Consider the following 132,832-nt stretch of genomic DNA (forward strand, 5'->3'; position numbering starts at 1 on the left):
CCTGGACTTGGGCGGAATCATTTCTTTGTTCTGTCTTCAACACTCTGGCATATAGATAGTTGCTCTCATATCCAATAGCCACAAGCAGAAGGCCACAAGTGCCTCTCTTCATAATATCTTCTCTAACAGCAGATCCTTAGTATTAAGTCTCACACACACACACACACACACACACACACACACACATGCGTGCGCGCGCATGCACGCACGCACGGCATGAGCTCACAAAAACATAAACACATACAGCATTGAGTTAATAAGAAAGAGACAACAGAAGCACATCTTTCATGAATACATGTCCCTCTTCCAAGATCAAAATGCCTTGGAATTTAGCACAGTCATGTTGCGTGTACCTGCAATCTCACAACTGAGGGCCATGGAAACCACTGGGGCTTGAAATTTGTACACGCATGGTTATATGACACATTAGGCTAAAACACTGAAGGAGATAACTCAAGGAGGAAAAGAGGAAAAAGGGCAGAGTGTGAATATCAGCCAGTTTCTTCTTATCTTGAGACACCAATGTCCATCATAGTCCATAGATACTCTTCAAGTATATTAAGAAAAGGGTAAGGAAATTCTGGATCAGTTCAAGACCACCCTGAGGACAGCCTTTAATCCATGTTTCTCCATAGGACTGTAAAAGAAATGCTGTAAATATATTCTGAAGATTTTTTGAAAATTGGTATTCAGCCTCATCACTCTGTAACAATAACATTTGTGTGCTAATGTGTTCAAATATTATAATATTATGGAATGAGATTTGAAATCCAATTCAATTTGTAAAAGAAGCAATGAATGAGTTGGATCCTCAAGATGTTTTATTTTGTACATCTGATCTTCTCATAATTATGTAATACTGATCCGGTTATGAAATTTGCCTGTGTGCCTCGGTTTCCTAATATCAAGGCAAAAAATAACCTATTACCTTTACCATAATTTGAGTATTGTTAAAATTAACTAATATTTGAGATAAACATTGAGGTATGCTGGTGCATATTAGCAACTGGATATTTACTAGAAGTGATAATCGCTAAATTGAACTTGTATTTTAAGTATGTGCACTTAAAAATGAGAAATATATAATTTTTAAATCATCCACATACTTGAATGGTATATGGGTGACAGTCAATCAAGAGTAGATTAAGTTAGGATTTTTTTGTGATCCACTCTATTTAGTGTTCTGTAAGCTTCTTGTACAAGGTACCCCAGAGAAGGGGAATGAGGAACGATCTCCTGAGCAGATTGGGAGCATGGTGAGAGGGGAAAGGGAGCCTGGGAAAAACAGAGGGGGAGAAGAGGATGGGAGGGGAGGACATGGGGGACCAGGAAGGTTGAGTCAGGGAAGAATAGAAGAGAGCAGGACAAGAGATACCATAATAGAGGGAGTCATTGTTTTGAGGAGAGATCTGGCACTAGTGAGATTTCCAAAGATCTACAAGGATGACACCAACTGGCAAACTAAGCAATATTGGAGAGACTATCTTAAACGCTCCTTCCTGATAATGAGTTCTAGTATTTCCTTATATGCCATCCTAGAACCTTCAACCAATGACTGATGGAAGCAGAAGCAGACATCCACAGGTAAACATTGAACTGAACTCCTGGAATCCAGTGACAGAGAGGAAGACTGATGAGCAAAGGGGTCAACACTGGGCTGGTTTAATCCACAGAAACAGCTGACCTGAACAAGGGGGAGCTCTTGGATCCCAGATTGATGGCTGGGAGGACAGCATGTGACTGAATGTGGGAGTCAGTGAGAGGCCTAGGCAATCTATGGGACTTTGGGTAGTAGATAAATATTTATCCCTGGCATACAAAAGGACTTGGGTGCTCATCCCACAATGAGTTATGCTCTCTCAGCCTGGACTCTTGGGGGAGGGCCTAAGCCATGCCCTGAATTAAATGATAGACTCTGGATCTCCCTCATGGAAGGCCTCACCCTCCCTGGGAAACAGAGTGGGAATTGGGTGGGGGGCTGGGGAGGAGGAGATGGTGGGAGGTATGGGAGGAGGGGAGGGAGAGGGATTTTGGATTGACATGTGAAGCAACCTTGATGATAATTTAAATTAAAAAATATCTAGATTCCATATATGAGAGAAAACATGTGATATTTGTCTTTCTGTGTTACTTTAATCAATGTGATTGTCTCTAGTTATTATTATCTCCACTTTGCTGCAAATTGCATGATTTTGTTCTTTAGAGCTAAACAAAGCTCCTGTGTCCATGTGTGTGTGTGGTACATTTTCCTAATTTCTTCACCTGTTGATGAACAAAGGAGCTGATCCCATCACTTGGCTATTGTAAAAAATATCACAATAAAAATGGATGTGAAGTTTCTCTGTTAAAAAAAGAGTAGATTAAACATAAAAACAAATAGAGCAGCAAAAGAAATAAAATAAGATACAAAGAAAAAGAACTTGTAAACTTGATAGTAAGATGATTTTATTAATAGAAGAAACATGGTGAACTGTACTATGTACAAGTTAAGTATGCACAAATGTGTTTATGTCTGAAAAATGGGCCACATACATTGTGCTAGGTTTATGCTATAGAATTTTGAGTCCATTCTCATTTTATCTAAATGTATGATAAATTATACTTATTCACTAAACTCTCATGAGTCTTATCCATGGGAGAGAAGAGTTTCCTATGACCTCAGTTTGATCCATTCTCAAAATACCTTCATTTGTGTTGACAGAGAGTATGCCACATGGAACTCTACCTGTGTGGTGGTCTTGCTTCTTGTGCTGCTGTCTCCTCATGTGTTGGTCATGTCATGTCTCAGAATACAATTGTCTGTCAGCCTAATCCTCACCCTAATTTCTGATAACAGGATTATATTATCTAATTGGTATGTTAGCACAATATTTATTGTTTTTAATAATGCTATACTTTTCTTCTTATTAAACAGTTATTGGCAACACCAAGAACACATATCCCAAAGAAAATTTTATACCTCAATTTGCATTAACAGTTATTATCAGTTTATAACAAAAAATGACCAGTATCCTTATGTACAGGAGGTAAATCTTCACAGTTTTTTTTCTCACGTAGCCTCAATTCAATAATCCCATAACAACATAGCATTATTTTACACTGCATACTAAATATGCAAGATGATGATCTCAGTATTACCATATTCTTTCTCAACATTTATGAAAAAATAATCAAGGAAAAGTGTCAGGAAGCTAATAGCCTTTACCTTTTTTATTCACAGTACAGTCCTTATTAAGTAAAGTAACAATCACGTCAAACACATTTGTGGCCATATTTTAATAAGAAACATATGCACACTGCTTTTTATATTATGTGGCATGTTTTAGATGCTTCTGTATAGTGGTTTTCCTGGCCTTTATCTCACTTTGTTTTCTCAAAATTTTCACTTGAGGTTCTCAACAACTATAGAAATTACAGAGACGAAACAGGCTGAGATACGAAGCCAAACAGAATATCTAGGATCTTTTTCTCCCCATTGAATATAATGCCTTCCAATACTAAATCACAGCCACTCAGAGACCCTGCATGGGAAATCTATGGGAGCTGCTTTTCAGTGCCCATCAGCAAGTGGGGCACATTTACAATATGTTGTTAGCAAATCTGCAACAAGTGTGGGCTGTGGAGACATCCAGATTTCGGTGTTAACATTTTAGCACAAGGTTCTCTCCGGGCATCTTCTAGGGAAAGTGTAACAACTGGTCACACAACATAATGACCAATATAGCACCGTATATGGGGAAAATAAAAGACTCTTTGTAATTTTTCTTGGTTGATTTAATACAACATGATCTATTTCTCAAAACTCAGCACTTTTACTAATTGGGATGGAGTTTACTCCTTTTAAAAAGTAATTCTAATTGGTAGGCTGTATGTAGTGTCTTTTAGAATTACATTAGTAAAACCCTTTTTGTAGTTCATAAAAATTCAGGTCTAGAGGCTTATTTTAAATACCACTTTGATCATTGTGAAGGATAGGTTGTTCCACCAACATATTTTCTAATAAATCATACAGTTTTGTGTTAACATAGAAGGCACTATCACAAATTAACTACATTTTTCTCATACAACTCATGGGAAATCAAAATTCTTATGAAATCATGTACCAAATATTTATGAATAATGATGTTTCAAAAAATATCTGGTTGACATTTTGGAATTTCATTTTTAAGAGTAAAAGTCAAATGTAATTCCAGCAGGTCAGCAACTAGGTTCATATATCAAAGTGGAAAGCAGAGTGAATTTAAGAGAAATTGTTCCTGTCTACATTATCTGAGGTAAGAACCTCATCTGTCTATAAACATCTAAAATACAGCAGATATCTGAATCCCTATCAATTATATGTATCATCTGGGTCCAAACTCGATCATAAAACTGTTTTTTATATTATAAAATAAAGTGATATATTATAAACTTAGATCATCCAAGTTATTGAAACCACATAGTTTTGTATCCAAAATAAAGTATATTTTCTAAATACTTCTGAGAATTATACAAAACAGATAGTAAAAGCAAGAATATTTTTTGAAACGTAAGAATATTTTTTATGCTTAATTTCTTTAGAGACAATGTGACATAATCAGAAGGAGCAGAGATTTTATACTCTGTAACCTGATATAAGATTCTGAAAGAGATACAGTGGATCACTGAATGTATTTGCATGTTCATTGGCTTACACTTAAAGCGAAAGATGATGGAGGTGTGTACTTGCTTGGGAGTGAAAATGAGGATGAGCTCTGGCAATAACAATAATTCAGGGGAAGAGTGATATATGCATTTTCAAATGTCAAAATAATTAGAAATATAGAGTTAACAGGAAGAATAAATCAGGGTAAATATTTGCAATAAATGCCATACTACTTGACTTTATTAACTTTTTCATTAGTACAGTTAAAATACTTAAAATAGGGTGATGTTGAAAAAAACCACAAAGTTAATTAAAAATGAAGCATGTGTATTATTTGCAGAAAAAAGTGAACTTAATTGGTAAGGAAAGAAATGTACACTTAAAATGATAAGTTAGTTTTATTTTTATTGAAGTAGCATGGAATGTGAGGATATAAGAATATGGTGAATGACGCACCAATGCTGAATAGACAATGTATATTCTTAGAAAGAGGGTAAGTTAATATTCACCATTATGCAAATAAGTTTGACCACATTTTTCATGGGATTTGAAAATTTTTAATTACTTTACCTAAAAGTAAAATTTTATAATTTTGCTTTCAAATTACAAAGCATTTTGGTTAACCTGAAAGTATAACAAAATTGATAATCTTAATATTTTTGAAAGTACAAAATTGCAAAAGCTGTTGTTAAAAATAATTCACTAATTTTAATTATTAAGACACATTATGTAGGATACTTTTTCCAAAATGTGGTGTATTCATAAAAAGTTGCTAACTTACAAATACCACACAAAGTATATAGCATGATCAAGATAAACTAAAATAAGCACATACAAGCCAATCATAAAGAAAAGGTGAGAGAAATACGCTAAAACTTATTTAAGTTTCTGTAGTGGTTTCAGTGAGGACAACTCACATAGACCCATATATCTGAAAACTTGGTTCCCATTATGCTACACTGTTTGGAAAAATACTTGGAGATTTGACCAACTTGTGTCATGTCCACGTAGCTCTCTCTTCACCACTGTTCTCAAGATGTGAGCTCTCAGCTCTGCTCCAGTGACACACTCACCGCCTACTGTTATGTTTCTCACCCTATGGACTGGTAGCTCTGGTACACTCTTTCTTATATGAGTTGCCTTGGCCATGTGGTCTCTTCATAGTGTGATTGTGTATGACTTGTTTTTTGTCTGAGACAGGGTTTCTCTGTACCTTTGCAGCCTGTCCTGGAACTTGTTTTTACAGACAAGGCTGTTCTCAGACTCACAGAGATCTGTGGTCTCTGCCTTAAGAGTGCTGGAATCAAAGGTATGTACAATCACTACTTATCCAGTGTATGCCTTTAATCCCACCACTTGGGAGGCAGAGATAGATCCCTGTGAGCTAATAGCAAGAAAGAAGCCTGGTCTGCAAAGCAAGTTATAGGACAGGGTTGTTACACAGAGAAAACGTCTTGAAACACATGAGTGTGCATGTGCATGAGTGCACACACACACACACACACACACACACACATACACACACACACACACACACACACACACACACACAGACTGATCTGATTTAAAAGTATTCTTAGAGCTCCAGTATGGAAATTATTGGAACTTTGGGAATATAGTGGCAACCTTAGGACACAGGTTACAATGGAAGAAAATTAAATTGTCTGGAGAATGCCTTTGAAATAGACCTTGGCACTAGAGCTTCTCGTTGTTCCTCAGCTAGCATGATACATTATAGCTTTGCTGTGCTATGGGCTCTCTGCCATGATGCATAGTTTTCCACACACTCCAACACAGAAGAGGCATTTAACCATATATGCAAGTCTCTGAAATCATGAATCAAAACATATTTAAACTTTCAAAGTTAATATTTTCAGATATTTTTTTGAAAATAACAGAAATCCAAATGAGTACAGAGAAAAAAATCTACAAATCTTGAAATTATTAAGTTATGCGTGTATGCAAAGATCCAAAAAAGTAATGTGCTAAACACATATACTATTGGAAAAGTTTGCCAACTAAAGATTATTAGTGCGAGGAGCTGGCCTGGTTTCACAGGTGGTGACTGATAAATAGCATCTTAATGAAACAATAAGAAGCTAGAGGACACAGAGCAGTTGTCACTTTAAAGAAATGATAGAGATCCAAGAACCTGGAAGCATAATGGACTTAGGAAACTGTAAATGAGAAGACCAGGAATATATGCAGACCTGAGGGAACTCATAAGACATTCAGAAGAGATGAGGACAGAAGGAGTAGAAAAGAGCATTAATCTGGAAGGAAGAGAATTAGTGTTGGTTTCTGAGTTTACTATACAGGATGTGTCTATATGGTAGCATAGAATACAATGTAGTGGTTATATATATATATATATATATATATATATATATATATATATAATTGCTAAGTAGAATGTGAAACAAAGACAATGGAGATAGCTTGGGCATTATAAAGAAAGGAAAAGTGACTACTGTTGTCTGACCTGTAGTTTATGAAAGTCAGATTTAAGTGGAAGATGATATCCAATGGGGAGAGGAACAAGCACAGAATTTGCAAGTTCTAGAGGCATGTACGAATGCAAGGAGTCTATGTAGCTAGGAGATAGAAGGACAGGAAAGAGGAATTTCAGCCGGACAATCAGAAGTGACAAGATAAATCAAATCATAACAGTGTAATGGAAAGGAAGGGGTTCTTTTAGGAGATGGGAATCCATGTGTATTTCCAAGTGAGGACCAATCTAACAGCATGGGGAGTAGACTGAAGAACATACTGGTCTCAGTTAGGTGGATGTTAGAGTAAACAAGAAAAGAAATAGTGGTGGCTTCAACTAAAAGGGAAGAGTGAAGATGTCAATTATATTTAACCTTCCTTGGCTTCCTTTATTCTCCCAGCAAATAAAAATCTTGAGTAGATGAGCCCATGTCACCTTTCTGATGCAAATGTTGACACAGTGTGGTTAGCTGATCTACTACAATGAAAAGAGCATCTGGTTTCTACCCACGGAATTCAGAGAGTAATGCAAGGAAAATTAGACTTAATGCAGAGCAATGAGAGATCAGGCAGAGTTCATTTGAAAGTGAAAGTTTAAACAAGCAAACAAACAAATAAAACAGCCCCAAGAGAAAAAAAGGAAAGTAGTTAAACTGCCTTAACTGATTAACAGAGGCTTATTCATGAGGAGTCCCAGGGGAAAAAACAGTGTAAAAATGTGTCTGGCTTTCAGAAAACTGCATGACACATTCAAATTGCATCCTTCTGAATTTGTGAACAAATTTTGTAACAAGGGGTTTCATTCATATATGTGCATTATTTTTGTCTTTACATAGGAGCCTTTCATCAAAGAGAGATCTATAACCCTTTCCAGAAAAAGGGGTTTTTCTTTTGATCAGTGTTTTAGCTCACTGCTGTGTATGTGCACAGTTTACCAAGAAGTAAAGATAACTGAAGATCTAGGATCTGCCTTTCCTAATACCATTCACTCAACTCAGTCTTCCCAGATCTGTGTATGTTGTTCCATCCCAAAGAAACAATACGCTGTTTTCCACAAGTGTATCAGACATTCTGGATTTTAAACTGGATGTAGGACACACCTTTAGTCCAAACACTCAAGAGACAGGGATAGGAAAATCATTATTAGTTCAAAGTCAACGTGGCTATAGTAAAGTCAAGGTCATACAAGACTACATATTTGTTTAGATCTCGTCTCAAAATGCTAATACCCTAAAACAATAATAAAATTAATTATTTCTACATTCCAGTGATACAGGGAGTCCCACCACATCTCCTTACAGGATGGACTATTTTGTAGTCTCCATCTTCATATTTAATGGAGTTAGGAAAGTACATATAAGGATTATAAACTTCAATGCATACAACATGAATGAACTCTATATAGTTACTGTTGTAAATCAACAGAGTTGAAAGGTCATCACACCTTCTAATTTCTCAAACTTACTCTTAAAGCAGGTCTGAAGAAATAGGCAAAGATGCTACATGCCATATTTCCCAACAGGAGTCACCCGCAGCATACCAAACCTTCTTGTCCATGGATACATCATCTTTGTAGGCATTCTGGTGCTCATGTATTAAAATATCAATAGTGTTGCTGTCAAGAAATTCTCTACTTTAACATACACCTTGTATCACTCTCCTAACATTTAATCCCACACCTGATTACATGCCTCAATTCATTTTATGCTACAAGCAATTTATTAGCAGGGCCCAAGTGCTCTTCATTCTTGTATCTTGAATGATTGACATTGTATGAGGTGAAATATAAAGAAAACATGGATATTTGAAGCATGAATATATATACATCAAAACATTATACATTTACTGAAAAAAAGCATTTCATCTATATTAAATCAAAGTACAAAGACTAGGGAGATGTTTCAGGTAGTAAACACAATGACAATGCAAACCTAAGAAACTCCTTTGAATCCCAAGAAACTACATAAAACTCCAGTGAGACAATGTGTGAGTGTAACCTCAGTGCTTGGAGGAGGAGCTCAGAGATTCTAAGTTCAGTGAGAGATCCTGTCTCAAAGGAATAATGCCAAATATTAGAGGAGGGCATTTAATATCTTACTCAAGTGCATGGGTTCACATACCTGCATAAATCTGCAAACACATTTAAACAAAAACAAAGAAAAAGGAATCATTTGTGAATGGCTATATCAAAGATGTGCTTTCAAGTAATCTGACATTTAGAATCTTTTGGGCTTAATGCTACCTATGAGATTTTTGTGCTTTCAAAGTGTTCCAAATATTTTTATGGAAAAAGAAAAAACAGCTAAATATAAAGCAATAAATGACATGAGGTCAGTTAATATCTGCTCATTATACATTTTAATACACGTGTGTGTGTTGTGTGTGTGTGTGTTGGTGCCATTACACATAGTGGCTAAAGGACCATGTCAAGAGTCCTGATTGGACTCTGTAACTTACTCATCAAGTCTGGAATGCAGATGAAGGACAGCAAGCCTCAATAATGGATCTTTTTGTTTCTACATTCACAGCACTGACTGTACAGGCATTTATGTGCAGGACTTTTTATTTAATTGGTGCTGGCTTCGGAACTCATTCTTGCATGCAGAAAATGCTTTTGCTCACCAAGCCATATAATCATATAATTATTCTCTCTGTCTCTCTGTCTTTCTGTCTCTCTCTCTCTTTCCCATGTCTCTCACATGTACATTCACCTATATAATATTTCAACTTTAATTTCTACTTATTTATTTATTCATTTTGTGTGTGTGTGTGTGTGTGTGTGTGTGTGTGTGTTGATACAATGTCATGTTGTAGAATCTGGGTTGATTAAAATTTTGCTGTGAAGCCCAGGATGGATTAATTTGCAATCCTATTACCACACATGCCCAGTTTGCTGGGATTATTTCAAGTGCTTACTTTTCTCTCAAATCTGAAACAAAGTTTACAATGGAGAGATAAATATGTTATGAAGACAGAACTGGTCATGCAGGACAATTTGTTCATTGTAAATCCAAGTCCACATAGCTGGAACTACTACTGCTACACAAAGAACGACAAATGTTCTGCATAGAGAACAGGACAATTTGACTCCTGAATTTGATTCAAACTAAGAATCTTTACATAAGTGGTTATTATGCCAGCATCTTAGACTGCCTAATACATGAAAACCATAATATATCTATTCTAAAAAAGAGACAATGAAAAGCCTGTCAGCATACCCTGCTAAGCCCTTCCTTGATTTTTTCTTGAAAAAAACTAAAACAAAAATCAACAACAACAATAACAACTCCTTTAGTATCCTCCAAGAAAAGAAATTCTTTTGTACTGCTTGATATGTGAACAAGCTATCTTATTTTAGCTTTGCCCCATTTGGATCAATTCACTGTAGAAATGTTCTAGATTGTCATTGTAGAGACTATGTCTGTGTCATTAAAACTTGATTAGATTCCCATCTACAAACATGGAGAAGGATGCTGCTGTGATCACATAGTTCAGGGAGTTTGGGTTGACATGTTCTGTTGTTTATCTTCTTAGGGAAGAGATAACACATTTTTCAGATATAATGACAGCAACTCAGCCTGACAATGTCTTATGGTGATAAAATTACATTAAAACCACTTAGAAAACTCTTTGTGTCAGTGAGAATAGAAAGGAAAAGAGCAATATTAGTTGAGAAAACTGAGATGAGTTAGTAGGTAATAGTTTCTTTATAAAATGTCACTGTATACAGATACACTGAGCCTTAGATGAGTAAAATAAGCTCTGTTTGTTCTTCTTTCTGTATTCATTATCTCTCATGGTAAAACCTCACTATAATGCTCAAACACACACACACACACACACACACACACACACACACACACACACACCAGAAATCTGATCTTTATATTCTTTTTTCCATATTTTTATTTACCTTTTTATCATTTTTATTTTAATTTTAAATAGCTTGTTTTACATGTCAATCCCAGTTCCCTCTCCCTCCCCTCCTCCCGCACTCCCCTTCCCCCCCTCCACCCTCCCACCCTATTGCCAAATCCTTCCCCATAGGGGATATCTAGAGTCTGTCATTTTACTCTTGGTAGGGTCCAGGCACTCCCCTAAGAGTACAGGCTGAGAGAGCATCTCTCTTTGTGCTATAGGCACACGAAGACAGTTTGTATACCAGGGATAGACACTGATCCACAGCTCAGGGCCCCATAGGTTGCCCAGGCCTTCTCACTGACACTCACATTTGGGGGGTCCAGATCAGTCACATGCTGGCCTCCCTACTGTCGGTCTGGGGTCCAAGAGCTCTCCCCTGTTCAGATCAGCTGTCTCTGCTGGTTTTGCCAGCCCATTCTTTGACAATTTGCTCATCACTCCTCTCTCTCTGTCACTGGGTTCCTTGGGTTCAGTTCAGTGATTAATTGTGTGTTTGCCTCTGCCTTCATCACAGGATGAAGGCTCCCAGATGGTTATAGACATCAAGTTCATTATCAGGAATGGGCATTCGAGGTGGTCCCTCCACTATTGCTTAGCTTGCCAATTGGTGTTATCCCTTTAGATCACTCGAGGTCACTCTGGTGCTTGATCTGTCTTCGATCCTATGATTCCCTCTTCCCCCTATTCTACCCCCACCCCCTCAACTTCCTGTTCCCCCATGACCAACTCTGTTCCTCTTCACCCCCTCTCTTCTTCCCAGGTCCCAATACCCCCACCCCTCGCCGTGTTCCCCATTCATTCAGAGGATCTTGTATCCATCCTCTTCTCTTGGGTACTATGCATATATGCCTATCTTTAAGGATCTTTCCTGTTTCCCAGACTCTCTATCTGTGGAAGTGCAGACTGGCACTATCCTGATCCATGTCTAAAATCCATATATGAGTGAGTACATACCATGTTTGTCTTTTTGCGACTGGGTTACCTCACTCAGGATGGTTCCTTCCAGTGCTATCCATTTCCCTGCGAATTTCAAGATTCCATTGTTTTTTTCTGCTGAGTAATACTCCATTGTGTAAATGTACCACATTTTCTCTATCCACTCTTCAGTTGAGGGGCATCTAGGTTGCTTCCAGTTTCTGGCTATTACAAACAGTGCTGCTATGAACATAGTAGAGCAGATGCCCTTGTTGTATGAACCTGCCTCATTTGGGTAAATGCCTAAGAGAGGAATTGCTGAGTCTTGTGGTAGATTAATTCCCATTTTCCTGAGGAATCTCCATACTGATTTCCAAAGAGGCTGTATGAGTCTGCACTCCCACCAGCAGTGGAGGAGTGTTCCTCTCTCTCCACATCCTCTCCAGCATAAATTGTCTTCGGTGTTTTTGATTCTAGCCATTCTGACAGGAGTAAGATGGTATCTCAGAGTTGTTTTGATTTGCATTTCCCTGATGGCTAAGGATGTTGAGCACTTTCTTAAGTGTCTCTTGGCCATTTTAGCCTCCTCTATTGAGAATTCTCTATTTAGCTCTGTACCCCACCTTTAAATTGGATCCTTTGGTGATTTGGAGACTTGTTTCTTGAGTTCTTTGTAAATTTTGGAGATTAGCCCTCTGTCAGATGTAGGGTTAGTGAATATCTTATCCCATTCTGTGGCCTGCCTTTTTGTCTTTTTGACTGTGTCCTTTGCCTTACAGAAGCTTTTTAGTTTCAGAAGGTCCCATTTGTTAATTGTCGATCTCAATGCCTGTGCCACTGGTGTTATGTTTAAGAAGTGGTCTCCTGTACCAACTGGTTGAAGAGTATCTCCCACTTTCTCTTCTAAAAGTTTCAGTGTGGCTGGATTTATGTTGAGATCTTTGATCCATTTGGACTTAAGTTTTGTACAAGGCGATAAACCTGAATCTATCTGCAGTCTTCTGCATACCAGTACCCAGTTATGCCAGCACCATTTGTTGAAGATGCTTTCTTTTTTCCATTGTACAGTTTTAGCTTCTTTGTCAAAAATCAAGTGTTCATAGGTGTGTGGATTAAAATTAGGGCTTTCAATTCGGTTCCATTGGTCTACCTGCCTATTTTTGTGCCAATACGAAGCTGTTTTCAGGACTATAGCTCTATAATAGAGCTTGAAGTCAGGTATGGTGATGCCTCCTGAAGTTCCTTTATTGTATAGGGATGTTTTGGCTATCCTGGGCCTTTTGTTTTTCCATATAAAGTTGATTAATGTTCTTTCCAGGTCCTTGAAGAATTGTGATGGAATTTTGATAGGGATTGCATATAATCTATAGACTGCTTTTGGCAAGATTGCCATTTTTATTATGTTGATCCTACCAATCCAAGAGCATGGGTAATCTTTCTATTTTCTGGTATCTTCTTTGATTTCTTTCTTTAAAGACACAAAGTTCTTGATATACAGGTCTTTCACTTCCTTGGTTAACATTATCCCCAGATATTTGATGCTGCTTTTGGCTATTGTAAAAGGTGATGTTTCTCTGATTTCTTTCTCAGTCACTTCATCATCTGTATATAATAGGGCCACTGATTTTTTTTGAGTTTACCTTGTATCCTGCCACATTGCTGAAGGTGTTTGTCAGCTCTAGGAGTAACCTTGCAGAGTTTTTTTGGGTCACTTATGTAAACTATCATATCATCTGCATATAGTGAAAGTTTGACTTCTTCTTTTCCTATTTGTATCCACTTTATCTCCTTTTGTTGTCTTATTGCTTTAGCTAGAACTTCAAGTACAATATTGAAGAGATATAGAGAGAGCAGACAGCCTTGTCTTGTTCCTGATTTTAGAGGAATTGCTTTGAGTTTCTCTCCATTTAGTTTGATGTTAGCTGTTGGTTTACTGTATATTGCTTGTATTATATTCAGGTACGTTCCTGTTATCCCTGATCTCTCTAGGACCATTATCATGAAGGGGTGCTAGATTTTGTCAAAGGCTTTTTCAGCATCTAGTGAGATGATCATGTGGTTTTTCTTTCGCAGATTGTTAATATGGTGGATTACATTGATAGATTTTCTAATGTTGAACCATCCCTGCATTCCTGGAATGAAGCCTACTTGATCATGGTGGATGATTTTTCTGATGTGTTCTTGAATCTGGTTTGCGAGTATTTTATTGAGTATTTTTGCATCAATGTTCATGAGGGAAATTGGTCTATAGTTCTCTTTCTTAGTTGTATCTTTGTGTGGCTTGGGTATCAAGGTAATTGTAGCCTTGTAGAAAGAGTTTGGCAGTAAGCCTCCTGCTTCTATTGTGTGGAATACTTTGAGGAGTATTGGAATTAGTTCTTATTTGAATTTCTGGTAGAATTCTGCACAGAAGCCATCTGGGCCTGGGCTTTTTTTGTTTGGGAGACTTTTGATGACTGCTTCTATTTCATTAGGGGTTATAGGTCTGTTTAGTTTGCTTATCTGTTCTTGATTTAGTTTTGGCAAGTGATATCTATCCAGGAAATTGTCCATTTCCTTTAAATTTTCAAATTTTGTGGAGTACAGAATTTCAAAGTATGCCCTGATGATTCTCTGGATTTCCTCAGAGTCTGTTGTTATGTCCCCTTTTTCATCCCTGATTTTGTTAATTAGCATGCTCTCTCTCTCTGTCTTTTGGTTAGTTTGAACAGAGGTTTGTCTATTTTGTTGATTTTCTCCAAGAACCAACTCTTTGTTTCATTGATTCTTCTCATTGTTTTCCTGGTTTCTACTTGATTGATTTCAGCCCTCAATTTGATTATTTCCTGGCGTCTGCTCCTCCTGGGGGAGTTTGCTTCTTTTTGTTCTGGAACATTCAGCTGTGCTATTAATTCTCTAGTATGACTGTTCTCCAGTTTTTTCATGTGGGCACTTAGTGCTATAAACTTTCTTCTCAGCACTGCTTTCAAAGTGTCCCATAAGTTTGTGTATGTTGTGTCTTCATTCTCATTGAAATCGAGGAAGTCTTTAATTTCTTTTTTTATTTGTTCCTTTACCAAGGGATGGGGCAATTGTGCATTGGTCAATCTCCATGAGTTTGTAGGGTTTCTGATATTTGTGTTATTATTGAATTCTAATGTTAATGCATGGTGGTCTGATAAGATGCAGGGAGTTATTCCAATTTTTTTGTATCTGTGGAGATTTGCTATGTTTCCTATTATGTGGTCAATTTTAGAGAAGGTTCCATGTGGTGCCGAGAAGAAGGTATATCCCTTTGTATTTGGGTGGAATGTTCTATAGATGTCTGTTAAACCCAGTTGGGTCATAACTTCTATTAGTTCTTTTGTTTCTTTGTTAAGTTTCTGTCTGGAGGTCCTGTCTAGCGGTGAGAGTGGAGTGTTGAAGTCTCCTACTATTAGTGTGTGAGATTTTATGTGCATTTTGAGCTTTAGTAATGTTTCTTTCACGAATGTAGGTGCCTTTGTATTTGGGGCATAGATGTTTAAAATTGAGACTTCGTCTAGATGTATTCTTCCTTTGATGAATATGAAGTGCCCTTCTTCATCTCTTTTGATTGATTTTAATTTGAAGTCTAATTTGTTAGATATTAGGATTGCTACACCTGCTTGTTTCTTGGGACCGTTTGATTGGAAGTTCTTTTCCCAACCCTTTACTCTGAGATAACGTATGTCTTTGATGTTGAGATGTGTTTCTTGTATGCAGCAGAAGGAAGGGTTCTGTCTTCTTTTCCATTCTGCTAGTCTGTGTCTTTTTATAGGCAAGTTGAGGCCGTTGACATTGAGGGATATTAATGACCATTGATTGGTGATCCTTGTTTGCACTTGATTTATTGTTAGTGAAGTTATTTTGTGTAGTTTCTCCTCCCTTTTTCTTTTGGTGTTTTGTAAAGTGTGATTATATATTGCCAGTTTCTTTGTGAATGTAGATATCTTCCTTGGCTCTAGGTTTTCCTTCTAGCATTTTCTGTAGAGCTGGATTCATGGATACGTATTGTTTAAATCTGGCTTTGTCATGGAATATTTTGTTTTCTCCATCTATGGTAATTGAGAGCTTTGCTGGATATAGTAGTCTGGGCTGGCATCCTTGTTCCCTTAGCGTTTGTAGGACATCTGACCAGGATCTTCTGGCTTTCATCGTTTCCATTGAGAAGTCAGGTGTAATTCGGATAAGTCTGCCTTTGTATGTTACTTGGTCTTTTTCTTTAGCTGCTCTTAATATTTTCTCTTTACTCTGTAGGTTTGATGTTTTGATTATTATATGGCGAGGTGACTTCTTTTTCTGGTCAAGCCTATTTGGTGTTCTGTAAGATTCTTGTACTTTCATAGGCATATCTTTCTTTAGGTTAGGGAAGTTTTCTTCTATGATTTTGTTGAATATATTTTCTGTACCTTTAAGTTGAATTTCTTCACCTTCTTCTATACCTATTATTCTCAGATTTGGCTTCTTCGCGGTGTCCCATATTTCTTGGATATTTTGTGTTAAGGATTTGTTGGTTTTGAGATTTTCTTTGGTTGACGACTCTATATCCTCTAATGAGTCTTCAACAGCTGAGATTCTCTCTTCTATCTCTTGTATTCTATTGGTGATACTTGCATCTGTAGTTCCAGATCGTTTACCGAGCTTTTCTATTTCCAGCATCCCTTCATTCTGTGTTTTCTTTATCGTCTCTATTTCAGCTTTCAATCCTTCAACTGTTTGAGCTGTTTCCTTAATTTTTTTGGTTGTTTTTTCTTGGTGCTCTTTAGATTCTTTGAGAGATTTGTTTATTTCTTGAATTTTTCCCCCATTTCATGGATTTTTTTGTTTGTTTTTTCTTCTATTTCTTTAAGGGATTTCCTCGTTTCTTCTTTGAGGGTCTTCATCATCTTCATGAAATAATTTTTAAGGTCTGTCTCCTCTTCTTCGTCTATGTAGTGCTTTTCGGGTCTTGCTGGTGTTGGACCCCTGGATTCTGGTGGGGTCATGTTGGTGTTTCTATTGCTGAGTGATCTCTTATTCTGTCTTCTTCCCATCTCTTCTTCCAGTGGGTGCTGGTGGGGCCTTTCCGTTTCCACTGGTCTCCTTCCTTCCTGCAGCTGAAGCTGGGGATGCTGAAGCTGGACTCACTGGGGTTGGGGTCTTGGAGGAGCTGATGTCTTACCTGAAGCTGGACTCGCTGGGGATGGGGTCTTGGAAGGGCTGATGTCTTTCCTGAAGCTGGACTCGCTGGGGTGGGGGTCTTGGAGGGGCTGATGTCTTTCCTGTGTGGGCGGGTCTTCTGGATGCCAGGAGCGGCCCCGAAAATCGAGGGGGATGGGTGATGGGCGGGAGGTCCCCGCTGGAGACCCAATCTCACCTGAAGCTGGACTCGCTGGGCTTTATTTACCTTTTTACGCATGTCACTTTCAGTTCCCTCTCCCTCCCCTCCTCCCCTACCCCCCAATCTTCCTAACCCCTCAGCCCCACTCCATACCCCCTCCACTTCCCAGGGAGGGCAAGGGCTTCCATGAGGGATTTTCAGAGTCTTTCATATCATCCCGGGAATGGCCTAGGTTCTTCCCCATGTGTCCAGGCTGAGAGAGCTTCCCTCCACATGGCATGGGTTCCCATAGTCTTCTGTATGCCAGGAATAAATAATGCTCCACTGCCTAAGGTCCCACAAATTGCCAAGGCCTCCTCTCTGTCACCCAGGTTCGGTGGGAGGGATGTCTGTATCAGTCCCATGCTGGCCCCTCAGTCATCAGTCTGGGGTCCATGTGTTCCCCCTTGTTTGGGTCAGCTGACTATGTGGGTTTTACCAGCCTGATCTTGATTGCTTTGGTCATTACTCCTTTTTGCAACTGGGTTCCAGGAGTTCAATTCGGTTAATAGCTGTGGGTGTCTGCCTCTGCCTCCATCAGCCACTGGATGAGAGTTCTAGGATGGCATATAAGGTAGTCATCATTCTTATTATCATGGGATGGCATTTAAGGTAGCATTAATGGCAGTTGGTGTCATTCTTGTAGATCTGTGAAGATCTCACTAGTGCTAGATCTCTCCTCCAACTTATACTGGCTCCCTCTTTTATGGTATCTCCCATCTTTTTCTCCTCTATTCTTTCCCTGACTCAACCTTCCTGATCTCCCCTGTCCTCCTCTCCCCTTCTCTTTTCTTTCTCTTTCTCCCATCTCCTTCTACCCTCCCCTCCTCCCCCACAACCAATTAGGAGTTCGCATCCCCTAACCCTTCTCCAGGTTACTACTCATATCTCTCTTAGGGTCCTCCCTGCACCCCAGACTCTTTGGCTGTGGGATTGTGGGCTGACAATGCCCTGCTCCATGTCTAAAATCCATATATGAGTGAGTACATACCATGCTTGTCTTTTTGTGACTGGGTTACCTCATTCAGGATGGTTTCTTCTAGTGCCATCCATTTGTCTGCATTTATACTCTTAAATGACTTAGAACAAAGGAATTACAGTCACAGTCAGCACACCTCTCAAATGTGTCTTAGTAACCAAACACTTTCCCAATAAAGAAAAAAAAACTGAAGCCACTAAAAGTCGAATAAAGGACAGAAATATCTTATGAGCCAGAAAGTATATAATCATTCAAAAATAAGGCATGGTACTAAAATATCCAAAGAAACACTGTACTGAATTTCTTATTCACTTCCCAAGCAATTGATGTCTTCTGAATAAACATTAAAATTGTTTTACTATAACAAAGTAAATATAAAGAATATCATGAATCATATATTACATTAATTGTATGAGTCAGATACATCATTTTAACAAACAATATTTGGGATAAATAGGTTTGAAATTTTTTCTGGATGAAATATATATTTATTTATCAGTGACCTCAGAAAATGAAGAGAAAAATATATTTCTATTCTTCGATATAAATGATCTTTATCCTATTAGTTGAGCATCTGGAAAATTTTTCTATCTTCTCATGGGTAAAAGCTGACACTGTGTCTCTGCATTTGTTTCTATCAAGTGCTGGAACAACCCTCTCTGATGATGATTATGCTAGGCTCCAATGTATTAGTATAGCAGAATTTCATTAGGAATTATTTCATAGATATTTTAGTTGCTGATGCTGTTTGTTTCTATCCTGGGTATCTGGGTCATCCAACCTCTGGCTCCTGGTACTCTAGGCAGTCTCAGGGGCAGGCTTTCTCTCCTGGCATGGGTCTCAGGCTGAACCAGTCATTGGCTGGTCACTTCACATCTTGTGGGCTGGAAAAATTGATGAAAAGGGGGAAGAAATTTTGTAGTAGTCAGAGGAGTCAAGGACACCATAGGAAAACCAACAGAATCAACTAAACTGGACTTATAGGGGCTCATAAAGTCTGAAGTGACAGCCAAAGAGCCTTCATAGGACTCACCTCGACCCTCTGCATATATGTGATGATTATGTAGCTAGGTATTCTTGTGGGATTGCTAACAGTGGGAGCAGAGGCTGTCTCTGACTCTTTTGGGACCCTATTCCACATTGCCTTGTCCAGCCTTAATAAGAGGAGAGCTGTCTAGATACACAGCCACTTGACATACTTTGTTGATATCCATGAGAGGCCAACCAGTTTCTGAATAGAAATGGAAAAGTTCATGAGGGTAACAAAAGCAAGGGAAGAAGCTTAGAAAGCGGGGAAGGAGGGGCTGGGATCAGAGGAGGGAGGGATAACTGTTCTGGATGTAAAAAGTAATGATTTTTTTAAAAAGCAGATGCCACAATAGTGACATATCCTATAAAATTTTCACCATTGTCTCTCCTTGATCACAGACCTTAGAATCATGGTATATACATGTATTAACAGTAAAAGTCATACAAAAACTTGAATAGTAAAGGTATTTGTACAATAGAATTTCAATTAATCTCTGTGTGTGTGTGGGTGAGAGAGAGAGAGAGAGAGAGAGAGAGACAGAGACAGAGACAGAGACAGAGATAGAAATAGAGTTAGACAGAGATAAAGACAGAGAAACAGATAGGTGAATGGATCTTACAAAATCAACATCCTTACCATTGTATTATAATACATTAGGCTTCTTGTGATAAAAAACACCTCCTGCCAAGAAAGAATTTGGTTAAGGAAGATATTATATACCATGCTTATCTACATTATATTGTTTAATTCATTTTATATGAATCTGTGAAAAGTAATATTGTTATGAATCACATCATATATGAAAGAAAAAGGTTCCATTGAGGAGTTCTGTTAATTATGTGAATGTAAGGATTTTATTTTTAGTTTCCCAAATAAACAGAATTGAATAGTGAGACTTTATAAACTCCTGCAACACTATCTAAATTCAGTGGTTTATTCTCTGCTGGTTTCTTTAATTTTCAGTCGGTACCTTTCTTAATAAAATTTGAGATTCTGTCTATTCTATGCCATTATTTGTATAATTACAACAACTTCAGCAAGATTATAGCATAAACCTTACTAATTTACTGATATATTCTATTTGTTTATATATTAAGTATTTTTGTTGTATATGCAATCGTTAATCAATGTGAAAGTACTTTTACATCTATTTTAATCATTTAAAGAACTTGTTAAGGATGACACCAACTGGCAAACTGAGCAGTAGTGGAGAGACTACTTTAAATGCCCCTCCCTGATAATGATTTTGACGACTATCTTACATACCATCCTAGAACCTCTATCCAGTGACAAAGGGAAGCAGAGGCAAATACCCATAGCTAAACACTGAACTGAACTCCTGGAACCCAGTGACAGAGAGGGAGGAGTGATGAGCATAGGGGTCAAGACTAGGTTGGTGAAAACCAGAGAAACAGCTGACCTGAACAAGGGGAAGATCTTGGACCCCAGAATGATGGTTGGGAAACCATCATGGCACTGATTCAGACCCCCTGAATGTGGGTGTCAGTGAGGAGACCTAGGCAATCTATGGGGCTTTGGGTAGTAGATTAGTATTTATCCCTGGCATACAAATGGACTTTGGGTGCCTATCCCACAATGAGGTATGCTCTCTCAGCATGGACTCTTTGGGGAAGGCCTGGGCCCTCTCTGAAATGAAATGATAGACTATAGAGATCTCCCATGGAGGGCCTTACTCTCCCTGGGGAATGGAGTGGGTATTGGGTTGGGGGCTGGGGTGGGCTGGAGGGGAAGTGAGCATGGAGGGGAGAGAGAGGGAGCTGAGACTGACATGAGAAGCAAGCTTGTTTCTAATTTAAATATATAATAAAAAAGTGTAAAGAAAAGAGAACTTGTTAAATTTAATAAGTGGAAAAAACAATTAGGAAACTAATAAGAAACAGTAGTGTCAGTGTAGGGATCTTAATATGATATTTAGGATACAGGCCTCAGCCCAATTCCAGGAGCTCCAATTGTCTTTTAGATGTGAGCTGGTTAGGTCCAGGTGGCCTGGCCACAGTGGACAAAGGCTTCTAGTTTGTGTAACAATAGATCTAGGGCCCACACCCATCAGGAGGGCTAGAGGGATGTGCCTGGGAACCAGTGGGACACCTCTGAAGACTGGTGAGACTTGCTGTTAAGGAATATCTGAGGGCTTTTGTGATTTCTAGGACCATCTCTCTGGTTAAAAGAAGTGTTTCCTAGTCAACCCTATATACATGACAATAGATGTCTTCTGCCTGTATACCCCCACAACTCTCAAACCCTCCAATCCAGCTTTTGGAAAGCTATTTAAGAGGATGCTTGAATAAACCATGGTCTCCAGTATTGACTGAGAGCCCTCCTGAGATGACAAGATGTCTGTCTCCTCTTTAATGCCACTGGGTAGTTAGGACTTCCCTAATCCACACTTCCCCACTCAGGGTTGGACCCTGGGCTGTTTCAGCTGGTTCTGAACACAGCCCTAAAAACATCAGTCTGGAACAGGCGACTCTTGCAGCATAGGACTGATCCAGGCCAATCCCGGCACAGTAGCAATACTATAAAAGTATCTAACTAGTTTTCTGAAGTTATATTGTCATCAAGTTAAACACATATTAAAATACTGACTAAGAGAAAAATATAACGTTCAGATCCTAAGGAAATGTATAATATTTTGCCTGTCTTTTACCTTATAATAATTAATAACATTATAATTCAACAATTAAATATAAAGTACTTGTTATGTCTTTTTATTGATAATTTCATACATGTGTATAATATGTTTTTATCAAATTTGCCCTCATTCCTTCCCTTCAATACCTCTTCTATCTCTGTCACCACTTTCAACCCCACTAAGAGGCATGAGAGACATGGCCTCTCAGGAGTCACCTCACTGAAGAAAATAAAGTCCCCATCCTTCTTCAGGCATTAGTTGACAATAGTGTCTCAGATAGGAATGGGATTTCATAGACCTCTCCTCTGAGTGTGCTGGGATTTGTGGTTTGATCTTGTACAGTACTTTGCATGGAAGCACAGATGCTGTTAGTTCATGTGTGCACCAACCCTGCAATATGTGACAAGTAGTTATTTACTGAAGACAGTCACTTTCTTTGGCTCTAACATCTTTCAGTTACCTATTTCATAGCAACCCTGAGCCACGGAGGGGACAGGGAGGTAATATTGACAATTCAGTTAATGCTTAGTACTATAGTTTTTTTCTTTTTCTTTTGTCTAGGAAGGTATACATGTATATTATAAACCCAGAATATATTACATTTCAGATATGAAATTTAAAACTTTACTTTCTTTATTGAAATAGAAAATGTTCCTTATTTAGGTATCTCAGATAGATATATGTATATGTACAACCGGAATCATGTATATCACTCAGGCATTCTATTGTAATAGACACCCATTTTGTAATCACTTAAAGTCTAGTTTGAGATAACCTTCAATACTGCAGCTATTAGAAAAGTTTAAAAGAACAAAAATTAAAGAAAATGAATTTTTTTATTTCAACATGGCCAAAATTAAAATTGTTATATATATAGCTCCTTGATTTATCAAATTTACTTTTCTTCTCTTAAAGGATGAGATTAGAAACTAAGGTGTTTCAAATAGCTTCTCAAATATTATATCCTGTGGAATAAAATATATCTCCCTAGGTCTGGAGAGATGGCCCCACCTTTAAAGGTTAATCTCATAACCAAAAGGACAAAATATATCTACCCAAACAAATTTATTTTCTTATAGACTATAATAGCAATTAGGGATAGTAATGTTGCCAGAACTTATCCATGCTTTTAAACCATTTTATGTAGATCATCTTTTAAAAATAAAGATTATGAGGTAGCTTAGATTCTTAGTTGGGACCTTCCTTGTAGATTTCTGGACAATTCCCTATAATAAGATTGATGACTACCTTATATGCCATCCTAGAGGATTCATTCACTAGCTGGTGGAAGCAGAAGCAGATACCCACAGCTAAAGACTGAGTTGAATTCCTGGAATCCAGTTGCAAAGAAGGAAGAGTGATGAGCATAGGTATCAAGAAGAGGTGGAGAAACCCATAGTAACAGCTGATATGCTCATGGACCCCAGACTGATAGCTGGGAAACCAACATAGAACTGAACCCCCTAACCCTAACCCCAACCCCAACCCTAACCCTAACCCTAACCCTAACCCTGAACATGGGTGTCAGGAGGACTGAGCAGTCTATGGGGCCTCTGGTAGTGGATCAGTATTTATTGCTAGTGTAGGAATGGACTTTGGGAGCCCATTCCACATGGAGTGATGTTCTCTCATCCTGAACACATGGGGGAGGGCCTAGGTCTCACCCTCCCTGGGAGCAGAAAGGGGATAGGATAGGAGGTTGGTGGGGGACAGAGGAGGACAGGAGGGAGAGGGAACTGGGATTGACATGTAAAACAAGATTGTTTCTAATTTAAATTTAAAAAGATTTTATTAGTGAAGAGAGTATAGATATTTTTGTTAGCATCCAAGATTGAAATGGTGTCAACTTAAACCTTCTTCTTAAAAATTCACTGAGACAGTGTGTTAATCATTTTTGAATAATTGCAGCAAATATTGATAAGTTGACATTCTTGTAATTGGTGAATGTTAATCTTTAAAAAGGTCATAAGTGGGAGAAAATGATGCCAGTTACCTTGATAAGACAGTGAAAGAATAAACTGTACTTATTATAAGTGGTCATAAAACATGTTTCTACAAGACATTAATATGAATGATATCAACAAATAACACTTATGTGGAAATACAAACACTTTTGGATTTCCAAAACCTCAGAATAACAGAAAATAAAAACCAATAATATATATAAATAACAGATGACATATCTTCCAATAATACTACCATATGAAAATATTTCATGTGGAGTTGCCTAAGTGGTAAGACCTCAAAAATTTCTGTGTTAGATAAATTGAGGTCAGAAAAGTATAAATCAAAAAATGTGTCTTATCTTTGTGTATAGAATGGCTGACTTTAAGTTGATATGAAAGGAGATGAATGTTCTCTGAATACAGAATGACTGAATGCATGGCTGAACAGATAAGGATGTTTGTTTCCTTTGAGAACAATATCTTAAATATGTCTTTTATTGGCTTTTTTGCAATCTGATTGTTCTCACAGTCTAATTCTTTCTACTTTCCAGATGGCAACAATATTTTTGGAAGAATATGGATGCTTTAGGAGTTGGGGCCCATGGAGAAAAACTAGAATACAAGACAAGGGTTTCTGAAGTATTTTCTCAATCCTTGATTGAGTACTAACATGGTAAACTTCATGTCCAGTATGATATGAACATACTCCCATACACTCTCCCATGCCGTGACATGCATTGTTCAACCAGGCCTCTCCTGTTCTTGTTGACAGAAGCCAATAGAATCTTTGTAATAACATAACCATGCAATGTAAGGAAAATTAATGTAGCCCATAGTATGAACATTTTTAGGTGAAGTTTAATTTTTTTTCCAAATACTGCCTTAGTAGGCAATTAAATAAGACTTCATCATAAGAAAATAATTGAAGAGTAATCAAAAGAAAGAAAGGACATAAAAAATGGTAGAAGGAAGTCTTTTCAGAAAGAGAGATGGCAGGCAACACCTCTATCACACCTTCCTTCCTTAGATGGAACTTAGTCTGCTCTCTCTATTTTCTATGCTGTAGCAAAAAGAATGTCTTCTGAAGTATTCGAAAATCAGATAATTATAATTCTCCCCTTGAAACATTTAATGACTTATCTAATTAAAGTAAAAATTTAAAATCTTTAAAATTTACTGCAATATTTTATGAATTCATCTATTATCATCTTTCCCCTTCCTCATCCATCCTGTTCTAGCTGTGTTTGTACAAACATTGTCATGACTCAATCAAAACTGGCCAAGAAAGAAATCAAGAAAAGAGGACTTACTTGGCCCATTGTTTGATGCTGTAGTTCATCCTGATGGAAAAGACACAGTAGTATGAGTAGCTCAGAGCCATAGTGACAAAAGTATGCTTACATGGGGTGTGTGCAGGAAGCAGAGTTATCCTTTGCCTTTTCCCCTTTTTAGCTGTCTATGATGTAACATCATCCATGGCCTACATCCAGGCAGTTCTCCTGTGTGAAAATAACCCACAGTCATATGCTCCATTAATGTCATCGCTGTTTTGGAAACCAGTCAAGTTATCAGCCAAAGCTAACCATTATGCTTGCATTTCACAGCTTGCTAAATTACACAGTGCACTTTCCAGGATAGCCTTTGTATATACCATTGTCTTGTTCTGAAAAGGCTTCTTCCTGTTGCAATTTTAATAATGTCATTAGGAGTCAAGCCAGCAAAATGTTTTAGACATGACATTAACAGTTTAGTTAAGCTTATGCAAGATAAAGCTAAATGATGATAGGTGTCAAAGTCTGTTTTTGTCTCACTTTGAAACTTCTTAGCAGATGAGTTTTGTTAGAATTCCCATGTCTTTCTGAGTCTCAATCGGCATAGCTCTAAAATAAGTTTTATTTTAATATTGTTATGGGAATCAATAATCTTGTACAGTTAAAATGACAACATATTATGTTATACAATCCAATGCTGTATTACTTTTGTTTAGTATGAATTTTAAGGTACTCATAGGATATATTGAATTTGTCATGGTGCAACAAAGTCCATGACTTCTGAAAGGTACAGCTACACCTCCTCTTCACCCTCCCTTCACAGTCTCTGCTCTACCTTACTTTCTACCAACTACAATGACTTCAGACATTGGTTCATCAAAATAACATTTATTTAATCTCATTCTTAGCACATCCTTTCAGTGAAAATTTTCTACCTGCTCACTTGGACCTACCCTTTAAGAATGTATTAACTAATTGGGTTAAAATGAGAGCTCAGTAACTAAGGAGAAGTGGGGTAGTAGCTAAAAACAAAACACATGAAAAAAATAGAGAAAACAAAACACATTAGGATTAGAATGGAAAGTCCTTGAGACACTTTTGAAAAAAATTAGATTGTTTCTTATTTCCATATCTATGTAGTGTGCTACTGATACTTTTGGCTGTTCTCATCACTATTAAAATTAAATGATATGCTTCCCCAAAGGACACAAAATGTAGGAGATATTATACATCAGGTAAAAACCTCTGTAGGGAAAAGGGACCAACCAAAGAAACACACCCTGAGCAGAGCCAAAGAAACACTCTTTGGCCCTGCAACCATAACCAAAGAAATCTACCCTGACCCTGAAACCAGTGCCAAAGAAACACACTTTGTCCCTGGCATCAGAGTCTGTGAAAGAAATACACCCTGGCCCTAAAAACTAGAACCAAAAGGCTAAAAAGGGCCAGAGAAAGAAACACAGTTTGGCCCTAAAACCAGAGCCAAATCTGACCCTAAAGCTGTGCAGAAAACTAATTCTTGAGCAGGAGCTCTAGCCAATCTGAGCTCAGCATTAAAATCTGACCAATACCCACCCTGGAAGCCCTATATAAACCCTGTGTCTGTTTAGTTTGTGGCTGTTCGTGCTACCCAGCTGACCTCTGTCACTCTAGCAGAGAGCAGCCACTCTCATGGATTTTTTCCCTCCCAATAAACCCCTTTAATGAGCTTTGGGTGAAGACCTTCTTTTGCGGTTGAGCAGAGACAACCTTGGCAGAGCAGAGCAGGCAGGTCTGCAACAGTTTTAAGGAGGAAAACTTCCCTGGCAGAGAGGAGTTGTTACACAGCTATCCACTCTCCTGGGAACAGAGCAATACTGTAGCAACTTCACCCCGGAAATCTTCTCCTGCCGGAGCAAAACTGTACACTGGAAGACCCTCTCCTGGGGAAGCCTTTCCCTAAGGCAAGACTGTAAGTTGCTATGCTTACTGTGGCCTGTGTTAGTCCTTGGCTCCCGGGCTCCAGGAAAACTTTCCATCTGAGCTGTGTAACACTCAGTATTCTGTGACTCCCTAGTGGCAGAATATCCTGTCCCATCCTGATCCACCCAAAATGCCTACACCTGCTTCCATAGAAGGAAGTCCTTGAAGATTTTCTAGAATCCTGCCATTGTTAAGAAGAGGTGTACATGTGTTTAACACAGACAGTATTTCCTTAAACAAAATGAAACAAGATACTCTCAATTACTGCGTACAGTGAGCGCCAAAACCAAATAAATAAAAATGGTGAAGGTATATGGAGGTATATTTAGCTTATGAGACATTAGTCATAATTTACTGAAAACTAAAGTATATATATATATGCCGTCTTTTCAAATATTTATGTACGTACATATATGTAATTACATGCTAAAATAATGCAAAGTACAGAGCATAATTGCAGTCATTGCATATTTTCCCATTTTCTAGAAATATTTTTTCTATAGCTATTACAGAGACAAGCAATATTTGCCTGATTGCTGCTCTGTTAACATGGACTCATGTTTAGCAACAAAACATGCTGCTTACAGAAACTGCAAGTGAGAAATCAGAATCAGTATTTTGGTATTGACATCACACAGTTTATTCACCCTTGTCAATTCATTGTGCTTTACTACTCTGTAAGTGTTAATACTGGATAGTATGCAATGTTTGTTGTTTGTGCATGTATGTACAGTTTTTATGTAATAGATACCAATAGATATCAGCCTCAAGCTGTGTTCTATATAATACAAATTTTAAGGTATGACTGTATGATGCTGATAGGATTGGAGGCCATTCCTAACCAACATCTGGCAGGTTGCTCAATTCTCTTGACTAATAGAGAATTGTACTTTCATTGTACTTTTCAGAGAAAGTACATGACATGGAAAGGGATATATCAGTATAGCCCATGGCAAAGAGATAGGCTTGGCAAGAAAATGGGAAAAACATACTAGAGAATTCTAGTAGTTTATTAATCTCTTAAAACAAACTAATAGAACAAGTTAGTTTCTCTTTTTTGCAATAGTCATATCCTTGAATTTATGCAGCAATGAGAAATGAAAATTTTCAGAACCTCTTTGGTGGGAAATATGATAAATAACTCCCACATGATTCAGGCTCTGGTGTCACATGACCCCAAAAATCACAGGGTCTTTAACAGGATTCAGAATTGAAACTGTGCATGTGTGGATGATTTATAAATGAGATCTTTACAGGGGAAGATAAACAGTAAAGAAAAAGGGGTGAGTGTTTGTTACAAAAGCATGGCTAACATGAGGTGATAGTAAATATATTTGAGAAATAAAGAAAATACAAACTGAGAGGAAAAGAACTAAATACATGAATATAATACATACTACATACCACAATACAACTTTAGTAACTGCATACTGGTCAATACTTGTATTTGTTAATTTTCCTATCAAAATTATATAATTAAAAACAGATAATATATAGAATTATATTAGATTATTCATTCACACTATTATGTTTGTTAAAATTATAACATTTAAAGTTTTGTGATACAACTGTGTGTGTATGCTGTGTGTGTGTGTGTGAGAGAGAGAGAGAGAGAGTTTGAGAGAGGAGGAGGAGGAGGAGGAGGAGGAGGTGGGGCGAGTATGTCTTTGAATGAGTAATTGCACATCAAAACAGGTGCCTGAGTAGGTGAAAGACATTAGAACCTCCTGGAGTTAAACTTGTTGGCAGTTGTGAGAAACCTGCCATATGTGCTAGAATCAACTCTCAGGTCCTATGTAAGAGTGATACATGCATATTACTCTTAGTCATAATTAGTGGACATGTCTCCAGAAACAAGAGAACATTTTACATGCAATAATATATTTTAATGAAGAATAATTCACCTACAGAAGAATAACTACACTTAAATCAGTAAATCATCTCTGCTTTCCCATCAGCATTATTTGGACAAGGCCAAAAGATAATAGATAACATAGCTGATACTTCTAATGTGGATGGTAATTCTTTTTACTCACTAAATGGAGAAATGGGACACTAAGCTTCTGTCCAATGTTCTCTCAAATGCAAAGGTATGCATCACCATCGATAAGTACCAGTGCAAACTACATATTAAAGAAGTGGTCCATCTCAGTAGGAAAGAATTAAAAACCAAAGAGTACATAACTAAGGCTACTATGCTTTTAGCTGAAAAATTGGATGAATCCTGAATGTAACATCTTTAAAAGTGCACTGCACAGGTTTTCCAGCCTAGAATTAGTGCTCATTGTAGTTTTTCCCAAAGTGATTCACAGCTGCTGGATTAGGATGACAGGACTAGTAGTGCATTGTCACTCTTGAGTCTCAGAGCTATTCTAACTGGAGAAATGACTTTAGCATTCCTCTTCGGTGTTGGACTTGGACAGTAGCTTCAAGTTGTCCCAACCCATTTCTTCCCAGTCTGTTTCTTTCACAGATGTTCAACACCCATTGTGAATGAACCCTCGTTGACTTCTCTTGCTCGTTTATTGGTGCTTCTTGGGCACTGTTCCCAATGATCATTTTCATGTTTATTCTCATAGCAGCTACTCTGTATGTTTATAACTCAACTATAATATTATACATTTTCTATGCCACACCATTGAATATGAACCAACAAAAAAGACTTTCTTTGTAGTATGAACTTCAAGAATTTACCTCAATAATACACACCATAAAATATGTGAAATAATGTAATAGTTTGGAATGCAATGAGAAAAATACAAATGTATTGGCCCTTTGGTTTGATGAATTTGTGTTCTGTTCCCCAGAGTATGTATTATATATGAAGAAGCAGGGTTGTTTACTTTTCCAAAAATTGATTCTTCTAACTAAGAATTAAAATGGTTTAGTTTAATTTATGTTTACTTTTATTAGATTTTGTTTACTTTGTAACTTCTATGGTATCAGGTCACATCCCCTTCACCCACAGCTGGGGATAGCCTCGAGTTCTGGACACTGCTGTGTCTACCTACTGAGTGCTTGGAACATAGGAAGTGTCATCATTACTGGTGTACTACATCAACACTCTTAAAATATAATTACTTCTTTATCCACTTATTAATATATATATGTATATGTATAATGTGAGTGTGGGATACACTTTTTATGCTGTGCTTGTAGTGATTAGAGGAAAACTACAGAGTCATTTCTCCCTTCCAACTTTAATGTGGGTTTAAGAAATTGATCTCAGGTTTGTTCAGTCTTTATCTGAGTCAGTACATCATGAGGGAAATCAGGGCAGTTATCCAAGCAGGAACTGAAGCAGAAACCAAAGAGTAATATTGCTTACTGTCTTGCTTTCCTGGGTAGTCCTGGCCCACTGCTCACTAGCTGAACCCTCCTACATCAATTAGCAATTAATATGTCTCAGATGTATGCACATAGGCTAATCCGATGGACAGGATCCTCTAAGACTCACTGAAATTCCCTCAAGGAATTCTGGGCTATTTGGAGTTGACATTTGAAGCTAACAAGGAGAGAATTGGATCCTGTTTCTGTCGAAAATGGTAAATGGGCCAGTCATAACCCCATCTGTGAGGTTTGGTGAAAAGAGCATTCCCAACAGCCTTCTGGCTCTTCTAGTCAGTATGAGTCAGGTTAACACCAAACACAGATCTTACTTAACAGTTTACTTCCATGTCCTTAACTAAACTCTGGTATCAATGTTTTTGTTCCTAATTTTAAAGTAGCAGCTTCACAGGGGAGACCTAAGAGAATTAAACAAAACCATGAGCCAAGTATTGCTAGTATTCAAACATATGAAACAAAGAAGGCTGTTTCTTAGCACAGTTATTTTCTATCTTCATCCTCAATGCAGCATTAGACTTTTCTAAGAGCTTGAATCAAATCATCCACAGAAGGAGCTCATGTGTTTAAGATGACCTTGAGAAATAGAAAGAAGCCAGCTGCTTGAAGCTTGTCTATGGAAGAAAATTATACAGGTAGATCTTTAATATATGAACCTCAATTTGGTAAAAAATTTTTGTGAATTACAAACATATATTTAAAAGTCCCTTAAAATGTCTTTTTTTTTATTACTTTAATTTTAAATAGCTTGCTTCACATGTCAATCCCAGGTCCCTCTCCCTCCCCTCCTCCTGTACCCTCCCATCATCCCCCCCAGCCTCCCACTCTATCCCCACTTCCTTCCACATAGTGGATATCCAGAGTATGCCATTTCGCTCAAGGCAGGGTCCAGGCACTCCCCTAAGAGTCCAGGCTGAGGGACCATCCCTCTTTGTGTTATGGACACACGAAGTCCATTTGTATGCCAGGGATAAACACTGATCCACTGCCCAGGGCCCCATAGGTTGCCCAGGCCTCCTCACTGACTCTCACACTCAGGGGGGTCTGGATCAGTCCCATGCTGGCCTTCTAGATGTTGGTCTGGGGTCCCATGTTCAGAGCAACTGTCTCTGCTGGTTTTGCCAGCCCATTCTTTGCCAATTTACTCATTGCTCCTCTCTCTCTGTCACTGGGTTCCATGGGTTCAGTTCAGGGTTTAACTGTGGATGTTTGCCTCTGCTTCAATCAGTCACTGGATGAATGTTCTTTACTTCCTTCTTTTGAAATTTCTTGTCAAATTGTCTAAAGTAAATAACAAGTTGGTTTTGCATGATTTTCTTTAAAATGCTAAATGGAAACTTGTGTGTGAGCATATATATTATATTTTCTGAAAGTTTAAGCGAACTCTGCTTTTTAAAATTATTTCTATTGCTGGGTGTTAGTGACACACACATTTAATCCCAGGACTCAGGAGTAGAGGCAGGTGAATCTCTGTGATTTCTAGGCCAGCATGGGCTATAGAGTGAGTTCCAGAACTGGATCCATAGCTGCTGAGAAACCTGGTTCCATAGCTATTGAGAAACCGTCATAAAAACCAAAAAAAGTAATTTATCATATTGTTGATACTGTAATATAAATGTATCATTTTCCTCTTTAATTTCCTCTCTCCAAACCCTGCCATATATCTCTGTTTTTTAAAAATTTATGGGATTTTCATCAGTTGTTACATATACATATATATATATATATATATATAGTTACAATCTGCTCAGTCTATATAACACTATGTGTATGTATGTTTTTAGGGCTGGCCCTTTAGTATTGAATAACAAATTGGTGTGCTCTTCATTTGGGAATACTATTATCCTTCCCTCAGTGTTTCTTGGTTGCCTATAATTCCCTGTGTACAACTGAGGTCTCTTGGGCTTTTCCTCTTCCTAAGTTAGCATGTCTATTACTGCACATGTTTAGTTCACATATAATTATTCATGTTCCAGAGACTTTACAAATATAGGTTTTGATATTCCTAGACTGTTACAGAAAGTTACAGCTGATCAAAATCCAGAGTTATACAACCCAGTTCTAAATATGTACTTCAATACAACTTCTGCATTTAAGGTTCAAGGATCATTGCAGAAGACAAGGTAGAAAAATTATAAAAGGCAGAGAAACAGGGAGCTTGCCATTAGACTGTGTCTTCCATGAACAACGTATTTTATTTATTATTGTAGGCCAGCAAATAAGCTCAGTGGGTAAAGGCATTGCCACTCCTGGAAACCTGAGATAGGTATATGGCACCGACATGGTAAAAGGAGAGAAAGGTCTTATGAGGGGTATTCACTGACCTCTACAAGCTTGCTACAGCAGGCATGGACACACACACACACACACACACACACACAGGAAATGAGAGGAATATATACACACAGAGAGATACATTAACAATATACTATGTAAAATCAAAAAGCTTTTGCAAAGTTAAATTATCATTTGCATGAGATGTTATATTGAATATTCAAATCATAAAGTCAGAAATCTAGCCTCAAGAAATTATTTGTGGAAGCTCTGTAATCTCTATGAGTTATTTCTGGTCAAAGACTTCTTCATTGTCATTCCAGAAGATCATGGTAATATTTAGCTAGCACTTTCTCTGCCATGAAACTCTATTTGATGAATTTTACTTGCTAGAATTTTATATAAGGATGCGTTGCCTACATGCATTAATGTTGCAGCCTTGAGCAGAGTAGTTTTCTTAGATCTGCTTTATCTCTTTTGTATTTTAGGAGGCAATTCCTCTGACAGTAAGATTGTTTGGTTTAAAGTTCTTGCCTAGGATGTTCACGGAGGTGTAGTAATAATTAACTGTTGAATTTCTCTGGTCCCAGTGTCTTTGTTCCTTGAAGCACACTGCTGATGTTACTGTCCCAGCTAATGATTTCACATAAATCCTAGATCTTCCATATTTTTCTGTTACTGAACCTCCCAGGAAATGTATTTCAGGGACCTTGTGTCTCCCTTTAATACTTTGCCTTTCTTTTGAGCCTCTCCAGATTTTGTAGAAGCATCCCAGCCTGACTTGTCAATGAGAGACAAATTAAAATCTTACTATTGGAACACATGGATTGGGAACTCTTGCCTCAGCCATTTCTGGAAACCACATTGGAACACGCTACTTAAGTAAATAATGAGCTCTGAAATACGATAGGGTCCATGGGTCTTTTAAAGAACCAGAGACATCTTTACTTCTCTGCATAACACATTTTAATTTAAATTCTATCTTAATTTTCATCTTGGAAAGATGAAATCAAGGTCATGGTTGAGAGTCACACCATTTAAAAGCCATTAGGAAAGACACATATTCCAGAGAGCAGAAAAAGCATCTGAGGTTTTCATTAGTTTTCGCTATGATAAATTATATACTGAATCAGCTTTACAGTAGGAAGTCAGCATAGCTCAATAAACCAATCAATGAACTAAGGATGGAGCATATGTCAAGGACACTCTACTCCCTACAAGATATTTTAAGGTTCATCAAAATTCTCCAAATCAGATGCACTTTGAAAATTTTAATGCAACAGTGAAATTCAAACCCAGAGTTATTTTTGACTTTGTTTGGAAGTTTTTACATTATATTTTCATGATCTTGAATATCTATATCCATAACCTCCTAATGAATCAATCAGATTATATTGGCCTTTGGCATTTTGGGAGTGCAAATCTGTAAGAGAGTCAAAAAGGGAAGATCTTCAGTATAAATCATCCTGAAGTATTTAGTGAGATTGTGTCATGAAAACAAGGGCTGGCAACAAGTGCTGGCAATGTGGCTCACGAGCCTTAGGTTCTCTATCCAACAAAACAATGTCCAAATTAATGATAATAATAATAATAATAATAATAATAATAATAATAATAATAATAGGTTAGAATAAGTTCCAGAGAAACTGATAAAACCTATGGTACAATTTATATTTCATAGCACTGTGAAAAAGGTTAAGAGCTTAATAAAAATATTGGTCATCACATAATTATAGATCATATGTGAACATATTTTCTTACTGGTGCTCAGCATTAAAGAATGTGAAAGATAAAGCACCTGAGAGGTACCATCCCCTAGCATGCCTATCTGCTGTGGATGTGAGTTAAGGCACTATGCTATTTGCTCCCTTTAATCTTGTATACTTCTGCTATCTCAAATACACATGACTTTTTTTTAGCCCATAAAGACAAGAAATTATAAAAGATCTAGTTTAAGATTTAAATGGCACTTACATAGTAGCATAAATTAATTCTTTCACCTCTGGGGCTTACATATTAATTCTAGAATAGATGAAAGGGTAGGGCAAAAACTGATAACTCTAAAGATTGGTTTCATTCATCAGCCCAATAAATTCATTAAGAAAATTGATGAACTCTTGATAAGGGGAAGCCTAGATCTTGCCTTATGTGCTGTTAATTTGGACTATGTTATATACTTACTTTTATGCTGTAACATTGTTCATTTCATTCCGTTTTAAACATTTATCTTGTGTTGATATGTGTGTGTATGCATGTGTATGCATGCCTGCACGCTCATGCAGAGGTCAGAGAACATTACAGAATTCAGTTTTAACCCTTCCCCATGTGATTTTTAAATCAAACTCTGGTTATCTGACAGCTTGTTTTCATTGGTTAGTTGTTTTATAGTTTGTTTAGTTTGTTTCGATTTTATGTTTGGAGACAGGATCTTTATGGCTCTGGCTAACCTCAAATTAACAATGTAGTTGCGGAGGACTTTGAATTTCTCCACATCTTATGTCTAACTCTCCAATATTGGGATTTCAAGCAGATACCACCATGGCCAGTTTTATGGGAATTAGAATATGCACCCAGGGATTTGGGGATTCTGAAGGAACACTCTCCAAATACAGATTTATCCACAGAGGTAAGAGAAAAGTTCAGGAGCCCCTTTTTCTTCTGTTTAGAAAAAAAACAGGGAACACATTTGTTAAGATTCAGTGTACAGCATACATCTTCGGTGCTGACTGAACTACAGTTCTAAATCAAGAGATCAAGATTTGCAGAGATCCCCCTTTTCTAAGCATTTTACATAAACATCAATGATGGTGCTTGAAATTTTTGAGTGTCTGCAGGATGCTGAATATCTTCATGAGTATTACCTTTTAAAGTCATCAGGAATATATATTATCCTCCGACTTTGATGAAAATCAAGATTAGAAAGCTAGGTGGCTTGATTACAGTTGTGTCAATAAAAGAAGCAATGAGAACTCTATTCTACAATCTTTTGCATTTGCTTCCTGAAATGGGATATCGAGGGAATATTATGAGGACAGCACTTGCTGAGTAGTCACAAAGCCACTGGTTTAATCTAAAGTGTGGGAGAAAAGTTATGCAAAACAAAGTTGTTTTCATTTACACTAATCAGCAAATCTTGTAATTATACCAAATATAATAGCCACTCTTCATTGCACATACCTACATCTACTATGAAAAAATGTGGATATAACTATGTGTATACCCCTATAGGTTTTAAATGTATGTATATAGCTAGACATGGGGACAGAAGTATTTAATCTCAAACCTCAGGAGCTTGACACATGATTATCATGAACTCAAGGATAGTCCGAACTATATTACAAGATTCTATCACACAAAGCAAAAACAGAAACAAATAAAATATATAATGTGTATCCTACAAGACTGAAACCTCCAACACATTCTCAAATCAAGCCCCTCGCAGCTACCATTTTACTTGTCTTCAATTCTATACTTTGACTGCATCAGATCTATCATATCAATAGGAATTTCCATTGAGTTTCTTTTTGTAACAGATTTAATTACCTTAAACACTGGCTTTAACATCTGCTCGTATTGTTATCTGTGTCATATTTTCTTTCTTTGTGAAGAACCAGTAGTAGTTCGATGCATATATCACCCAATTTTTTGTCATTTATCAGTCTTACATGAGCATTTGGGGGCACAGGGACAGGCTAACAAATTCTTCAGTGAATGCAGGTATACAGTACCTTTCTGAGATTCTTTTCCACAGGTGCACTTGTGCATGCACACGCATGTGTACACTCACACACACACACACACATACGCACACACACGCAACCTGAAATTCCTGAAACACTGAAGAAGTAATGTTAAATAATTATAGAATTTAAAGCCAGGCATGATATGTCTCTTGCCTATAATGTGAAAATGAGAAAAATGTAAAGACTTTAATTGGGAGAGGGAGGAGAGATAACCCTAAGGATGTCTGAAAAAGCCATGGGGACACATATTTTATAGGCCTACTCAAAACTACAAAAATGAATGCGTGTGTGCGTATTAAATTGAATTACATCACATGGGTGATAATGCTTCTCTCCTCAAAACACAGACTGCCTAATAAAAACCCTAATTTCAGGCATGATAAACTTCTCCAGGTGTTGGTCTGAGGAATACAAGAGACTTCCAAAAAACAGTAACACCCATTGCTATTACATTTTGGTTGCCTTATAGAACTTGAAATAAACTCTCATTGCTGAATGTATTACACACTTTGACCCCAAGGGTCAAATATGGACACCTCCATGGAGGGACTCACCCTCCCTGGGGAAATGAGGGGATATTGGGGGGGTTGGTGGGAGGGCACTGGGAGAGGGACCAGTAATTGACATGTGAAGCAAGCTTGTTTCCAATTTAAATTTAAATAAAAAAGAATCTTGTGTCAACTTAAGTGGCAAAGAAGTTTTACACTCATCTGTAGATCATCCTACTAATCGAAATCATTTTAATGAATCAATTATTTCTATTAATGAAACAGACATATATGTTGATTTATGGATGTTTTCAAAAGGATATATAAGTTATTTACCAGTCTTTGCAAGATTCATTGAAAGGCAAGGGAGAAAAAAAACTGCTTTACAGGAAACTCACTTTAATCAATTGTATCTTATTTTTTGAAATTTAAATAAAAAATTTAAGAAAAGTCAAAATAAGTTACATTTTCTGGTATGGCACTTTCTAATTGGCACTGTAAATCTGTTGTGAAATGGGTATCAGCAAACTTCTTTTGTTAACTGAGAGAGAGTAAGTGATATTCTAGTTGTCTTGTCTAATTGATTCTGAAGTACCCACTATATTCTCATTATAGCCGAAAAGCAGCCTGGGTGATATGTAAATCAATAGTTGTGTGTATGACCTAAGACACTAGTAGCCTGTAGTTTATAGCGTCATTTCCAAAAGCTCAGAACTTTTGTGTTTTGGTTTGTTTCATATACTTTTGGGGTTTTGTTTGTGGGTTGGTTGGTTTGCTTATTTTGCTTATTTTACTGCAAGGTCTCCTTGGCTAGCCCAGTTGCCTTTAACCTCACAATCATTTTGCCCTTAGCTGCCCAGAGCAGAGATTCAAGGCATGTGCTACCATTCCTAACTAACCAATCTCTCTAAAAGTCTATTTGCTATACGTACCACTCAGCTGAAACAAAATGCACTTTGGAAATAATGAGAGAATAACGAAGATGCTCTTGTACTATCAATGAACACCTTGGGGTGTTGATTTTACAGTTTGAACAGAAAAGAATGAGTTTCCTCTTTCTGGAACTCACTTCTCTTTTGTGAAAACAATGTGTTAAATTGTTAGAAAATGAGCAATCACTTTGCCATCAGGATTATCCTGTATAATTGAATGATAGTTAATGTGATCAGAGGTAAACAAATTCTATTTTACTTCCAAATTCAAGGGCTTGGAGAACTGATCTTCCATTCTGAGCTTGTTTTCTCATTGTGAAACACATTTCCATTCCTTAAAATTAAAATATTAATATGTAGCTCATTAAAAGTGCAGCACACAGCAGATACCCAAGAAAAACTACCACCTTCCTTGCTTCTTTCCTTCTTTCCTTCATTCCTCCCTTCCTTCCTTCCTTTGGATTTACTGAGGCAATTATAACTTAAATCAAATAACTAATTTTTGGAATGGTCCAGAAATACATACTTAACAATGAAAATCATGAACAATCATGCCTACTTGATCTCTTATAGCTTAGTTCCTTTAAAAACATCTTATCAAAAATGATTAATTTTCTTGATTGAGATAAATATGAAAAAAACTTAACCAGAGTTACCTTCATGCTGACATGACCAGAGAAAAGGTACTATCTGTGAAACTATCAAAAGGACACATTTTAAGAAAATGCAACCTGAAACTCTTTATGTCATAAAAAGTTACTGGATTTACTTTATACTTAGAATCAGGAAGGTACAAAATGTTTTCAAAATTGCAATATTTTTTGTGAGACATTTGCAAATGTTCCACAAAATGAGGAGGCAGAAGCAGAACAAAAGTCACTGTAATCACAAGTCTGATACTTTATTATGTGAAGTGGCTGTGCACACTTAATGGATGCAAATAACTGTTATTACAGTGACTTATCAAGACACAAACTATTTTCTTTTAAGTAAACTCTGCTTTATAATCTTTATATAATCCCCATTTACTTACCTGCTTTCCAGTTATCACAATCTTTCTTATTCACGGCCTCACCAAGTTCTTGTTCATTTCACTGCCTAATGGTGAAATATTCATCTATTTCATGTGACAAATGATCAGAGGTTGTTTATAAGTCAAAAAATAAAACTACTCACTAGATATATCAGTTCCAATAATGATTTACTTACATTAAAATTATATGTGTTTGTCCGTATGAAATTGTGTGTATTTGATGTATGCACATGCCCGTGTGTGTGTGTGCTTGATTGGTCTTCACCTCACCTCACCATGTGAGACAGGGTTTCACATATTCCCTGGAGCTCATTGATTTGAACATATGAATTCTCTCTGTCTCTGATACCCAACACTGTGATTTATAAGCATATACCACCATGTCTTGTATTTTACAAGGGTACTGGGGATGTAAAATCAGGTCATCATGCCTGTGAAGCAGCCATTTTACAATCTGAAATACAACATTCTATTTATTTTTGTCCAAGTGTGTGGGAGGAGGGAGGGTGTATTTCTTGGTTGTAAAGAACTTATATTTGGGGTGGAAAACTTTTTTTATTGTTTTGTGTACTATCTGACTATCAACTATAGGATTTACAATGTAACACAGGGAGATACTGGAAGCCATTAAAAGTTTCCAGAAAAAAAGAAAAAAATTAATAGAACAGGAGAATTACTTTTTATAAAGACAGAATAATAACATAGTCTGGCCTGGAGTCTCCAGTCCTCCTGCGTGCCCTCTCAACTCTCAAGTATTAGGATAATGGACATATTCCACCATTCCCATATCTTAGATCATTTTAGAATATAATATATATATATATATATATATATATATATATATATATATATATATATTTCAAGCCCTCCACCATGATGGCCCATGAGAAAGAGAAGACAAGATTGAATGACTGGTTAAATTTAGAGTTGGATTGTTGAGTATACAACAAAAAGAAAAATAAGAAGTGCACCCACAGATTAGAAGTTCAAGTTTCGGGGAAATGTCTCACTGTTTGCAATAGTAGCACTTGGAAGCTGATAGAGCTGGGAATTAGAAGATTGGTGTTTTCCTTTGTTCTACATTGAACACCTCTATGGAGGTGTGATGATTTTTACTCCTTATGCTTATTCTTTTCCTATTTACTCAAAGATATGAACTGTCTCTTCACAGGAATTTCCAAGGAAATTTTATTTCTTATATTGACAAAAATGTATGGAACTCATACCATTGGATGTAGAAACTGAGAGCATATTTCCTACAAATATGATCACAAAAATAAAAAACAAAAACGCCTACATAGTAAGATCCTTCTTGGTTCAGATTTTGAGGCAAATATCTCTGAGAAATGTATTGAGTGGAAAACTTTTAATAAGGAATATATTTTATAAAAATTACATAAATAGATTACCCATCACTTATATTCTAAGATATAATTCCTTTTCTTCATACACAATGAGACAAAAACACAGATTATGTAAATTAAATAGGAACAAAGAGCAATTGTAAACAAGACTAATATATCCAAAAATTGCTTTAGTATCCATTCACAAGCATGCATGTACTTAAGATTTTCATGCGAAGGTCTCAAAATACAGTATATATTAGTTAATTCTGGATCTCTAATATCCAATCACATTCAAAGCATAAACACCCTGCAATTTAATTAATGGTTCCTTTGTATTCAAATATCTCAATGCAATGTTTATTAATCTAAAATCAATTAATTTCTCAAAATTAAGTAAATATAAAATTGAATGTGTTCGAGTTAAACCCTGTGGTTTCAAATTGTTGTAGAATAAAATAAGGAGCAGAATATCAGAAAATTGGTGGACAGGCAGGAAAATTCTCCAACTAACCCACATAATGAAGTTTTGATGTAAAAAATGAGAATTCATTCAATGCATTTTGAAGTTAGAGCATTCATGAATATATTTTAAGAAGTCTTCAACTATACAAAACAAGAGTATGGTTTTGTAAGTAAGCAAAAATTCTACATTCACTACGTTCTCATGTTCTGATATCTTTGTCCAGTAATAAAATGGTTGATTCCTTTTTCTTTCAGAACAGACAACATTATGTTTGCACTTTTGCTAAAGGCTCAGCAGCAGAAAAGCAGAAAGAAATTTCAACCAGGGGCACCACTCAGAACATGTGTCTGAAGTAAATACATTTTGTCTAAGTATGAACTATACTTGGATTACACAAAAAAATAACTTAAACGGGATCAGTAAATTTACTCTAATGACCAAGTATTGAATAAACAACAAATTAGTAAACATGTTTATACCAGTATTTGCACAGTCTGTGTTTGTGTCTGTATCTGTATACACACTTTTCAAATTTCTGTACCAGCGCTTATTTTCATCCTTGTCACATTTTCTATGTTGAAAACCCCTTTATAGTTAGTTATCTCATGGTTCCAGATTTGGGGTTGAAGTGTCACAGCAGCCATTTTAAGACATTTAACATATGTTCCACTAGAAATTGGAAGTAATTTCTTGAAACTTTTTTTCTGTACACCATACACACAATATACTCAGCTCCTCAGAGTCCTACCACAGGAAGGGCAGACTCAGCTGGCATTGTTTCCCTGATTGGCATCATTTTATTTCAATTGCAGGCTGGTGTAGGCATGTCAATTTAACATGGGAGAACACAAAACTCTGTCCCAAAGGTCATCCCAAATGGCCAGGCTTTGTTAGCAAATGCAAAGCCAGTTCTTGTGTTTGCATTTTAAGTTGTGTGAAAATTACTGTTGAAAATAATAATCTGGATATAATGGAGTATATAGAGAAAACCACTTAGGATGCAATTCAAGAGTACACAAAATGCTACTATGCTGTTTAATCTAAGTAGATTAAATGTTGCTGTGCACATTCAGCTTCTTAAAAATTTTAAATCGTGGTTGTGTAATAGAAACTGGATCTATATGAATTAACACCTTTTCAAATGATTTTACAACTTCCTGTTTGATATTTTTGTCATTCCTAGTGAATATATTTTTGCTTTATGTCAGCATTGAAAAATCATTTTCCCATGTGTGTAGGAAAAATGTCCACATTAACCTAATAAATTATTACAACTCGTCTAGAAAAAAAGAAGATGCATTTATTTAAGTAGTTCATCATAGTTGACTTTAAGTTTGAAAATAAGGAAAACAAGAATTGGGTTGTACTTCCTTAAAAATAAGTTTTAAGCCCTATGTTATTCCTTAAGGTCTAAATACAATTTTATCTGCTTGTTTCTAGGTTTAGAAGTAATTAGGTTTGCATGCCTCTTTTTCTAATCTTTCTATTAAATTCTATACCACTGGCTTTGAAACAAAGTGCTTAATTAATGTTATATACAAGGAATATATGTAAAAACATATAATATTTTTAACAATTTTATTTTCACCTTTAAATATTGTCAACATTTAGCCTCATTAATAAAATATCAATGAGAAACTCAAGGGTATTTATACCAAGCATTTAAAAGTATTTTTACAATTAGTCATGCTTCGATACAAACCAAAAAGCCCCTTAAGTAAACATGGTTAACAATGAGCAAGCCATCACTACAAATATGGAAATAGCCATAAAAATATTGTGAAGCATGTTACCCCTTAATGATACTCCATACTTCATTTATAACTTAAATGAATATTAATCTTATTAACATATACCAGTAATTAATGCTGTCAATGTAAGAGAGCAGAATATCTAAATGTTAATACATATATAGATAAATTTTCATTTTGCTATCCATTTAAAATTAACATTTTATTATCCTTCAATTCTTGTGTGTTTTTAAGAGGACGGCGAGAAAGATGAAGTAGTTGTATTTAGCTGGGGAACACACATGGTATGTACATCTGGGCTTCACCCAGAGATTGCCACATCGAGTGGAGCAATTATTGAAATAAAAACCTGTGTGTCAAGCAACCACATGGCAGCTTCCTCTTCAAACCCTACACGCCCTTGTTCATGATACCTTTCACAGGGATAGCTGCTGTGACCATTGAAAATTTATGTTGTATGTGAGTATTTGACTGCTTGTATGCATGTGTACTATGTACATGCAGTCTCAGCCACACCAGATGAAAGCTTCAAGCTCCCTGTATTACAGATTGTTGTAACCTGCCATGTGGATGCTAGGAACTGAACCTGGATCCTCAGCAAGAACATAGAATGGCCATGCACACTGAGCCATCTCTCCAGACTCACAGTGAAGACTTCTACTGTTTATGTCCAACCTGAAGCCTCCACTCACAGATGTAGCATTGACAACTGCAATAAGTTTTCTACAGCAAGGCTCTCTAGAGCCTGCTTCTCACTTTAGGGATTTCAGGATGTCCTGACTCAAGTTCACTACAGATGCCTCTCACAAAGTCCATTTGTAAGATGCATTTCAAGGATTCACACATGTCTCAAAGAAAGAAAACAGTGATTATAATGTAGTTGTAAAACTCACCTCAGAAATCAGTGGGTATATAAATTTTTTGGTAAGGTTTCCTAACTATATCTGCTTTATAAAATGTCAGTAGATATATTTAAGTCTTTCTTCAAGACAATCTGCAGCTTAGATTGCCAGATGATTCCTTAAGCACTGTTAAATCAAGCATTTCGTCTACTGCTTATTTGAATTTGTGACACTCTTTTGTAGCACATAATGAAAACAGAACACTTCCCACTTGATTTCTTTGTTGGTACATTATAACCTTTTAGCACTAACCACTTTATACCTCATAAATCGTGCAAAGCAGAAAATAATTTTGATTTTGTTCCCATCTTGCATTACAAAAAATTTAAAAATGGCTTTAGTATTTTATATCCAAGTTTGAAAAATCTTCAGATTAAATGTGGCTTGATATTTTTTTAACTATTGAGCAGAAAATGCACAGGATTACAGATAAAACTGGCCATTTTAGAAACTGTAATTGCCAAGTAGTTTGATTTAATTGTTTCACATTTCAAACATAAGACATAACAGCACTGTTTATTTTGCAAATCCATAAATACGTACAGTTGCACATTAACAGTTCACAAGAGAAATTATTTAAAAAGGAATTAACACACATACTATTTTCTTCTCAAGAGTAACATATCCTGGAAGTAAATCTGAGAAAATCATGGCTTTGTTTTAAACAATCATCTATATCCCCAAATTGGCAAGTAAAACAAGAAATAAAATTAAACTAATAACTAATCTAGGCAAAGAATATTGTAATATTAGGCATTAATCTTTCATTATAAGCAATAGTTATATTTAAATAAAATATGTATTAAAATTATTTCATATTCAAAATATGTCTCACAGAAGTATTAAGTTCGAATATTAATAGTACACAAGCAAAATAAAGAAAAGTAAATTAAAATATATGTTATAATTTCAATGTGTTGTACCTGACTATCAATTTCATGTCCATTTAGATAAATTAACCTGAATACTTCTGTCTTACTTGTGTATGAAAGCCCTAGTCTTATAACAGTACCATTCAGATTTTTACCAATGGACTCTTTCATTTTAAATTTAAACTTCATGTTACTGGAATACAACTGAGTACATTGGACTAAGCCAGGCTTTTATGATTTTTATCACTTAAAATTTATAAGTAAAGATATCCAACCCAGTAAACAAGATTGAACAAGGCAAAAGCTGTTGGGAAAAAGATTCTTGAGTAGGAATCAATTTTGGCTATGCGTATGTGTATCCGTCCTTCCCTCCAGGACCCTGTCCTGCAGTCTTCAAAACAGCAGAAAAAGCTAGCACAATCTTTGCCCTCCAAACACTGGTAGCCGTAATCATCCTCCCCTTGAGGCAGAGAAATGCTGTTCATGGGGATCAAGGTGGAACCAGCATGGAGGCCTGGGGATACCTGAGAAAATGATAAATGAGACTGTGAGACAAAGATACAGAATCAAAGAAAATAAACATAGCCCTGCCAAGGATGCTGCAGGAAACTGATAATGAGTCTTTTAAAAAGGACTTCCAAATATTGATCATGTTCCATTACAATGTGTTTTTAGATTTCGATTTACTGTTATGATTAAATTTTCTTCTATCCCCAAAATGATGAAAAAAACCACTGTAGAAATAAAACTCATTAAATACCTCTAGAAAGTTAAGCTACAAAAATCTTAACCATGAATCTAAGTATAAAATGAGAATAACCTTTATGTTCCTGTGGTGTTGAACATTCACAATTACAATGACATAAGTATTTTGATATTGAACACTATATAATTTACTTATCTTGGTTATAATGAGAAAAGAACAACAAGAAGAAACATTCTGCTGTTGAAAACAGTTTGAAAGCCAGAAAGGACAGAAAAATATGACACATATAGGAAAGAGTCAATGCAAACAGCCACATTATAAACATTTTAAAACTCTGTTTAGAAGCAATAGATGTGCAAGCCTAGGCCCATTTGAATAATGCAGCAATCCCTCCTGTGGATATTCTTTTAGCGCCTACATAGATTTTATTACATATTACAGAAAAATCAAACTCTGTTTGATGGTATTGACAACTCTTATTTTACCAGGACTATTTGAGGTAAATATCAAAATAATATTTCATCATAGATTCTGAGTAAAATTTTTATTTTATTAGATTTCTTTGTGTGTGTATTTGTGTGCAGGTGTGTAAGAATGAACATGCATATATTACAAGATATATGTCAAGTTCTTGTGGCCTGATATTGAACAGACTGTCAGTCTTTGTAGCATGTATCTTTACCTGCTGAGAAACCATATTGACTCAGGATCTGAATATCCATCTGTGATATGAATAATATTTGAAAATATCATAACTCGGGTGAGAGTCAAAGGCTGTGTAACATAGATGAAGCACTTTAGACACACTTCGGAGAGATGTGCTCCATGAAACAGTGCTTGCTTGAACTGGAACATAAAATGGGGCTGTTCCTCTGTTTCTGAGATGCCCGCCACTCAAAGGTAGCAATTGCAATATGATAGATAAGCTTGGTGATTAAATGGGGCATGTACAGCAAGCATTTGGTGGCAAGTAGTCAGCACTTACTACTGCTGTTGCTTTTCTGTTGTTATTGCTTTGTGAAAAGGTCATGTCATAGCAGATTATAAACTTCATGGTAAAGCACAAGTATGCACACTGCTAACAACAAGAACAGTTACAAGAAAAACAATCCTTTAAAATGACAAGAGGACTTTAGTTACCCTCTGTCCTTCAGAACTTTCTGAATGTCTTGATTTACCTAAGTTGTGGGTGTTAATTCTCAGTATACTCACTTTTTTGTTGTCATGAAGCAAAAAATTAGAAGTCAAAACTATAAAAATCATTTTACTAAGCTTAATTCTTTCTAATGTAGATGTTGATCATCTTTTCTTTAAGTTAAATTTTGAAAAGCTGTTTTTGCAAAGACATGTAAGATATTTGTGGGAAGTATTAAAAATCAAACAGATATGTGGCCTTCTTAAAATTTGAATTATAATTCAAAGCTATTGAATAGGAAAAATACAGAATGATAAGTATTAAACATTGAGCTCATGCAGGCTGAGAAACGGATTGATGGATAGAGCATTTGCTCTGCAAGTCAGAGCAGTCAAGCACAGATTCTCAGAATCAAGTTAAATGACTGGCAGGTGTGGTGGCTGATGATTAGAACAGATCTAGGGAGACAAGAGACAGAGGATCCAAGGATAAGATGACTATGCCTAGTAGCATACTTAGTGAGGCCTGGGTTCAGTGGGAGACCTCACGTTAACAAAGTGGATAGTCCTAGCTTCTTATCATCTGTTCTGGAGTACATGGACCCAGGAGAAGGGGAAAGGGACAAGAGTTCCTGAAATTGGGAGCATGGGGGGGGGGGTTGGGGAGGGAGAGAGGGAAAAGGTGAGGGGAGAAGCAGAGAGAAGGAACTGGGATTGACATGTAAAACAAGCTATTAAAAAAAAAAAACTTATGTCAGAAATAGCCAGTAAGAAACCAAACAAATGGCCAAAAGCTTCATAGTTAATATAGTGTCCAGTGTGTTATTTGTGGGTTCAGACAGCGTGGCAGGGCCCAAGCAACTGGAAAGGAAGACTATACTCTACACACAATAAATAGTCCAGAAGGGGTAGGGAAAGGCCTCACATAAGAGCACATAAGGCGTATGACTCATTCAGAGGAGCTGAGATTGATGTCCTAGCACCCAATATGAATGCTTCACAGATACCTGTAACTGTAGTTCCGAGGGATCCACTTTCTTCTTTTGGACTTTAAGGTCCCTGTACTCAATGCACATATGCGCACACAGTCATCATACACATAATAAAATACAATAAATCATTTAGAAAGAAGCAGTAAAATTCACAGAAATAAAGGGTAACAATATCAATTAAAAAGATGGACAATAAGCTTGTATTTATGTTTTACATTGTAAAACATGATAAAATTTAGAGTTAAGAGGATACAAAAGTGGCATTGAAATTGTTCATAAATGTACATGTAAAATTTAACACATATATATGTAAAAATGCCATATTTCAAACAACCTTTCTCCTTTTCTGTCAGTGTTGCTTTGAAATAGTCTATACAATTATTGTAAATAAGTGAAAATATCCATGAAAAGAAAGCCACAAGAATGGACATAATTTTAATTCTGAAATCTCTGAACCTTCATTCCTCACATATACGTTATTGTTTTTGTTCATTGGCTACAACTGCATTCAAATACTGCTATTAGTGTCAATTTAGGCTTTTTAAAATGAGAGTCTCATTCAGTGATCAATCTGCTTATTTAGACTATGAAGGGTAACATGAAAGGATGCTATTAGGATGACAAAACAGCTAACTGTGAGTGGGGCCTCATTGCACGCGAGGCACATCACCTGGCTGTTGCTGCAATCGACATTCAATGATTACTGTCTCATTGAACATCCCGCCATGCGCTGACATTTTATAATTATTTAAGCAGCATTTTTTTCTCTATTCCACATATTACCAATATCAGAAAAACACCTCCCGGGAACGTTGTCCAACACCCTTTCAGAAGAAAAAAGATCTTTTATGATTTGTGAAATTGCAGATTGACACAGGTGTTTGTTATTCTGTTACATTCTCTGAAGGGTAGGTTAATGTTTATTCATGCAGACTTGTACTGGCTAGAAAAGACATTAGCCCTTTACGAAAAGGAGGGTTTATGTAAATTGGAGGATTGGTAGGCACACATTAACTCCCCTTGAGGCTCCAGATAACTTCTTAACCTATTACAGCAGTCTCCAAATTTTGGTCTCACCTCTTCAGCAATTAAAGAATACACACTGTGTCCTTATCTCCCATTATCTTTACAGTATATAGATACCACTATGCCATTCCATTTGGAAATTTCTCTGACACACCAAAACAAAAAGCATAAAAGCTATAGTCTTAACATGACACTGGATATGCACAAACTGCCCACAAACTCTGGTCTGTCTTCAAAATGGGTAATTTCATCCCTAAAGCTGCAGTTGTAAGCCAGTGGTGTCCAATGAAATTAGGAAAATATCCTCTATTGATTTTGCCCAGTGTAGAAGCCAAATGTGACTATTAGGCATGTGCTGTAATAATACTATAAAGATACTATGTTTTGAATTTTGTTCAGCTTATATCAGTTTGAATGCACCTAACCAGTCTCTAGCAGCTACTGTATTAGATGTCATATTGCTGGACATAAGCTTGTCTTCCCCCATTCCAAGCTCTAAGACAAAAACCAGTTCATGTGGTTTTTCCCTATTTGTAATAGTCTCCCAATTTATTCTTCTGAAAACTTCAACTTATTCTCCAAGTGACTACTTCAACAGTGCTACACTCTCTGAAATTTTTCACCACCAAACTTCCTTTAGACTTAATGTAAATGCTTTATAAATGGATTCTTCTCACTTGAAATGAAAAGAAAACAGAGCCATGTGATCCACATTTGCATCACCCTCTTTTCAGCGCTATGTGTCTATTAATCTGTACCTCACAGACCATACTTCACAATGTCTTCCGTGCTCCATAGATGTGAGATGTAGCTAGTGTAGACCCTGATTTGTGGTGATTGACAGTTTTGGGAATAGCAGCTCTCGTGCTCTTTTTTTCCCCTCAATATATGTTTCTATTTAAATTAGCAACATGAATGCTTCAAGTGTCAATCCCAGCTCCCTCTCCCACCCCTCCTCCCTAATCCCTCCAACAGCCCCCCAAGCTCCCCACCCAACCCCCACGTCATTCCCCAGGGAGGGTGAGGCCCTCCTTGGGAGGATCTCCAGAGCCTGTCATTTCATTCAGGGCAGGACCTAGGCCCTTCCCAATGTGTCCAGGCTGAGAGAGCATCCCTCTATTTGGAATGGGCTCCCAAAGTTCATTCATACACCATGGTAAACACTGATGTACTACCCAAGGTCCCAGTGATTTCTGTGGCTTCTTTACTGACACTACATTCATGGAGTCTAGATCAGTCCCCTGTTGGCCTCTCAGCCATCTCATGCTCTTTTAAAAACAACTATTACCTTATTGGTATTTGTTTTAGTTAAATACCTTGCTTTTGAAAAACATTTTAGACACTACCATTCTCATTGACAGTTCTCTTGCCTATATGAATACTTTGGTTTTGTAAATTATTTATTATATTTTACATGTATGTGCCCATATGTTTTCATGAGTGCAATGAGTACATAAATGTATGTGCATGCATAATGTGTGTCCTTAATAGGCAAAAATAGGAAAGGTGATAAATTTGGAGGCTATTGTACTAGCTCAAGAAACAATGTGCTATTGAAAACAGTAACTGAAGCAGAGTGAAGGTAACATGGATGAGCGTCCCAGCCCTCAAAATCAGATTCTCAATTCTGTATAAAGATGACATATTTGTGTAAGGGAGCTAGAAGTCAATATTGGATGCTAATGCATGTAAGCTATCTACTTGCTTCTATTTTAAACAGGGTTTGAGGTAGGTAAATGTGCACAGCATCCTGGGAAGAATATTACTATATGTCAGTATTTACATGAATGTGGAGGATGGAATTCGGGACACCATGCCTGTCTGCAAGTTTGCCTACACCTGGCTCCCTGGCTCTAAACACTCCTGGAAGCAGAGTACACATTCAATTTCTGTTGTCTCCAAATTGCCTTTACATTTATAAAAAAATAAATACCTGTCATTTGACACTTTAACAAATTTGAGAGACTAAAATTAAGACAGTACTCTCTTCAGTTTTGTACACCATCTCAAAGGGTAGGTCTCTCATGGCTTTGTGAGATTTCTGATAGCCTATCAGCAATTGAAGCTCCCACATAAAATGCTCTTCATTGGTGAGGTGATGGCTTCCACAAGGGTGCTGTTTCATAGTCCAGCACAGTTAACATAACCTCGATGATTTTTCGTTCAATAACTGTACCCAAATCATTTAATGGTGGGTGTTATTAAGAGATGAAACCCACATATTGAATGGGATATGGATTTCTTCAGATGTCACTGATAGGCAGACTAAATACAATAATTAAAGAAAAACATAAATGAAAAAGAAATGAATGAAAGATAAAATGGATAAAGGAAAGAGGAGAGAAAAAGGGAATACAGAAAGGAAGATAAAATGAACTATTTAATGTGGAAAGTAGAAAACATCTTAATAAAATTGCATATTATTATTCAATATATTGTACTCAGATGTCATCTCTTCATATATGAGAACATATATACATATGAATATATATGTACATGAATATATCTCCATATGTGTATATATATTCAGGGCATTTTATATTTCCTATCATAAACAATTGGCAGGGAAAATAATGGACTACAGATTATTCAGACTTTTTAGCTTCTTAATGAAAGTTCAGACTTTTACGGAAGGAGAAAGAGAGAGAGAGAAGGGAGAGCAGTTATCTGAAACAAGAAGCATAAGACACTGCAGGAGCTGAGTCTGGGCTGCACTGTTGGGATGGAAAGAATGGAAAACTTAGATTCCATCAAGTGTTTTATGGAAAAAGTGAGAGGAAATGGACAGAGCTCTCTGGCACTTGCATCAGTGCTTTAGATCAGCAAGACCACGTTGCTGAATACAAACTAGGCAGGAATACAAATTTGTTGGCTGGTCCCAGTTTTACAAGTTGTCATTTAATGCTGCAAGAGATAATAAAATATGCATCTCAACAAGCATGCAAGACAGAGAAAGGGTTATTGAATGTCTATAAAATATTTTTATACACTCCATTAAATTAAAATGTCAACCATGAACTATTGCTAGTTAGCATCTAATACTTTAATACTGGCATTTCCTTATAACTTCTTTTTTATTTTTAGTATTTAATTTGCTGAGGTTGTTGCTAAACATAACAGACAAAACATATGATTGTTCTTGAATAATTACAGTAAAATTGTATCTAGGCTTCAGTAGTTTTTAATATATTTATTTAAATTAATTATTTAAAAAACATAATTTTAAGTTTCCATTTTTATGCTTCAGCTCGTCTAAGTCAACATGACATTAGGACCTGTCTTCTGTATATTCTGACCTGGGGTTGTACTGGGTAACTTTTCAAACACACATGAGCTTTGTTTTGTTTAGTAATATACCCATGTTACATATCAGTGTTAAAAAACTATAAAACTCACATAGCATTGTATATTACATGTGTGTTAATGTCAGTTATTTTTATTATAAGAATTTCTAAAAAAGTTTTAGAAATTAAATACAATGAAGACAATTGCTACACATAGGAGTGGACATTTAAACTTTAAAATGGGGACTAAATGATGAGATGGAAGGCGGAAGTTTGATCTTGGTTATAAGAAAATAGAGAAGCATATTTTTTAAATTTATCAGGGGACAAGCATACAAAATGGTTCAATGAGTAAAATCCTTGTCTTGGAGACATGGCAACCTCAGGTTTATTTCTGGAATCCACATAAAAATGGAAGGAGGAAATCCATCCCATATATTTTCCTCTGACCTCTTCATGCATAGTATATATAATACTGCATCCCCACTTAAACTGTATTTACAATGATAATTATGTTTATTTTGAATCAAGCAGTGAGTATTTAAGTGTAAATCATTCCTCTTTTGTATTTTATCCATTTGGCAGGATAAATGTGATATTTTAAATTGATGTGAAGTTGTGACAGTCAAAGATTTGTGGAGTAAAGCAAGTTCTCAGATTTTTGCAACTTCCAATGTCTTCTTTGACAATGAACATCATAGGACCTAGGTGCAAAGTTTACTAGGCTTTAACTCTTAAAATATTATATGAAAAATAAAGGAGAATTAAAATCATGTCAAAGTTTCTAAAGTAAATAGCATAAAAGAAGAAAATGAAATACAGTATCTCCAAACTTAGAAATAATTTGATCCCATGAGTCTCATGGGGCACATGCTATAACAGCTTTACAAGCTTCTTGTCAAGGATGGATGTCTTGCACTGTCATTATTTGAGTTTTAGCATACTCTGTTCTAAAACTATTTTACTGAAATCAGTAGCATTCTGTCACTTTGTCAATATTTGTGAAATGAAAGTCTACTTTTCTAAACACTTTGAACAGAGGAAAACATTAAAAGGAAGACCAGAAAGAAGGAGCTCTGTGCTCAAAAAAGAGCTGAGCATGAATCTTGGATTCATCACTGACAGAGCCATCCTTGTGAAAATAACTGTACCTGGGTTTTTAGGGTTTCTTTGAGCACAAATGAAACCAGGTAAAATGCTCAAATCTGCCTGGAACCTTCAATGAATGTTAGATATTGCATTCAGGTTGTTATCGGTGCTATTATAAACTCAAATTGCACTCAATAATTTGTTACATGTATTAGAATGATTAAAATCAATTTTAACATATAATTATATGCTAGATGCAATCTGTAACTTAGCCACTGTGATTGGGAATGTGGAGTGAAGGAGTTTAATTCTACAGAAACCAGGGAAAATGTAACAGTTATGACTTTCTGCTCTTCCTGGGTTTTAACCTTGAAAGAGAACTTGCTCTGAAAAGTTGTTAATTCTGTGTGCCACTCATTATTGGAAATCCACATGCACATGTGAAATAAAAAACGAAAATCTTTGATGTTATTAATATTTTGTTTTGTTGTACTGATGCAAGGTCTTATTTTATAGCTAAGTACTCATGACAGTCCCCCTTTCATCTGCCTTCCTAATACAAGGATAACAGGTGTGAAAAATCACGACCAGCTTCAAAAAATGTATTTTAAATACATTTAGATACTATTTCACCTATGTAAAATACAGTAGTATGAAAGAACATTGCACTAATTGGATATACATTATGAGAAAACATGTATTGTCCCTGGTCTTAGTGGAAATGTTCGGAGTCTATTAAACATACATAGCACTTATTGATATAGATTTATTAAACCATTCCTGCATCTATGGAATGGAGCTCTCTTGGTCTTGTCCCTTTCATAGGATCTTGGCTTTCGTCAGTATCACATATTATTAATGGGAGTATAGTTTAGCTACTCAGAAAATCAGTAGGCACATTTCTGCAAACATTAAAAAGATCTACATATGACCAAGTGTAAATTATTCCTACATATAAGTTCAACATACCTTATAGCTTACAATAAAGAACCTTGCACATTCATACTGATTGCTGTTTATTCACAATACTTAGGAAATGGAATGCACCCATATCCATCAATTGACAAATGAAAATGTGGTGCATAATGTGGTACATGTATGTATACAATGGAATATTACTCAATTTTAAAGGAAAATGAAGGGAGAAATTTGCAGGCAGAAGATGGAACTGAAAAAGTTACACATGATGTATTCAGCTAGGCACCAATAGACAAATGTATATTCTCTCTCAGTTATTTTCCTTCGTATGTTTGGCATTCAGGGCATGTGGAGAGTAGGAATAGCGAAAAGGGCTTTTGGTGAGGAACATGCATTTAGAGAAGGAGGTGGTAGAATACTATTTTAAATAAAAATAGAAAAACAGAATTTGGGGGGCAGAAACAATAGATGACCTAGTGGAGTAATAGGGATTGTAGACAAGAGTGTTCATGGGAAGGCCTAACAAAAATGAAGTGTGAGTGTAGAGCATACATGGAACCTAGGATTCTGCAACTCAAGTCAAAATACAGTAAGAGAGAATAATAGGAATCATGTAATATGAGGTAACAAAAGGACAATGAAGGAGTAAGTGGGGATGGGGGACTGTGATGGCTTGAATAAGACTGGCCTCCATAGGCTCAGAGACTCAAATGCTTCCTTCCCAGTTGGTAGACTATTAGGAAGGATTAAAATTGTGGCTGTGTTGTAAGAGATGTGTCACTGACAATGGGTTTTATGATTCCAAGAACCATGTCAGGACAAGGCTCTATCTCTTCTCTTCTCTTCCCTTCCCTTCGCTGCTCTTCTCTTCTCTCTCTGTCTCTCTCTCTCTCTGTCACTCTCTCTCTCTCTCTCTCTCTCTCTCTCTCTCTCTCTCTGTGTGTGTGTGTGTGTGAGTGTGTGTGATACCTGTGAAGCAGGATATGAAGCTCTTAGCTACTGCTCCAGTGTCATACCTGTCTGCTTCTTCCCATGACCCTTCTGGAAATTGTAAGGAAGCACCCAATTCATGTTTTCATTCATAAGAGTTACACTGTTCATGGTGTCTCTTCACAGCAGTAGACCAATAACTAAATCAAAGACTGAGGGAGGAAAAAGGATAGGAGATGGATTGACCAAAACTAATGGTGTAAAAGAAGCCTCAAGAGACCCCATTCATTTGTAAGCTAATTTAAAATATATTATTTTAAAAGGGCATTTTAACATAAGTACTCCATATTAACAGACAATACTACTCCAAGCAGAGATGGGTTACTAAAAGAAAAATCTTAGCTGAAGAAATGGGATTACCCCCTAAAAGTTTTGGTCAGGGAGGTCTCAATGGCATACCAAAACTATAGTCTTTTCTCATTATTCTCAGTTGTTCACTGTAACTAGGCCCTGTTACTGAAGATATTATATGCATTGGTGACATTTAGAGAGAAATCAATCCTGAACTGACCAGGGATCTCTACCTGCTGCCTATCTTTCATATCACTGAAAGGAGTATGCAAGCTGGTAGGGAAGAATGTACATCTACTGTTACTGACCTTCTAAACAGTATCTGTACACTGTACAGTAATGAAATTGTATTCAAGGGGTAACCAGCTGGTCTCTTGACTAGACTTTAGGCCTGCTTCATAGGAAGAAAACAAGATCAAAACTCTTTGCTAGGGAAGGATTAGACTATAGAGGAGAACCCATGCATATTCTTCTACTAAATAATCATGTTCTCAAACTGCCTTATAAGTACTCAGGTTTATATCCAGAGATTTGTTCTGGCCACAATTTTTGTTAGAGAAGCTTATTTCAGTGGGTAGTAGTTACTATTCAAACTGTTTGGAGTAACTCTAAGGGCTCAGTTACAGAGAGAACATCTATATCACCATCATCACACCCACAAAGGTACCTGATACATTTCAGGAAAAGGAGACAAAAAGAATGTAAGAGCAAGCAAAGGCTGTAGTGTAATGCCATCCTCTGGACACGGCTTTTCCATGAACGAACTCACAGCATCTGTGATTGCCTACACAGAATCAAGACAGTTAAGAATTCTAGCTTGTAGTAGTTTGTGGATTCTGAAACTACCCACTAGATTAGAACTATTAAGAGCTGACGGTTGCTCGAAAACTGTGGTTCACTTTTCTTTAGGAGAATGACCATTAGAAAATTATTCAGGCCAGAGTGGTTGATCCTATGTACATGTTGGTAAGACCAACACAACTAAACATATTAAAATAAATAAATAATCTTTAAAGAAACATGAAGATATGATTCTAATATCCTTGGGGGATATTGAGTAGTGGTAGTGTCATTACAGGATATTGTATTAAAAAATGAAAGTCAAGTTTCATAAGGAAGACCAATAGAGTAAATTAAAATATTATAAATAAGGCTTTCTGTCTTGTTAGTTATAGGTAATCTAGTTTTACTTTCATTTTATTTATCTTTTTTCCTATTTCTCAAGCATCCTATTTATAAACAAATCCTAATCCAATATTATTTCTAACCATTTTCAAAATACCTATGCTTATACTTACAGAGAAGTGTAACTCCCACTACTCTCCAAAGAAACTTCTTTTTGCAAGAGATGGAGACAATTACACATATATACAACTAGTGAAAATACACAGAATACTATGGTGTACCCAACCACAAGTGATATATGCAACACCTAAAGCTGAATCTGAGTGAAAATCAAATCATGGAAGAGGAAATGGAAAAGTACTAGACAGTGGATAATGACACTTGTTGAGAAACCGTGTTCCCTAGACATGATAAGGAAACCCACCTATGAATAATCAACAACCTACTTGCCTGTACAAGACCATCATGACAACACCTGCTGACATGCTAAAGCAGGCAGGAGAATTCTACAGTGTCCCACCTCTACATGAATTACTATAGGAAGTCAGATGTTTCTGAGAGGAAAAATAGTTGTCCCAGCAACAAACTCCCACATAATTTGCCCAATCCCAATTGATAGCCCTGAACAAATGTATGTATGAGCAAGTTAAATGAACCCAGGGGGTCCACATATATTCACATACGTATGTGTATGCACATGTAACAATAATAATTAAAGAAGAGATTGTGATTTTTGAAAGTAAAGATGACAGTGAGAAAAGGAGGGGGAGACAGTGATTTATATATGCAATGTTCCTATGTGAAATTCTCAAAAATACTATTAAATATAAAAATAAATCATACCGAGGTCCTGTTTTTATGCTTCCTGTCCCTGGTGGTTTTTCCTTTATTATTGCTAGTAAAATAATGCAAGGTTCCATACTCCATCAGTGCTGCAAACACAAAAATGAAACACACAGAGACAAAGAGATCCATCGCTGTTACATAAGAAACCTTAGGTAAAGATTTCCTGGCAATTGTACTGAGGGTTGTCATAGTCAAAACCGTTGTGATACCTGTGAAGAAAAGGAGAAATAATAGATGATTAAAAGTAATTTAGCAGAACATTTTTATTCTTTTGTTTAATTTAACAATATTGTCAACTGAAATAAACAATGGAAACAAAAGAATATGATTGCCAGAAAGAACTACTGGTAACCATGGTTACATTATGTTCACTGTGTTCTTTGTGTAGGAAATTTCAATGATTCAAATTACTATGGATTTCAGGTTGGCTCCTAATATTCACTCTTCCCTTCCTCCATAGCTAAAAAGGAAACATTTTTAGTTGACAGAGGCTTTCTTAAAGAATAATTTCATTGTCTACATCCTCTGCAGCAGAGTGGGACCACAGAGTAAGATCTTGCCTGGGGAACTAAGCCAGGAATTAATGTCTAGAAGACATAACAGTGCTAGAGATACCTTACATTTTTTCCCCTCCTTTTCTCTGTTCTACTGCAATACAATGACTAGAAGGCAGTAGCCACCTTAAGCTATAAAACGACTATGGAAATACAAGCCACCCACAACACATCTGAAAACCAGATGTCCCTGAATCCCTCTCGCCACAGGGTACAACACCACACTCAGCTACCACTTCTGGATGTGTACAGTAAATACATACTTTCCAACTTACTGGAAGCAACAGTTATTGCAGGCTTTTATTGTTGTTGTTGCTGTTGTTTTTTTTTAATCTTACCCAGTGAAAGTAAACTAAATTTATGTACTAATGTAATATTTTCTTATGTGGTGATTTGAACTTAATTTCTAAAATTTCAAACTTAAGGATACATGGAGAATTATGAAAATATAATTTTATATTTCAAATACACAGAATGAATTTTTGTATTTCCAAGAATTCAGTATGTGTAATGCTGGTATGTGTCAGAGGCAAGGCCATGTGTCTATTCATGGACTCATTTACCTCTCTCTTTATATGTCAGTCTTCTTACTAATTTTACTGTTGATAACCCTAGGCCACCTATATGAAAAGAACTCTATAATCTCTGTTTTTGAAACTACAGTCATCCTCATTGTTCTCCAGATACAATTATTTAAGTGCCTTTGTGTATGAGTGTTTTACCTGTGCATTTGTATGTACACCACATGGATGCACAAGAAGCTGAAAGACAGGATCAGATCACCTAGATGTATAGTTGTGAGTCCATGGGTGTGATGGAAAACAAACCTAGGTCCTGAACAAGAACAGCATGTGATCCTAACCATCAAGTTACCTCTCTAACTACCCCCACACCATTCTCATACTTTCTTCCAACAACAACAGCTTTATGAATGGAATGTTTAACTCTCTCAAATACACTAAGCATAATGCTAAATATATAGTGATTTGTAACTATGAATATAATAGTAAGATCTTTAATTTTAAAAAAAAGCCAGTAGAAATGGCTACAGAAAAGTCTTTAGTATAGGGTGAGCTGTAGGGAACATTTTCTCTTATGTGCCCACTGGAACGTGCTGAAATAATTCTCAGACATTCTCAGTATTTTTCTTTCATGGATAACCATTATTACAAATAAAAATGACACAAATGTGGTAGATTTTGAGAAGCAAATTTAGGTTCAATTTCTTAATCTCTACTTCTTTGCTGTGTAATCTTAAGAACAATGTGATAATGAATTCTTTTCATGCCAATAGATTACTGTTGTCAGTATCCCTAGTTCCTAATTTATAAATTTATTATCATATAAAGAAGCTTCAATAAGTCTTTTATTAATGAACATAAAATATATTAAATAGTCATGATGATTGAAATGTACAAATATAGATTTTTTCACTCTTCTTCTCTAGACCTATAAGACCTAAGTTTTTTCTGATATTGATTCTTCAGAATTTATTACTGACATATTTATGTGAATTTCACTTTACTCTGTTCATTGAATGAACTTGTTTTCCATCAGTCACAGAAGTAATAAGGAAACCTATTAAACATTGAAAATAAAACTGACTTAAATTTATATATTTCAGAAACAATTATAATTGCATTGTGATTCAACCTTTACCTTGAAAATGAATAAATTGATTAATAAGCTTTCCTTGTATAATACTGCAAATATAGATTGTCACTTCCTTAAAACACATACAAAATCAGTCATTTATTTTATAATGTGATCACTACAACACGCTATTATAGGATGATCATAATCTATTTTTTAAAGTACAAATTAGAAATTACTTTTGTAATCAACATTATTGTACAAGAACTCTAACAGTAACAGATTAATCCCAATGTTTTTGATGTTATAGAAACCAGGAAGCTCATGCTCCATCCAGATAGCTGTCTCTTGGAATAGCTGGGCATCAATTTGTTATTCTACTATTAACTAGTAAATGAATCTTGATGATTTGTGATTCTGCTACAACATAATCAAGTTTTGTTATAAAGTAACTAAAATATTTATCAAATAAGATTCAGATATTTCCCTTCTCTGTTTTCTAAATATATATTAAGTTCTATTTATAGGAAAATTATGAGTTTCTAATTCCAAGTTCATTAGTATGTAAAGTCCTTTACTATTTAAGCCCTATATAGTCTAGGGGAAATTTCTAATATATACATCCATGAAGTTTTATTTATTAATCTTTAAGTTCTTATGATATAGTAGCATAGTCTTACCCAGTGATGTTCTGGCAGGTACTGCATCTTTATTGATCCAAAAAGAAACCCAAGAAAGGACAACTGTTAGAATGCACGGAATGTAGGTCTGAATGGTGAAATAACCCATCCGTCTGCTCAGGTCAAAAAAAATTGTCATGATAATATAATCTCCTATAAGAAAAGGATATGTTCTATAGTTAGTAAAATATGTAAAATGTCCATTCTACTTTATATATTTAAGTAACAATGGCATTCGTGGTCAGTCTTGAACACTGACTTCTGGTTGACTCTTACCAGAGATTGTATGGGAGATTTCAGTGGAATTTCGTAATCCTACAAATGCAAACTGATATAATCTCCAGTACTTAGGATCAGCTACTTCCACAGAGGGCTTTTTCCACTTATACTCAATTTCATTTTTAGGGTATCCATCTAGAGAGAAAATTGTAATAAAATATATGCAATTTAGCAAAAGTTAAGTAAATTACCATTAGAATACCAAAACCACCCAAACAATGGTTCTTTGAAATTCTTCCCTCGTTCAGTATTACTAGGTTTGTCTAGTATAGAAAAGAGTAACTGAAATTTGTAAGTGTTTGAATGATTTAAAGAATTAAATAGCAGTTAAGATGATTAAAGGCACAAGTTTTATTTTACCATTCCATTGAGTAGTTTGAGAATGAGGGAAAGTTGTTGATGCTGATCTATTGTCCTTATTCATATATCTCAATTTGTCTCAGTCATTATTCACCTGGAACCTGGGAAGAATCTCAGAATATCATGTGCTAGAACTACAATTCTATACCATTGTGTACTGGTAATTTGTATATCTACAGGAAATCAATATGTTTTTACAATATCCTCATGTCTGGGCTGATTGGAAGCCTACCTTTCTGCTTACAAGTTCTTATATGAGGTCCCATGGCTAAAATCTTTTCCTCCTGGTAATAATAATTTGAACGAATTTATTTATTTATTTATTTATTTTTGGTTTTTACGAGACAGGGTTTCTCTGTGTTGTTTTTGAGGCTGTCAGTCCAGTCTGGCCTCAAACTCAAAGAGATCCGCCTGCCCCTGCCTCCTGAGTGCTGGGATTAAAAGCGTGCGCCACCAATGCCCGGCGAAGGAATATTTTAATAAAATGGAAATTTTTGTTGTTTCTACAGATGAGTTGGGATATCTCATTACATAATCAAAGTCTGCTAATGACTGTAAACACTTTCAAATAAACACTTTATTTTACAAATCAATATACCTGTCATCTGTGCTGACTTGTTTAGGAGTAGTTTCTCTTTCAGTTTCTTCTATAGTCTCTTTATCTTTTCACATTGTGATTTGCTAGCTTGCTCTTATTATAAATACAGAAACTTGACAGAATAGTGACAGAGTTCTCTGGGCACTAATAAACACATAATTGTGACACTGAGTGTTACTATTAGACTATACTAGAATTTTCTGTATTTTGTTTTGAACTAGTGGGAGGTGGATATTTGAATTTAACTCATAGACTTGTATAACTATCCTGAAAATCTGTGACTATAATTAATATGTTTGTGCCATTGACACTCAATTGCCTTTACAAGGGTGTAGGAGGCCCTAGTAATATCAGTCAAAGCCAAGAGAAGATCACACCCAGACATTGTAATGGAGCCTTTAAGACAGAACAAAGAGTGACAGAACATCAATATTTACCTATAAAGGATGCCTTGAACATTTGAAATAATCATACCTTGGATGGTAATTAAAATTTATCTTCCTGAGACAAAGTTTGGAAAACAAAGAACTGAAATCTGAGCTGATTAGTATAGAAGTGTGTTGTACTATGGCAAACTGATTAAAGTATTTCAAGAAATTAATAAAGTTAAACGAATTTTGGAGATAAATGAACAAAGTTGGATAAAACTTGAGAATTGCTAATCCTCACTCTGTGATGGAGGGGCTCAGACTCTAAACAAAAATCATGATTTCTAAGAAGGAAACATGCTAATAACTCATCAATATAATTAATAGCACTTTAAAATGACTACATATTTCTAAAACTTAGCTATTATATAGATACATATTTATATAAAATATATATGAGTATAAATGTATTAGTAATAATTGGATATAATTAATTTTCAGCAAAACATTCTAGCTATCATATTGTAAGAAAGTGCTAGATTAGTTTTTTATTTCACATTATTGAGATTTAAGCACTTTCCTGTATTTCATTACTTTTTCTTTATTTAAATCAACTTATAAGTACTACTGTTTTTCCAACTCACTAAAGTCTTTTAAATACTTGCTATTTACTAAGCAAACACTTTTCGCTCCACCAATTTTTAAAATATACCTTAAAAGCCAATCTAATAAAATTGGATTTTGCATCAGAAAGATTGATATACTTTGCACAAAATTTTCTGGTTGTAACATCATTTGTATGCAAGAATCGATTCACAGACCATTAGAGTATTCAGAAAGAGAAGAAGGGATATTTGCTTATTTTTTCACTCCGATTTATTTGCTTTGTCTTATATTGTTATTCTTTAGTTGTCAGTTTGTTTTCTAAGAAGAGACGAAATGAATGTTATTCAAATGAGGAGAGGAGATAAGAAATCTTTTAGAGAAGTTGGGGGAAGGAAAATTACAATTAGAATATATTGTATAAAATCTATTTTCAATGGAAGCAAAATAGAAAAATAAATTTAAAAAGCATTGAAATAAAACTGAAAGTTTTAAAGATTACTTTCTAATATTTATATTCACTATACATTTATTTAATTAAAATCAATAATTGAATTCATTATTTGTATCTTTACCTTAAAAGTTGAATATCTAACATTCTTCTAAGATTATATTTGATTTCATTTTGTATGCTAATAAAGCATTTTTAGTTAAAATTTATGGTAAAATTATCAAACTTTTTCACTTACAGCTTGAAAATTCCAGTGGACAGGAATGTTCATCCATAGGAAAGTTATGAAGTTGAAGATAGCACTCTGCATTAATTGTTAATCTATTTAGATGAAAAATAGGTATTTCATAAAACAGAATTGTTTAAGTCATGAACAACCAGTTATCTGATTTTAAAACATCTTTTGGACATCCTATAATGGACTGTGGTAAACAAAATACAAAGACAACCTTAAAGTATAGTGATATGAGAGTTAAACATTTCTTCAGTCAACCAAGTAGATACTTTGTATGTGTCAATCTTTATATTTACATTTAAAATAAAGCTTCAATAAATTCGTGTGTGTGTGTGTGTAAATACATGTTCATAGGCCTCAGAAAGTAATACATTATACAAGACTATGCATCAGTTTTTTTCTCTGAATTTAGCATGATAATTTTCAAGAATGACACCAACAAACATGACAAAAACAGAAACGAAAACGCCCAAAGTTTGCAATCCTACACAAAGAACTACAGACAACTGAGGAAAGCTGGGGGCAGGAAAGGTGACCCTCCCAGAGAACAGTATGCTCATTGGTTGTACAATGATAGATGGTTAACTCTGAAAACATGTGTAACACTGTATGAATTGAATGGGTTATATTTAAGAATATGTATGTATATACATATGCATATTCATATATGCATACACATAGGGATAAATATAAATATATGCGTGCAACAACAATCAGTGAAGAAACATGCCATGAATTTGATGGAGAACAGGGAGGCTTATATGGGAAGGTTTGGAGGGAGGACAGGAAAGAGAGAAATGTGAATATAATATAATCTCAAAAATAAAATTAAAATAGTAAAAATGAAATGATTATAATAGCATATATTTTGAAGGGAATAAATTGAGTAGATTTGAAATTATGCATCAATATTTTTATTACTCTGCTAAAAATCAGAATATTAATAAAGTAAAGGGAAAAATCACAGTAATTTCCACTATACACTTAGAAATATAAGCCAAGACAGAACACATGACTCGGAAGCTAAAAGCTAACTGATCTCGAAGAGGACCTGTTTTGGTTCCCAGTAGCCACATGGTGACTCACAACCATCTGTAAGCCAGTTTTAGGGGATCCAAGTCCCTCTTCTGGTTTTCACCAGACACGTGTGTATTAAAATGCAAGTAAAATTCATATACATGCAAATAAAATACTTAAGACAACATTAAATAAATAAATGAACAAAATAAAAATATAGGGCACTACCTTTTCTTCTTCCAAGTGGAAGTTCGAATTTTTGTCCCCACACTTTTCATATAATAGCAACTCTGAATAAAGAAAGCATCACCGAAATACTTCACCATTTTCCAATTTTGCAAATGAATGGAGTCCCTGTGTCCTTCTCTGCTGGTGTTAGGAAGGCTTATCTGAGAATTGATAATATAACTGAAGTTTATAACAAATATTACCGTAGAGTGTATAGAACTCTTCCATCACTCCAAATACGCAGCAGGCGATTAGGTGTTGTTATCCAATGTGCATCAGACTTTCTTGAGTTCCTGAAGAAAGTATCAGGAATCCAAATTTTTCCCACCATGTTGCTGTTAAGCATCAGCACTTTCATGGTGCTATTGAATTTTAAGCGGCTGTCAAACCAGGTTTGAGCAAAAATTATATCTATTGTATACTCCTAAAAGATTAAAAAAAAGACATTGGTAATGCTGTCATTTGGGCTGCTTTCCTTAGGAAATTGAAATTTTGTTGTACAAAATAACTAAATTAATAGCACTCAGACTCAATCTTCTGGTGTTTTAAAATTCTTTTAAAAGGATTTTAAGTGATTCACATGAAGTGAATTCTAGTAATTCTACATGCCTTCTATGACTTTTACCTTTTATATTGCTTTCAGTTTCATAATTCATCAATTTTAGCAATGATGAGTTATCTTCTTAACAATGATAAATTTGGTTACATTTACACCATACCTCCATAATCATGTCCAAAATCAAGGCGCAAATATCCATCAATTATTTAAAATAATTCAAGATATCTTTAGTCTGAGAACTTGAATCCCATTATTTCAGTACAGTAGTGATAAATGTATTATATTGGCTATAAAATCACCAACTAAGCAATTACAATATGCTAAACATCACATTAGTGGTTCTATATGCTATCCTGTTATTAAAACTTTCCAAATGAAAATACATGTCACAATAATAAATGCTTTCCAAAGCTTTCAAGTGATGAAAAATGAAGAACTCGTTCCCATTTCAGAGTTCATAATTCCCAATCGACACTTACAAATTTAATAATGAGGTCCTAGGTGTCAACCTTCTGTTCACAAGGTGGTAACCAGCAAGAGCAAGACGTGTTGTTAAGAAAGAGCCCTCAGATGAGATATTACCCACTTTGGGATCCTGACAAACAGCCTGCAATCTTATAAGCATTAGATATTACCCACTTTGGGATCCTGACAAACAGCCTGCAATCTTATAAGCATTAAAAATTTTCACCAAGCCGGGCGGTAGTGGCACACGCCTTTAATCCCAGCACTCGGGAGGCAGAGGCAGGCGGATCTCTGTGAGTTCGAGGCCGGGCTGGACCGACAGCCTCCAAAACAATACAGAGAAACCCTGTCTCGAAAAACCAAAAAAAATAAATAAATAAAAAATTTCACCAAAAAAATCAAGGGAAGAAAAAAATACAGGAAGGAACGAAAAAAAAAAAAAAAGGTGTCTCTCTGTGGCTGTTTGCTTGCATGTGTTTAGAACTTTGACCTTAAAAGAGGAAAGAAAAACAGTTTAAAATATGGAGTATCATATTAGCTACATGTGGCAGGGGAAGATTGAGTCCTCTTGCTTGATGTGATATTTGCAATTGGTCAATTTGCCTGAAAGGAAATATTTGCCTTAAGAAATGGATGCATGACTGTGAGTTTTGTTAATGAGTATTTAATATCTTATTTTTAAGCCAGGGAGTCTAATGAGCAAACAGTCTGGGATTCAATGTCCCAACAGGGAAGTTGGATCAAGTCCTAGATTGCAGCAAGATTATTTATCATTTGGTTACTGGAACATAGAGATAAATCAAGAGGGAAGCTTCATCACACACTTATAGCATGGATTCTTAATTGCCTTACTGAATATTATCAGTGCTATGAAATATAATCTCTATGTTTGTCCAGCAAGGCAAATGTTACTGTCCTGACTGATCCTTGAATCTTGAGGAAAATATATGGACATATGTTATTTTTAATATCGTTACTCACTTCCTTACCAGGACAAATGTCACTTAATAAATATTGGGGATCAACTGGGATTTACTTAAATGTCTTCCTCTCTTAGTCAAAAGATCAACTCCTTTAAGCCCGACCCTAACTTATCAATGATGAAAAGCTGTTTTGTAATAGTAAATATGAGCAGAAAGGAGACCTTGTACAGGCTAGCAAGAGAATATAGCCGATGCTATTTAGCACAGTCAAATCATGCACTTGGAAGGGAAAAATAAAGCAGAAAACTCCTAAGAAAGTAGGCAGGATTGTGGCCTGGGAAATAACAAGCACTGGCTGGTATAAGGAGCATCGTGACACTTAAGTATAATTGACTTCCAATTCCTAAGATAGCATCAAACGTGGCATTTGAGAACTAATTTCCCAGTAATAGAATTTTGCAAAAAGCATAAACACCATTCAGCAGCTTCAAGGAATGTATTAATTCCAATGCTAGGCCACAGACCCAGAGCTTTATACCTACATGGCCATACACTCAGCACAGAAATTTGTTTTACAATACGTAATTCTAAATGTGCTCATTGCTATAGGAGGGGTCATGACTTCTAACAGGTCAGATTTCCCTAAATATAAAATGTTAAAGAAAAGTAAAAGGTTTCTACCCACTGTTAATCTATGTTCAAAAGAAAGAGATGCAGAGCATATTTCTTGGTAAGCTGTCCTTCACAAAGCATTGCAGGAGCTACAGTACCAAGTACCTTTAAACTGCTAATCCTTAATAAATGCCTTACTGAGATAAGAAGGTTATTAAAGTCTGTGCCATTTTATATGTAATCAAAAAATCCAATTTTGTTTACTCATTCATAGTAATTTCCAGGAAATGATCAAACTATGTTCTTGCACTTCATGTTCCTATTTAAAGGTTATAATCATCTGTACAAAAATAAAAAAAATCTGAAATGGAATTTCTGTTGACTCAGAACAAGTACAATAGCTTCTAGAAGAAAGAGTTTGAGATAAGGAACAGTACATTTAATACTTAAGGTCTGGCATGTCTTGTAAAATTTACTGTCTGGTTGAAATGTAACCAGCAAAATGAATAAATGTGAAAAATGTGCTACTTTGATTTATAAGATAGTCAGGCAAAATCATAAGTGCATATTACTATAGTAGCCAACATTGCATATTGTAACTACGTACTACATCTCACACTTAAAAGTATTGGATAGCTCAGTATTGCAGGTGGGGTCCTTTTTGCTTTTGGAAAGAAAGAATCTTCACACAAAATGCATATTCCCCCTAAGCAATTAACATAGATATATAACTTTATTGGGCCATTTGATTGATTTTTTTCAATTTAATTTTTTATTTATTTTTAAATTTAAATTTAGATTAGAAACAAGGTTGCTTCACAAGTCAGTTCCAGGTCCCTCTCTGTTTCTCTCCCCTCCTCCCATACCCTCCCTCCAACTCCCCCCAATATCCCCTCATTTTGATTGATCTTGATCATGTCTGTCTATCTTCATGTAAATATCTTCTTAAGTACCTAATCACATGGATAAAATAAAATTATGGATTAAACTATGGTCAGCTGTAAGCTAAACAAAGACATATATATATATATATATATATATATATAGAGAGAGAGAGAGAGAGAGAGAGAGAGAGACGAATAGTGAACTCATACTATATGAACATTAAGTGAACAGTTCACAATTATCAAATACATTTTTCTCAATTATTGTGAAAATAGAAGCTGCTTGAGAATATCACAATGAGTAAAATATCTGATGAGCTTTATTTTCTCAAATTTTCAAGTGAGAGCATTGATGTCAAGTGATAATACAATTAGAGAGATTAAAGGCATTCCCATGAATCTTGGTTTCAGCTGTCAATCATTTTGCTCTATTTTGTATGTGTGAATGGAGCTTGAGAATATCACCCAACATCATGCCTATTAATTTGTTACCTTGTTCAGGAAACAATTTTTGGCAATCTTGTTACTCTGATCTTTCAATTTGTTTGCTTCAAGAGGACAACAATGGAAAATTCTAATAAATGAATATGTGTAACCCAAATAATAAACCAGAGACAGGTTTTTAGGAAAAAGCTGAAGATCAGAAAAGCAAAGCAGCCACCACCAGCTCTTACCTTTACCTCAGAGTTAATGGGTGATCCTGTCTCCACAAATCCTGAGCGTGGCTGGTAACTGAATGTCTAAGACTGAACCTGAACACCTTCCTTCTGTCTTATATGCCTTTCTCATGCTGGGATTAAAGGTTTGAGCTCTGTTACCCTTTTAGACTGATTCATTCCCATGTATCTCTGAGTAGCCTTGAACTCATAGAGATCCATCTATCTCTGTCTCCTGAGTCCTGGGTTTGAAAGGTGTTCCATCACTGTCCAGCTTCCATGCCAGTGGCCAGCTTTGTGTTCTGATCCTTCAAACAAGCTTTATTAAATCATTAATATATCACCACAAAAATGAGCTTGATTAAAAACCCCCATGGAGGGCCTCACCCTCCCTGGGGGAATGAGGGGATAACGGGGGGGGGGTTGGAGGGAGGGCATGGGAGGAGGGGAGGGAATGGGAGAGGGACCTGGAACTGACTTGTGAAGCAACCTTGTTTCTTATCTAAATTTAAACTGGAAAATAAAATATAAAAAAACCCTAAAAATCAATAAAAGCTTGGAATAGGAATAGATAAATGGGAAATAAACTGGTAGAGATTGTTTTTAGCTGGGAAATATTCTAAAAGACCTATTTATATAAGGAACATGCAGACAGAAGTTTGGAAAATCCAAGGCACTGTGATTAATAAATTGATCATAAGGCTCTAAAATACAAAAATATTAAGATGATAAAGAAGTGCTGTTGGGGCCTAGGCCCCACAGGGTCTCTGAGTTGTTTGTAAGCTGATAGTCACAGGTGCATCCTGTTTTCTAGTCCTGACTTACTGCCCCTGCATTGCCCCACTGACACCAACATCTAGCACGAGGAAAACGCTCTCTTCCACCTGGGATTGTAAGACTATATATATAAGACTGCTCCCTCCTACAAGAGAGAGACCTCTCAGCACTTGCAAAATAAAGACGCTTCTTAGTACAAACAGCTGGACATCTGGTCTTTCTTTTCCTGATACCTCGGAGTTGCTTGCGGTGTGGGCGTCTCAGAGTGGAAACCTCTCAGGGCAAAGGAGTGGTCTTTTTTGTGTGTGTGTCTGAGAAGTGATTTCCTCAAATACACAGAATATTTTACATCTGTAAGCTTTTGTGCATTTAATATAAAATTCTCATTTTTCTGAGATATAAATATAGCTCTAAATCCATATACTGCTCAAATCGCATTAAAAGACCACAAAGTCCTAACTGTTCATTTATTGATTTTTCTGTATCATACTTGATCATGTATTTACAGTAATTTGTAAGTTTCATGATAATCTTCATATAATATCAAAAAGTAAAGTATGAAAAGTAGGAAAATTAGAACAACTAAACCACACCCAATGATATAAAAGATAAGAACCTCCCCAGCCTTAGGGAGATTCTAGCACAGTAGAAAGGCCCAGTATAAGCAGGTTTCTTTAGACATGAAGCACTCAGATCTGTACAAAACTGTCTTCATGTATTTGTAGCCATCAGTTCTTCAGAGAAAGAGCAGTTAGGCTAGATGGACAGGGGAAAGAGAGAGTGGCCACTTATATGGAATGGGCCCTGTACGGAAAAGGGACCAGTCAAAGAAACACACCCTGAGCAGAGCCAAAGAAACACACTTTGGCCCTGTAATCAGAACCAAAGAAATGTACCCTGACCCTAAAACCAGTGTCAAAGGAACATACTTTGTCCCTGAAATCAGAGTCAGTGAAAGAAATATACCCTGGCCCTAAAATTGGAGCCAAAAGACTAAAAAGGACCAGAGAAAGAAACACACTTTGGCCCTGAAACCAGAGCCAAATCTGACCCTAATCCTGTGTAAAAGAAAGTAACCAATCTCGGAGCAGAGCTCTATCCAATCTGAGCTCAGCACTGAAATCGGACCAATCCCTACTCTGGAAAAACTTCCCCACCCCTAGGAATCCCTATATAAACTCTGTGTATGTTCAGCTTGGCTGGTCCAGCTGCCTTCCAATAAACCCCTTTGGATGAGCTTTGGGTGAAGATCTTCTTTTGCGGCGGTGACAGAGCAGAGGTGACCCTGGGGAGGGCAGGACAGGGCAGGGCAGGGCAGGGCAGGGCAACACTTGCCCCGGGAAACCTTCCTTGGCAGAGCGGAGTTGTTACACTCTGCTCCTGGCTCCCAGTTCCCGGTCTCTGCTCTCCAGGAGCAGAGCTGAACTGTAGCAACTTCGCCCAGAAACCTCCTGCCAAGTAAAACTGCTACACTAGGCGAACACCCCCAGCTGGAAGACCCTGTCCTGCCTGAGAGGAGCTGATACACCGGAGAAGCCTTTCTCTGAGGCTGGGCTGTAAGCTGCTAAGCTTACTGCAACCTGTGGTGGTCCTTGGCTCCCGAGCTCCAGGATACCTTTCCACCTGAGCTGTTTAACACTCAGTATTCTGTGACTCCCGAGTGCTAGAATACCTGACCCACTCCTGTTCCATCCTGTCCCGACCCATCCTGAAACGCTTACAGGCCCCTTTGCCAATAGAGGTGTGACGAGTCTAAACTCTGAAGAGCTGAAAGACAACTAGAGTCTCAAGTTTGGAATTCCAGTGGCCCAAGTTCCTCTTTGAGGAACTGAATTTGTTCTCATAAGCTCTCCTGTGACCATGTGACACACAGTATGGAAGCTAGCTTGCTTTATTCAAAAACTGCTGTAATGTATACTAGTAAGATAGAAATAAAAACTTCAAAAAAGGTTCAGGAATGTTATTTTGGGCAATAACTGGTAATCTTAGCCAAAGCAAAATAACAGAAATCCCTGTCATGGTGCTATCACATTGGAAATGGCTAGCTTCCTTTGGCTTTAGAACATCTAAACAAAATTATCCACCTCTCTATTTCCAGACAAGGGAAAATGGGTATTTTTGGTGGTAGGAATAAATTTCTATTATGTTTTTTAAGTGTGTTCATACTTATTTTCATGTTATCGCATCTCACATTTTTAGTCAGTTTTGTCAGATTTCTCAGTTGAATGGAAGAAATAAAAGATTTACATTCATAGGATAGTGTTTGTATTTTCACTGTATTCTGAGTTTTACCAAAATAATCATCGACTATAGAAAGAAATGAGCAACCTTGAAGAGATGTTCAGAGATACCCAGAGACACTCCTGGGAAATGAAACCTGAAAAGCCATTAAGACTCAGATTTGGGTGTGTGAAACACCATCTGTAAGATACAAATGTATTCACTTACACATTTAAATATTTCATTGCACAGATGACTAAATATAATTTTTCACAAAGCATTCTAATTTTCTTTCTATTACATATATTTTATTTTTGAAAAATAATTATTCTACAATTTCATACTCTGTGTTTTCATGCTCTCCTGATTTTTCTTGCAGGGAAGTATCTTCATAAGGGTCCACAACATTTAGGAAGTTTTGATCACAGCTACCACACCTATAACATCACAATGAAACAGCTGGTTCCTTCTTTCTTTCCTTTCTTCTTTCCTCCCTTCTTCTGGCTTTCTCCCTCCCTACTTGATTTACTGGTGATTTTGTCACTAGGTTGAATCCCACCACATCTGTTTGAAATATGGGAAAGAAACTCATCATCAAATTTTCTCTTACGAAACAAACTGTACTGGACTTGCCATTAACGTTTTAAATCAATATGCACTCATAACATAGATCTTGATCTCTATATCTATCTACTTGATTAAAAATAGATCTCTTTTTTTAAATGGGGCAGCTTTTCTTGTGATGATATATTATTTATGATTTAATAAAGCCACTAAAGACCAGAAAAGCAAAGCAGCCAAGCCAGTAGCTCTTCCCTCTACCTCAGACCTAAATAGGTGATCTTGTCTCCATGAATCCTCAGAGTGCAAATGATGACTGCACCAAGCCTCAGACTGTAACCCCTGGGTTCCTGACTCCTCCCTCCTTGTATTCCTCTCTCTGCCTAGCCAAATCACACCTGTCTCTGCCTTCCTAGTGCTGGGATTAAAGGTGTGTAATCCCAATTGCTGAAATCACCTTTGTCTGAGCTCTGTTTCTCATTTAGACTGGATCAATTTTGTATAGCTCTCAGTGTGACCTTGAAATAACAGAGATCCACCTGTGTTACCACTGCAAGGCCGCCTCCATGGCAAGGTAGTATGGCTGCTAAGATTATCTTCAGTGGATTTATTAAATCATACATAGTATATCACGTTTCCTGCTATTTAAATCTCTCATAAAAAAGACCCTTTCTTTCTGAGAAGCAACAGCATCGATGTTTATCAGATAAGCAACAATAAATATTTCAAAATGTAGTAAAATAAAAGTGTTCAGTTAGTGTGATGGATCGTCATGTAAAGCTCCTTCCCATGTCAGTCTAGTGACCTGATTTGATCCTCAGAATCCAGGTCATAGGTGGAAGAAGAGGATAATTTCCACATAGTTGACCTCTACACACAGATTGTAAATGTAAACAAAATATTTCAGGAATATATAACATAAACCTAATGAAACAATAACACATAAGGCTTTTTCTAAGATAAGAAATAAAACATATTTTGAATTTTAGGCACTTGGGTATTAATATGTTTTCATGTAATATATAACTTCTGGGCAATCAGCACACCAGATCACAGAGGACAAAAGAAGGGAATGTGACTCATGCATAACTTTGTTTTTTTTTCTTTGCTAGTGCCATATTAAAATGTGTTATATTGCTCTACAATAAGATGTATGACAAGAGGATTTTATATAATTGGTGATAAAAGTTAATATGGGTGGAGGCATCACCATCCCTGAACACAAGCTCTACTATAGGGCTGTAGTCCTGAAAACAGTTTGGTATTGGCACAAAAATAGACAGGTAGACCAATGGAATCGAATTGAACAACCTGATATTAACTCATATATGTATGAACATCTAATCTTCAACAAAGAAGCTAAAAATACACAATGGAAAAAGAAAGCATCTTTAACAAATGGTGCTGTCATAACTGGATGCTGGCATGTAGAAGAATGCGGATAGATCCATGTCTATCGCCATGCACAAAAGTTAAGTCCACATGGAACAAAGACCTCAACATAAATCCAGCCACACTGAACCTCTTGGAAGAGAAAGTGGGTGGTACTCTTGAACGATTGGTAAAGGAGACAGCTTCCTGAACATATCACCAGTAGCACAGACAGTGAGGTCAACAATTAAGAAATGGGACCTCCTCAAACTGAGTAGCTTCTGTAAGGCAAAGGACACAGTCAGCAACACAAAAATGGGAAAAGATATTGACTCACCCCACATCTGACAGAGGTCTGATCTCCAAAATTTACAAAGAACTCAAGAAGCAAGTCTCCAAAACACCAAAGGATCCAATTAAAAAGTAGGCTGCAGAACTAAATAGAGAATTCTCAATAGAGGAGTCTAAAATGGTTGAGAGGCACTTGAGAAAGTGCTCAACATCCTTAGCAATCTGGGAAATGCAAATCAAAACAACTCTGAGATACCATCTTACTCCTGTCAGAATGGCTAAAATCAAAAACACCAATGACAATCTATGCTGGAGAGGTTGTGGTGAAAGGGGAACACTCTTCCACTACTGGCACGAGTGCCAACTTATAGAGCCACTTTGGAAATCAGTATGGAGATTCCTCAGAAAAATGGGAATAAACCTACCACAAGACCCAGCTTATATCCAAAAGATTCACATTCATACAACAAGGATATCTGTTACACTATGTTTATAGCAGCATTATTTGTAACAGCCAGAACTTGGAAGCAACCTAGATACCCCTCAACCGAAGAGTGGATAGAGAAGATGTGGTACGTTTACACAATGGAGTACTATTTAGCAGAAAAAACAATGGAATCCTGAGATTTGCAGGCACTAGAAGAAACCATCCTGAGTGAGGTCACCCAGTCACAAAAAAGAAACACTGCATGTATTCTCTCATACATGGATTTTAGACATAGATCTGGGGAGTGCCAGCATACAATCCCATGGCCAGAGAGTCTGGGACAGAACCTTCATTCAATGGCTGATGAAAGCAGAGGTAGACTCCCACAGCTAAACACTGAGCTGAACTCAAGGAACCCAGTGACAGAGATGGAGGACTAATGAGCAAAGGGGTAAAGACTGGGTTGGTTTAACCCCAGAAACAGCTGACCTGACAAGGGTTAGCTCTTGAATCCAAGACTAATGGCTGGGAATCCAGCATGGAAGTGATCAAGACCCCCTGAATGTGGGTGTCAGTGAGGAGGTCTAGGTAATCTATTGGGCCTTGGGTAGTAGATCAGTTTTTATCCCAGTATACAAATGGACTTTGGGCTCCCATCCAACAATGAGAGATGCACTCTCACCCAGGACTCTTGGGGGAGGGTCTAGGCCCTGGCCTGGATGAAATGACAGACTATGGACACTCCCATTGAGGGCCTCATCCTCCCAGGGGAAATGAGGGAGTATTGAGGATGTTGGTGGGAGTGCATGGGAGGAGGAGTGGGAAAGGGAGAGGGATCTGAGATTGACATGTGAAGCAACCTTGTTTCTAATTTAAATTTAAAAATAAAATAAATAAAAATAGAAAAGTCAATATGTGTGCATATGTAAGAAAATTACACTGTAGTCATAAGTATCATAGAAATGATGGAAATAAACCGAGGAGTGAAGTTGTGTTTCTTCAAACACAACAAGTGTTCATCACGCCCAAGTTCCAAAATCATTTTCTTCACTCCACAGCACAGTACATGCAAGTTACCTAGTCTGAGAAGGAAAAAAAATTATTTTCTTGTGTCATATTTAATGTGGATAATTTTTCAAGTTAATGTACTTGGCACAGTAACATTTCCTGTTAATATAGTAAAAGGAAAGAAAACATTTTCTTTGATGTGTAAAAGTTACATCTCATGCACTTTGTTCTTAAATGCAAAAGTAATTGAGAAGAAAAGAGGAAAGCAAGCGGGGCGGGAATCGATTCACAGAGATTAGCAGTAGGGCATCTGCCATTTTCCCTTATGGGACAATACGGTGAAACTCAGGCACATTGTGTAATTATTCTCAGCACAAAGATAGCAGACACAGACATGAGCACATACATACCCTCCCTTCTTCCCCACCTGCATCTCTTTCTCTCCCTATTTCCATCATCTAGTTCTTTCTCTCCCGCCCACTCCATATAACTCCCTCTCTCATGCGTGCACACACACACACAAACACACCACAGCTTTGACAATTTCCCATTCCACTAAATATGTGAAAAACAAAACCAAGCAAAACCTCTTCCTTGTGCTTCAAGAAGACCACATTCTATCTTCAATCCATTTTGAACTACACTTCTGATTTTGCAGGTCTACAAGAGCATTTGTTAACAAAATCTACTGGGTTTTCTTTTCCTTCACAACTAATTTGAAAATGACCATGTTTGTTAATTATTTCTATATTGACTAATATAATTTCACTTTATTTACTACTTTGACCCAATCGTATTTGTACTGTTGGCCATGCAGTCTATTCCAGCAGTTAGTTACTTTTGAATATAGTTCCACTGATTCTCCAGATTATCTCTGAATTACAAACCTTGCATCTGGAGCCCTGTTCCTCACCACTGTCTCCAATAGCATGTCAGATAGAAATTCTGGCAAGATCAGTACTCATTCCGAGTATACACACAGAATTTGGACTCCCATCCAACAATGCGTGGTGCACTCTCACCCTGAACTCTTGGGGGAGGGTCTAGGCCCTGCCCTGTATGAAATGACAGACAATGGACACCCCATGGAGGGCCTCACCTTCCCTGGGGAAATGAGGGGATAATGGGGGGATTAGAGGGGGGTATGGGAGGAGGGGAAGGAAAGGGAGAGGGACCTGGAACTGACTTGTGAAGCAACCTTGTTTCTTATCTAAATTTAAACTGAAAAATAAATTTAAAAAAAGAAATTCTGGCAAGAAGGATCCATGCAGTTTCAGAAACTGTATTCTCTGACTATCTGACAGGCTACTCTTATGACTAGAATAGTAGTCTGCACATGTGGTGTGGGTTCTCCCTCCCAGGTTTTAAAAGGTTGTTTTTTTCCCGTCTTTCATTTTCAGTGTTTCCACTGAGGAACCCATATCCAGTGCATGTTTACACCTGTCAAAGAGATGGTGTTTATACCTTCTAATCTCCTGCTGTAATCACCTGTGGGTGGACAAGATATTTTTTACTTTCTATATCCTTCCTCTCTCTTGACTTTGCTGGAGGAATAGCTTTAACCCTTGATGGTTTTACCCACTAGTCAGAAGGTTACTGGGCTATAGGTGATCAACAAAGTAAACTCATATCTGCTTCTCAAAGACTGAAAATTCACCAGAAGGAAGGAAGAACTTCACTTCCATTCCACTAACATCATTTGACATCATCTTGCCTTCAGATCTGGGTACATCTGCTTTTCTACTTATGTTTAATCATTTTAATTAGAATATAAGCAAACCATAATGCTTCTTCACATTACTTAGTTCTTTTAAGCTTTCATTAGTGTATTCTGCATTCATTTTACTACAAATTCTCAAGACAAGAATAAAATAAATGAACTATTCATTGACTGATCCATCCATGCAGTTAATATCAAATACCCCAATGACAAATTCATAATCCAATACCGAAACAATGTGAAGAAATCTGTATCTAATTATCAAACAGTATTTTAGTTCTTATAATGTGCTTCCTAATGTAGGCATATTCCAAAAGAAAGAAAACATTTTTGTAACAAAGATAATATCAGGTCTATAAAACAGTTAACAGAGTGCGTGAGTATTTTTGTCCTTGCTGCAATTGTATGGGCAATTAATGAGAAAAAAATGTAAAGCTACCCTCTTGTCTGTTAAATTGTACTCAAGTCCCATTACTCAGCTACACTCACAGCAAAGCAATTTTGTTCATTTTATGAAATGTGATCTTTGTTTGTCCCAAATTCCTCTGTTAAAATTGTCTTCTACACAGGCTTCTGGTTAGTCACTTCTTGACAGTGGTTTTTGTTTTCATTTTTCCCCACATATTTTTGTGTTAGTAGTTTCAATAGCACTTTTGTTGAAATTAGCTTTTAAAAAGAAAAGGGGTTTAGAATATTCTTAATGAACAACTAGAAACTCTGTCTTTCTCCTGAGTATTACCCCATTATTGAAAGCATCTTCCAGGCCAGTCCAGTGGTGTCTCACATTGTCATCTCAAACTCTATTTAACAAACTCTTGTTTATATTCACTGGTCCTAAGGCAACTAATACATCAGTTGTGCTAAAATCAAAATGCTGATATTACAGCCATCAGCACAGACAGCTGTGGAAGTCAGAGTCAGCAATGAGAACACCACATTCAGAAGGATTGTTCAATTTCATTTTAGTATTTGTATGTGTTTTTATGTACATGTCAAACACAGGTCTTCTGAAGAGGCAATCAATATGCTTAGGTGTTGATTCAGAAGAAAGTGAAACTAAACTCAATGTTGTACTACTAGGATGAAGAGAAACTAGCAAATTTAACTATATCATGATTGTTCTCCAGCTATGAAGAGATTAACAAGCTAGGAACATAGTTCATTTGTAGATCACTTGACTAGTCTATCTGGTGCTCTAAGTACATTCCCAAATAAGTACTACATATAAAAAGCAATTACGGATACATGTCTTTGTGTGTGCATGTGTTCATATGTCCATAATTGTTTTTATATGTAGTACTTATATGTGCTCATATCCACACAGACACAGGACAGACCAACACACACAGACAGGCAAATGCCTATGCAAGTGTGTGAACACACACACACACACACACACACTTTTTTTCAATTTAAACTTTTGACTTTGTAAGCATTTGATCCATGAATACTATATTTACATCATTTAATATACATAATTTTAAGGAGAATAACAAATCTTCAAAAACAGAATGAAAGAGACATCAGGCATGAGCAAACAGATAGAAGCACGGTGAAGGTAGAGGGAGAAAGTGTCCATGAGCAATGCCCATGAAGAGCTTGAACTTCTCCACTCCAGTTTTGAAGTGATGTTCTCTAGTACAGGCCTCTATTTGTTTAAGATATCCCTGGACAACTAAATATTAACAGCAGTGCTAAAGGAACTATCTGTTACAGCACATTACTGACACTATTATGTACACACATTGTTTCTTAGAATGGGGTGGTTATCATTCTCAGTCAACCACAAACTGTTTTCTCATTGGGCTTTCTAATTTATCTTCTCCCATATTTCTTTAAATATGGACTTTTGATAGGTCCAATAATATTCATTAATGCACTTGAAATGCAATCCTTTGGAATTAAAGGTTAATAGTTAATAAGAGGTAAGGAGTGTTTTAGCTCCGCTGGCCAATGCTTGACACATAGTTTTCCTAGTTTGTTTTCTATTGTGGTAATAAAGACCACAACCAAATTCAACTCGATGAAGAATGTGTTTATTTGGCTCACAGGTCACAGTCCATTATTGAGGAAAACCTTGGCAGGAATTAAGGCAGGGTAAAGCCTTTTAAGAAGGAACTTAAGCCTTGACCATGGAAGAATTACAAACTTGCTCTCTATAGCTTTTACATTATGCTTTCTTATACAATCCTGAAACACCTGCCCTAATGTGGCACCACCTCCAGTGGACAGTGAGCTTTGCCCTCCCACATGAATCATTAATTAAGAAAATTCTTCACACAGTTGAGGCCAATCTGATAGAGTGGTTTTCTCTCAATTCAGGTTCTCTTTACCCAGATGAACTTGTTTTGTGTCAAAGTAGCAAATTAATCAGTGCAATAATAATTGTTATCTTAAAACAATTACTTCACAATAAACTACCTGAAATCACACAGTTACTCCTTCTCTTTTAAGACACACTCAGGAATTCTGTGTTGCAACAGTTTTTACTCACCATGTTTATAGGATCAACTGGTCCAATACTGTTCACATAAACATCAGTTTCAATTACTGTGGGCCTCACTGCAAATCAACACAGAATGGTTATTGATATCAAGGATTGCTTTAGAGGAACCATAAATTTAGTACTGAATCACATTGCATTATTTCAATCATAAAATATTTCATTCTGAAATGTAGCAACAAAAGCCTGTTACAAAACCAGAAAAACTTTTCAGTTTGTCATCAGTTATATAGATATAAATTAACAGGTTAACTAAATATTTCATGGGTGCAATCTAAAGATATTATGGTTGTGTGAAAACTGCTGAAGTAAATAATAGACTTTAAATTCAATAAAAATTTTCCAGATTTTTCTTGGTTCCAGACCTTTAGTATTATAATATATTTTTGCTCATAATAATACATATTTCTATTTAAAGTTAATTAAGACTTTGTTGGTGAGTGAGTGCACAACAGCTTTGCTCTCAGGGAGTGAGGAAAGGACTTTTTATTTCTCATGATCCTGATTTCTAAAAGGTTAATTATTCCAGGATGGCTAGTACAAATACACAATGTAAAGATGCTAAATATGGAGTTGAGAAAATATACAGCAAGTGTATACTGAGTGCCCATTCTAGAACATATTGAAACCTGTACAATGGGTATTAAAGTAGTCTATGTGTGCAAGACACTGCTCCCATGACTGACACACATGAGGACCTTAATAAATATTTATCCATTGCTCCTTACTTTCTCTCTTGAAATGGTATTCCTTTATCAAGTTGATAGTTGGATGTTACTGATCACTATATAGATGCTTCCATGGTCCTCACCTGCTTTGCTTTGCATGTTGCCATTAGGGATTTCTCAGGTAGTCTGCAGATGGTACATCTGATCTTTGCATATCCTATCAAAATGCACCTCAGTGTCAGGCATTTTAAATGGTTATAAAGTGCTATAATGCACAATTAAAGCTTAACCACTACAGTCACAAATCTGATGCTGACTGGGCTCCTCTGTTCCCTTTTTAAATTTCCCTCTAATGAGACTTACCAGATTAATAACAATGCTCTTGTCTGCCATGAAGAATCTTTTTACCTAGTTTGTTAAAAATCTACTCATAACCTCCATAATATAGCAATCAGAGGATCCTTTAGTTCAATTGTTTCTAGTTGAGGAACAGACATAAAGTGTTCCCAAATTAGGCATGAGAGGACAAGAGTTACAATAAGATCCATCATGTCTTCCAGAAAGATTGATTATGAGGAGAAAAGTCACCTTGTAGTTAGATGTTTGTCTGCAATCACAAACATGGTGTTAGCTTATTTGTTCAGTTCACATTCTACCACTGTAAAACATGTACACTTCCCCTTTCTGAACTGATATTCATCCCTCATGTTCAAGGACTGTGCTAATCTTCACTTTCTTTTCTACACAGTGACAAATCTGTCAGTCTTAATATTTTTTCCAGCTGTGGTTTACTGGTCTATCTGACAAAGCCCTCAAGCTACAAAAATTCAGCATATATTTTTGAATCCCTTGCATTGATTAGCATCTATAGTTGAGGAATCATTCATTCTCTACATAGATTTGTTTATGTGTTCCCTCAGACAAAAATAATTAAACAATACACATATTTTCCTAACCATAATATAGATAAGTGATGGGGGATGTCCTTGTGTGTGCTGTGAATATATGTTTCCCTTATTGGTTAATGAATAGTGCTGTTTCAGCCAATAGATGGGCAGAAAGTATAGGCCAAACTCTTTATGATTAATGTAAGCCTCTATGTGTTTGTTTACTTGGGACTAAAGGGCTGCAGGAACTGGCTAGAAAGAAACTCCTTCATCAGATTTGTCATTTTGAATTATTTTTTTAAAAAGTTGAGTTTTTAGATGGAAAAAGTACTGACAAAAGTGTATTTTACCTTGATAGCCTCATGTGGTTGTCTTAAATAAAAATTATGAATCAGAGGTTTGAAATTTATATGGGAGAGATGACTTCTGAGATGAGTGCTTTTAATTGTCATTTATTTCTCCTATTTACTGGAGGCAATAAATAGATAATTAAGCTAATTACAGCCAGGATTTAAAGGATAATTTTTATGAAGCCAATTAACAACAATATAACCGGTTCCTTATTTGAATTTGTAAGTATATTTATTGCCATTTCTAAGCAATTACAACTGATCTAAACACATGAGTCTTTCATAATCATATTTTTATTTATTCACATAAATCAATAAATATTTGGTTTCTTTCTTTAAAGACAACACTCAGCACTGGGTATTGCCTACAGTAAAAACAAATGACTCTTCAGGGTATGTATTTTACAAAACATGTTTGCCATATGAAAATGTAACAACTTCTACATATTGATGGGATACCCTGACTCCATAATATCAATATTTCAAAGCCAATTATAAGATGAAGCCATGTATGTTAGGCAAATATAAATCTGGCATTGGCACAGGCTCTGAGGATCCAACAAGGGAAGGACCATCATTAGTTTAAAATAAATATTTGCTGTTGATAAAGATATTCTGATTCTTATATCAGTATTTATTAATACATAAACTACTTAATTTTTATTGTATAAGGAAACAAAATTTGGATAAGGCAGGTACAATGTGTTTTTAAAAATTATGTTTTCATAAGACCACATAAAAAGGAAAAGATACCAAGATATAAAACATTACTAATAGAAAACAGTCTCTATGCTTGTTTATAGAAAAGTGACAATTTTCACTTTATCCTATTTGTTTTTCAGTTCTTAGAGCAAGACTCCATTAACAATCAAAAATATATATTTTCTAACTATGAGTCCATTTTGTATATCATATGGTGAGTTTTGCAGATCTTTTAATCTGTGGGACTACAGATTAAGAGGAAATAAGAATGTGAAAAATAAAGAAAATATTTCAGATTAACTTTGAAGCCAAGATTAATGTTTATAAAGCACACAACACAGAATAAGAAAAAAAAACAGAAATACCGAACTGCTTTGTAGCAGTGACTTATTGCCCCATGACTGATTTATACTATGAGTATTGTTTACAGGCAAAATTCTTCAAAACTAAAGGCTTTTATAAGTTTTGAGAAAATATTTTTTCTTAGCATCACACTATTCATCCAGAGTCAGGTAGCTACGGCATTTCTATGATATTTAGAAAGGGAAATACATTCCAGTTTGATACTAGAGAAATACAAATTAGAGGGAATGCCTCTGGTCTCATTAAATGATTCCTTTACAGTCAGCATAGATAATGGTTAATTAATCAATACACACAGACATCAAAGATTTTCCATCCACAATCTAATAATAAATAAGAAACCCATGCACTGACAAGAAAAAATACCTTTCTGTATAGAGAAGATTGTAGAGACGGTTGGATTAGTTTTGTAATATTCCATCTGAGCTGTGGTTAAATATTCTTTTCTGTGTTATTATAAATTTTATTTGCAAGATTACAATATATTGACAACATTTCTTCATTCACTCTCCTCCATCCAAACCCTTTCCCAATACCCACAGAATATCTTTAAAACAATTAGACCATACGGTTGACTAAGACATTTTAGGTAACAAAATTTTTTTTTGGAGGAGACAGTTTGAGACAGGGTTTCTCTGTATTGTTTTGGAGGCTGTCACACTGTAGACAAAGATTTTTAATGGTTATAAATTATATTTTACTTAAAAATAATTTAATGAAGCCAAATATATTATTGTTTACAAGTGGTACAAGTCCAAGAACATGCATAAAACGAGTCACCTTTCCTAATCATTCTTATATTTTTGGTTGTGAATCTAGCCTTTAATTACTGAGCCATCTCTCTATCCCTCTAATAATTCTTATGATTGACTGTTTTACATTCTCATAGTCTTTCCAAATAAAAAAATTGTTATCAAACCATGCTCAAAGATTTATGAAGTTTTCCCCGTAGCCTATTTGAGGAATTACATTTTTTTCAAATTGCTTCTAAAAGGAATCATTTCATCCAAATTGTACAATTAGGAGATATACTATTAGACACACACACACACACACACACACACACACACACATGTGTGTGTGTGTGTGTGTGTTTATACATACATGTACATACATACATACATATATATATATATTTGAGATATCTGAATCTGGTTTATTTATTTTTCAGTTTTTTATTAGAAATTTAGTAAAATCACAAATGTAGACAAAAGCAATAGTCATTATCTCACTGGTTGCTTAGCCGGTAGACCTACTACTAGACTAATTGGAAAAGCAGTCTCAATAATCAATATCAATATATAAGTACTATCATTATAGTTTGAAGGTTGTACAATGTGTGCATGAAATAAAACTAAACACAAATATATGTTGCTATCCTTATATACCTGCATATGAAAATCTGAAAATATTTTGCATGTAAGTATACAAAATAATGAAGAGTTGAGGAAACATTTATGGAAACAAATGTCTCAAAATGAGTACAAAGTCAAATCTGTGATAGCTGTAAAAGAACTCACAGAAATTATCCATGAAGAAACCTCCTATTATTAATGACACTGAATCTGTGACTGCACATACTTCAATCAAGAAAACTTCAGATCCATATCACAGAGTGTACTACATCACTAAGCAGGAGAGAAAATGGGCCTAAGTGCTGTTGAAACAGCTTAGGATTTCTCTGCAACAAGAGAGGGAACATGAAGTGGGATCAGAAATTCTTCATGAAACTTTTCCATGTATGTACCTTACATACTGACAAATAGAATATAATCAGCTGTGAAATTTTTACGATAATGTGGAAATTTTTCACTTACTTCAGCGATATCTATGCTACCAAGAAAGCAGGTTCTGAACACATAGCTTTAGACTAGACAAAGGAAATTACTATAGCTCAGTAGAAAAAAAAATCCAAGGATAAAAATATTTCTAGCACACTGCTTAATTATTAAGGTTAAGCAGTAATCATCAGTTCTCCATATTTCCAAGAAGAAATTAAAGAGGAATAATCTCTGTATGACCAAAGCATTGCTTAAAGAAATGTGTATAATCTCACTTAGGTTCTAATATTTCCAATAAAACATTAGACTAATAAAAAGGGACAAATAGTGCAGAGAAGACAGAAAACATCTGTGTTCGAATTAAAAAACCAATTTATGGGATAAGAGAAAAAGAGAGATAAAGGAGAAAGAAGTGAGGGAGAGAGAGGTGTGAGTACAAATTCAGTTAGAAATACTTCAAGCACTGTCTTACTTTGTGTAAGACTTTCTTCTGTTAACAGAGTGAAATAAAGTTTGTGAGAGAAGAGAGTCAGTAACAAGCTTGAGACTGATGCAAAAATCCCATTAAAGAGAACCTGTGTATCATCAATCTAAAGGTACTTAAAACCATGTTCTGAGACTAGAACAAATAGTAAGGGGAAATAAATCTATGGCTAAATGTGTTATAAAAGAGCATTCTTCAAAACAAGGTGTTTCTGGGCAAAGCACAGTGTCAAAAGTGAAAACAGAAACATGCTTTTCAAATTGGATGGAAAAAGGAAAATAGCAAAAGGGAATTACATATTTCTGCAAGGAAACAGAATATTAATGTCAATCAATCCTCTTCCAACACAAAAAAACACAGACATCACAGTTAGTATATCTGTTAGAGCTAATTAAGTGACAATATGAATGAACATCAATGGGTGAAACTATGGTAAAATATCTACTAATCACAAAATCATTAGACAAAAGGACTACTGCAAAAATAATTTAAAGACCACCATAATCCAAGTATGGAAAAATGCTTACAAACAATAACCAATAAAACTTTTGAGGAATATTATGTTAAGTTGTGTTACTTTTGTTTACTCTGCATTTGTTTAACTCTGTGAAGCTGTGGTTCTTTGCCTGTCTAAAACACCTGATGATCTAATAAAGAGATAAATGGCCAATAGCGAGGCAGGAGCAAGGACAGGCAAGGCTGACAGGCTGAGAGTATACACAGAAGGAGAAACAAGGAATAGGAAGAGCAAGGAGAGAACAAAGGAGGAGGACTTCAGGGGACACCACCCAGCCAGTAAGAGTGAAACTAAGATTACAGAAGAAGGAAAAGGAAAGAACTCAGAGGCCAAAGGTAGTCAGGTTAAGAAAAGCTGACTAGAAAAATGTTAAGCTAAGTTCAGGCCTTCATCATTACCAGCAAACCTCTGTGTGTGATTTACTTGGGAGCTGGGTGGTGGGCCCCTCAAAAGCCAAAAAGTAAAGAATAGAAAACAGACCAAAACAGGAAACTCATAGGAAAATACTCAAAGTACTGTCTATGGCCTGCACTTGAGCAAGCATTTAGAAAATAAGACTAATCACTAAACAGACTGTGAGCCTGGGTTGCAGTTCCTTTCCTTTAAACCAAGAGACAGAAGTCAGATGCAGAAATGCATGAAACAAGACGCAAAGATGGCAATACAGATGATCAGTAGTGAATACCGAGAAATTTAGTAATAAACTGTAATCATTATAAAAATATTTAAACACAAGATAAATACATTGTAGGAAACAGTTACTAACTTATCTATAATTGAATTCATGAAGAAATCAACACATCAGAATAGCAGTGATAATACAATAGAGTGAAATAAACAATTCTTCTTGGAATTAAAAGAATGGTTGATTTTTAAAAATATATCAAGTGTTGGAGGGGAGAAATTAAGTAAACTGAATGTCTCTGGAGCATGTGTTAGTAAAGCTATTCTTTTGAAATACTTTTCAAAATTTCAGGATCCTCCCAGAAACAAACAAACAAACAAAAAAAGAACAAGCCAAGAGTGCCTGAGGTGAAATGCTGAAACTCTGGAAAGAAAGAGTGAACCCAAAGCTTTGGCATCTGTATGTTCTACACTTAGAGACCAGGTCAACAGTAAAAGCTTTGCACTCATATGTGATGTAGGAAAGTCTACCCACAGAGGCCATGACTCAGGAAACTTTAAAAATATCAAAAAGGACTAATAAGATGAATAAGAATTGGTTATTTAATAATGCAGAAAAACATTATGTTGGGGGAAGTCCTGTGCATTTGTCAATAAAGTACTGTTGAGCCTATAGGGAACCAAGATAGGAGGGACTAGGAGTCCAGGAGAACTCTGGGAAGGAGAAACACAGAGAGTCAACATGTAACGCCATGGGGGTAGGAAGCCTGGAACTATTCTCCGGTAAGAAACATACTTAGATTAACAATTATGGGTTAATTACTTAAGTCAGAGCTAGCTAGTAAGAAACAAGCAAGGCCAACAGCTTCATAATTAATATAGCCTCCTGTGTGTTTATTTGGGACTGATGCTGATCTGGAACCAGGCGGGCGGGAAGGCTCCTCTCAAAGAAAAGCTTCTCTTAACAACATTAAAATATTAGAACAAAATTAAACCCAATTTGAAATATTGCTTTCTGTGGGACAGCAGAACATATAAAGACTAGATCACTAGTAAATATTATTGAGAATATCTATAAATTGACAAAGCAGGGGGTAATTATCTATATAGGCTCTGATGTCATATTATGAAAATTCTGTTTAAAACAAAAATCATGAAATGGTTGACTATAATGAAATGATAATTTATAAATCAATGATCCTTGATATGATGGAAGAGACAACATTGCTTGCAGCATTAAAATATTAAGATTAAGTATTGTACATGGATAAACAAACCGTATGGGAAGCACTTGAATTACTCCTGGAGATTGCAACGTAAACATGAAGAAATGGTGAGTCAATCCACATGCTTCTGTTAGACAATGCTATCTTAGAAAGGATGTCAGTTCTCTCAAAGTAAATTTACAAATACAGTACAACTCCAGAAAGACATATAACACAAATAAATAAATTTCCCAGAGACAGATATTGTGGTTCAAACTTCAAGCTGAGTTCAGAAAAGGAAAGTAGCCGGCCTCTAGCTCAGTCTGAAAGGGCTGATCCATGCAAGAACTCTTCAACAACTCTCAAACTGCTCCTTCACCTTAACAGCTGGAGAATGAATGCCCCTACTGAGTCCTTGCTTCTGTCTTATATATTTTCCTAGTATTGGGAATACAGGTGTGAACTATCTATAATTCTCTTTTAGACTTATTCACTCGTGTAGATCTGGGTGGCTTTGAACTCACAGAGAACTATCTACTTCTTAATTCTGAGTACTAGGATATACCACCACCTCATAACTTCTGGCTGCTGTGATTAAAGGTATGTGCCTGACTTCTATGGCTTGTGGTGGACGTTGATTTTCTGAATCCTCAGGCAAGCTTTAATAAATCATAAATAACATATCACTGTAGACAGGAAGGTTGATATATTCAAACATACATGCAAGAGAAGCCAAAAAACACAGGAAATTAAAGACAACATAAAATTATGACATGACATTGGCCTTAAAATATATAGATGTAAATGCTTTAGCCTCCATATTATACTTAATAGTAATGGTTAATGTATTGTTGTATATAAATAATATATTAGAGAATGAAAATAGAATTAAATACTTAAAATATACAAGAAAATCTCAAGTAATTAAATAATACATAAGACATCACAATAACAATTTGGAAATGCAGTTAGATTCAGAATTTATACAAAATCTAGGAATTAAATCAAAATATATGAGTAAACTAAATACGAAGCATAAAATTTGTTTTGTACATAGAAATACATTAAGTTGTAAAATTATGTCGTTATAAAGAGTGGCCAAAGTACTGTAGAGACATGAAAATCAAATTCCCCTTTTTTGAAAGGAAAGCTGTAAAAAGAAGGAATTGGGGACTAGAATGAATGCTGTAATGCTTTAGAAGTCAAAGCTTCAGTACAAAGTCATGCCTCATAGTACATGTATAAAAGAAAAATCCATAATAATTGATGACTTTGAATGTTTGCAGAAAGTACGTAATTTTCTACTATAGTTCACTGAGAAGTTAAAAAATGAATGAAAATGAGTAGCAATGAATACACCTGGGGCTTAGATCTTGAATTCCAAATGTCATTCCAAAAATCAAATAAAACTACAAAAGAACACAATGCCCTTGGAGGAAGAGTGAATACTAGATCTGGGTCAACAAGAGCTATAATGTCCGATGTGAGAAAAGAAACCAGCTTATAAAACAATAGAAACACAAACACAGACAAAGGAAACAAATTATATGAGGCTCCTGTGACTAAATGTTTAGCATTGTGCAATACAAAGAATAAGGACAATGATAGATTATAAAATGTAAAACAAAATAATTGCTCATAGACTTTGATGATGCTAGTAATAATAGGTAAGCAATCACAAGGGAAAGAGACATTGTACCTTATTGTAGAATTACAGTCAATGTGTGTAGAATGAATAATGGCAATATTGAGTCTGTTTGGGAAATAGAGCAGTAGTAAATGTCAGAGGTATGACTCACAGATGATTCTAGCATAATGGATAGGAATGTGCTGAAAAACTTTTGTTGGTTTCAGAGTATCACTCCACAAAGGGGGGGATTAACATCTTTATTCAAGGACATTGAAGGACTCAATACTTAAGCATTTTAGAAACACTAATATCACAAGCAATAAGTAAGTCCAGGAGAGAACATTGCCACATTCTCAAGAAGTGTGGTAAAATACTGTTGTATTCTAGGCAAAGGGATTAACACGACTGTTATAAAACATTTAGCAAAATTCAAACTCAAGGGTGCTCAACTGTTCTGTGCTCTTTCTCTCTCTTTAAATTAAGATATAATTACATAATTTTCTTTTTTTCCTTTCTTCCCTCCAATCGTTCATTTGTACTATGAATTCCTTTCAACTTAAATCATGAATGTGATATCTCCATCAAATCCTTCTTATTATGGCTCACAGAACTGTGCAGAAGAGGAGGTGGGAAGAATGTAAAACTAAAGTAAATGGAATACACAAAGGAATAAAGATCTTCTAGACACAACAGGGTTAGCAAAAATATGAACTCAGAGAGACTATGGAAGTATGCTAAGAGCCAAAACAGGTCTGCACCAAATGGGTTCTTAGGCCTAAAACAAGAAGGGGACATATGGCTCCTTCCATAACCCAAAAGCACTCCCTTGCAGTTAGCCACTTGCGAATGAAAAACTCATTTTCTCTAAACTAACCCAGTTTAGTCTCACTGGGGAAACAAACCACTGATAAGGGAAGGCCCAATAGTCAGCAGTAGGCAGCCAACACAAAATGAACTCAAAGGTATCTTTTGAGGTTCTTTGTCTCATAATGTTAAGCCAAGGCTTCTTCTTTTAGTTCCATTACAGGCATTCGCATATATGTTATAGCTTCTGGTTTGCTATTTATGAGATTTCTGTGTGCCCAAATATGTGAGTCTCTGTCTATATTTGCTTTTTCTCTGGCTTCTTTCTTGCTTGGTTGTTTTGCCATAATCTGATTTGTTCATTTTGACATTCTGATTTATTCATTTTGATTTGTCTTATTGTAATTTATTTTAGCATTATTCCTCAGACTCAGGATTTCTAACAAGACACAGAAAGAGTGCAAGTGAAGAATCACATGGAAAATGAGGGGTGGAGGAATTGGGAAGGAGAGGGGGAAATTCAAAATCAGAGTGTATTGTATGGAAAAATATTTTCAGTAAAAGGAAAAAAGAAATCTTTAATGATTCTTTTCCCTAATTTTATTATTAAATTATATATAAAAACATATGTTGATGTATATTCGTGCCTGATTATATACATACTCATATATATACTCATATATATATATATTCTGCTTAGAATAATTTAGTCTTAACTTGCATAACAATACATATGTATACATGTATGCTGTATCTTTTGCATGTGTGCATGTGTGTGTGTCTGTGTATTGTGTTTGCATGTGATTTCGGAGCTGACTACTTAGTCTTTAAAAACCAGAGAAAACTATTTGTTTTTCTCTATTAAATTATTAAGGTCATATAAACACAAATGTTGCATGATTCACGAGAGGCATAAAATTAAAAGATCTGACAATTAATTACTGGTGTTAATATAGAAAATTGGTTAAGGCAAAACTAGATTCTATGACATAAAAACAAATTTAAAAAGGTATTTAAGACTGTTTGATATGTAAAGGAACAGATTTTTAGCAAAAGGAATGACAAAGGAAAATGCTACAATCCTGGTAATATCCCCAAAGCGAAGGTCTATGGAAGCTGACTGTGACATCCTAATTCCTGCAGCCAATGAGAAGCAGTTGACCAAGTACAATGCACCCAAAGTCAAAGCAAAGATCATTGCCGAAGGAACCAATGAACCAACCATTCCCAGAAGCTGATAAGACCTTCCTGGAAAGGAACATCATGGTTATTCTGGATTTCTACTTAAGAGCTGGAGAAGTGACAATGTCTTGCTTTCAGTGGTTGAAGAATCTAAATAATGTCAGCTATGGCTGACTGAACTTCAAATAAGAAAGGGAATCTAACTACCCCTTGCTCATGTCTGTTCAAGAGAGAAAATATGGAAATCATGGTGGAACTATTCCTGTGGTCCCTACAGCAGAGTTCTAGGACAAGATATCCGGTGCTTCTGAGAAGGACATTGTGCACTCTGACTTGGCCAACACCATGGAGAGATCTGCCAGGTAAATTATGCACACAACCATGAAGTATAACCTGGGATTGGGCCTAAAATTAGCTGCCTATGTTAATGCCATCGAGAAAGTCTTCAATGTATACAACGAAGCTGGTGTGACCTTCACAAAGACAGGTCACCACTAACTTCTTTACCACCCACTTCCACTATAACTTCTGCGTCTGCAGATCTGTCAAAAGTTTACACACAACCACAGAAATCTGTTCTTGTGACTCATTAGGTAATGAACACTGTTCTCAGCAAGTCAGTCTGAATCAGCCCCTTAAGAGAGATTAGTTTAGAGGATCATGTTCAAGTTGATGTGTAAAAGTAGGAATCACATGAATCAGAAAGCCGGCTACTTTTTCTTTTTTTTATGTATTTTTTTAATTTTATTTTCCAGTTTAAATTTAGATAAAAAAACAAGGTTGCTTCACAAGTCAGTTCCAGGTCCCTCTCCCTTTCCCTCCCCTCCTCCCTTTCCCTCCCCCCAACCCCCCCCCCCGTTATCCCCTCATTACCCCAGGGCCTGCCGCCTGCCTCCTGGCTGTGCTGCCTTACTCTGGGCCTTTCCCAACAGGGTCAGTGCTATTGCCAGGGAAGGCGTTCAAGAGCACTCAGCCACTTCTGGACAGGTCTGGGAACTTGGACACATAAAAGAATATGTGTGGCCGGGCTGTGGTGACACATGCCTTTAATCCCAGCACTAGGGAGGCAGAGGCAGGCAGATCTCTGTGAGTTCGAGGCTGGGCTGGACCGAGAGCCTCCAAAACAATACAGAGAAACCCTGTTTCGTAAAAACCAAAAAAAGATAAAAAAAAAAGAATATGTGTGTGGCATCTTCCAAAGGTGGCATGGTCCTTAAATGAGTTATTACTATTTTACATCTGCAAAATAACTCAGTTTTTTAAGTTGCAAAAAAAGCTATTTGTCTTTTGTAAAAATAAATACAAAAGTATAATAAAAAGTTAAGATGGGTAACTTAAAATACAGCAAAAATAGGCAAAGTAAACCTGCAGACAAAATACATATTTCTTTTACAGAAACTAGAGTTTCATTCTGGTGACCCACGTCAAAATTGCCTGTATTTCCAACTCCAGGGTATCTGAACACTTTTCTACTCTATATTGAAGCATACAAGGCTACAATCAAAAGCACAGATATTTTTAATCAAAAAAATAAAAATTCATTTTAAGTTTGGTTAAAGCTGTTAAATGATTGAACTTTATTTGTAAGGGAGAGACCAAATTGACAAAATATGATCTATATCAGAAAGTATTTGAAGTTTCAATAGACTAAGGCTCCTTGATCTATGTGAAGAGAAAAAAACAGTCAGAGCATCTTAAAACTTTCCCATAGCCACCATCAGTCCTTCATACAAAGGAAATAGGAATAAGGGATGCTAAAGCAACCAAAAAAATTGAACTATTTACTACAGTCCTTCCAGGGCACTTTGAATGAAATTAATGATGTGAAGTATTCATTGTTGGGAAAACAATCACATTTTTATATTACTAAATTGAATGAAGAGTTATCTTACAATAAATAATGAAGGTTAATAATCAATTTTGAGTAATTATACAGAATTGATTTTCTTCCTGTAAGCTAAATACACATTATATAGAATTACTGTTCATAAAAACTTTAAACATGGCTAAATATATTCAGCAACATTTCTTTTTTATGATCAAATCAGCTTTATTCATTTTAGCATAATTTGTTTATTGAATAGTTGGGAATTTCTTATCATGCATCTTAATTCCACTCAGCTCACAGAACCTCCAAGTCCTCCTCTCACCCCTGCAGTGCCTCTGAGAAGAATACTAAAATAAAATCAACCCAAATAAAGCAAACAAACAATCAAAAACAAAAGACAACATTTTTTACATTACTTTACACCTTTAGATATGTTATTCCCAGGAAAATGTAAGTATGCAAATATTTCATTGATAACTGCAATCTTAACAAAATTTTAATTAAAATATTGTAGAGTTTTGTTTGTTTATTTGGCTTTGTTTTAAGTTACTGTGAGAAATTTAACACTGCTATTAAATGTGTATAAATTTGCAACAGACATAGAGATACAATATTGAACAAAGTTGATTGCCTCCAGTAATGTTGTTGTCACTACTTATAGTTCTATGCTAATTAAATATGTGCCACTGGCACAAAACTGGAAACGTTTATTCTTTTTTCAACACCATCACTTTTATGAGCTTCTTCTTAGTCTTCCAAGCAGTTTCCTCATAATTCTTTGATAACACATTACATTATCAATTGACAAACAACCACATTAAAAGTATTTGTTTTCTGTCTCCTCTCAAACTGTGAATTCCTCAAAGACATTGAACATTGTAGTCAAACATCCTCAACCATAAGAATCTGTGGCATGTATTGGGTAAGAGATATAATGATTGAAACAGCATCAGTGAAGTCATCAAAACTCCAGACTGATACATCAGACTTACCTCCTATGTCTGGACGGAGTTTGTTATCATAACCTTGAAGTAGTGAATTTAGAATTTGTGTGATATCTCCTTCATGAATTTTTGGTGCCAAGACCCATGTTTTATTCATAGTTAAATCTTCATCATCTTCATCATCTGCTTTATCAACACTAAACAATTCAAAGAGAACATTGCATAGTAAATATTTCATTAAAATCTGTTAATTTAAATTACGTAAGTTATTTAAAAATTATTCCAACATGTGGTAGTATGATCACAGAAAATCATATATCTATATAACTCAATGAACTTTTATTCAAAAATCATCACTCAGAACAGAGGTAGTGGATCTTCACATTCTGTTTCATACTTTCACTAACATATGTATCTTATGTATTTATCCACCACCAAATTCAAATACAAAAATTCCGAGACAGAATTAGAACTTGAAAATCAATTATCTTTATATCCTTTCTCCTAACTCATGCCCAGTACCTATGCTCAATCCTTACTCATGTTTTATGTTGCCATGATTTATTTGCAAATGCACAAGAAATGCACAGCTTTTCTTGTATATTGAATTGTGCTTATATATTTGTACATGGTCTTGTATATTTAATGTTGTATTGTCTTTTGAAATGAATAAAATTTTGGTATCCAATGGGTGAAACCACTGAAAGCAGCATAATCTTTAAAGGTGGGGTTTAGTTCAGCAAATTTAGGTACTTAGAATAGGATTTTGAAAGACATAGTGGGACATCATTCTCTTTGCCACCCTATCTTCTTGCTTCCAGACTTCCAGGAGGTAAGTTGTCTAATATTACCTTTAGCTTTCCTGACATGTGGCTTTCCCTACCCAACATAATGAGACAACAATGAGATGAAACCTCCAAAATCATGGGCTAAAATGAAACGTTTTTCCACATATATTGATTGCATTTGTTATTTTTCATAGTACATAAAACTGATTAATGCAATGTTAATATAATAAATCAAAGCTCCTCTCCTCAATAATTCTGATATTCTAATGAGATTTTTTTCTTTTCAATATTTGTTTGTTCTTTTTTATCCATGAATTATCAGTCCACTAGCTTCTTACTTGGCCACCCTTTCTGCAAAAGGATTTTACAAACCCTGGTCTCTAAAAGTCATATTTGACTCTTTAAAAGTTTTGAAAAATAAATTATTTATCACAGACAAACAGACATTTAATATTATATAAGTTTAACATGCCAGATGACCAGTTACATTTAAACCCATTCCATCTGTTCAGTCTGAGAACAAGGGTGTTATAGACAAGCCATCCCTGAACTATAGTGATCAATTAGGGTCAGTTTGTAAGCCACAGGTATTTTAGACTACTTAGTTACCACCACACTTTAACATTGTATTTTCCTTTTCTATTCATAAGAAAGTCTGTTTGACTTTAATTGCACATCTTAGGACATTACTAGTTACTCTTACTTCAGATTGACTTCCCTAAACTCTCATCATTTTCTCTCACTGATGACACATCAAGTAAGCAGGCAGCCAGAGCAAGCTCTTTGCCCTTTCTTTTTGTCTCATTTATATTATGATGATATTAAAAGAAATAGAATGTATTTTTTGCAAAACCTCAGGAAATATCCTTTCTGGAGTCACAAGGTAATTGCCAGGCCACAGTGCCATGCTTCTGCCGCATTATCTGTCTTCTATTACATTACTGACGGGAAACAGCTCTCAAGGAAGGTATTGACCCATAAAACATCAGTAGTTCTGAGATTCTGACACTTGCACTGCTTAGAAAAGACAATGAAACACTGTTTTCAATGTGGGAAAATTTTAAATGAAGATGAAAGCTTTCCACTACACTTCAAAGAATGTAATAGCTATTACAAAGAATGAAAGGATAAACGATCATACATATGTGGTTTTTAGATTTCATGTAAGTATTTTATTGCTTGGATTGTTTTAAAAGTATCTGGAACATTCTCCTCACTGAACCTAATATTATTTCCTTCAATATTTCTCATTTTTTCTCTAAAATAAATAAGCAGATATTTAGCAAACTAAAACAATAACAACACTGTAATTCTTGGAATCCAGGCTGGTGAGACATCTTGGAATATTAATATACCAAAAATTACTGTCTGAGGCATTATTAGTAAGCTATGTTTTAGACTTCCTTTCATCTGGGCTCTTTGCGTAGAAGAAATTCTTCGTTAATATGGAAGGGCCACTGAATATATAAGCAGTTGACCTTCTATTGAAACACGATTATAAAATATCACAATAAACTAAAGGATTTTCACTGTAGTTTGTATGGTAACAACATTTTGATAAAGAAAGAATAAACACTCATTGAGTTATATGCCCTTTCCCGAGGCAAAACTAAAAACAGACCTTGGTAATATTACATAGATATCTTTCCTGATTTTATCTCACAGCAGAAAGGAATTTCATTAGTACTAATTTCTTTTTTTTCATTGTACCAAACTTTATTCTAATTTTCCAATTTGTTACTCAACGATCAGTGCTAATATCTTAACACCTTCCTTCAAGCTGTCCAAATCAGTTTCAGAAGATTTGTTAAGTATTTTAATACCATATTTGTCTGATTCTGATAATTAAAAATAACAGTTTTGAAACATATTTGTTACACTCTGCTGGATGTGTAGATATTGCAAACAGATGGAAGATTATCATAAAATTGACATATTTTGAACACCTATTCATTTATAAGAACTAAGTATTCATTACTAATTTTTCTTTACTAGCACTAGAAGCATTTCTAAATTCATCCTGAAAGATGTCTATAAGTAATTTAAATTCATACAATTGTAATCTCAATGAGTCATTCTGTCTTGGTTAAATAAATTTACTAATTGTATACTACTGATGATTTCATTGTTATTAAGGGCCATTGTGCATACCAAATACCAAAGGATTTAAGGAACTGTGCTACAAAGTATCTTGTGGTGGTTCCCCATACCTGTTATTTCATCTGATTTGCATTAATTATGGGGAAAAGACACTTACATCTCCATTTCATGGGTAAGAACAGGCTTGTTTTACAGGACATCACTGTTTAAATAATAGAAGTAGGATTTTTTCTTTTGTAAAGATTCATATAAGCTGAAAAAATGTTCCTTATGAGTTTCCCTGAATCATTGGATTTATCTTTAATGAATAATCCAGATGGTGGGATATGGATTTGCTACTTTGAAGAGGCACAACATATATGGTAGGTAATAAGGAAGCTTGTTAGATTACGTAAGTTTATAAAGGCTCCTCACTTATCTTTTGGTTCCAAGAAGGTAAAATAGTAACCTCAAGGTATCACACTCCCAAAATTTTCAATACCTATGAATCACACTTTCTCTGTGATAGACGCTTTCTAAGGAACTCAGTCTCCATCTCTGAGTTTTCATTCTTTTATGGAGAAATTATCATGTATTTAAAACATGTGAAGTTCTGGAAATGCAAAGACAAATAATGAGTCATTCCTGACCTATTGAATATTTCCTAGAACAGGGCAGATCTATTCAAACAAATGATATTGAAAAACTTCAAAAATAACAGTGTTTATTGAATTAAGAAACAGCATGCATTTTAAACAACATGCGTGCATTTTAGCAAGGTTAAAACATGTCCATAATATATTGTACTCCCTTATCAATTAATGTTTATAGAAAATCTGAAAAAAGTCTAGAAACTTCTCAAAACAGTTGAGAATTCAAGCACTTGTCTAGCATGCATATGGTCTGGATTTCAGTCTCCAGGACTACTTAAGCAAATCTAGAAAATATTATGATCATGATATCATATGAAAAATAACATTAAGAAGTTTGTATCTATCATCACTAATACATAGAATGATTGGAAAATGGATAATATGTATACTTAATCTGCTACACAAGTGAGACTATAGAAGGTTTTCTATTTAATAGTATTTTACAATTTTCCACTACATAATTTGTAATATTAAGACACAGACATGAATGAATACAGTAGACATCACAGCTTGAAAATGAACCGTTGCTTTTTCTATACCAAAAACTGCTCTGAATTGAATTTCTAATCATAGAAAAATAAATAATTAAATGGAGTCTTTCATGGGGAGAGACAGGACATTATTCTGTCAACGAAATTGTCATGACACTCCTGACATTTGCTGCTAGCTCACATCCAGCTGCTGGCAGGAGAGCAGCCCTGAGACTATACAGACCCTGCCTATCAGAAGCTGCTTTCAAGTAATAACTGAACATGAGGGGGCAGTAGTGAATCTACTCCTGTTAATGCCTCTCTTCTCTAAGGCATCCTAGTGACTAGGCTTTTCTTAGAAGAACGCCAAGAAACTCCCAGGAATTCACAAGCTATAAGTCTCCTAGTAATAGTGGAAAGGGTGCCAGAACTGGCCTTCTCCGGTAATCAGATTGGTGACTACCTTAATTGTCATCAGAGAGCCTTCATCCAGTAACTGATGGAAGCAGAGATCCACAGCAGAGCACTGAGCTATACTCCAGAAGTCTAGCTGAAGAAAGGGAAAAGGAAATTACAAGGGAGGGGGTGTCAAGATCATGATGGAGAAACCCAACCTAAGCTCTTGGAATATGGGTGACACTGGTGGGATCAGGACCTGTTCCTTGTGCATGAGCTGACATTTTCGAACCTATTCCCCATGCTAGGATGCCTTACCCAGTCTTGATGCAGGGGGAGCAGCTTGACCTGCCTCAACTTGATAAGCAATGCTTTGTTGACTCCCACCGGAGGCCTGCCCCTTTCTGAAAGGGTAGAGGCAAGGTGGGTGGGGCGAATGGCAAGAGAGGAGGAGGGAACAACTGTGTCTGGTATGTAATGTAAAGGAAAAATTTAATAAAAAAAGAGCAATGTACTCTGGAGATATTCAGTCTAAACTTTTCCTTCCCTCTTGAGGTTCACAGGTATCAAGCATATGTTTTTGCACAAAGCTCCTCTCTTCTATTTGCCATTCCTTGCTTTAACTTTTGCCATAACTTTCTAGCAAATATCTCAAACATGTCTTGTCTCATCCTGGCATCTGATTTATACTCTGAAGTTTCTGTTTATACAGGGTTTTATAACTAGTTACTAAAGCAAGTTTTGAGTCATCTATGTCATGTCTTCCTAAGCTGTTACTGTAATGTGCTATGTAAAGTTTCTGATGCAACATTACAGCAGATGCAAAGCAGTTTGATGGCTATATTACTTATTTTTCATATAGCAAGTGCTTTTACCTGATATTTAAGAGATAATTTATTTAAAGAATAGTGAGACTGTGCCATACAGCCAGGAGAGGAGTCATGTTTCTCATTATGGCAACATACATGAGCCTAAAAGCAAATCAAGCAACCACAGCAGACCAATGTTTACATATAAGATGAATATTCTTAAGTTTTCTCAGGACAAGACTATTGTAGACATGCTTCCCTGGAACAGTTTTAAAAACCTCCCTTTCACTTTCAAAATGACCTAGTTTGGATGATGAATTATAGAGTAACTCCATAGATAGTTCACATAAAAAGGGCAGTGTGTTCTGGTTCTGACACACAGCAGAACCTCTCCCATTAATCTACAAGGAAACAGAGTGCAATCTAGACCAGTCTAATGAATTGCCCAAGGAATTTCTCTAACTCAGAGGAGTATTGATCTGCCTGATTCCCATGGTTCAAAAAAAGTTTATAATTTCAAGTGACAATCACCTATAGGGTCATAAATTTCATACAGGTATTCCCTATATATTTCTGGGGAAAGACAGATTCATTACTGCTTATTGCATCGAGTATATATTGCAGAAATTCTCTGGGTAATAAATATAATACATATTTTGCTACTGCTACTCACACATTAATACTTTGGAATTAATTGATTACTACATCATCACAAGAAAAATTCCTATACTATTATTACTACTACTACTGCTTATTAAAAATATCACATTTTGTAATTTATGTGATCATTGCTATTATTTTTTGAGATTATACCAACTTGACTTTCAAGAAATATTATTTTTCTTATTTTAAAGCTTCATTACCTTTCTAAAATCTACACATAATTAATTGAATGCTTTATAACAAAACCTTGAGGGAATGAAAACATTTGATGCATTTCTATGTTGATACATATTATATATATCCTGTGAATATGTATATTACTTTTTCCCTTTCAGAATATCAACTCCAAAATAAGACTAAGGTGACATATCACATATAAATATTTGAGCAAAATTTGTTAACTGTATTAATTTGTATTTCCTCCGCAGACCCTACCTGTGATCTGCTGATCAAGAAAAGACAAATAATCTTAATTTTTTATTAGATGTTGGGAATTTTGAAGAGTACATTTTGCATCTTGATCATATTCAATTCTTTCTCCCAATTCCATGGAGATTCACTTCTTTCCCTACATACATAACTTTGTGTCCTTCCCCCCACCCCTTCAAGTCCAAACCCTGTAAGAAAACTGTCTTTCTTCTAGCAGCTATCAGTAGCCAACTAGGAGCAAGATTTCAAACCACCTCACTTTTCAATCCTGAGTTTTGTCAAAAATCATCTTATGTATGCTGTCATCACAATTAGAGCTCTTATGTACAAATGTCCCATTGAATCTGAGTCATATACCCACTCCAGCATTTATAATCTTTCTGTACCTTCTTCCACTTTGTTTCTTGAACATTTAGGAAACAGTATGACACAGATGTCCCATTTATGACTGCACATTCAGCACTCTTCCATTCTTTGCCTTTTGCCAAGTTGAGAGTCTCTGTGTTAATTACTGTCTAACTCAAAATATTCTTCAGGAATATTTGAGAGATTCATTTGTCTACGGATATTTGTCTTAATAACATGTACATATAGCAGAATAACAGATTTTTCTGCCATAGGTCCTATGACCTGGGTAGCCATATATCTGTCTACCCAACAACAGTGTTTGGTATGCTTTTCATCTGGCAGAATGAGTTTTAAATTTAATTACGAAGTGATGGATGTCTGGTTCCATGACAGTTATGCCATTACTGTATCAATAAGCATTTCTCACAATGTCAGTCATATTGTAGAGTGGTATGATTAATGATGATTTTTATACTCTGACAGTATGTGTTGATCTTCCTGGAATTATGAAAGATAGACAGAAGACGTGACTGTTTCAGGTGACTTTCAGTTCGATTTCTCTTTGGATCAAGTGTATGGTATTGTCAGGAATAGGGTCTTACCAGAAGTTTCTGAAGGATATCCAAGAACACTGGCACTGATCTGTAATATAAGGGAGACTATGGGACCTCACTTGCCAATAACTTCAAAAAATAGTAACCTGTTCCTGACACTAGACAGCTTTCTAACCACTTCTTACAGTAAGAGTGTTGTCATCCAATCCTAAGATAACTCATTTATACTCTTTGTATATGAGTGTATATATTTTAGGACTCTTCTATAGTAGTAGCTTCCCTTATGATTTTTTAAAGAATATCATTGGTTTTAGTCTTCCTTTTTTCATTCACAAACATGAGAAATATTCCAGTGAGCAGATTGTTCAAGTAGCCATTTTCAGGAATGTGGAGGAGGGATGAGCAAAGCAGTCAAGACCTTGCTGGAGAAACCTACAGAAAGACCTGACCTGACCTAGTGAGAGCACACGGACTCCAGACATAAAGCTGGAGAACCACTATTGGACCAAAACAATCCCTCTAAATGTGGGTGCCAGTGAGCCGGTCTGGAAAGTCTATGGGACCTCTAACAGTGAAGCCAGAGTTTATATCTAGTGCGCAAATGGACTTTGGGAGCCCATTCCCTATGGAGGGATACTATTTCAGCCCAGATACAAGAAAGAGGGCCTAGACACTCCCCCAAATGGTGTGACAGATTTGATGATCTCCCATAGAAGGCCTCACTATCCTTGGGGAGTGGGAAGATGTGAGTTGGGGGGGCAATGGTGGGTATGGGAAAATGGGAGGGAGAGGGAACAAGGAGGTTTATATGTAAAATAGATTGTTTCTAAATAAAAAATTATAAAAAATTAAATATAAACAAGAAAAAAAAGAATATAGAAAGAGGTTCTACTCCCAGCTGAGGATCCTTTGGCCTGCAACGAATGCTAGTAGACAGAGTACATTTTCTTTAAGGATTCATCCCCTAGAAGGATTACTCATGTTCAAGTAGATGTTCCTACAGCTGTGCGCATACTTACTGTCAGTGCTGTGTGCACATGGTGGAGAAAAGAGAAAAACAGAACACACAAGGTTGGATGGGAGCAGTGGTGGAGGGTGAGGAAGGTTATAGAACAAAAGTGGAGGGTGAGCTTTATCAAACACAGTTACATTTTGCTACTGAGATAAAACAACATGATCTAGACATGGTGTGAAACAGTTTGTTTTGTCTTACAGTACCTGCAGGCTGAGAGTCTATCACTGCCAACAGCATTGCAGGATATGTCAGCCATGAAAACAGGAAAAGGAAGCAGAGAGCTCAAAACCTTAACCACAATCAGGAAGCAGAGAGACTGAACTAGAAATAGTCCAAGACTTAATCACAGTGTGTGCCCCAGTGACTTACTACTGGTAACAAAGACATACTTCCTAAACCTCCCCCAAACAGTGCCACCAGGTGGGGACAGTGTTCAAATACTTGCCCCTATTGGAGCATTTCTTATACAAACCACCATATCCTTGAAGAATAAAAAATATTGAAAATGTAATTGAAAACTTCTTACATCAACAAAATCACAGTAAGTCAATAAGAGCAAATCAAACCCTCAGAATCAGATCAAAGGATACAGACATTTGATGAATGAAAAAAGACTAGTTCATTTATAAATAAAATAATGAATATCTAGCAAATTGTATTGAAATTATGATTAACTCAGTTATAGTAAATAAAAATCATATTTATAAAATAAAATTACAGAGACTGTTCATTTCAAAAAGCAGTAAACTGCCAACTATTAAAGATGGCACAGAAAAGACAAAAGTGAGTTAAACTCTAGTGAGAGAAAAATTACAAGTGACACATGGCAAAGCTCCTTTTAAACAATACCAGAGACAATAAAGACCTACGAGAATTCAAAGATGGTAAAAGGCAAGTAAATATATGGAATTATGCTAACATTCACTAGTAGTGATGCATAATACATTAAAATACAACAATACTTTTAAAGATTACGCTGGCAAAATATCATATGGTCCATTACTAGTTAGAAGAAAGATAAGTGGCACTCTACAATCATTAATAGAATATGACATTCATTCTGTGTGAAGTAATTTGAAAATATTGATTAATTTATTGAAATAACATCATGTACATTATTTATATATGCATATCTATATACAAAAATCTTGTTAAAATTCAAGTTCTTTTAAAGAATATTTTAGAAATCAGAGTTTACCTGTAGCGTATAATAATACAAAACCATTAAGAAAAGGGATATAGGAAATACACTGATCTATAAATATGTCATTTTTTCATCCTCTATGTTTAATTGCAGTTGTTTAACCTGGGGTGTTACATAATTCTTATTATTGAAAATCTCACAAATTTAAATGTAGTTTGATCATGACCATAAATACTACCTTACTCCTATGCCCCATAGTGCCCACCCTATATCCTTCCCACTTCCATTCCCTCTTTTTATGCTTTGTATATATTTTTAATAACCTGTTAAGTCCTATTACTGCTACTCTTGAACACCTGGATAAGTGTCTGTCCACTGGGCAGCTTGTCAGCAGCCGGGTCCCCAAAATGAGAGTCAGTATCCCTCTCTTAGCTGCCCACAGCTTCTCCCACAGGAGTCATTGTCGTTTTCAAAAAGATTTTGAACAAGTCCTAAACTTTTGCAAAATAGTTTATTTAATCATTTTAAAACTATAATAATGAAAACTTTTTTTACTAATGAAAAAGGATTATAGCAGAGTAAATTAGTTTTTTAAAAAAATCATGACTAGAGGCATATATTTAGGGATAAATTAAAAAGAGAAAATAATAGAAATAGTTTTCTTAAAATTTAGATACTAAAACTGAAATCTGTTTATTCTTTAGTGATCCATACTACAGTAACAAAAATATTGCTGATAAAACATGTAACTTAACCAACATTATACTTATTTTCCAAGTTAATTATGTTCTTTAAATGAGAGATTATTTTTAACAATCTATATGTGGAGGTGGTATATACACACAAGTACAGGCACCTCTGGAGGACACAACAGGGAAGGGATTTACTGGAATGGAGATGGAGTTATCATTGCCAGCCACCAAATGTGAATTCTAGAAATTGAACCTTGGTCTTCTGAAAACTCTCTGCCTACCTAAATATTGTGATACCTTGTGAGCCCCTAATGTTGACTTTAGAAAACAAGCAACTTATGTGTCTTATGAAAAGTCTTCAGGGATATGGTGAATACCCAAAGATTATAAATGTCTTTTGTGAACAGTTTCATGTAAGTATTATTATTATTATTATTATTATTATTACTATTACTATTATTTAGGAAAAAAGCCAGCTTAATATTAAGTGGCCACTGTGTATAAATAATACTAAAATGAACAGCCAAATTGCCATTTCAAATTATTTCCACAGAGCCTGACAGGACATAAATTAGATTTATATGTGACACAATCCTTCAAGACATTCACATTTTCTAAATCTTTTATGTCTTTATGCATCAGATAAATGCTTTATGTCTGCAAGAATTATGTAAAGGCATCATGTTGATCCTTATTCCATTATAGAACACTTTAAAATATCTTAAAAGTGAAAGAATTGAGCATGAGTACATCCAAATAAGAGGTCCACACAGATTTCTTGTCCTGGGATCTAAAAATAAGAGTACAATACTTATTAGCATAAGATCCTCTTAGAACACTCCCTTCAGAAAGCAAGGGATAGAAATGAATGTAATAGCAACAAGCAATCATTCTTTCTAGTCTATGCTAATTGTGACAGTCTGAGGCTGTTAACAAGGAATTGCTACTAAGCAAATCCTGGAAATAAGCATTTGTTCATAAATCACTTGCACAAATAACAAACTCCCTTATAGACTGCAGTTGTCTCAGTGAGATCAGATTCAATCTAGTCACTACGGCTTATTTATGGAAAATGTACTCCTTGTGGAAGATACTGAATTACGAATATTAGATGAGTGCTCTGATAAATACGTGCATCTAGGATGACTAAGGAATAGATGCATCCCAGCATTTAAACAGTGTATTGAACAACCATAAGAGATCAACAAAGAAATCATGAACTAGTGGCCAAAATCCTTCATTCTAACACATCTAAAGCAATTTCAGAAACATGGTCACACCAATAGAAAATTTTAAATATTAACCTATCTTATTTTAAGCATTGATTTTCTGATTCTCTCTCTCTCTCTCTCTCTCTCTCTCTCTCTCTCTCTCTCTCTCTCTCTCTCTCTCTCTCTCTCTCTCTTCTCTCTGCTTTTGAGACAGGGTTTCTCTGTGTAGCTTTGAATCCTATATTGTAACTCACTTTGTAAACCAGGCAGGCCTGGAACTCACAGAGATCCTCCTGCCTCTGTTTCCCCAGTGCTGAGATAAAAGGCCTGTACTGCCACTGTCCAGCAAGCACTGATTTTCTAATATAACCATGCAGCTGCAAGTTAGAGTCTATAAACTGTGTTTCTATGTCTCTGTGGCTTGGTACAGTCTCTTAACATTGCTATTCAGCTGTTAAAACATGAAGAGAAATGTCAAATTGGGTAATATATTGTTTCTTGGAGAAAATTCTTCCTGTAATTCAGATTTTCACAGTGATAGGAAATTAAGGAACCATTACAAAAATTCTTCTCCTACTTAATGCTACATGAGATGATCAAAATAAAGTTTCCCCAAACTACCAAATGATCAAATATAACCCCCACCTCCAACACAAGCTTTCATTCTATACTCTGGCCTGAATTCTGATTTAACATGGATCATAGCATATGGTCTTTGCTTGGATTTGCATTGATGGCAAAGTATTCACCATTAGCACTGTACCTCACTGAGTACATGGAGCACAACTTACAGATTTTATTAATTTACTTGCTTCTATTCACAAACACCAATACACAGAGCAACAGAACTCTGGCTCAATAGTAATAAGACATCCTATCTCTGCCCTGTGTCACTAGCATATGTGTCATATCTATGTCCCTTTTTTATGCCTTACAAACACAAGAGGTCACGGGGTTTTCTTGCTTACCACTTTACCACAGGTTCCAAAACGCTGGTTGACCCATGGTGAGCATTGTGTAAATAGTTGTTGAATGAATAATGGGCAAGAAGTATTCATTGAATGGATTAGTAGCTAAAGCTATTTGTTAAAGCATTAGAATTCAATTGGCCAAACTATTTTAGTACTGAGAAAATTAGATACTGCTTAAAAATAGATAAAACCCATAAATCTCATCAGCCTCCCACTGAGTGCAAGAACACTCTAACAAGCGTCTGCTTGAATAGAACTGGTGATGAGACATCCTGTATCTCTTTGTAGAGAAACTGGCTTCCTGTGACTTTCATTATTGTAGTGTGTGACCTACTCATACATATGAAATTCCACAACAATTTTCTATAGAACCCTGAAAAATAAGCAGCCATTTCTTAAAACAAATTGTAAGTTTCTGCTTTTCATTCTTTACCCTGTGTTCAATTTTCAATGATCAAGTCCTCCAGGTTGCCAAGTGTTTGCCCTAAACAATGAATCTAGTACTGCATAAGTGAGTCAGTGAACTATGTGACAGATACATACCAGACTTTCGACTTATTCATTGTGCTTGCATCAATGAACCCACAATTAGATAGCCATACGTTTCCATTTCTTCTTCTTCTTTTCTTCCTTCCCTCTTCTCCCCATTTCTCTCCTCTTCCCCACCACTTAGTATTCCCCTTCTTTCTTCCTTCCCCAGGTCCCCGCCATCCAGAACCATACCCATTGGTTTGACTTACAATGCATTTGCGATATGAAACATTTGGTATTACAAATATGTGTTCTGGTCAGAGAACTTGTGAATTTCTATCTTGAATTCATTACTTAAGTGTAAGAAACCTTTAATATATTCTAAAAATATCTGTGCCTTTCTATTTTCTTTTGTACAATAAGGCAAATAGCAGCACCCAGAGTTTTGTCTCCTTTCATGTCTGATATTTTATCATACGTAATGGCTAGGCCCTTCATAATTAGAGAGTTCATAAACCATACTACATATATTCATGTCCTATTGAACCCATTTGGTATTGTTCTTATGTATAGTGGAGTGACTGAGCATTCAGTTTAGATAAGCTAACAGGGAGCTCATTCCAACTTTTGCTTTCTCTGACCTGACTTCCTGAATAGAAAAACAATAACATGGCACTAAGATTAACAATTAATAAGCGAACCCTCTTGAAACTGAAAAGCTTCTGTAAGGCAAAGGACACCATCAATGGGAAAAATTGACAGTCTACAGAATGGAAAAAATATTTCACAATTCCATATCTGACAAATGGACTAACATCTAAACCATATAAAGAACTTAAGAAACTAGACAACCACAAGCCAAATAGTCTAATTAAAAATGGAGTATATATCTAAACATAGAATTCTCAGCAGAGGAATCCTAAGTTACAGAGAAACTGTTAAAAAATGTTCCAACACCCTTAGCCATCAGGGGAATGCAAATCAAAACAGTTATATCTTACACCTGTCAGATGGCTAAGATCAAAAGCACAAGTAATAGTCCATGTTAGTGGGGATGTAGAGCAAGGAGAACACTTATGCATTGTTGGTGGGAGTGCATACTTGTACTGTTACTTTGCAAATCAACATGGCAGTTTTCTCTGAAAATTGGGAACTTATCTACTTCAATATCCAGCTATACCACTCTTGGGCATATACCCAGAGGATGTTTCATGCTACCAAAAATCACTTGCTAAACTATCTTTATAACATCTTTATTCATAATCACCAAAACCTGTAAACAGACTAGATGTAACTCAGAATAAGAATGGATAACAAAGATGTGGTACATTTACACAATGGAATGTTAATCAGTTGTTAAAAAATATAGTTTCATGAAATTTGCAAGCATATGGATGGAACAAGAAAAATCATCCTGAATGAGGTAATCCAGACTCAGTAAAACAGCATTATATACTTATGACGCTACTCATTATGTGGTTATAATGCTCATCCCAGTAGCCAGGACTACCTAACAAAACCCCCAGTACCAGTCATGAGTACTGACTGTTGAGTTGTTGGCCAGGTGGATCAAACAGACTCTCAGAACAATGTAGGCTGTTTATTACCATTACCCTTGGCTGCCTCTCAGAATTCAAAGGTAAGACCGTACTGCTTAAGACAACACACAGTTCAGTCACAGGACTTGAAGCAACAAAGCTGGAAGTGTTCTGAAAGCCTCCTCTTTTAGTGTTAGCTCCCATATTATACGTGTAATCTACTAATCATGGAGCCAGTTAACCACAGCTATCACTAACAGATGAGAAACCACCACTTGTGTAATAATGAAATATTTAATTGGAGGGTAACCAACAAATGTCTAATCATATTTAAGAGGTATTTCATTGGAGAAAATTAAGAACTGATTCGGCAGCCTAGCCAACTACCCTTGACTAAAGACATCATACACCCTAGAGGAGACCCTCCTACTACCTTTTCGCTAAAGCAATATAATTGCTAACTGTATTCTCAATACTTGTTCTTATATTCAGAGGTAAGAGTAGCTATAACATCTCATGAAAAGCTTCTTTCTCCAACAAATAGAGCTGATTACCGATATCAACAACTGGTCAAAATGCAGAGACCATGGAGTAACCATCCTCAGTTGTCACGTGTACAATGCAACCTGCACACGTAAGGTGAAGGAAAACCTGAAGAAGAGGAGCTGGAAAGATTGCAACTGCCAAAGTTGGAAAGACTGTAAGAGCCAAAGGATCATGGCGCCTTCTGCTAGACAGTGACTTTTAGACGTTACAGGGAAGCAGCAACTATGAAACAACAACAATGTATTTACCTAAACAAAACTGAAATGCCATTTGATATCCCAACATAGGTGGGAGAAATTTTACAAGGTCTCATCCTTAGGTGAAGAACTATAAGAAAGATATTTTTTCTTTAAAACACCACATATAGAATGAAGCTGAAAAACTTGGTCCATTTGGGTAAAGTTTATTTATTTGCTAGAGTCAACCTGCCATATTTCACTGTGTTTACACCCAATTGGTACTCAATAATTATGTTTGAATAACTGATCGATGATCTCATCAAAACTTAATTGATATTTAATATCTGACGAAGCAATATTAAGTCTATTGTATTTCAAACCACTTTGAAAAATATAAATGGCATCAGACTATTTCTTACTGTATCCTTTTTCTCAAATTACTATGTGGCAGGTCTTCTTTCCAAATATAGTTAATGTTCTTAAAATAATATTGGAAAAGGAGTCCTGCGTGGCTCCAAAGCTTGCCTGAAATCACTCAGGAAGTATGACAATTGAAAGTGAAATTGAAATTTGATGATGAAAATGAGAATTCTCACTTGATACCTCCCTTGTAAAATTATTCACCTGAAACATTGTATTTAACTTGTTCTAACTCATTCCCTTTCATGTGAGAAGTCACTTCTGCATGTGACCTTCACTATCCCCAACACCTTAACAGTCATTATTCAGTTTTCTGTCCTACTTCACCTCCATCTCCCTGGGACTCTACCTCCATTCTTACATTCCTAAGCAAATTTAATCACATGTATAAGATACAAAATATCTATGAACTTTGAAAGCAATATGAATCGTTTTCTTCATTGCTTAGCCAACAACTGTTTCAACCTATAGAATGGGGAAAGCAACGAGACTGGAATTTTGTGATGGCATTATCTAAAAGACTTTCATAAATTATAACCTTTCATTTCAAAATCAGTATATCTCTGAGTCCTTTGAACATGTAATCCTGTAACAGTTACATGGTTATCATTCACATTGCACTAGAAAAGTAAGCTTAAAAGCTGGAAACATAAGGAAAAATCATTTACTAACTACCAAACCCACGAACTTACTCTTGAAATGACCTAAAATAATACATTTTAAAAGTAAGTGAATTTGAATAATGTAATGTAGAAAACTGAATGGTATTTTAATCCATGGAAAGTTTTAAAATATTATATAGTTCTTTGGCCTTCCAATCATGTAATTCCTCAGAGAAAGGTTACTATGGGTTACTTTTGGAACAGCTAAAATCTTATGACATTTTTCCAACTCTTTTAAAACTTGATTATACTTACATTTATTTTAAGATAACAAAAAGTGAAATCAAGCTTATGATTGGAGAAGGAGGCCCAGGACCCATGAGCAGAGCTTTTAGATACAGCAGGAGGACCTGTTTTCATAATTCAGCCAAGATGAAAGTCAATACACTGTCTCCTTTTGCTCTTTATGGAAACTAATGAGGAAACAAGACCTTCCTATTGATTTGATATAAAAAGTAATAGAATCCAACTTAGGAAATTGTCAAATATATAACATTGAATGTGTATTTTAGAAACTAGTATGACACTGAAATTCCTTCAGACAGAACTGTCTGTGACTGGTTGTGAACAGAAACCTCAAATGAACACAGAAAAAGGGAGTAAGGGAGTGATATTTATGATCATGCATAGTTTATAAGTAGTGATGTTAATTTTCTCCAAGTCTGTATTAAAAGAATATAAAATTCATCACGGATCTGTCTGCTTTATAAAATGAAGTCATAAAAGCTCATAACCAAAGTACTCAGACAACAATATAGTATCAATATTTAGATCTGTTTCAATATGTATTTGTTCATCTCACAGAGTAATCCAGTTTATCAAAAAATAAAGAAAAATAAATCATTTATAAATTTGAATTTTGTAACTTATTTTCACTCTCTCATACATGCAGTAAAAGGAGTCACATTAGAATTTTCCTCTTTATTACTACTCACACCTGTGAAGAGACACTTAAATCACTGCATATTTCATTTCAAATCTCAGATGTATTGAAGTTGGACAGTTGAAGAATTCAGAAATGGTCCACTGTTATAACATGTTTTGCAGCTGAAACTACTGTATCAAGTGAGTTTAAAGAGCCATGGCAGGTAAGCGCATGCATCTAGTGAGTGCCCTACCCACTGCACCACAGAACTCTTCACCCCTGACCAGCTTGATGAGATAGTAGAAGCCAGCTAAAATGAATGTAATGTAAATCTACTCCAAATGAAGCATCTATTTGGATAGACAATATGCTCTTTGTGAGACGGTATCCCTACACGATTGAAATACAAATGTGCAGCTATCAAGACAAAAAGAGCATGCAGGCTGTTACTCCAGAAAACCATTGGGCCAATCTGATTTTTACTTTTGCAGTGGTATAAAAGTACCTATTCTACTTAATTATCTTCTATGAAATTTGATATATTCAAGGACATAAGCCAGTACAGAGTGTTATATAGAGTGAATCATTCATTACATTGTCTGTGCATAGAGAACACTTAAAATTCGAAGGCAAAAGATAAATAAAACTGTAATACCCAAATGAAACATAAACATACCAATTATTAAATTTTGAATCAAGACAGGCCAATATTAGTTATGTTCTTATTCAGTATCTACATTCTGGGGATTTTCACATGTTCTATCTATGGATAATGGAATGAAAAATCTGTATACAAAAATTATCTTCATAATAATTTCACTTTACTGGAGTACTAAACAGCACTAAAGCATAAAACACCATAACTTTGAATGCATATGTATATAAAACAAGTGATGAAATGCATGGATAGTGTATAGAAAAACTTTCAAAGTATCTGTGTCTTAGACAAACATTACAATATCTTCCACTCTCTGTCTCCTCCACAGTCCAAGTGTAAGCATTTTCTTGCACTATCTGCATGACCTCAAAGTTTTTGAAATGTTTTACAGTCTGTTCCTGTCAGACTGGAGATTTGAGCATGGTAGTATCACACAAAAATGCAGCTAAGCCATTCAAAGTACTATGAACTTTAATTTATTTGGCAACCAATTACAATGAAGACTTTCAAAGTTGATTCTAATAAAACATACAGTGTTGTCAATTATATATGGTCAAATATAGCTTATAAAAGGTTGGCTTAATCAAGAAAGTTATTCCAAAATGAATGAGGAAAAAAACCCAACAATATTGACTTATAGACAAATAACCTATTCATCATACTATGTAACACTAAGTTTCTGAAGTAACTTTGTCCTTAAAATGCAGAGTCACTTAGAAAGTTCAGCAGCAGCATTCAATTGTGATTATAGTGGGACAGTAATTTCTACTCCTAGTTCCCTTTGGGGAAATGGAACCTCTATTAGTTTGTTCTTCTGTAGAACTCAATAACAAGTGAACTAACATCCATGCTTCAGAAAAAGGCTAATTTCATATTGTATCCAAGTAAACAGAATCAGAAAACACAATGATTGCAAACATTGCACATATTCCCGGGAAAAATGCAAATTACTTAGAATAATTTTTGAAAAAGAACTTAAAAACGAAGGATACAGTTTTAAGTCCTTGAATTACTCACCAGTTTCCCATATGCAGGGTCAGTAACAGGAACATCAACCTTACTCCTCTAGTTTGACTCCACAGAAGAGGAGAGAAGAGAAAAGCTTTCCTAGAACCCATCGGGTCGCTTTGATAGTCCCTCCTCCACAAGCTCAGTGCTCAAGCACAGAGTTTGCCTCACACCTCAGCAGCGGCCGGGTGAATACAAGCCCGAGTGTGGAAAGACAGTACACCTCCGAACCAGGTAGGATGCAACTCCCAGCAGAACTGAGCTGGGGAGCCAATCAGACAGGGAGGACACAAGCATAAATTATGTCAAAAGGAGTTGGACCAATCCGTGCTCCAGAAAGGCGGGGTTTCCCATACTAGAAATCAAGCCCAGTGGGGGAAAGGGCTCCGTTTTCTTTTTGTTTTTTGTTTTGCTTGTTTTGCTTTCTTCTTCCTTTTTTAATAAAAGAAAAACAAGCCTTCTCTCCCTCCCAGCCCTTGAGAAACATTGGTGTGGCTTTGACAGTCGAGCTTCCAAGGGAAACGCTGCTTCTCCGCTGCCACTCCATATATCGGGGTGTATCGGGTCACTACCTCTGCCCCCTCCCGAGATAGTAATTTTTATTTCTTATTTTTATTTTTTTATTTGTCTTCAAGAGAGAGCCCAGGGAGCTGTCTCTGTGGACAGAGCCTCATAGACTTTCTTCGGACCCGGGAGAATCCTGTTATTTTTAATTAATTATAGTTACTTAATTTTGATTCTGGGACAGTGTCTTGTCTCTCTTCGCAGACGCATGACTTGACACAATGCCCTGCACAAATGAGCTCTCTAGAGACGGAGAATGTAAAACTCGAGCGAGTGAATGAGCAGCCTGGGTGCATTCCCTTTAAACACATTTCAGGCCCCACCCCCTCCCACTGCCTGCGCTCTAGTGTGCAGATTTGCAATGTCTATCTCCCACCCCTGGAAGATAACAGCAATGAAGAATATCAGACAAGAACTCTCTCATTTTACAAATGCAAAACCCACAAACACTGATTTTACTAGCTTCTCTAGTCAAAGGCGTTGTAGCATATGACACGGGTTATCTTGAGATTCCCCTGCTCAAGTGTATTTCATTTGCATTTGTGGGGCTCCTGTGTTTGGTTCCTAACTTCAGAGGCTCTGCTTTGAGTTCTCAACAGAGCCTGAGGGTTACCATGGCAACCAGAAAGCCTCTGGCAGCTGGAACAACTGTACTGCAAAGACCGTGGCTATGGAGAAACAGGCTCAGTGCCCAGCCATCTTCTTCCTTTACGCCTTGCTAAATCCCTGCTTCCCAAGGATGTCGCCCAAGGATGGGGTCCTAGGCTGCATCATTAATCACTCCACACCACCTGCAATTGCCCAAATTCAGAGATGAAGTGAAATGTACCATGTAGTTACTTGAGAAGCAAATAGTTCAAAGCAGAAGTAACTGCTTGTGCATGCACGGAGGCAAGGGAACTGTTGCTACAATAACCCCTGAAATCCATTAAAGGAAGCAGATGAGCATAACAGGGTTACAGACTGACAGACTTTCTCACTTTGTCTCTCTCCCTTCCTTTCTTCTTTCTTTTCTTTCTTGTTGCTCAGTATAGCAGATACTGCAGTATTTTCTTCTCTTTGAATCCCCATCATCTGAAATAAGTATTGACCTTCCTTGATCCTATTCTCTTACTCCACACTATTTAGCATTTTTCTCTTCCATAAAGTATGTTAGTTAAAGCAGCTCATATCTAATAATTCAAATAGCAATTAAAGCACATTATAATAGATTATGAAATTAGTGCATTTAGGCAGCCATGACGTTGGTATACATCTAAGCTTTTTTATTGTATTTTTCTATGTCAATTAACAATGTGTTGTGCATGTTACTTAAATGTTTCACGGGGTGCACACACTAATTCAAGGATATGATTAACCAGTGAGGCAAGAATTAGTTCACTGGATAATAGCAAGTACCTTCTGGTTGCCCCTTGAATTTCCTAATATTAAATGGGGGGGTTCCACATTTTTATGGAAAAATGATAGTTTGGCTTTCTGTAACAGTAATCTTAACCCACCCTATCAATAATTTTCAAAAAGGTTTTGCTCTCATTCTTTTTGTATGTTACTGTAAAGTGCTGACAGCAGTTGCAAGAAATTAATGGCAGGGAAAGGTGAAGCATGCTTCTTTGGGTAGTCAGAAGGTGCCTACTTATACTCATAAAATGAAAAAGGTTATAATAACGAGAGCTTTCAGTATTTTCCAAAATATAATTTTCCCAATATGTGCTGAGGTATTCTTCTAAAAAAACCCCACTTTCTGTAGCTAGAACAGTCAATTACAGTTCACTGTAAATTATTTTAAATGATGTAAGCCCTTTGCAATCCAAAAGAAAAAGATATGATAGGTTTGATGACTTGACCCTGACAGTTTTTCCTTTTGTACAAGATAAAATAGCCATATGCATATGGTGGCTAGTGACTAGGGAGCCAAGGTTGGAAATATAGTAAGCTCCACTCTATTCATTGGATGAATTACCTTTTCTCATGAGCACACACTTTGGAAGAACAGGCCAGGCGATTTAGTGGACTAAGGTTAGGAGGCCAGAAGTAGATATAGGTGAGGAACTGCAGAGAACTCATTGTAATGGTTATTTTCATTTGAGGGCAATTTTGCCTATCTGGGATTTGGTAACATCGGGAGACATTTTTCGTTGTTTCCATTTTAAAGTAAGGAAGGGTTTTATTGGACTATTGAATGTTAGTAAATAGAAGCTAATATTTTGTCTATAGTCTGAAATATGAAAACCTCCTCCAATGATGAAGAATTCAAATGTAAACTCTCAGTGGTGCCAAGGAAAAGAATACCTTTGTGATGCATGAAAAGGTTTGGGTAAGTACACTGTACCAGATTATTTTTTCACTGATTTCCATTAAAGTCACTCTTCCCTTTCTCATTCATTTGAATGAATGGGACACAAACATTACCTGTTAATTTTTTATTTAAACAAATTACATAATGCAAATTTTATTAAATCAATTTTCATATAATATATTTTGAGTGTATTTCCACTTGAAGATCATCCCCATTTCCTTATCCATCTAGCTTCACGTTATTTTTTCTCAAAAATAAGACAAAAGATTCAGCAAACTAGACAAAATTAAGTCAAATAAGTTACACACACTAAGTTATTTTTTAATTTAAAAAAAGAAATGTGAAGTCAGTTTTCTATTGACCAACTGCTACTTGGCATGGGGCCTGACCTGGAGTATGGCTCATGTAGCCAGTAACACTCCATTAGACAATATTGATTTTTTTCTCTTCCAGCAGCTATCAACTGAAAACAGTTTCTTGGGTAGAAGACTTTGTGTCTACTTCCACTTGTCCACCCTGGAAATCTGTCTGCTTTGAGCCTGTGCAGGTTTTGTGTGTACCTTCACAGATTCTCTGAAACCTTATGCTCATCAGCTTTTATGTTTCTAGAGTTCCCATCGAGTCGTACACCAATGCTGACTCATATACACTTTCTGTCTCCTTTGTAGATCTCTGAGCTTGGAGGGAAAGGGTTTGATAAAGACATTCCATTGCAGGCTGAGTGCTCCAGAGACTCTTAGTCTCTGCACATTGTCAAATAAGTGACCTTGGTGTTAACTGCCATCATTGGCAAAAGAAACTTTCACCATAGTAGAGGCTGAATAACTATCTGATCTTATTTTTCTAAAGGAACATAGCCATAAAGTAACCAAATTTACTCACACCTATTACATATCCATTCGTTTTATAGATAGTTGTAATCACTACCAACTTATACTACTTTTCATTTTAGAAAGGTTTGTGGGTTGTTTTGTAATCACTTTAGAATAAAATAGTTGTTATACCTGCTGGTGGAACAAAACAGGCTTCAGTTTGGGCCTAATGGATTTAATATTGTAGTAAAAACCATTTAATGTTTTACTACACAAACAGAAAGATCTCCCGTGCTCTTGGATTGGTAGGATCAACATAATAAAAATGGCAATCTTGCCAAAAGCAGTCTACAGATTCAATGCAATCCCTATCAAAATTCCATCACAATTCTTCAAGGACTTGGAAAGAACACTAATCAACTTTATATGGAAAAACAAAAGGCCCAGGATAGCCAAACAACCCTATACAATAAAGGAACTTCAGGAGGCATCACCATACTTGACTTCAAGCTCTATTATAGAGCTATAGTCCTGAAAACAGCTTGGTATTGGCACAAAAATAGGCAGGTAGACCAATTGAACCGAATTGAAAACCCTGATTTTAACCCACACACCTATGAACACTTAATTTTTGACAAAGAAGCTAAAACTATACCATGGAAAAAAGAAAGCATCTTCAGCAAATGGTGCTGGCATAACTGGGTGCTGGTATGCAGACAACTGCAGATAGATCCATGTTCATCACCTTGTACAAAACTTAAGTCCAAATGGATCAAAGATCTCAACATAAATCCAGCCACACTGAAACTTTTAGAAGAGAAAGTGGGAGATACCCTTCAATGAGTTGATACAGGAAACCACTTCGTGAACATAACACCAGTGGCACAAACACTGAGATCGACAATTAACAAATGGGACCTCCTGAAACTAAAAAGCTTCTGTAAGGCAAAGGACACAGTCAACAAGACAAAAAGGCAGTCCACTGAATGGGAAAAGATATTCACTAATCCCACATCTGACAGAGGGCTAATCTCCAAAATTGAAAAAAGAACTCAAGAAACAAGTCTCCAAAACACCAAAGGATCCAATTAAAAGGTGGGGTACAGAACTAAATAGAGAGTTCTCAATAGAGGATGCTAAAATGGCCAAGAGGCACTTAAGAAAGTGCTCAACATCCTTAGCCATCAGGGAAATGCAAATCAAAACAACTCTGAGATACCATCTTAACTCCAGTCAAAATGGCTAAAATCAAAAACACCGAAGACAATTTATGCTGGAGAGGATATGGAGAGAGGGGAACACTCCTCCACTGCTGGTGGGAGTGCCAACTCGTACAGCCGCTTTGGAAAGCAGTATGGAGGTTCCTCAGGAAAATGGGAATCAATCTACCACAAGACCCAGCAATTCCACTCTTAGGCATATATCCAAATGAGGCAAATTCATACAACAAGGGCATCTGCTCCACTATGTTCGTAGCAGCATTATTTGTAGTAGCCAGAACCCGGAAGAAACCTAGATGCCCCTCAACTGAAGAATGGATAGAGAAAATGTGGTACATTTACACAATGGAGTATTACTCAGCAGAAAAAAACAATGGAATCTTGAAATTCGCAGGTAAATGGATAGCACTGGAAGAAACCATCCTGAGTGAGGTAACCCGGTCACAAAAAGACAAACATGGTATGTACTCACTCATATATGGATTTTAGACATGGATCAGGATAGTGCCAGTCTGCACTTCCACTGATAGAGAGTCTGGAAAACAGGACAGAACATAAAAGATATACATAGTTCCCAAGAGAAGAGGAATGAGGCAAGATCCTCTGAACAGATAGGGAACACAGCGAGGGGTGGGGGAGAGTGGGAGCTGGGAAGAAGAGAGGGGGAGAAGAGGAAGAGAGAGTAGGTCATGGGGGAACAGGAAGGTTGAGGGGGGGATAGAATAGGGGAAAGAGGGAATCATAGGATAGAAGACAGATCAGGCTTCAGTGTGACCTCTAGTGATCTAAAGGGATGACACCAATCGGCAAGCTCAGCAATAGTGCAGAGACCACCTCGAATGCCCATTCCTGATAATGAACTTGATGTCTATAACCATCCGGGAGCTTTCATCCAGTGACTGATGGAAGCAGAGGCAAACACCCACAGTTAAACACTGAACTGAACCCAAGGAACCCAGTGATAGAGAGAGGAGCGATGAGCAAATTGGCAAAGAATGGGCTGGCAAAACCAGCAGAGACAGCTGATCCAAACAGGGGAGAGCTCTTGGACCCCAGACCGACAGCTGCGAGTCCAGCATGGGACTGGTCCAGACCCCCTGAGTGTGAGTGTCAGTGAGAAGGCCTGGACAACCTATGGGGCCCTGAGCAGTGGATCAGTGTTTTTCCCTGGAATACAAACAAACATGGACATCGTGTGCCCATAGCACAAAGAGGGATGCTCTCTCAGTCTGGACTCTTAGGGGAGTGGCTGGACCCTACCCTGAGTGAAATGACAGACTCTAGATATCCCCTTTGTGGAAGGAATTGGCAATAGGGTGGGAGGCTGGGGAGGGGGGGAATGAAGGGTGCATGAGGAGGGGAGGGAGAGGGAACTGGGATTGACATGTAAAACAAGCTATTAAAAATTAAAATAAAAATAAAAAACATTTAATGTTTTTAAACACCAGAATTTAGAGCTATTGCCATTCTGTCATCTAGTAAAATGACTAGTGATACAGTGGCTTGATTGTACCATGTGCAGCCCTGACGTTAGCAGACATGAACTACAAATGATACAACCTGTCATTGACAAACTACGATCTAGGTACAAATGTTAATATTAAAATACAGTGGTGAGAAAGGTACAGCTTTGTGCCTTAGTTTCTTTCTTTTATTGTTCTAGTTTTTCTGTAGAGGAATGCTGTTTCCACAGGATGTGTTTGAAGGTATGTATATATGCATATGTTGAAGCTAGAGGTCAACATCAGATAATTACTTCTGTCATATTCCACGTTATTATTTTTTAGGCAAGGTTCCTTACTAAACAGAGAGATCATTGATAAGATAGCCTCATTGACCAGTGAGACCCTGGGATTCTCCAGTCTCTGATTCCCAGAAGGAGGTACAAAGGCATGGTACCCTGCAATGTTACCATTTAATGATAATGTCAGGGATCCAAATTCTAGACCTCATACTTGTATAGGTTGGATAGGAAGCACTCTATCCACTGAGCGAACAATGCAGCCATTAATTTGCAGTCTCTCTCTCTCTCTCTCTCTCTCTCTCTCTCTCTTTCATAGCTATCTTCTACCTATCTATCTATATACACACATATATAATCTATCTGTTTATCTACCTAGTCTATCATCTATCAATCCATACATGTATTGATGTATATACATGTGTGTGCATATGAATTCTACCTTGTGTACAAGTTCTTATCAGGATTACATTGAGTATTACATATAATTAATTGCCTAGACAACAGAAATAACTCCAAATACTAGTTATTATTGTTATACCATTTATGGTATATTTCAAATATAAGTATATTTGTCTAGAAACACATAGGCTGAAGTCCTAGAGAAGATGAATGCAAATGATCTCATTATGCCATCAATGTTATCCCTATATCTGGCTTCTTCAGAGAAAAGGTCTATTTTATTTCATTCTTATCTCTAGTGATATGTTTTTTATTATAAACTCCATTATCCTAAACTCAAACAATAAATCACACAGTGTTTTCTTCTATCACAAAGTTACCCTTTAGATTGTAGGACTTATACCTCCATTGTATGCATGACACTTAATTTTTTTGATTTCCATCCTTTTGATAAATAGTTATTGATTTCTCAATGAAGACTATTATGCAATATAGGGCAGGTCTACGATATTTTTGAATACTAGATACTCATGCTAATTTTTGTTAGTATTTTTTGTCACTATGAAAAATAGTTTATAAATGACAGCTAAGAGAAGATTTCATGGGTCACAGCTTTGAGACTGTGGTCTGTAAATAGCTGGTAAAAGGGGGGATCAGAATATCATTCTATTTAGTATAGCCGAGAAATATGATCAACTCATGAATATTGTAATTCAAAAATGGAGTCAAGCAAAGAAACACAAATAACACAAAACTTGGGGATCTCTTGCTAATTCTAATCTACTTTCTCTGATGAAAGCTTAAGGAAGAACTAGTCTATGCTAATAACTAGGGTCATTTTAATACTATATCATTTAAGAGAATAATAGTTCTAGATTTTCCCCTAAGGTCTGTGACCTATCTAGTCATAGATTGTTGAAAATGAAACTGATGTTCTATATTGTAGAATATGTCTTAAAGCCACTTTTAAAAAGTGTATGGTTGCTTCTGTAGCATTCTAGCCACTAGTATAACAGGATGGTCATTCTAGTAGCTCAGAGGGTTCAGGGCTGGGTAAGATTGATAATTCTTTTTATCCTGTAATAACATCCATACCACCTCCAGATTGTAGGTATAAAAATTCTTCATCAATACCAACTTTATTTCTTTATGTTTTCTGATTTGATTATGTTGTCTCCAACAAGAGGCTGTTACCATCAATTTCTGGAGGGTTAGTAAGAACATTTGCAATGGCCTGTAATTTTTTGAGAGCCTTTGGAACCCACAGGCCAACATTGTCTCATTCAGAGAAAATCCATTCCTGCAATGGGTTTTTATTTGCTAGCACATTATGTCTAGCTGAGATATTGTCAAGGGATATTTAAAATATAAATTTTATTTTATGTCCAAATTTTTCCCTAACATGCAAATAGGTCCTCATGTATACCATTAACATTTGCATACATAGTTTAGATGAGTCTTTGCCTTTGTGGATTTGAAGGAGAGTAAGGAGTGATAAACAAGAGGGTTTGGAGGGAGCACAAGAGAGAAAGAAATGCAGTCAGATTGTAATCTCAAAATTTGAAAATAAAAAGAGTCTTTGCTCCCCTGTCTTCACAGTTTGACTCTATCCATAGCTACCATTTTCTCTTACTTCATCTCATGTTCACTCACTGAGCAATTCCTTTTGGTTTTTGTTTCTCTAACACTAATGCAGCTCTGCTGGTAAAACCAGCAGATATTACAATTTGATCTCTCATGTGCATTTGAGCCAGTTGACAATCCCTTCATTTTCAAAATCCCATGTTCAGAATATCTTGTTCTCGCTCCTCTGCATGAGCTTGGCTATGTTTTTAAACTTCATTAAAATCACTTCTGTCTTCTTAATATTTTTTCTGTTCATGAAATATCAGTTCATCTTGATATTTATTATAACAACAACTTACATTTTCCAATATCATCCATATCAATATCTGCATATTCTAATATTTATTATGAGTATTATCACCCAACTCTTTAGACATTTATGACAATTACCCAAAGTGGGTCCAGCTCCTACTGTGTTATTTACAATCATTGTTGATTTCCTGTTATGTCTCTCTATTAAAATGCATTGGCAATTATATTTATTTTGAAAGTAAAAATCTGAAATTTTTATTTTGCTTAAAGTACTCAGTCGTTTCCCATAATACTTAGAACATCTCAGAGAAATTCTGACTTCTCAATGTGAATTAATCTACTAATTACAATATCTACTGGCACTTAGCAAGTTTCCTTCCTGACACTATTCTGTATTATAATAATTCATTAATTCAATTAACTCAAGAAGGCCATGGAACACCTGAATCTTAAGAACTGTTTAATATGACAATGATAACAAAAAAACCCCCAAAAAACAAAATAACCATTCTAATACATTCTATGGTCTTTCTTAAATCATGAAGTATTTTTACCTTAAAATATGCTCCCAATCATTAATTTAACCTGTATCTATTCTCTAGACTATCACAGTTTGATGATTACAAATTCTGAATTTTTTTTCTTTTCAGAAATCTAACCTGTCAAGAGCTCAGTACTGGGTAATACCCATAGTTCACCGAGGATTGGTTCTTCTACTTGATGTGGGTAGTTTAGAATATTGAAATCTTTTCAAATTTCTATGTTTTATACATTATTATTATTTCATTATTGTTCTAATAATGTCTGAGGACAGAGAATTAATATTCCTTGACTTTTAAGTGACTGGCGCAGCAGGATTTGAACCTAGAGAGTAAGGTTTCTAATTTCATGTATGGAATTGCTACATGGTAATATCCTCTACAAAAGAATTATGGCATATGCCCCTAATTAAATGGCTTATATTTCTTCTAATTCTATGTTTTCTCCTCTGGTTAACCAGTACTGTTATTTCAGTGACTACATTTTAGTCCATATTTGACATGAAAACTCTTCATATTTCATTTTAAAGAGTCATAACATAAAAATGTCAAAAGTGAGGAAGGGTTTTTGAAGAATGACCTTTAATCAGCTATTTTTCAAAGGTGTACAGTACTGTTTAAGACATAGAACACTTACAGGAAAGAGGTCCAGGACTGGAAGATTTATTGTAGCCTGATATTTAATGAAAACCCTCAGGGTTTTGATGGAGTTTTATTATATAATTATTCAACTCACCTCATATATAGTCTAATATATTTTATTTTTAAAATGTCTTACTAGTAGATCTACATTGAAATAGTAGTCCCTAGGGAACCTCTGATGTGTCCTATCCAGTACCTAACTCCCTACTCATCAAGTTTATAGCCCATAATATATCTATCTATGTGACTTTGACTAGCAGCTGAAGAATAATATAATTTCTCATGACCATTATAACAGAGACAGTGAAACAGAGCAGTGGAGAGAGAGAGACTCTTCTTTATATTTTCCTTCTCATTTGTTCTGTCATTGGCCAATCAAGAACCATAAAATTGCATTAAAACTTCAATAAAATACTTACTATTATCAAGTCTCTTTAGTCCATTGGGAGATGCCATATCCACCAAAAGAGTTGCTCGTCTTTTCACAAAGAAATCTGGGACTATCCTTCTGAAAGTGTTTGACCAACATGGAAGGATTATAATACTTGATTCATAAAATGTATTTAAGGGGTGAATACCTGGAGGAGAGCATCTGAATTTGATATTGTATTACTTTTGTATTACTGGGACAAAGCATTCAACTTAGACAACTGGAGGAATATCTATTTTTGCTCTTGATTTCAACATTTTCAGTTCTTAGTCATTTGCTCTATGGATGCTTTACCTAGAGAGAGGCAGAATATGTATCAGTGTGTCAAATATATTTGGAAACCTGACCATTCACCTCATGCCGAAATGAGTAAAACAGCAGATTGAACCTTTCCTCAAGAGCATACTTTAAATTATCAATTTCTTCCACATATACCAGACTTACTAAATTTTCCAGAGCATCTCAAGATACCAGCACAGACCAAGGAATATGGTTTAACACTTGACTATTTGGGGAGCACATCCATCCTGAAAACATAAAAACAGTCTGTTCAAACAAGGATTAAGGGTGTCCATTAAGAGTTTGCTTTTCTGTTTTCCTAATGTTTTATGGTAACCTATAATAATTACATTGAAATGCCATTGGACAAAAAGTCAATTTCCAAAGGCAATTTCCATGTAGACATTTGAGTTTTATAAATATACTTTGTTAGCCTACTATGTTTATGAAACAAGTCCCACCAGATTCTAAAAACCCTGTAATAGTTACTGCCCATAGTTCAGGATTGCCAATGGGAAATACTTTGAGAATCAATATAATGATATTTCCAGTAGTCATTGAGAAGACGATGGTAAAGAATTGCAGGAGTATCAGAATGTCCCAGAGCCAATGTATATTTGGTTACAACAATGCACAGCAGAACATACAAAGTAGTCATCAGAATTTGAAGAATGAAAGTGTTTCATATAGGAGCTGTGGATTTAACTCAGTTTGTAGAATATCTTTTATGATGAGGCCATGGGTTTGATTTCTAGACCCAGAGTCGTGCAATACCATAGTGGTTTTTTGTTTGCTTGCTTTTTTTCCCTAAAATCCATTAAGTTTGAATTTCTAACCAATTGGATGATATAAAAAAGAGGAATAATTGTGAAGTAACCACATTGTGATGGTGGAGACATTGTAAATTATATTACTGCCTTTACAAGAAGAAACATGGCAGAGAAAATTTATTTTTGCTATTTGAGGGTACAAATAGAAGACAGGGTTTTGTCAGACTACAGACTTGATGCCTTCATGAGCTTGTATTTCCTAATCCACAGAATTATAAGACACGCATGTATGATGTTTAAGTTATTCACTCATTCAGTAATACTCTGCAATAGTAGCCCCAACTATGAAATTTTGACAGTTTTTTTTAATTGTTCATGTGTATTTAGAACTGAAGTAAGACCAGAGTCAGTGATCTCTCACTAACTCAGGCCAGATGACTCTGTGGGTTTCCCCATCATGGTCTTGACTCCTTTGTTCATATTATCTCTCCTCTCTCACTTCATTTGTACTTCAGGTGCTTTGCCCAATGGTTAGTTGTGGATTTCTGCATCTGCTTCCATGTGTTTCTGGAAGAAAAAAAATTTGCCTTCTCTGGGGTTGTGGACTATAGGCTGTTTCCTTTTTGCTTTATGTATGGTATCCATTTATGAGCTATTACATACTATATTTGTCTTTCTGTGCCTGAGTTATCTATCTCACTCAGGGTGCTTTTTTTTCATTTTTTTTTTGCGTGTGTGTTCTGTCCATTTGCCTGCAAATTTTAGATGTAATTGTTTCTTATCAATGAGAATTATTCCATTGTACTTTATCCATTCTTTGTTTGAGGGGCATTTAGGTTGTTTCCAAGTTCTGGCTATTATGAATAATGCTGCTACGAACAAAGTTGAGCAAATGTCCTTGTGGTGTAAATGTACCTCTTTTGAGAATATACCCAAAAGTGATATTGGGTCTTGAAGTAGGTTGATTCCTAATTTTACTGAGAAATTATTGAGAAATTGCCATACTGATTTCCATAGCATCTGTACAAGTTTGCACTCCCACCAGCAGTGAAGGAGTGTTTCCCTTGCTGCATATCCCCTCCAGCATAAAGCTGTCAATGGTGTTTTTTATTTTAGCCATTCTGATTGTTGTAAGATGTTATCTTAGAGTTGTTTTCATTTGCATTTCTCTGAAGGCTAAGTATGTTGAACAATTCTTTAAATGTCTTTCCATCATTTAAGCTTCTTCTGTTGAGAAGTCTCTGTTTAGATCAGTACCCCAGATTCTAATTTGATTATTTGGGTGTTTGCTGTCTGGTTTCTTGGGTTCTTTGTATATTTTAGAGATCAACCCTCTGTCAGATATGGGTATGGTGAGTATATTTTCCTATTCTGTAGGGAGCTATTTTGTTTTGTTGACCGTGTTCTTTGCTTCCAATAGTTTCTCAGTTTCAGGAGGCCCCATTTGTTAATTGTCTCTGTGTCTGTACAACTGGTGTTCTATTTAGGAAGTTGTCTGTAGTGCCAATGGATTTGAGGCTACTTCCCATTTCTCTTCTATCATTTTCAATTTAATTGCATTTATGTTGAGGTCTTTGATCTACTTGGATTTGAATTATATTCAGGGTGATAGATATGGATCAATTTGCATTCTTCTGCATGCCAGTATTCAGTTTTGCCAGTACTATTTAATGAAGATGCTCTCTATTCTTTCGAACTTTTGGCTATTTGTCAAAATTTAGGTGTTAAGAGTAGTGTCAATTTATACCAGGGTCTTTGATTCAGTTCTATTGATCCACTTGTCTATTTTTATGTCAATAACATGCTGTTTTCATTACTATATATCTGTAGCAGAACTCGACATTAGGAATGGTGACACTTCTAGAAGTTCCTTTATTTTACTGGATTGTTTTAGCTATCCTGTTTTTTTTTTCTTTTTTCATATGAAGTTTAGTATTATTCTTCCAAGGTCTGTATAGAATTGTATTGGGATTTTTATGGGAATTGTATTGAATTTGTAGATTTCTTTTGGTAATATGATCATTTTTACTCTATTGATCCTAGTCTTCCAAAGCACAGGACATATTTCTGTATTCTGATATCTTCTCCAATTTCTTTCTTCAAAGACTTAAAGTTCTTGTCATAAAGGTCTTTCACTTCCTGACTTAGAGTTACCCCAAGATATTTTATATTATTTGTGGCTATTATTTCTTTCTCAGCATGTTTATTATTTGTATATAGGAGAATTACTAATGTTTTTTTAGTTAATCTTGTATTCAGTCACATTGCTGAAGGTATTTATCAGCTGTAAGAGTTTTCTGGTAAAATTATTGGGGTTGTTTATCATCTATCATCCACATCTACTATAAAATCATATACTAATAGCAATATTTTGGCATCTTCCTTTTCAGTTTCTATCACTTTGAACTTCTTTTATTGTCTTAATTCTCTAGCTAGAATTTCTAGTACTATATTGAATAGGAATGGAGAAAGTAGACAGCCTTGTCTTGCTTCTGATTATATTGGAATTGCTTTGAGTTGCTCTCCATTTAATTTGATTTTGGCCATTAACTTGCTCTATTTCATGGGTTTTATTGTGTTTTAGTATGTTTCTTGTATTTTTGATCTCTGCAAGACTTTTATGATGAAGGGGTGTTAGGTTTTGGCAAAGAGTGATACCTGTTCCTGATACTTTGGCAAGCTTTTGGGAACTTATTCCTCATACTGGGTTCCTTTACAAGCCTTAATATGAGTGGAGGAGCTAAGTTTTAAATCAACTTGATATGTTGCTTTGTGGAAACCCATGGGAGTTCTGCCCATTTCTGAACAGAAATAGAGGAGGAGTGGATTGGATGGAGGGCAGAGAGTAGGTGAAGGGGGGGGGAATGGGAGGTAGAGAAGAGGGGAAACTGAGTTTGGGATGTAAAATAAATAAACAAATTTAATTTAAAAAAAGAAAAATAGAAGAAAGAAAAACTATAAAATTGAGGGTATTTAAGATTGAGGAAGGAAAAATACTCCCATGATTAATATTATTATGGCTATGATACACTCATTAAAATTAAAAGTGATAATATAAAAATATATCCTTTTCTATATATCTTATAAATATTACAAGTTTAAGATATAAATAAAAACAGGGTCTTCAGTAGTCACTATCAGCTATTCATTCTCCTACCACAATAAGAGTAAGGAGCACCCATTCTCCAGCCATACTGAGGAGAGGCAGCAAGATCAGCCAATTCAGCCTGAGGTAGTAGTAAGAGCTAGTGGCCCACTACTCTGCATTTTTTAATCCTTAGGTAAGCTTTAGTAAATCATAAATAATATATCACTACAATGGATAAAGAAAATATGGCACAATGGCACAATCGAGTATTACTCAGCAGTAAAAAACAAAGACACCTTGAAATTTGCAGGAAAATGAATGGAACTAGAAAAAAACAGCCTTAATGAGGTAACCCTAATCCAAAAAGACAATCACTGTATGTGGACAAACATTGTATGTACTTACTCATAAGTGGATTTTAGACATAAAACAAAGGATAACCAGGCTACAATCTATAGCCCCAGAGAAGCTAGGTAAAAATGAGGACCCTAAGAGGGACAAACATCGAACCACATTTTTAAACTGGGTGTTTAATAAAAAGACCTACTGAATTTTTAAAAAGCAAACTTTCTGCATATTTACAATCCTATGCACCGTTTGAGAAGGCACCATCCTGAAATGATTAAATTAATGACATTTCTCAAGAGATTCTTGAAGATTTGATTTATTTCGTTAAATGCGAAGTAGCAAAGTACATTGTGTATAAAGGTAACAGCAAATTCCAGGTGTGTTGGATCCTCTGGAGCTGGAGTTGCAGTAAGTTGTGAGCTCTCTGACATGGATGCTGGGGATCAAACTTGGGGCTTCTGGAAGGGCAGTGCATACTCTTAACTGCTGGACCATCATGGAGATATAAAATAGAGCACTAAATTTAGTCTATGCAGAAAACTGACAATGAATACATAGAAGAGCTGATTATGGCTTCACTAAATCAATTATTTTTCTGACATTAAAATATTTCCTAGATATTAGTACATTTTCACCAGGTGGCGAACATTTACTGGTGAGCTTCCTTTGAGGATATGTTGACATAAGGGAAAAGATAGATGAGATTCATGATGTTTACATACAGTATTATCCTCATATTTAAGTTTTTAATAAATTTTCCTATATTTTATCATTGAGATGAATGGGTCCATCAGTGGTCAGTAACCAATGTTCTAATATTCATATAGTGATTGGCTTTTATATTTGTTGATCTTTTCTACACACCAATAACCTACAACATCGATATTTAAATGATGTTTCCACACTTATCCACCAATAAAGTAAAATAAAACATATGGTATGATAATTAATAAGGTCACATGGCATTGTTTTTCCTACTAATTTAAAATGTGAGAAAGTCAGTGATTCACTTTTTTTTTCAAAATTGTCTTCAAGATAGGGATTGCTACTATGAGATAATGTTGTCTAACTTCTCCATAATTCATTGAGTACACTGATAGTATTTGCTGCTAATGAAATGGAAAAGGTTAAATTTTGTTGTATTAGGTAATGCTAATCTATGTGGACATTATAAACTAATTGATTTTTAACTAAGAGGAAAACTAAAAGGCACCTTTTTCAAAACAACAGAAACAAGAGACTAAGAAATATCTCCTTTAAAGGAGCTATGTTATCAAGATGATAGCAACTCTTAAAGGTTAAAAATCTAGCAGCATGGGACTGATCAAGACCCCCTGAATCTGGGTGTCAGTGAGGAGCACTAGGGAATCTATTGAGCCTTGGGCAGCAGATCAGTACCCATCCCAAGTATACACACGGACTTTGGACTCCCATAGAACAATGTGAGGTGCACTCTCACACTGAACTCTTGGGGAAGGGTCTAGGCCCTGCCCTATATGAAATGACACACTATGCACACCCCCATGGAGGGCCTCACCCTCCCTGGGGGAATGAGGGGATAACGGGGGGGTTGGGGGGACGGCACAGGAGGAGGGGAGGGAATGGGAGAGGGACCCGGGACTGACTTGTGAAGCAACCTCATTTCTTATCTAAATTTAAACTGGAAAATAAAATATTAAAAAAAAACAATTAGATGCAAAAAAAATCTAGCAGCAAAAGTAGACAGAACATTATCTGGGTTATTTAAATCATAACAATCAAGAAATAATTTACAAGTGGTAAAACATATCCTGTTTACTGGTACAAGTTCACTATCTGAAAGAAGGGGTGAAATATTTTCTTCTCCCATAAATTTCAACATATCCCTTCATATTCACCCCACCACTGCAGAAAATGCCTAGGTATCACTGATGAGATAACTGTATAGTTTTTTATGTTTTACTCTGCACTATAGATAAAATGATAATTTACTGTGTTATATATGTATATCATATATTTAGCATAATTTGAAGATTATGCTTTATTAGACAACAACAATATATTGATCATTTATTGTTAAATAATTTTGTATTGTGTAGATATTCTAAGATGATTTATTATTCCAACTACAGATTTACTATTGGCTTCCATACTAGTACTGTAACATTTGCATATACGTCTTAGGTACAAATGCATTCTCCCTTTTGGATAGAAGAACAGCATGGCAATTTCTAGGTAATATATTATATTATCTCATGGATACACTTGATACAATTCATGTGAACTAATGAACTGCTCTCCAAAATGACTTAGATTTTGAGAACAATATGTGCATTTTTTCAGATTCTTCATTACTACTCAGCATTGCTATTTTTTAGACAAACTTATTTCATGTAATGATGTCTAGTTTTGGCTTTCATTTTCATTTCCTTTATAAATGACACTGCTGAACTTCTGGGATGTACAATTTGCCACACATATCTCTTCTGTGGGGAGATATATACTCATTTTCTATACTTTCTTTTTCTTTTTTTTCTATTCTTTTTTCTTTTTCTTTTTTATTTTATTATTTAAATTTTAAATAGCTTGTTTCACATGTCAATCCAGTTCCCTCTCCCTCCCCACCTCCCCTACCCCTCCACCATCCCCCCAGCCTCCCACCCTATAGCCACTTCCTTCCACATAGGGCATATCTAGAGTCTGTCATTTCACTCAGGGCAGGGTCCAGGCACTCCCCTAAGAGTCTGGGCTGAGAGACCATTTATCCCTAGCATACAAACCGGACTTCGTGTGTCCATAACACAAAGAGGGATGCTCTCTCATTTTCTATTCTAATAAACAACTACCATTAACATTACAGAATTATTCGTGCTCTATATATATTCTAGACTTCTTTATATTAATGTATATATGATTTAAAACTGTTTTTCTAAATCTGCATCTTATAATTAGAGCAGATAGATGCTATACAGAAAAGAAGGATATTCACGCATTGATGTGTATCACGGTTGAAATAAATATGGAGACAGGTACATGGAGAGAGGAAGGTGTGTTAACTTAAACTACGGATTATGTAAAATCCTTATGAAAATCTATTAATTAGAATCCTAATTTCAAAATATAATTTGAATAAAACATAAAGGAGTTAAACTGAGGTACCTCATATATGCAGATAAAGCTGCTTCTAATAAGATTGATATTAAACGAAAATTACAGTGCCTGGGATATAATATCTCACATGAACATTTAGTCATGGATGACATGACACACATGTGTCCAAACTAACAATATTTTTATGTTGCCAGTGGTTGGCTCCATAGCCATATGAGAAGACCCTATTACTGCAGGCACTACATAACCATATGAGAAGACCCTATTACTGCAGGCACTACATAACCATATGAGAAGACCCTATTACTGAAGGCACTACATAACCATATGAGAAGACCCTATTACTGAAGGCACTCCATAACCATATGAGAAGACCCTATTACTGAAGGCACTACATAACCATATGAGAAGACCCTATTACTGAAGGCACTACATAACCATATGAGAAGACCCTATTACTGAAGGCACTCCATAACCATATGAGAAGACCCTATTACTGAAGGCACTCCATAACCATATGAGAAGACCCTATTACTGAAGGCACTCCATAACCATATGAGAAGACCCTATTACTGAAGGCACTACATAACCATATGAGAAGACCCTATTACTGAAGGCACTACATACTTTAAGATACACAGAATAACCTCAAATGGACTAGAAATAGTCTTCTCTGCTGATTAACTTCCATAATGCCAAATGGGGCTCCTCTCTAGGAGAAAGGATGATCTTACCGAATGTCTTCCTTATCTGCACTCTGCAGTACTTACCTTCAATGGGTGTTGATTCTTAGGGGAAATCTACTGGTTTTCTGTTAGGTTTGAGGTATTTGGGATTTTTTTTTGCCTGTAAACTATGTCAAAAGCCTTGGCTGAGGAGGTCATAGGCTCTAGCATGAAACTTACAGTATCTACTTTTTTAAAGGTCATGCTGTTAAACACATTTACTTCCATAGAATTGTGCTATTCTTGCCTTAGTCAGAGAAGATTCATTTTGCAGAGGCAGTTAGTACACACTAATAATTGGCCAGCCCAAGGAATGTGGTAATAAAAATGGAGGAAAATTGTAAGAGCCAGAGAATATGGAGGAGTGTGAAGAAATCTGCTCTCTACACATGACATGGCTACTGAACTTATTCATTCAAAATTACTCTGACTACCTGAAACAGCTTAGCCCAAACTCTAGTATGACTTGATGAGGAATTATCAACATCACTTTCCATTAACTCGGAAGCTAGTGGGAATTGGTAGCTACTGAGTGACAATCAGCATTCTTTAGGCAATGTTGCCCATCCTCCAGTTGATGGCCTTTATCTACACACATATGGGCAACAATAATTGATATTAGTGTTTTGTTTTCTTATGTATGTGGTGTGTGTGTGTGTGTGTGTTGTGTTTAAAGAGACAAAAGGCATGAAGGTGGGAGAGGGAGTATCTAGAGGAATATGAAGAATGAAAATTGGGGCAAGTTATATTATATATCATTGTACATCTGTATGAAATTCTCAAAGAATAAGTTAAAATGAATATACAGATAAAGATCTTTGGTGAGGTGAAACTACCTACCAGACATGATCCATTGTAAAATTGTACATATCTGAAGACAAATGGAGGTCAAATTAAGCAGAAAAAGATCATGAAAGCTTGCTGCATAAAGTTCCCTGTATATAACTAGAATTAATAAGTCCAAAATTACGGTTTTGTTCTTTTAGGAATTAATAGAATGAAAATGCCTACATTGATATGCTTGGATTCTCTGGTAAACAAATTACTTAGCCTCAAGGGGTCAATATACAGCTTAGTATAATGGATATAATTACTTCATATAACTGTTTTATTGACATGGAAAAATGCAATTTAAGTACATTTTAAACTATATTTTGAAAAGTGAAGTAGAAGCAGAAAAATAAAACTTTAAAAGCATTTTTTGTCACCATTACAAAAAATTGAGGACACCCAAAATGTAGAAGCCATTAGACTTTCCTACAATGTGTAAGACTTTTAGTCTTCATTTTATCCTTACTTCCTTAGTTACTTTTCTATTAGATAATATATACAAAGTAAAACATTATCATAACATTTTCATCCATGCATATTGTTTATGTGGATCACATTCATTCTTATTATTACTCCATAAATTATTTTACTACATATATAAAGCATTGTTATACTTATTTATTTCAAATAAATACTTTCAAGAAAATAAGTGGATGTCAAAACTTGTACAAACACAAGATTGACAAAGTCACATTTTAGGTGGAGGCATGAGCACAAAGTCCTGCCCTGTCTGAGAAACCATTAGCAGTTGGAAGACACCAGAAAAGACTTATGTCTAAATGTGTGGCTCCTAGTAGGTGCACCACACTCCATGGTATAGCACTAAACTAAATGTATTTGGAAAAAATAAATTAGACTTCATGGGATGAAAAAATTTAAAAAAGAGAAGTCTGGTGAGTAGGTAGGTAGGAAGGCATGGGGGAATCTGGTAATCAACAGGGAAGAGGATGAAATATAGTCCAATTGCGCTTTAAGAAATTTTGAAGAATTATTGAAATATTATTGAAAATATAAATGTACTAATGAGCTTAGGAAACTACTCATTAATAAAAGTGCCAATGGAGACCTTAAAGAGGCTCTGCATTCCTGGGAAAGGTATTAGTGCCATGGGGACTGAAGAGCTTTCTCCATCTTATTCTAAACCCTGAAGACGACTTCTATAGCCTCATGAAACCTGCTAGAGGGAACAGTGACAGGACACATAACTTAGTTGTAAGTTACGTAAACTTTAAATTTGCTGCCCTTCACCAAGCAATGAGAGCAATGATGCACAGTACTCACAAGGGAATAAAAGCCACCTCTTGGGTCATCACTGATTAGGGCTTTTGAAATGGAGAATGTAATGTTCTACATATTGAGCCCCGTATAGCCTGGACTACAGAGTGATGCCCTCTTTCTAATATTACTAGTAAGCTCCAAACAGTAAAATAGCTGAGACAGGAGGCTGTGAATTCAGTCTTTAGTATTATAAGCATGACAAGACCATCTCAGGATTAAACTATCCAGCTTGAACATATCTGCAAACCTGTAGATCTTTCTCTGGTGATGCCCCATAGGCCACATTTCCACAGCATGCCTGGGTAGATATAACTACACAGAGGAAGCCTTATCCACACAGGCATAGGAGTTGTGCCCCTTGATTTGGTGTCTGAGAGCAAATAAGTACAGTAAGCTTTGACATCAGATTCAGCTTAACATCCATGTCTTAGCCAGCCCAGATACATCAGTACTGGATAAACCTACTCACTGCAAGTTCCATCTCCATCCATCTTTAAGTAAACAGAAATAAAGAGACACTGTGAACAAGGCTCTGCTTTCAAGGTAGAGATGATTGGAAGGTCTTCTTGGAAGAATTGACATGTAAAGATGGTGACGTGCTAGGTTACTGAGCAAAAGAAGCTCCCTCTCTCTTTAAAGTGGTTATAGAAGCTCACTTAAGCACTTGAAAATGGCTTTGCTCCACCATAGCCATCTCATGTGAAGCACTCTATGTCCG

At 35.9% G+C, this 132,832-nt stretch overlaps 1 protein-coding gene across 2 annotated transcripts; it reads right to left on the reverse strand.

The window, feature by feature from the left end:
• Positions 1 to 42,338: 42,338 nt before the first annotated feature.
• Gabrg1 (gamma-aminobutyric acid type A receptor subunit gamma1) lies at positions 42,339 to 111,323 on the reverse strand. 2 transcript variants are annotated; one of them, XM_040747154.1, is made up of 9 exons: positions 111,191 to 111,323; positions 92,661 to 92,809; positions 78,635 to 78,702; positions 63,870 to 64,090; positions 62,425 to 62,507; positions 59,804 to 59,941; positions 59,528 to 59,680; positions 56,698 to 56,909; positions 42,339 to 44,823 (listed from the first exon to the last, which is right to left on the reverse strand). In XM_040747154.1, exons 1-9 carry the CDS (start codon positions 111,289 to 111,291, stop codon positions 44,554 to 44,556), a joined length of 1,395 nt encoding a protein of 464 aa, XP_040603088.1. In that variant the 5' UTR covers positions 111,292 to 111,323; the 3' UTR covers positions 42,339 to 44,553. The 2 variants fall into 2 exon arrangements, with proteins under 2 accessions (XP_040603088.1, XP_040603089.1); XM_040747155.1 differs by lacking the exon at positions 111,191 to 111,323 and adding an exon at positions 79,455 to 79,528 and having other exon boundaries at positions 92,661 to 92,730.
• Positions 111,324 to 132,832: the final 21,509 nt, after the last annotated feature.

This window comes from Mesocricetus auratus, unplaced genomic scaffold, assembly GCF_017639785.1.
Source record: "Mesocricetus auratus isolate SY011 unplaced genomic scaffold, BCM_Maur_2.0 Super-Scaffold_100006, whole genome shotgun sequence".
In the NCBI taxonomy this organism is placed as follows: Eukaryota; Metazoa; Chordata; class Mammalia; order Rodentia; family Cricetidae; genus Mesocricetus; species Mesocricetus auratus.

Coding starts and splice junctions, on each gene's coding strand:
- Gabrg1 (XM_040747154.1), bottom strand. CDS start 111,291: ATGGGTTCTAGGAAAGCTTTTCTCTTCTCTCCTCTTCTGTGGAGTCAA. Junction 92,810..111,190: donor ACCCTGCATATGGGAAACTG/GTGAGTAATTCA, acceptor TGAATTGTTTAG/TGTTGATAAAGCAGATGATG. Junction 59,681..59,803: donor AATCTCCCATACAATCTCTG/GTAAGAGTCAAC, acceptor CTTTTCTTATAG/GAGATTATATTATCATGACA.